A 138,398-nucleotide genomic window follows, 5' to 3' on the forward strand; every position below is an offset into this window, starting at 1 on the left:
AGTTCACATCTTAGTATCTATAAACTAAGGCCTTCATTCATTTGAGCAACATGGGACTTTTTGTTTTTTGACACAATAGTACCAATCCCCCACATGTGTCAAAAGGACCACTATTATGAGTTATTTTCACAGAAGATAATTATTTTGAATTTGGTGTCTTTCAATTTGAACCAAACCTAGACCAATAAAACTTAACACATAGAAAAGTCAGTGTAACTTTATTATTGAACTAACAGATATTGGTCATGTGCTAGAGGTCTTATTAGTTAGATTATACCCCCATAATTTCTATTATTATCGGCCATACGCACGCCTGGTTTTAACAAATGCTCTAGAGATTTTGCCACGATCTCATAAGAGTAGCCTCACTCCACATTTGTATAGGTGTTTTCATCAAGTATATTTACAATGAATACACCATCCATAAGGACTATGAAAAAAATTAAGAGCTTTTTCTCAACCTCTAATCAATGCATTCTAGCACTTTCTCAAGCCATAGGAAGGGACAAAAATTTAGTGCTAACAAAACTAACAAGTGACTTGTTCTTACCTATTGAACCTTCTTCATGGAATCTCCAATCACAAAAGTTGGGTTGCTATCACCGTTAATTTCAAATTAGCTTAAGTCCCATTTCCCTCAACATTTAAATAATTAAAATTCTTCCCTAAGGGCTAGTTAACGGACCTGTCAGATTTACATCTGATCTCACGTAATCGATTAAGATAACTCTCTTTTTTAGCATGCTTAATTGTATCTCAAACGATATTTACCTATGTCATTATTTTCTTTGCAATGACTATTGCTATTTGGCAATTACAAATCATTGACATAATGTGTGTCGGTTTTATTCTCAATGCAATATTATTTACTAAGAAGTTTTTTAACTACTTAGCCTCATTTTTTGCCAACTTCAGAGTATTATACTCTGACTCACATAATATTTTATTTGGCTACAAATGGATTTTTTCTCATGAATATAAAATTAAATCTACATCATTGTATTATTTTAATACAATGGAAATCTATTTTATATGATACCAACATTTATGGTATCTCTCAAACGTTCGTTTGTCTCATCCTCTCATGAGACTATTTGATATGCTCAATCTTTATGTTACATAACTATATCATAAATGCTCATTAACATTGAGTGTTGGACTTACACCAAAATAATTGCTATGGAGATTTTTCACAACTTAGCCTCCAATTTTAGAGTAAAAACTTTATGATCTTGTTATTATATTTGTTTTTATCATCATTAAAGGTGGATAATCACTAGTTGATCTTCTCACATTAATATTCGTGTATTTTATACACCGAGGGTCTACTATTCACAATCCATAATTTAGAAAATATTTTATTTTTCTCATATGGATCATAACACATATAAATAAATTATTATCCACAATAATGAATATTTATGTCAAAATAAATAGATCATGCACCTATTTAAAATAAATTTATCTACACTGGATAAATAATTAAATTTTATACCATCATCACGATGCTTGTTTCAAGCTAAGCGACAAAAATTGTATAATTAACAAATTTGTCATCATGCAAATAATAGCCTCCTCTTAATTAATTTTTTCCTAAATCACAACATAATAATATCTTGGTATTTATAAAATGAGGCTAATAATTCAATACAAGGCATGTTTTGCAAAATATCCCCACACTTTTAAGTATTTCAACCACATATATGAGAAATATTTCTATACCTTATCAATAATAATTCTAATTAAATTGAAATCTCTTCATATAATTTCCTTCCATTTTAATTAATTTAGAATTTATCATAATATTTAATAAATTCACCAATAAAAAGCCCAAATTTCACACCATATAATTTTCTTTAAGGCCTTAAATAAGCACAAATTCAATTGAGACTAATTACACTTAGGACACTTAGAGTCATGATATACCTTATTTTCACACTCATGTAGTCATGTGACCATAATCGTGAAACAAATATTATGTCTCAATGTTGCCAAAATTATAAAACCCACCACAAATATATTTATATTTACCAAGGTGGATATTTTACCATACTTTAATAATAATAATATTGTATGTCATCATGACATAGTATGGTAGCAACACACGCAAATGAAATGGAATCATAACACCGTACACCAATATACACATATACAAGAAATGCAGATATTAAATTAAATTTCATAAAATTTTAATTTCAGGAAGCACGTAATCCACATGCTCCTTACAATTCAGTATCATAGGTTAACAGTACTATTAACGCAATCAAACACAAGAAACACTAAAATTTGTTAAATAATATATCCCATCACCTCCACCATTAACAATCCGCTAATAGCATTCTTAATTTATTAGATTAATTATCACCCAAATATTAATCCTATATATTAAAGTTTATAGCATTACTAATTCATGATTGATATTCAATCTCCTTAAAGAAGCCAACAGTAACACATTTTTTTTTCACATTATGTTTCATCCTTAATATTTATAAAATTGAAAGCTCATTATGTCTCATCATAACGATCTATAATATATGATAATTTACATTCACACATATGTTATCAAAATATTAATGCACGCATTATTCTTGCCACAGAAGCTGTGAACAGAATGGACCTTTATTGAGGACCGTGAATGATGTACTCCCATACCAAATGCTATATTATTGACAAGCACTTTCACATATAATAGTGCCTTTCCAAGTGCTATATTATTGCACCAGTAGTAACATACGGTCAAGCAATAAATGAATCTTGCATTCCAAAAACATATCTCACAAAATATTATTTTCTTTGAAAATTAAAATCAACAAATTCAATGTATTGATGCCAATTTAATTCTATTTTTCCTTAATTCAAGAACCTATTTATAAACAAGGGTGATAACGCATTATAAAACTCGTAAACCTGACACCACTAATTCAAATGAGTAACATGCTCGGATAGCTATTCTCTAAGAGCAATTAATTTTATGTTATAAACAATAACTAACTGACAACTTAATATACATAAAATATCACATTAAACCATGGTTAATGCAATAACATTTTAATGTTGAATACTATCTTAATTTCAAATCAATTTGCACAAATGTTTAGTTCGTAGCCGCATAAATTCCCAGAAACCATCCTCAGCCAAATAGCTCACGTTAAATACAAAGAACAAACTTTGACAGCTATATGCATAACTCATACAAGAGTTTTCAAAAATTACTTATAATTTCCTTTAGAAAAACTAAGATTCAAAGTATGATATAGACAACCTCTTCACGGCAATTGCAAGGGTGGGTACGTCTACGACACTCTTCACCAATATTAAGCTCCTCTACCCTCACTGATCGATTCCACTTCCATCGACCCTCTATCTCTTTGTCATCTTCCCCTTCTTCTCTTATCGACAATGAAGAGGATGACTAGATTTGTAACTTGCATAGCCCCTCACCTTCTATCACTTTGTCCGCCTTCAATTTTGCAATATAATGTTTGTTTTGCTCCGTTCGCCCCTCACCCTCTGTAACTTCCACAACTAGATTTGGTCTAATATTGCAATAGTTGTTTCTAGAAACAACTTCAATGGCCAAGCTTTGATTTCAAAGAAGCTTCTTCAATAGATTATCAACAAATTTTTCTTTAATTTGATTGTTTCCTTTTTTAAAGTGATTGTTTCCTCCTTTTGATCTATTATATTGTTGTTTTCTTGGATCCGTTTTGTTACTTTTCCATCGGCTACTGCAAGTTTGAGTACTTTAGTCTTTCTATATTTTAAATATCGATATTAAAAAAAATAATTTCTCAATCTCATGAACATATCAAAAAGATTTTTAAATTTCATCTCTATATCAATTTCTATATCCTTCCTCATTTTCATGTTCATTTTCATTATCATCAAAATCATTTTCAACACATCCAATGAGACAATAGTATCTTGGGTTTGAATTGAAATAAAATTCTAAAATAAAATAATCAAAATATTATGTTTCTAGTATATTGTAGCTAACTCGGAGAATAAAAAAGACTTGTTAATTTTTTTTATCCATTCCCTTTCATTACTTGTTAATATTATAATTTTACTTGTTAAGTTTATATGGCTTGTTAATTCCTTAACTTTACTTATTTACTTTCTTACATTTACTTACTAACACTATAATTATATTTGTTAAGCCACATGAAAAATTAAATTTGTTACTTGTTGAGCCATTAACATAATTTGTTACTGTTATAAAGAAAGCTTTTTATACTAGTTAAAAAAGACTTTTTATTCTGATTCCAAAGCTGGTGTAGAAAGAGGGATATAGAAAATACTCACCAGTTTTTGAATTGATGTAAAAAGTATACTTTTTATATTAATTAAAAATTCAAGAGATGACTAACAAAAAAAAACTATGGGGAGTACTTTCTACACCAATTCTACCAAAAACTATCAGATTTTCATTAACCGTGGGTTAGAAAGTGTTGTTTTTTAAATATTTTATTTATTTTCTTTCCCAACCTCCTTGTTAATACCAAAATAACCAATATCAGAGTAGAAACAATAACCAAACATTATATCTCTATTCAATCTTTTTACAATATTTAAGTAACTAAAAGTTATTTCAAACAATTAAATGAAATTTGTTAGCATAAGTAATTTTGCCAAAAAAAAAAATCTTATAAATTACTTCTTTTAAACCACAATACATGGAATTAATAATTACTTTTCACGGTTCTTAAAAAAAGCTGCACGAAAGCTTATTTTTTTTTAAAAAGGTATATCTTTTCAATTATACCCTTATTAAATATCATTTATAAATGCCTTGATAATAACAATTAAAATTTTAATGTATTATTTTTTTAAAGATTAATAAATAAAGTAGGGATATAGTTAGAAAAATAAATATAAACATTACTCAATGCTTTATATTTTAGATTAAGTAAGACTTTTAAAAGATTTCCTATATTATGATCTAGAGGAAATATTTTTTAATATTGATTCCATATTCACCGTTAATTTTTCACTATGGTCCCATATTCACCTTTTTTTATTGTAAACCCTTGTAATTTTTTATTTTTACTTAATATATAATGATTTAAAAAATTACTATAAAAATATTAAAAGAAAAAAGAGGTTAGATAATTACTATAGAACCATCAACTGCTGAACACAATAGATGAGATATTAATTGAGTCTATCAAAATGCTATAAATTGAAATGGATTCACTTATCCATGATTTTATAAATTGAAATGTAATTTATTTATCTATGATTGTATATAATACTATATACTATGATTTTATCTATGACTGTGTATAATTTATTTATCTATGATTTTATAATTTTATTTATTTGTAATATAAACAACTAAATAAAATTTTCAAATAAGGCACAATAGTAAGAATTTTTAGGAATCATATTCATATCTATTTTCATAATCACATACATAAAAATGTCATCATTTATCTAAACTAAACTAATATATTTTTAAAAAATTAAATTGAATTTTTTAAATTTATTATTAGATTATGATACGGCTTGTAAGATTATATGATATAATACAAAAGAAAAAAGAATAAAATGAGAATGACAAACATCGCTAGTTGAAGCAACATAAAATAAAGAGAGTGTAGCTGAAAAAAAAGGAAAAATGACAATTAAAGACCCTCTAAAAATATTAATCCCACTTGAGGATCATAAAATATAGAAATCCCAATTACCAACCATAGCTAACTTCACAAAATTGCCCTTTCACTAAACATTAAAAGGTAATAGCAAAATAGCTGATCTTGTGTTCTCTATTTTCTTGATTTTAAGCTCGAGAAATCTGTTATCATATGCTCTCGTGATGAAACAATGTAGGCAAAAAATTAGTAGAGTGCATCACCATCTTCTCCTCTCTTGGTAATAGGTAATTACATGCATTGCTTTTTTTATATCTTCTTCTCTGTCATGCACGCAAGAAAAATCTACAATTTCTTTTCTCTATCTTTTACATCTCCTCTATCATGCACACATGAAAGAATGTTTATATATTTGTAAATGTTGTCTTACACTGTTTCTCTTTTATAGCTAGAAAAAAAAGTACTCATCTTGATTATTAATAGATTATGTATATAGACAAACATAATAAATGATTTCTGATAACGATACTATTAAAAAAGTTGAATGAAAAACAATAAACATGTAACATAGATATTAAACTTTTCTGTTTTGTGATGAAAAGTGTGTTAATGTTAAAAAATGTAACATGAATGTTAAATTGTTGTAATCATGGTTGGGATTATAGGAAGGATAGTTGTGAAGTAATAAATTTATTTGTTACTTCTAGTTGTTTTAAGTTTATTTCCCATATGGCAAGTACTTCAACAAAAGAAGTGTTTTGTCATTTTTACATTAAAAGATATTTTGTAAAAGATTCACAAGGGAAGATGATCTATGAAGGTGGGAGATTAATTTTTAAATTGATTAGAAAAGGCATAAATTATGAGGAGCTATTGAAGATGATATCATCAATAACAGGAGTTGAAAGTATTGCAATTGACTTGAAATTTACAATGAAGTTTAGTAAAAAAAAACATACATAAATATGTTAAACGATGAGGGAGTGCAATATTTGATAAAGTATAATGATGAGTCAGCACATATATATGTTGAGAGAAATGATAATGAAATACATGGAGCAATGGATTATTTAATGGAGTAAGCTATTATTCTTAGTTATTTGTATTTTTAATTAATTTAATCACCATTTATATTAACCTATGAGTAATTCTGAATGCAGGGTGGAGGATTTCTTACCATGGATCATTGCCAGGATCTCCCTATAGGCAAGAGGTTGAAGGTATATCACCTTCTTTGCCATGTTCAACACAAAATGTTGTTGCTCACACATTTAATGATGCAATTGTATTTAGAAAAGCACTATATAAATACAACTTTACTTATAGATTTGGTTACATATTTGTGAGAAATAGCTCTAAAAAGATGATTGTCAAATGCAATATTGATAATTGTAAATACAAGATATCAGCTTATACTCTTAGGAAGACAACCTCTATATTGCGTGTGAAAAAATTCCACAACGAACATATGTATTCTACTCAAGACAACCTTCTATTAAAGTAAAAAGCTAGCTCAAGATTGACAATAATCATTGATGCTGTGAGGGAAAAAGTGGAGAAAACTTCAAATGAGATAAGATAAGACCTCTACAAGAAGTATGGGTTAAACCTCACATATTGGTAACCTTTGAGGGGAAAAGATAGAGCATTAGAGGAAATACATGGGCTTCCACAATGTTCATACATGTTGATCCTATGGCTTTATGAAAAATTGAAAGAGACAGACCCAGACACAATTGTAAAGTAGGTTGCCTCGACAAATTACATATTTGATAGACTTTTTATTACATATGGATGTTGCATCAGAAGATTTCTCTAAGGTGCTCATCCAATTTTTTTTATTAATGAAAGTTATTTAAGTGGTTTATACAAGGAAACTTTACTTGTAGCTTCTACAATTGATGCAAATAATGACCTATTCCCTTTAGCTTATGCAATAATAGGTAGAGAAACATATGATAATTGGGCTTAGTTTCTTGAAAATATGAGAGTGATCACATACCAAGTTCAATTGACTATAGTGTCAAATAGGCTGTGAACACCGTTTTTGTCCGGGCTTTTAAATGTAAATTGAAAATTAATAAAAATACAATAAATAAAATAAATAAAAATAAAGGAATAAAAATGGTTTTATGATAACAATAATAATAATATTTTCTTTTTTTATTAACCCCAAATCCCCTCAATTATGTTCCCATTAATTTTGACTTAGTTGAAAAATTGAAATATTTGAAATCTAATTTGAGATAATTATGTCTTGACTTGAATTTGTTAAGAAAAAATTTGAAATATGAAATGATGAAGAAAAATCAAAATAAAAGTTGCCTTAGTATGCTTGACTTTGTCATTAAATGAAAGAAACCCTAATTAGGGGTTTATAAATGAGATAGCAAAGAAAAAGAAAAGGAAGAAATTGGGGGAGAGGAAAATTTGGAGAGGAGGCGACAAGTGATAGAAAAATTTGGAAGGTAGAAAGTCAGACAAGAAAATATTTCGAAGGTACAAAAGGTAGAAAATTTTTCTCCAACTCTTTATGTTACTCTCACAATAGTTAAGTTTGATTAAGAGATTATCAATTAGAAAGGGGATTTCGATCATTGGTATGTGATCTGCCTATTGTAATCCTTTTCCTTGTTTTTTCTTCGTCTCATGTAACATCACAAGAATATGGCCAAGAATTTGTAATCCCATCTTCACAAATCATCCTTAAAATAGTTGGATTATGATATTAGGGATATCAACACAAAATGGTGCTTCCTTGTCTGCACCCTCATTTTTTAATTTTTTATATTTTTGTTGTTTCAGTGTATTTATATTATTAATGTCCGTTATGTGCAATATATTGATGTTTGTCCCAAAAAGTATGTGATTCATGGATAATCTCAGTCAGCGTGGTTAATGTCACTTGGCTATGAGGTTTTGGGTTTTCATACTTGTTGATTTTGAATTGCAATGGATTGATATACTTTGAGTGATACAAAATCACCATAATTATTAAATAAAATTTTTTATTTGTATAATATTTCAAGAAAATAATAGAATTTATTGGCACATTCTAAGTTATGTCATGAGTGATATTAACTCACTGTGAATACCTAAACGTCTTAAATAAGATACCGTGAGTGACACTAAGTTATCGCTGGTATCAATTTTTATACTAAAAGTTCATAATTAAATTATTTCATAGGAATTTCATTTTGAATGTTCCTTTAGAGTTTGCTACGAGTGATACTATATCATCGTGTGTACTTAAAGTGTCAACTAGTGGACTATGAGTGATACTAAATCACCGCAAGTTCCAATACTGGTTAAATTTCCCTCTCTTGTGCATTATTAAAAATAATAAAATTTTAGCATATTTTAGGTTATGCCATGAGTGGTACTAAATCATTGTAGATCCTTTAAAATATCAAACATGATACTGTGAATGACACTAAGTCATCACAAGCAAAATAATAATAATAAAATTGCTGGCAATTTTTTTAGGATATACCATGAGTGATACTAAGTCATCTGGATTCTTAAAAATTTCAAATAAAATACTATGAATGACACTAAGTTATCACAAGTATCAAATTTTGTATAAAAATATCATACTTAAATTATAGAAAATTCACATAGAAATTTTCTTTAGGGTTTACCATGAGTGATACTAAGTTACCATGTGTGCTTAGAGTGTCAACCAGTAGACTGTGAGTGATATTAAGTCACTACATGTTCTAATATTGGTTTTTTTTAACCAAAGGTTCTTCCTTATAACAAGTTTTTATTTAAAAATAACTATCATTATATAACATAAGATAGCATTCTCTTCATAAAATAAATTAATAAAAATTAAAAGAAAATCTAAATAATAATATTGCAAACTTCGTGGACTTTGATCCCCATCACAGGGTACGTAGGCCTTAGACTTTGATCCTAGGTCAAGTTCTCTCATGTAAATAAATAATTTGTTTCCCTTTATTTTTTTAATCTATATTTTTCATGTGGAATATAGGGTAATTAAGATATTATTAAAAGCCCAATTGATTTTACATAATTAACTTAGGGTAACCGTTCTTATGAACGGGTGTTGTGGGATATATAACACCTTCCTTACACACAATTAACTCCTCAACCCTTTTTGCAGACCATCTTTTTCTATTATATAGTTTTCTAAGGTTTCCTAAAAATTTTGGTAGCGATTCCTATTTTTTTTTACATTTATTGACCTTTCCTTATAGGGGAAAGGCATGTTTTGGGTACAACATAGGCATAATGCTATTATTGGTGCAGTGTGTGCAATATTTGATAATAATCGACATACTTTTTGTTATCATCATGTTAAAGAAAATTACAGCTCCAAGTTTATAAAAATTAATAGAGGCATGCAAAGGATTGATGAGAAGACCAAGAAAGATACACTTAAGTTGATGGATAATATTGCATATGTAAGGTTGGAAATAGAATTTCATATTGCTATGGGTCATTTGATGGTTTTCTCCTAACAATTGGCAAGATGGTTAGAAATAAATGGGGATATAGATCGTTGGGCCTTAGCAAGATTTTCATATAAAAGATGGGATAACATGACAAAAAATCATGTTGAATCTTTCAATGCTTGGCTAATGAAAGAGAGAAAACATCATATATATGCATTGATAAGTGAGCATAAAGCAAAATTAGCGAGGAAGCTATATAACAGCAAGATAGAAATGTCAAATTAGTCCAATGGAGTTGGACCTCATGTTGAAGCCAAGTTGAGGGAGAATGTATTCGAGATATAAAACTATGGTGGCTGAACATTATAGTATGAGTATGATACTGGTGAAGGTAGAAAATAATGACTTAAGAGTGAATCTAAAATTGCAAGAATGCTCTTGTCAAGAATAGCATATGGTAGGAATTCCTTGTGCACATGTATGTGTATCAATAAAATTAGTTCATGGTAATCTATTCACAAGAAAAAATTTACAGCTCCATGATGATTTTGGTGGAAACCATTGACATGACTCAATTGACTAAGATATATTATGAAAATTATGAAAACAATACCTTTTTAGAATCACCACTAACTGCATGTCCCCTAGGATGACCACCCACCAAGCGAAGAGATTCACAATTTAAGAACAAAAAGGTGTACCATTGTTCAAAATGTAATCAAGCTGGACATATCAAGAATAGATGTAGGAATTCCAATCCAATATAGGGATTGAAAGGGGGTGAAAATCATATGCATATTAATTGTTTTGAAATTGAAATGCATATGGCTTTTTTGTGTATCTTTCTATTAAATAACCTTTTATATAGACACCCATCCCATATTTTTTGTACTTGTAAAGGTGACAAGTTATGTAAATAGATTTGCAATCTACGTTGTTTTTAGGTAAGCAAACTGCATAAGTAACATTTAAGTAGATGGGATATTTTTTTTTATGTGAAAAGGGATGTAAATATGGTGTACATGTAATTAAATCAATGTAATGTAATGCTGATATCTATTTCAAGTTTAAATATATACAAGTGTAAATGATATCATCACATAAAACTACTAAAATCACTAAAATAGCATAGAGATATTGCTAGTATAACTACTGAAACCATAAAACCTCACTTGAGAATAAATTTTTCCGTAGCATTTCAAACTTTTAAGAGACTTATCAGATATTAGGATCCAGTAACATGCATTGGGAATTTCATAACCTACTAGAAAAAATGCCTAACGTGACTTTTGAAAACATATAACACCACTTGGGAATCATTGTTTAAGAAGAAGACACTTGTCACAATTTGGAATCCAATAATGTTACTAAGGAATTACCTAATCCAACTTAGGAAAATGCCTAATGCATGTTGTGAAAATTCATAACCCTACTTGAGAATTCTTAGTTTAAGGAAAAGACACATCATAAATTAAGATCCAATAATGTCATTTGAAATTTCTCTAACCCAACTTTAGAAAATGCCTAACGTATGTTGTGAAATTGCCTAATGTTACTTGGAAATTCTTTGTTTAAAGAAAATACATTTTTCACAATTTGGGATCTAGTAACATTACTTGGGAATCACTTAACCCAATTTAGTAAAATGCCTAATGTATCTTGTGAAAATGCATAACCTCACTTGGAAATTATTTGTTTAAGGAAAAGACATTTGTCACAATTTGGGATCTAGTAATGTTACTTGGGATTTACCTAACCCAACTTGGGAAAATGTTTAATGTATGTTGTGAAAATGCATAACCCCACTTAGGCATTCTTTGTTTAAGGAAAAGACACTTTTCACAATTTGGAATCTAATAACATTATTTGAGAATTACCTAAACAAACTTAGGAAAATGCCTAATGTATGTTGTGAAAATGCATAACCTCACTTGGGAATTATTTGTTTAAGGAAAAGACATGTCACAAATTGGAATCCAGTAATGTCACTTGAGAAATCTCTAACATAGCTTTAAAAAATGCCTGACGTATGTTGTGAAATCACCTAATGTGACTTGGGAATTCTTTGTTTAAGGAAAAGACACTTGTCATAATTTGGGATCCTGTAATGTTACTTGAGAGTTATCTAACCCAAATTGAGAAGATGCCTAATGTATGTTGTGAAAATGCATAACCCTTTTTGGGAATTTTTTTAGTTTAAGAAAAAGACACTTATCACAATTTGGGATCTAGTAACATTACGTGGGAATTTTAACCCAACTTGAAAAAATGCCTAATATATGTTGTGAAAAAGCATAACCCTATTTGGAAATTCTTTATTTAAGGAAAAGACACTTTTGACAATTTAGGATCTAGTAACGTTACTTGGGAATTACTTAACCCAACTTGAGAAAATGCCTAATGTATGTTGTGGAAATGTATAACCCTACTTGGAAATTCTTTGTTTGAGGAGAAGACATGTCACAAATTAGGATCCAGTAACGTTACTTGAAAATTCCTTAACCTAACTTTAGAAAATGCCTAACATATGTTGTGAAATTGCCTAACATGACTTGAAAAATTATCAAATTTCTAGTACATTTAGGCAAAAATCATAAATGGTTGTCAAATTTCTTATACATTTGGCCAAAGATACTTTGGATTAAGTGCTGTATCATATACATTGAGTTATAGAAAATACTTAAGTACATAAAGCTATAATTTACATCATACATATAACCAAAACATAACTCATACAAGTCTATATCACAATTGTCTAATCTATGATTTCAATCTTTTGGGTCTTGCATGCCCAGCATTTGAAATAAATGTCATCACTTGAAAGGCTACTGTATCGTGTGGATGAATCACTAGCCAATACAATAGCTCACTCCTTATTTGACTCAATTGTTCCTACACAATCAAAAAAAGTCAATTAATAAGGCATAATATTGTCACATATAAGAGTTATATCTTAAACTTCATCAACTAACCATTGTTAATGAAGGCATGGTATGACTGCCCCATATCTCTCATGTAGTGTTATTCCATTGTCTAAGGCAAATGATGACATACATTCCACAATTAGTTCTACACAAAAAATTGGCAACATAAAATCTATCAACAATTTATAGGAAAATATACACAAAATTACATGCACACTCCAATTTCATCTCTTTTACTCATATCATCGGTTGTTGTTCCATAGGCATGACTTTCAATTCTAGCTCATAATTTTCATCAATAGCTTCCGGCTTCAATTTCATTAATATTTCAACAAACTTGTTTTTTCTGATAATAATAACAAAGTGAATAAGAAACTCAAATTTATCTTTTTTTTTCTCGAGAGTATCTTATGTTTTATTACATTATATGATGCTCTTTTAAAGTCCTTGTTTAAGGACTTTAGCTTATTTTTATCCCTATTGATATTTGTTGCTTACCGCAAGTGCACGGGTCATAGCAAGTAATATAATAAAAGTAAAGTATCGTTTCCTCAAGAATTTGTTCAAAAACAATGATCAAGTAAAAGACAAAGCAAATTCGATCAAGTTGAGCTACACATAGTTAGGTGAAAATGATTTTAAAACTAAATTAACACTAGAAAATAAAGAAAAGTGAGTGATTCACAAACTTTCAACACAATTTAGGACTTAAGATTATTTATCCCCCTTGCATTTCATAACACCAAAATTACCTCCTCTCATAAATGCTTTTAATGAAAATAAGTGCTAACCTAGAGTTCTAAAAATACTTGGATAAGCTCTCTCAAGTCATGAACAAGTATTTAGTTAAATTAATTGTCCAATCTCTTGTTACAATTAATAAAACTCAATTTTAAACACCAACCCTAATGTGGCTATACAAGGCTAGCAAGTATATTTCTATCTTACTAGCAAAACTATCCATTCCACATGCAAATATTAAGTTCTTACACAATTTTACCCAAGTTCTATACTTAAACTAGCCCTCTCAAGCATCAATTAAGTGAACCCAACATCTAAATGGTGGCCAATTATGTAGAAGCATTAAGGAAAGAGTAAAAAAAACACATATATATCATTAATCACAAAAAGAGAGGAGGAATATAGTGTTAATCCATACAAGGGTTCTAAATAATCCTAGAACATAAGGGTTTAACTATTCATAATCATCCACAAGTTATAAATATACAAAATAAGTGGACCCATTTCAGATTACAAGCTAGGAAAGGGAAGATAAATAGAAAAACTAAAGAAGAAGAGCTCCAAATGTCTTCAAAGCTTTAATCTCTTGATCCCAACTTTTCCAATGCTTAAACCCTAGCATAACCAAGCTCCAAATAAGTTTAAAAGTCTGAAGAATGCGTTTTGGGTCAAGCTCTTAGCATTTATATGTCCTAGCCATCTAATTTCTAATAAATGAAACGTAGCATTTTTCTGACAGTGGCAAAAGTCACGAATGAAAGTCACGACTTTGGGACAACTTTGGTAGTTTTGCATTGTTTTTGCAGCTAACAAAAATCATTCATTTTGTGCTTGATTTCTTCATCCAAAGGCCTTCCAAAAACATCCACAAAGCTCCAAAAATGCTTCTAATTGAAATTTCAACCAAAATAATATGAAATTAGGCCAAAAATATCAAATCAAAGTTAAGAATACAAACCCAAAACAAAATGCACATTTTCTTAATTTGGGCAATAAAAACATACACAATTGAGCTAAAATGGATTAGAATTAAAGAAAAATGTGATGAAATAACATGAACTTCTAGAGGTTAACAATATCAACCATCTCCTTATCATTAGGCAACCCAAATAAGGCATGAATTGCTTTGCTATTGATTACTTTCCTTTGATCTCTAATAAAAAGGATGATATAGGAGGATCAAATGCCTTTATCACTTCCTCGCATAAATCTCTGGGAAACTTGTGATATTTAATACTTAAAAGCTTGCCAAAACCTATTTTATTAACCCTATCTCTCAAGGATTTTCACTTCTTGATATAATCAAAAACTTCTTTCATCTTTGTTGGAGGACACCTTGTCTCAAATGGAATTTGTTTAAGAAAAACATGTCAGAACTATTACTTAAATTCATCACATTTTTTATGCTTGAGATAAAAAACAACATATGTTGTACGCTTTTACACCGACGTTTTCCTCCTTGAATAGATACTTATAGTGATCTTGTTCTTTCGATGACATCTTTTTCCATATTGCAATTGCTTTTACATTTAGTTTTTTCAAATCATTATCTTGGGTTGTATACTTGCCATGATAGATCTCTTTAAACTTGCTTAAGCCAAAACAACTTTTTTACCTTAAAGAATTTCCTTTTGTCTTGGCTATTGTCCTACACACAGAAAGAATGTGAGTAAAAAACAAACTACCATTGAATATATCTAACGTCACTAATGAATATACATAATAACACTATTGAATTCACCAAACATCAAATCTGAATTTTCTTCATAGAATTTCTTTGCATAAAAGATATCAATGTCTTGCCTCTTATGGAAAATCCTAATTCACAGTTCAATCTATATCACAGACTGTAATCAACTTATGTTAAGCATGCACATACTAATCTTAATCCCTCTCTGGTTGATCATGTTTAAGTGTCTTGTTCAATTATTCCAGTCTTAAATAATTTACTATCTAACCAAATTAATATATGCTCACCTCTATTAAAAATTATTATTATTCCTTTACGGGAAAACAAAACTTAACCTATATTGTGTAATCAAATATCCAATAATGATTCATGACTCTGAGAACACAACAAAATTAGGATTATCATCATTAAAAAAACTAAAATTAAATCATGAGGGAAAACTAACCTGTAATTGTAAACCTACAAGCTGTGCAGGATAGACATGAAAATGATCATGAACGTGCCACATAAAAATCATAAAATTAACAACCAACTATCTTTATCACACTCGATAAAATCAATGATATTTATATAAATTGCATGACATAAGTTTGCTTCATTTGCAAATAAAGTATGTTGCTTAAGAGTAACGACCAAGCATTACCAAAAGTACATAAAAATGCATCTATTGTCTATATTCATAATAAATTTGACAGTTTTACATTAACTATTATAAACCTAACACAACCATCTTCCTTTTATCTAGACTTGGAACTAACCACAAAACATAGGCAAAGTTAAAAGATGATGATGATGATGAATATACAGATTATTGTCCTCAAGTACGTAGCGAAATACATCTATCTACTAAATAATAAATCATGCAGGGAACAAATTGACATGTTGGGACATGATCGTGCATAGGTGAGAACTAAAGAACAAAATTTTTAAGCTACTAAAGGCAACTAAATCAAAAGAAATACAAGGGTTTCATTTCTCTTCGAGAACATCTCTGAAATGAGAAATGTCCTCCAAGATATACATATGGTAAAGCCTAATAGGGCAAAATAATGCAAGGAGCCTAAAACTTTGAATTGGAAAAATGAGCAAGTGCTATTTTCCATTTCAATTTCAGCTTGACAAATTACTAATTTCTACTACAAACAAACAACATCTAAAAGCATCATATCTTGAATAGGAGGTTCCTTGACCTGCTTTAATCCAACTTCTCCTTTTTAGTTAACATTTCTTGATGGCAAAGTTCTTCCTATACTTGCTAAAATTGAAAACCGCAACATACTGCAAGTTTCAAACTTTATAGATGAAAATTTTTGCAGTTGTGTGAAGTACAGGAGACCTCAAATACAAGCAATGGCAATTGGAGCTATGGTAAACAATGTGACGAAACAATAGTAGATAGTGTGATAGAAATATAGGGACCAATACTAGAGCGGACCTATCACTGACAATTAACGCAACCCTAAAGCTAATATGGACATATTGAGGAATGACAAAGAATAAGGACGTATGAGAACAAAAGCAGCATGAAGGAGACACCGAAATAGAGTAAATAGGGCTACACTGTATGGGTATATTTTTCTCTCAAGGGTATTTCAAACAATTTACATTTTTTTAAATCCTATAGTTCTTAATTAGGATTTCTATATTTTATAGTCCCCAATTAGGATTAATATCCTTAAGAGGTCTTTAATTATCATTTTCCCTAAAAAAATCTTTCCACAAATTTAATTGCTCATAGAGTCTTGGGAAGTTTTTATGAAATGAGGTCATTTAGTGGTATAAATTGCTAAAAGGTAAATGACTTTAATGCCCTTAATGATTAAAAAAATAAAAGCTATGCAAGGTCCTTCATTGTTAATATATCACATAAGGTGTGATATCTCTATAATTTATCGCACAGTTAGCGATAATGCCTAACTCTACCATGGTAATTAGAATATGACTACTAATCATATTTAATGATTACCATGATAGAAAGGATTCAACTATGGTTAAAAAAAATTAATCATAGTAGAAAAAAGGCTTATTTTAAAAGTCTATTATGGTTAATAGAATTTAGCTTATAAAGTAAAAATCATTTAATAGTCATATGGTCTTTTCATCTACTTTCTCCTAATTAGGGTGAACTTTCACCCATTCCATTTCTAAATTCACATACTCATCACATAGAGTTTACATACATATAATTATGCATAAGACTAGATCATACCTTTCAATCATCATACTTTCACTTAGGGCCAACTTATTCTTAATCTAAAGACACTCAATAAGTGCTCCTCTCATAAGCCATTAACTCTACCATTCCACAAACATAAATTTTCCATGCATAAACATGTCATGATATATATATATATATATATATCTATCAGTGATAAAACATCCATACATTTGCATGTTAGGCCTATTCCCAAAAAGAAGCTCAAGGCCTCAACTCAAAAATGTCCAAGTTAATAATAAGGGCTTATGCAAATGATAATAATCCATATGAGTAATTCTAATCCAAATGTTGGCAAAACATAGTATCCATTACAAAGCAAAAGCTACTAGAGGTATTACAACTCGAATCTTTAATGCTTGGCCCCCGAGACTTCCCTTTTATCCTTCGCCTTAATGTCTCATAAGAAGATGTGAGTAACAGGGTGAGAATAAACTCTCAATAACTAAGAAATTTAATCAAAATGCATTAAAGTTTGATAGAAAATACAAGTGAGAAAAAAATATCACATAAGACATTCATGCATTAATCATCATTATGCATATAACTTAATTATACTTGACCAATGCAATCAACTTTTACCACTCTTTATATCATCTGATTGAATCTATAGGCTATCAACTCATATAAGTCTAGTCTATGTAATTGGACTAGCCCCACTGTCTAATTGTAAAAGGTCACTAGGCTAAAGGTTCTCACACCTACTCTCGGATCACATACATTCCTTACTTGAATTTTAGGGTGTTATAAGTACTCGACTCATACCATTCACCCTAGAAACTAGTGAAGCGGAGCATTGTGATTGACCCGTGCTATACTTGAAAGACTATTGACCATACTAAACACTTATATATTATGATTTTCCAACCATTAGATGCAAACTCATTAGTAGACACACCATATGGATTTTGCCAATATATTCCTCAACTAAGCTAGAAAGAACTCCCACCCATATGATCATGTAAGTGCATTTCACATATGCAAACTCAACTCATGCATATCTTATTAATTCAAATTTCTCATAATTTCACTTCTTGCATGCTTATCACAACTTATACAACTTCATTAATACAACAACTCATCATGTTAATAGATTCATCTCAAAGCCAATCTAAGCTCAACATTTTATAAAGTTGCCTTTACTAATCTAACTTAACCATAACCCTCTATAGAAATTAAGAGGCTAACCCAATTGGATTACGAAAACATTAGAAAAATCATAAATTTGTAAAGTACCAAAAGTGATAGAAATGGGATCCCAAGTTTTCAAACATTAAAACCTAATAATAAATCTTTTATAAACTAAAATTAGAGTACAATATATTCATGGAAGCATGGGATAATAATTTGTTACAAAGCATTTGTTTTAAGGGTGAAAACATCATTTTAGTGTAGAAAAAGGGAGGTTCACCATGATACATTTCTCTCTGTGCCATACACCATAGTACAGTGCATATAATTGACAGCTATGTTATTGTCATTTGATAACAACAACAGCAAACTTCTATCACACCGTATTTCTCTATCCAACATCTAATTAAGGTGATCTAAGTGCCTTCAACAAGCTTTTTTAGAGCTCTAGTTAATATCACTAGTTTCACTCGCAAATCATTTCTCAATTAAAAGTTCGATATCAAAATGAAAATCACTCCTTCTTACTTTCAAAATACAACTACAATGTCCAAAATCATAATCAAGTGCCATAAGCTCATAACCACCTATAGACCATACTTAATAGACTTAATACAACCTGTACAGTACACCATAATGCTCTAATAACATATTCATTATATTTTTAGTACTCAACTCCTTAATCTCAAAAATAATAAGGGGAGTCAATTTCACATAAAACATCACAATAATAATCACAATCATGCATTTGCATATTTCTTTACTTGCATTAGTATTTTAGTTCTTTTTAAATGTTCACCTATATAACATATGTAACCTAGAGCCCAAAATATAATTTTCAACATCAATAAAAAGTAATGCAAGTAAGACAAAAGAATGCAATTCCTAGTTGGCAAATATCAAATCAAAATATGCATAAAATTAACTATTAGCAGCCTATAATGGGATTGTCAAATCCTAAGCCTCTAGCGCTTTCCCTTTATCCTGGCTTGAGCTAGCTCCTGTAAATATTAAAGAGAAAGGAATGAGTACAATCATTCAATAATTAAGATACATCTAGTTTATACAAATACAAGTCAATCAAATATAATGATGCAAAATAAAACTTTCACATGTTTATTCTTATTTCAAATGTTATCTCTAACCACAATACTAACAATTATGTGGTTGGGCACAATCACAATTTATAAATCACATTTGCAATGTGTAACACTTGCCCTAAGTGTTATCCAAAAATCACATAATTCAAAAAAAATTAAGTGTGGTTAAGGAGTTGATCCTCTAACCAACTTAAGAAATAAATTATTTAATTCCTTAAAAAAAATTTATAGGTTCTACCTATAGTACACGGAAGCAAGCTAGACGAAAGTAGAATAAAAAGATGTTGTCATGACAGCCCTCCTGGGCCAACTTCCAAGAGGCGCCATTCCGTTATTCGACCTCCGATCAAAGTGATTTTAAAGCTCACACGTCACATTCCAAGGGTACTATAAGTGTACTAAATTTCAAAAAGATCCAATGATTGGATTAAAAATTAGACATGTTAAAAAATTGGTTATTTTTGCTGTCATGATAGCTAAAAAGCTGTCATGACAGCACCTCCGGACTAACTTCTGAGAGGCACCATTTCATCATCTGACCTCCGATTGGAGTGATTCCAAATCTCATATGTCACTTTTAAATAGTACTATTAGCATACCAAATTTTGAAAAGATCCAATAAACGGATTAAATTTCATGCATATTGCAACATTATCAATTATTGCTATCATGACAACACTTTTACTGTCATGACAGCTCCTCCGAACCAAATTCTGGAGTGCACCGTTTTTCCGTTCGATATCCGATCGACATGATTCTAAAGCCCACACGAAGCTTATAAAATTTTTTACTTGTGACCTAAATTTTAGAGAAATCCAACGGTCGAATTAAGATTTGAACACTCGAATGCAAAAATACAGGTTTTTGGTAAAAACCATTTTCAAAATTGTCCAAATCTCATCCTAATGGTCACAAACTTGTGAGAACACTTTGGACACGTCAAATAGGACTAAAAACACCTGATAGAACATTTAAATGGTAGAAAAATCCTTTATACCAAAATTTGACCACTCGGGTGCCATTTCCCAAAATGGACCCTAAACCCTCAAAATACACAAATCACACAAGAGTGGCCAAAAACTATTCCAAATATCATATACACATATAAATACACACGCTAAACATTTTCACTTGGCTCGGAGATCTCTATGGGGCCTACGCACCCACTCTCTCTATCCAAGGTATATGTTTACTCATAATACACCATTTGCAGTGCAACCACTTTGCATTTGCTTGTGGAATCACATATATATCAAAATAAATATTTGCTTGTAGTGAAAACTTGGTCTACTAAATAAATCCATCAAAACCATATACTATAGCCAAGTTTTCTAGCCACAAGTCTACAAGCAAACAAAAATTCATACACAAGCCATACAATTCACACATACTCACGCATATATACATAATCATATCCTACTAGCACCCTAATCCTAAATACATTACAATAGATTTGCTCAAAAGAAAGGGGTTGCAGTTCTTTACAATTCACAAACAACCCCTAGCTCTGCTCCTTTCCCCGTCCTCCATTGGTTCCTTCGTCTGGACCTAGAATATTGAAAAGAAAGGGGTGAGATAATCACAGTCTCAGTAACAGAGAAATCTACATTGATTATTACAAAGCAAGCTATAATTGAATAAATGAATAATAAATTCAACATAGTATAATTTAGCCATTTAAAATGTATGAATGCATGACCTAGGCCGGTATGGCCTTTTATAACTAACAGAATACCCCTTGGCACTCTTTAACTCGCAGGTAAACTTTATACCTACTTGTACCTCCATAGGCACAAAACATAATCTAAGGCATGATCTAATCCACCGAACTGCCTATGCCCCTTCAACGTGAATCCTGAGCAGTCAAAGCTAACTCCTTCCCAGAGCCAGCTCGACTTACTCTTTATGTGAGGGTTACCTTGGCCTAGGCACTCAACCTCACACTTCATATGTCAGATTTCCTCCCCCACTGAGAGGTGTTGAACACTCAATACACTAACCACTTTAGTGCACTGAGCCCATAATACGTAAGGCAACACTGAGTACTGGTAGTGTGCCATAGAATATCAAAAGTCCACACCTTCTCATTGGTAAACTCCCACTGAGATCATGCCTTTTATTCGTGTCTACCTTTCCCGAGTATTGACCACTTCAACACTCTAAGGTAGTATAACATTTATAAATCTCCCTTAAACGGTTTCTTAGCCTATCTAAGGTACCTTACTTAGTTACACTTCCTTAAGTGCAACTTCTATTCCCTATGATTAAAATACATGTAAACAAATCTTGTTTCCATAAAAATATTATTGTTAAACAATTAAAAAATATATTTTCACTATAATTAAAGTAGTACCCCATAACCCCTTATAAAGCACATTTAATTTTTTAAAACATGTAATGCATGATAGCCAGTAATATTTATTTAAAAATAGCTAAAATAAAGTAATAACAAATATAAATTCTCCTGTTACCTCAACCCTTTGGTACCAAAAGGGTTCCTTTTGTACAAAATAGGGCTTGGCTTGTTCCTTAACTTCCGAACAAATTCCACCAACAATTCCTCCAATATATAAGTGATCTATATCACTTATCATGTCAAATAGCATTAATGAAGACTATAACTCATACCACACAACTTGGGTCTATGAGCCATAATCCATCTCAATGGTTCATATATTAAACCAACCATTTACATAGTATCACTTAACTATCAAAACCATTTATTAGCCATCACTAGGCTAATTTCCAATTTATATAATTTTTAATCAATTAAAAACCTTCACCTAGTGTCTCCAACTTTTACTATTAGCCCTTATAATGAAAACCAAAGCTTAATTTAAATCTTATTGGGCTCAAATAACAAAATTATAACTAAATTAGTAGGCTTAAATCATTGAGGAGCAAAACCCAATCTCTCAAGATTTAATTTGTGCCAAAAACACCTCTTTTTATTTAATTATCCACTCAAAATATTAGATCACCATATAGAAACTCAAAACATCCTCCCTAGAACCCAAGGAAACTAAAGCTTACAAAAATAAAGCATTTTGGATCAAATTTCAGAAATTTTCTTTTCCAAAATTGAGAAAAACAAAGAGGGAGGGAAGAAGATTGAAGTAGGGAGTTTACCCATCGCGTAGTCGAGCTCGCAACGGTCACAAATCCTCTTAGATCCGAGCCTAACTCCCTCTCTTTCTCCTTTCTTCTTCCTCTCTCTCTCTCTCTCTCACGCGTTTGTTTTCTTCTTTCCTTTCTTTCTTTCTTTTCGTTTCTGCGTTCTATTTGCTCTTTAAAATGCTGATCTAAAATTTTGGAAAAAATTACAAGAAAGGGCCCAACATTTTTTATTATAGCACAAAAGCCTGGGTCAACTTTGGTAATTTTTTCCATAGTTAAAAATCAAATAAAACCAAACTTTTGTTGAGAAAAATTCAAACTCTAGACCTCTATTAAATTATTCTAAATTTTAATTTAATTATAGATATTTTATTTTATTTTTTAAAATAAATCCAAGTCTTAAAATTTTTTAGGATGTTACATAATGATTATCAATTTTACACAAGGAACACAATACTAGCAATCATATGCTCCTATTATTATGCAAGATCACAATAATAATAAGTATATGGCCATATAATGATATGTATGATCAATGACATCATTATATTCTCTTGATACCTTTGACATAAACTGTGGGCTATTTTAAGGGATTAGTCCATGTGATAAGACTACCTAAACCTTTCACTTGTGAGAAGCTATCTGGCTGAGGCTACCACATTCACTTGTAAATTATAGTTTCTTTTAAATCTCATATTATGAGGTGTCGTACCCTAAGCTAGATTCCTCATTGTGTAATGTTTGCCTTGACATTATCAAAATATAGCACACAACATCATTGTGATAACCAGGATTAAGTAAATCCTTATATTAGGTTACCATAATAGATAAAAGTTAGAAATCGGAAGTTTAAAAGCTTGAGATCCTAAGAAAACCTTTTTAGAAAAGACATTTGACCTCAAACAGTCATTTAAAAGTTCATAAAGAAGTAATGAAAACATGAAAGTACAAATCAAAACATATAATCATCGAAAGAGGACAAATTGGACATAGTTCAAAATGCACCATCAACTCTGGTGTTTGTGTTTTCTGCCATGATAGATGGCATAAAGGGATAGGTCCCCTTGTTGTGTAGTGTGCCACGACGCATCCTTACTGTTATAATAGCAACATAATGTCATGATAGTACTTCGAGTCCAACTTTCGGAGTGTGCTGATTTGCCATCCAACATTCAATTTGAGCAATTTAAGTATCCACATGTATCATTAAAAAGTTGGAATCTTGAGCACAAAATAACCCATTTTCCTTTCAAAACTCACCTAAAAGTGTCCAAACTCTCAAACTAAGTACTAATAAACTTAAGACTACTTGAATAAACTCAAATGGATCACTATACACCTAATTGAATAAGCAAATACATAAACATATATCTCAAGTCCATTTTGGCCATAAAAACCCCGATTTCACAAAAATCAAAGGCATACTCATAGTTCCGCATAACAATCTCATGAATATCCATACATATACAATCACTACAATAATAGTTCCATTAGCCTTCTTGAACTGTAAAGAGGCTAACCAAATCCAATATCTATCTTTCTACTCTTTAAATTTCCAATTTCTCATTTAGGGTTTGCTCCAGTCAACAGACTTAGTCATAAAATTCCATTAAAATCCTAACTAATGGCTTAGAAATTTAAATAACATCCCAATGATCAATTTATGCATTTTTCTATAAGTAAGAAAATTAAGAAACGTAATGCAAAGCTAAAATTAAGAAACGCAAGAGAATGAGAGAAATAGTAGGTAAATCTTCTTTACTTTTCTCCTACCTTATTTATGCATTTTTCTATAAGTTTATGGGTTAAAGAGTGAAAGTCCAAATCTAGGATCTAATTACAACCATTTATATGACTTAATTGAAGTCTAATGATTTTTGTTAAGGTTATAATCATTAGTTTAAGCTAATGATAGTGTTTATAATAGTTAATGATGGGCTTAAGATTAACCCTAACACTAATTAACCTTGTATAAGGTAATGCAATAGCTTAACAGTGTTTACAAAGCTTAATGATATTTAAATGAGCTAATGGAAGTTAAAAGTGGGACTTTTGTTATTAATATCTCTAATTAGGGCCCTATGCCTTAATCACAATTAGAAACTAATTAATGATGATCAGTTATTAATGATGATGATTTATGATTCTAATTATAGATTGACTACTCTTGAAGATATTTATGTATTTAAAAGCTCCTCCAGAATCCAAATTACACTCTTAGGGCAATGGCCCAAGGGTTAAGGTAACTAGGAGTTAACTTTGTTATATATGTTTGTGTTTGCATATATGAACCTAATAAATTTTATTATGGAATGGTATGATATAATTGAAGCTTGTTAATTGTGCAAATAGTTGAATCACATATTTGGAATGTTAGTATGTAAATAAATGGTCTTATGATATATTATAGAAAATGTAAATGTGAATATGGCTTGATGAATATATTATTGATCATATATCAGGTGGTGTAAGAATTTATCAAAAAATATGACTTGCTGATTATGTAACTAGATGTAATTGTTGAATATGAAAATGATTGTATAGTTCTTTGGTAAGAAAAGATTGATATGAGTTGTATATAGTATGGCAGTGCCATGTTAATAAGTAGGAATGGTATGAGTAATTTAACATGATGAAGTTGAGTTAATATGGTTATTGAGCATATGATGATGGAATTGTGGTCAATACCTTCTATTGGATATGAATTAGTGGATATGATCATGATGATATGGATATGCATTAAAGTAAGTAAATAGTTATGGCATCATGTTAAGTGTTGGTTATATTAAATATGATAATGATCTTTCTTTGAGCACAAGCTTATAATAATAGCATGAAATTCAAATATTAGCTATTTATCCTTGCCTCAATAGTATGCACTTGATTATGAGATAAGTTAATCAAGTTTACATGTGTGACATGTTATTGAGTTACATAAGCATATTGTATGATCACGAATGGGTAAGAGTTTACCCGAAAGAGTAAGGCGTTATGGAAATCAACATGATACTTACTAGCATCACAAGGCCTCAGTGTTTTGGTTCTTGATTATTACAGTGGACTAGGTAATGCCTTGAACTGGGCAAATTGACACCCCATGAGTTTGAAATGGGGGAATCTATGGTCTCAGAGTGAATATAAGGCCTTGGACAGGTTACCACTTATAATTGGAGAGCAAGGCTAATTTAGTCATACAAACTAATCCATTATGATTTGATAGCACATAGATTTCATTAGAAGATATAAGGAAAGTAATAAGGGTAGGGCATGATCATACATAGTTATCATTATTGTTACACACACACACACACATATGCGAGTGCTATTATGAGATACATGTTGATTAACTATGAAATTGCTAGATGCAATTGTATGCTTAATTTTCTTATATGTTAATGTACACTAGTAACTTAAGCACTCAAATTAAACTAAGAAATACCCTAAGATAAAAAGGGAGCAACCTAGGTCAAATTTTTCACAGAGTTGAGTAAAAATTAAACATCAAGTTATTTAAATCTACTAAGAAAAGTAACAATTTGATTAAGTTTCATTGATTAGGAATTAAACAAGAAAAGATTAAATGAAAACTAATTTTTTTTTGTATTTTCAAGATTTTGGACACATTTGGAAAATGGTTGAAATATGTGAGTAAAATGCAAAACAACAGTCTTCTTAGGTACATAAACTCCCTCTCTTATCCTTGCTCTATATAAATAATTTTCTCTTAACTCCAATTAGTTTAAAAGATATCCTAGTAACCACTAGGAATCAGCACTCTTAGATTTTTTAGATTAACTAGGATACTAAATTAACATTTAGAACTAATTATACTCAAAGAAAACCAATTAATTATGAAGATTATTGCCAATTACATCACTTACCTTTACCAAATATGACTTCAATTGATTGATAAAAATGATTAGCCAACTTCAAGTGTGCTTAATGCACAACTGTGACTCACAAGCTCACTAAAGATAGTTGGAAATTAAATGTGCAACATCTTGATTTTTTAATATTGTAATTAGTTACAAATTAAGGGTAAATTAGTAATTATATAATGATTAGAATTTTGGATGAAAGTTTGGTATTTTAACTCCTTAGGATGTTAAATGAACAGATACAGATGGGAGAATTGCATCCTGAAGTGAAATGTGTGTGCACAGTGAGGATTCTCCTCATTGTGCTACTCACCATGGCACAAGTTGCCTATGCTGTGATGCATGGCACAAAAAATGACCTGATAAGTTGTGATTTGGCTTGGATTTCAAAAGGGAGAAACATAGAAAACATGAGGGGAGAAGAGAAGAAGCTGAGGTCTGATAGGGTGAGAAAGTTTGAGAGCTTGGGAGGCATTTGTGATCGGTAACTTATCAGGTATGCTTCATACAACCCTTACCTCCAATTCTACCATAATTTCTCTTAGTATAAGTTATAGAAAAAATCAATTAGGGAAATTTAATGGGGTAGTTTCTAATCCTATAGTGAAAAAAGTTCTCGAGAGTTAAATTAGAGTTTTGTGATTGGTTTAGAGTTGAATGATAGAACTTTGAAGCTTTAGGCCCAGATTTGGCCCCAATTCAAAGAGAAATGGGGTGAAAATTTAGTAGAGGTGAAATGGGATTGGTAGAAAGGATAGAAAGTGGTAATTGAATGGTAATGAATCTAGATTGGTTAAGGAAGGATACATGAATGGCCAATTGTAGCCTAAATTAGAAAATAAGTGTTTTTTGCCAATTGAATCAATTGACTAATGGTGCCAAATGTGTGTAGATTGGCATAATTCCATGTATGAAGTGAGAAAAGGAGCTGCTAGTGAATTGTTATTGGTTATTGAATCCACAATTTTCCTTTTTACTGATAAAAGGGTTAAAGTAACCGAATAATTCTCTCTATTTGATTATCTATTACTACTAGTTGAAAGTATTATAGATAATGCAAGAAATTGATTTAAATTGAGTATGATTTATGGCATTGCATGGTTGTTGCATTAAAAATGGCTTTTTACTAAACAAACAAGCAAAAATGTGCGATTATACTTACTATATATATATATGGGTGTATAGTTATGAATGCAAATGTGTGGTTTATGTGAAAGCATGATCGTAGGGGTAGGAGTTCACCCATAGGGAGAAGCATAGAAAGATCATATGGCATTATTCTTCTTAGTACCCAACAGGGTACGGTGTTGGAGAATTGTCTCTCCTTAATGCCTTTTAAGGTGTGGTATTAGAGATTATCTCCTTAATGCCTATTGAGGTGCGATGTTGGAAATTCAAACTCCTTAGTATCAATATGATGTAGTGTTGGAGTCAATGACACCTTATTGTGTGTAACAATGGAAACCATAATCTAAAAGTATGATAAAATTCTTTAGCCATGTGATTCTACCACTAAAGTTGAGCTCAGGGCCAATCAAGTGTATTAGGTCCTTTTAAACTTAGTTCAAGGCCTAAAATGATCTAATGAGACAATGTGAGTAATTTGAGAGCTTGGGTGCGTGAAATTTTTTTTAAAAGTAACTTTTTATACCCAAGTGTCTAAATTTTAATTGGACCATTAGATCGTGTCCAAACTTATCTTATTATTTAGCTTATGAAATAAGTTTCATGTAGGTGCTTGAATTACTCCGATAAGACGTTGTATATAGAAACTGCGCATGTCGGAAGTTTGCCCCGTGAACTATCATATGCGTCATGGCATGCACCACAGATAAGGCCAGCTCATGGCTTTAGGCAATATGTCACAGTGTAGGTGGTGCACGACATAATGCATGGCTCAAATTTTGACTTTATTTCTTTGTACTAAAAGCATGTATGGCCTCTATTGAATGCATATATTTTCTTCCGTTGTGCTATACTCTATTTGGAGTTGATTTAGTTAAGAATCTTGATGATTTTCAAAATAAATCTTAAGCCCAAGCTTTTCAAAAAAAGTATATGAATATAGTTTGGTTTTGTTATTATAGTGATTAAGTTAATTCGCTCCTTATATCATGTTGACATAAGGGGAGGGTTATGATTTGGTATTAGTTTCTCGAGTTTTGAGATCTAATTAGTTTAGTTATCTGTTGCATTTGTCTTTTAATATGGCAACTTGTTCTTATTCATTACACAACTCTTTCCTTTGTTTCAATATGGCAACTTATTCTTATTCATTGCATAACTCGTTTCTTTGTGCTCACTTTACTTATTTTTCCTCCTTAGGAGGGGAGAAAATAGTATACATCATAAGGAGAGGTACTCATGCAAGAAGCACTTAATCTAGATAGGTAAATGAGGAGGAATAGGAGTCAAAAATCCAACTGATTTAGCCGCAATTGAGAAATAGGCGTGATGAGCTCCTTGAAGAGTTGAGGGATATAGTGGTAGATTTAAGGTAGATGGTCTATGATCATGACACTATCTTGGGAGGTAGAGAATGAGAAGAGAGAGTGGAAGCTTAAGGTATTTCGGTGCAAGAGGAAGTGCATAGCAGACCTAAACCATCTCAGGATTTGGGTAGTAGACAAGAGGTTCTTGACACTGATCTATAAATCAATCATGCTTGGAAGACTTTTGTCTAATTCAACCCATCGACATTCAAGGGTACTATAAAAGAGTGGGGAACAGAGTTATGGATTGAGTGGTTAAAGACTATCTTCAAAGTTGTGGTCTAAACTACTAAGCAGAAAGTTGTTCTAGCCATAGTGCAGTTAGTTAGGGCTGCAAGAGATGGTGGGAATTAGTAAGACCGACCGGTAGTACTCATCTAAGTTAAGAAGAGTTCAAGCAGATATTCTTTGATCATACTTCCCGATTTCTTTTAGAATTGAAAAGGAAGAAGAATTTCATGCATTTAGGCAAGGAGACTTAGACGAGGAGGAATTCATTAGAAGATTTAATGATTTATCAGTCTATTTTACATACCTCCAACATAGCAATGACACTAAGCAAAAGACTAAGCGGTTGTTAGAAAAGATAAGACCTAAGTGCCAATAGTAGATTACATTGTTTGATCCAATGATGTATGAAGATATGTGCCACAAGTTGAGAGTAGCTGTCAAGAGGAATAGAAAGGTAGAAGCTAAGAGGAGGTGAGACAGTATAGGGACATTCTCATCCCCTTTGGGTTTAATGGGTAGAGTTTTGAAGAAGCTTGGATATAATTCTAGTAGTTCCAATTCTTCTGGAAGGAAAGGTTTTAGTCAAGAATCCAGTTGGGTGTCAATCGACGAAGTGTTGGGGGTTATTTCTAAGATGTCGCTTAAGAGTAGGTTTTGTATTGTGCTATTCTCCTATTCTACTCTAATTTCTCTCAGTTTGGGATATAGAGAAATTAAATTTGGGAGTTCTAAGGGTTAATTTCTTACTCCTTTTTAATTAAATTAAGGTTTTTTGACTAGTTTGAAAATTAGTGATTATAAGCTAAATTTAGCTTAATTTGATATTAAAAAAGGGTGAAAGTTTGCTGTGAAGTGTATTGAAGCTAAAAGAAGTGATAAAAGGATTTAAGAGGGCAATTAAGACTAAGATGGCTGCATGAAATTGATTAAAAGGTTAACTGTGGTTAATAGTGATAAATTAACACTTATGATCAATTTGGTAATTGAACAATAGTGCTAATTTGTGCAAGTCAATGTGTTTACATATGTGGACTCAAGTTGTGAAAATTAATTGCTTATGAGAACACCATAGGAACTCTTTCTAGTAACAGAAGGGTTAAGGTAAATGGATAATGCATTATGTTTATTAACAAGTCTAACTATTTATGAGAACATGCTTAGTATAATATATTTCATTTGTGTAACATCTTCAATTTTGAACTTTAAATTTTTGTGTTTAAAATGGGTAAATTGATAAAATTGAGTGATTACTAAATTAATGATGTTTTTGGACCACTAATGAGGTTATCAGATCATTGGATAGCCTTAGAAGAGGGCTATATAGGTTTTCATGCAAACTAGGCAATAAGTGAGGCCTAAAATCATTTTGAGCTTTATTGTGCCATCTGTCGTGGCAAATGTGCAAAAATCTAAATATATCATAAAGCTCGTGCACGTCAGAAATAAAGAAGGGGAGAAGAGAAATCATGAAGGGCAATGGAGAAGGACCTTTTTTGAGTCAGGGTTCCATTCTTAGGTCTAATGAGAGGCACTCCCAGCTAAGGAAACTAATTGGTAACCTTTCTATCTTTGTCCCTTTCCCTTTATGCAAATTCTTTGTAGTTTTGGGTAGAATGGGAGTTGATTTTCATTCTTCCTTAGGCTTTGGCTGAACCATTTAGCATGGTTAGAGCCTTGAGAAGTTAAATCAAGTTTCCAAACTGAGGTTTAAGGATTTTGTATTGATTTGGGATTATTAACTAAGGTTTAGGAGAACCTTCAGTAAAAATTAAAAGATTGAAAATAATGTGAGTGAATAATTTATGTTATTTAAGTGTTAGGTGTTAAATAAAAATGTTGGAGTGTGTTGAAAGTGTTAATTTTTCTAAAAAGGGAATTTGAGTATAGTAAGTATCGGCAATTAGACTAAAAAGGGTTTAATTAGAATTATAATTGATTATTAGTGTTTATTCTCATAGATTATATATTAATCAAGCCCCATTAGCCTAATGGAATATTGTGAAATAGCTATTTGCCATGGTAACTCCTTTTGTGATAAAACGGTTGAGGTAACTGAATAATATAATCTTTTTTATTTGTGCTTGGATAGTTATGGGAATTGCAAAAATACCTATATTATTGTTTTGAACGAGTATGTTATTAGTATGTATTTAATTGAGATTTAAAAATATAATGTGAAGTGGAATGAATACATATATTTATACTTACATGGGTTTTGAAAGAGTTTTACGCCAAAATCACAAGTGTACATACTAGCTAAAATATATGATTTGCTATGATAATGGATGATTTGGAATAATCAACATATTTATATAGTTATGTTGAGTTGAACTATATAAGCATGATCATTGTGAGAGATTGGGAGTTTACCCTAGAGATGTGAGGGTTATATTGTGCAAAATTCATATGGTATATTGGTACCGTGGAGGCCTTAATGTTTAGTCCTATCTTATTGGAAAGTTCCAATGTTATTTAAGATAGATTGGGCATACGACAATCTTGATGTTTGAGAGGGAGAATCTATGGTCTGAGAATAGGTGAAGGCATCCTTAATTAGGGCTGCCTCTTATAATTGGTGAGTTTGAGTAGGTCCAATATATGAACTTGGCTCTATTAAATTGTTAGCCCACAGATTTAGTTGGAGGATATAAGGTAATATGTTGATCATGCATTTGATATAATTGTATAACCATGTCTATATATATTTTATATTTGAACCACGGGTTTTATTGTCACTTCACATAATCATACACTATTCTTGCACGTAGGTAGTTAGATTAGATTGTTTAGTTACTAAGTTATCAACTAACCCCTATGGGTAAAAGCTTCGATAGGGGCAAAGGGGAAAGAGGACTATACTAGGGTTTGAAGAGCTTAAGTTTGTATTACTCTTTCTCTCTCTTTTGGTATTATGTAATGAATTATTTGCATAAATATGCCAACTTAGGAACATATATTATTCTGGTACACTTGTATAAGAATATATGATTTGTTGGTATCTCATCCTAGGATAATATCATTGTAATGAAATGGTTGTAAGGGGTTGAGATACTAGTGCAATTGACATTATTGTGATGTTTGTATGTGTATGGATGAATGTGGTATAGTTGAGTGTGATGATGCCTATGCCCTTTGATATTGTGAAATTAGGATTTTAATGGCCATATTGTGTTTAAATATGTGTAATATTGTATAACTATTTAATTAGGTATGTTGTGATCTAATTGAGTTGGTTTAAGTGGTTTTAGGATTCTTGGCATTTGGTTGGTGGTTTAGAAACCTTTGGGATGATTTTTGAAAGGAAAAAAGGTAATTTTGTGCCCCATTATCCAACTTTTAAATGGTTAAATGTTTGGTTACGAAACTAATGTCAATTAGTTAAGTGGCTCAAAAAGCTATGTGTAAACACTTAAATCATTTGAATCTGACATCAGATGGAAAAATAGCATACTTCGAAAATTGGCTAGAGGTACTATTTTGGCAATAGCAATACACCACAGTGAACTACATAAAAGAGGGCTTTCCTCTCTGTGCTATCTATCGTGGCAGAAGACACATGTGCAGCGACAAATAGTGCATTTTAGGAAATGTCCAAAATGACATCTTTGATGCTTAAAAGTGTTGTTACTTGTTTCCATACTTCTATTACTTCTTTTCATGCACTTCAATCTTCGGTTTGAGCTCAAACATCTTTTCAAAAATAGTTTCTTGGGATACTAACTTTTAAATTTGACTTTAAACCCTTGTGTTATGATAGTTAGAGCCAATAATTTAGGAGAGCTAGGCTTATTCGGGGTCAATTCAACCTTTATTTGAATCGGGCTTAAAATATCCTAGCTCTTCTAAAAAGCCCATATAGCCAAGTTCAACCCTAAAACTTTTGGGCTTCAACCTTATTCGGCTCGACTCAAATACTCAAAAATTTTTAATTTTTTTATTTTTTTGAACCAATTTTAATTTTTAAATAATTCTGTTAAGTATAAAGTATTATTTTAACTTTAAAGGAATAAAATAAAAAATAATAACTTCTCAACTTTGCGGTACACAATCATGATTTTGTAAAAATAGAGCTATGTCAAACATGAAAAACTGAAAGAAAACAAAAGATAAATAAAGGAAACACGAGGAGCTCTGCTAGGGCTTAGGATTTGAATGCATTGAGAGCGTTTTGAAGCTTCTAAACACAAGAGATAAGTTTCCCAAGTGTTTCTTCTCCTTCATCTTGCATTTTCTTAAGTTTAGGACTAGGGGTTTTTTTTGAGAAAGGTGATATTCGGTCCATAAAGGCTATAGGTCCTAATTCATTAACTTAAATAGAGTTAATGTGAATTGTTTAGGTTATTTAAACCTAGTATTAATGACTTTATTCATTTTTGGTGGTTCGGAGCCATTAATAGTAGAAAATGACATTAATAAAGATTGTTGGAGGAGTTGAAAATGTCATTTATGATTGGTTGTGAGTTCAATGAAGTTAATCTGAGTTATATAAAACTAATATACCCTATGAGTCTCCGCGTACATGAGGAGATTGAGTTGTGAGAGTTGGAAATGTTGATTTAGATACTGACAATTATCCTAAAAGGGATATTAATGATGGTTAATGTGATTAATTGTAGACTAATCACTTATTAGCACTATTCAAGATTGGATTAGCTTTGGAAGTGTATATTTAAGGGTTAACTCAAAGGTTTAAGTAACAGGGGGAAAATCTCTCTTGTGTTTGTGTGTGTTAATTAATTTCTTGAATTGTATACTATAATTGAATTGTGCGAAATTATTTGAAATGCAAATGTGGCATAAAATATTTGAAAATTATATATTATGATTTGTGAGATATTAAAAAATAATGCTTGTAATGTGGAGTCTAATGATCTAATATTTTAATGGAGTACAATGAATGCGTGTAATAAGGAGTTCCATGAATAATGAAGGCTTGCAATGTAGAGTTGAATGACATTATGTTTTGTGGAGTGTAATAAATATGTGTAGTAAGGAGTTCAACCATGTGTAATGCAATGTGTTATTTTGTGTTTATGTAATTATCATTTATGCTAGGAATACAACAATGTTTTGGGGCATGCTTGCATAGTAATTACCATGCATGCTATGAAATATTGCATTTTATGCATTGTATGATCATGTGAAATGACAGTTCACCTAAAAAGAGGAGTGATGAGTTGAAACTCACATGGTAAGATTACTATTAAAACTCGATGGTTTGTTGGATTTTAATTATATATTGTCCTACTTATTCAATAAGAAACTATCTCATTATATAATAACAGACTTGAATTTACTCTAATTTTCACTTGTTCAACGAAGAAGCTAGTTTAAAGAGAACGACACCCTTATAGTATAAGATTTGGAGAAAATTATGATTCACAAATTAATTAAACAACCTTGGTTGGGTAGCTTTTTATGCATGACTAGCTAAAGTAGTCTCATCAATATAAGGTGCCCAATGCTCCTCAAAACAAGTTCAAGGGTGAACACAATGTTATGAAAACCAAATCGATCAAGATATTAGTTTACAGTTCAATAATCAAACCATAATCTAAATAATGATCTGACCGGCTATAAATAAATTCATATATTTTAAATAATATATGTTTAAAATAAAAGATAATTGCATATAATAATAAAAATGATTTTGTAAATTTCAATCAAAATAAATATAAAATAGGAAAATGACAATTAAGGATCCCCTAAGGATATTAATCCTAGTTAAGGACCATGAAAAATAAAAATCCCAATTAAAGACCATGGATAAAAAAACAAACCTGACTTTACAAAATTGCCCCCTTACTAAACACTGAAAGGTAATAGGAAAGAAGCTCATCTTGTGTACTCTGTTTTCTTGTTTTTCGGTGAAAAAAATTTTGATCGAATGTGCTCTTATCCATTGAAAATATTAGGGAAAAATTAGTGGAGTGTGTAATCATCTTCTAATAGGTAATTACATGCATTGCTTTTATTATATTTTGTCCTCAATCATGCACATAAGAGAAATTTGCATCTTTTTTTTCCATTTCTCTTCCATTGCTCTGTTTTCTTCTTCTATACATGTCCTCTATCATGCACACATGCAAGGAATGTTTTAGCCTTTGCAAATGTTGTCTCACACCATTTCTCTTTGTTTTATACCTTGGGAAAAAAGTAATTTTTTTAATGATTAATAGACATATATATAGACAGACACAATATATGATTTTTGAGAATGACACAGTTGAAAAAGTTGAGGAGTGAAAAACAAGAAAGATATAGCATGGATGCTGAATTTTTTTTATATGTGTTGAAAAGTACGTGAATGTTGAAAAGTGTAACATAAATGATGAATTTATATAGTCGAGGTTGGGATTATGGAATGGATAGTTGTGAAGTACTAAATTTGTATGTTGCTTGTAGTTATTCCAGGTTTACTTCCCATATAGCAAGTACTACAGCAAAAGAAGTATTTTGTTATCTTCATGTTGATGGAAATTTTGTAAAAGATTCACAAGGGAAGATGACCTATAAAGGTGGGAGATTAATTTCTAAATTGATTAGAAAGGGCATAAATCATGAAGAGCCTTGAGGATAGTGTCATCAGTGACAGGAGTTGAAAGTGGTGCAGCTAACTTGAAATTTATAGTGAAGTTTAGTGAAAACATATACATAGATCTCTTAGATGATGAGGGAGTACAACATTTAATAAAGTATAATGATGAGTCAGTACATGTGTATGTTGAGACAAATGATAATGAAATACATGGAGCAATGGATTATTTGATGGAGTAAGTTGTTATTCTTAGTTAATTAGTTTAATTACCATTTACATTGACCTATGAGTAATTGTGAATTTAGGATAGAGGATTTGTTACCATGGTCACTGCCAAGATCTCGCTGTAGGCAAGAGCTTGAAAGTATATCACCCTCTTTGCCATGTTCAACACAAAATGCTCTTACACCACTGCCTAAGGTTAATTCGATAAAATGGAAGGATTTACTTATGGCTGTTAGCCAAATATTTAATGATGCAATTGTATTAAAAAAAGAACTATATAAATATAGCCTTGCTTATAGGTTCGGTTACATATTTGTGAGAAATAGCCCTAAGAAGATGATTGTCAAATACAATATTGATGGTTGTAAATGGAAGATATCAGCTTATGCTCATAGAAAGACAATCTCTATATTATGTGTGAAAAAATTCCACAACGAACACATGCATTCTACTCAAGACAACCTCCTATTAAAGAAAAAAGGCTAACTTAAGATTGACATTATCAATCATCATTGATGTTATGAAGGGGAATGTGGAGAAAACTTTAAATGAGATTAAATAAGACTTCAACAAAGAGTATGGGTTAAATCTCACATATTAGCAAGCTTTGAGGGGAAAAGATAGAGCATTGGAGGAAATTAATGGGCTTCCACAAATATCATACATGTTAATCCTATGGCTTTATGAGAAATTAAAGGAGACGGACCCAGACACAGTAGAAAAGTAGGTTACCTTGATAAATTACAGATTTGATATACTTTTTATTGCATACTGATGCCGTATCAAAGAGTTTCTCTAAGGCGCTCGTCCAATTTTATTTATTGATGGAAGTCATTTAAGTGGTCCATATAAGGAAACTTTGCTAGCAGCTTTTATAATTGATGCAAATATGACTTATTTTATTTGGCTTATGCAATAGTGGGTGGAGAAACATATGATAATTGGGCTTGGTTTCTTGAAAATGTGAGAGAGATCACACACCAAGTTCAATTAACCATAGTGTCAAATAGGCATAATGCTATTGTTGGTGTAGTGTGCGCAATATTTGATGGCAATCGACATACTTTTTATTATCATTATGTCAAAGAAAATTATAGCTCTAAATTTATAAAAATTAATAAAGGCATGTGAAGGATTGATGGGATGACCAAGGAAGATACATTTAAGTTATTGGATAATATTGCATATGCAAGATTGGAAATAGAATTTCATATTGCTATAGGTCATTTGATGTTTTTCTCCCTATAGTTGGCAAGATGGTTAGAAATAAATAGGGATATAGATTGTTGGGCCTTAGCAAGGTTTTCATACAAAAAATAGGATAACATAATAACAAACCATGCTGAATCTTTCAATGCTTGGCTAGTGAAAGAGAGAAAACATCATATATGTGCATTGATAAATGAGCACCAAGCCAAATTAGCGAGGAAGCTATACAATAGCAAGATAGAAATGGCAAATTGGTCAAGCGAAGTTGGACCACATGTTGAAGTAAAGTTGAGGGAGAATGTATTAAGAGCTGAAATTATGGTAGCTAAACATTATAGTGTGAATATGATACTAGTGAAGGTAGGAAACAATGACTTAAGAGTGAATCTAACATTACGAGAATGCTCTTGTCAAGAATGACAAATGGTAAGAATTCCTTATGCACATGCATGTGCAGTAATAAAATTAGTTCATGGTAATGTGTATTCATATATTGAAGAATGTTACACTATCCATGCACAAGAAAAAATTTATAGCTCCGCAATGATTTTGGTGGAAACTATTAACATATCTCAGTTGATCGAGCTACATTATGAAGATTATGAAAAACAATACCTTTTTAGAACCACCACTAACTACACATCCCCTAGGGCGACCACATATCAAGCAAAGAGAGTCACAGTTTCAGAATAAAAAAGTGTATCATTGCTTAAGATGTAATCAAGTTGAATATACCAAGAATAGATGTAGGAATCCCAATTCAATGAAGGAATTGAAAGGGGTTAAAAACCATATGCATATTAGTTGGTTTGAAATTGAAATGCATATAGTTTTTATTTATTTTGTGCATTTTTCTGTTGAAAGACCTTTTATACAAACACCTACCTCATATTTTTTTGTACTTGTGGAGGTGACATGTTATGTAAATGAGATTGCAATCTACGTTGTTTTTTGGTAAGCAAACTGTATAGGTACCATTTAGGTAGATTGGATATTTTTTGTGTAAAAAAGGATGCAAATATGGTGTACATGTATTGAAATCAATGTAATATAATGCTGATAAAAATTTCAGGTCTAAATTTGTGCAAGTGTAAATGTTGTCATGACATAAGACTGCTAAATCAACCAACATAGCATAGGGATATTGCTAATGTAACTACTGGCAACATAGAGCCTCACTTAGGATTAAACTTTTTTGTAATATTTCAGACATTTAAGAGACTTGTCAGATAATGAAATCTAATAACGTTAGTTGGGAATTTTATATTCGAAGCAAGAAAAATTCCTACCATATTTTGTGAAATGAATAACCTTACTTAGGTATCATTGTTTATTAGAAAATATCTGTCAAAAATCAAGATCCAGTAATGTTACCTGAGAATTCCCTAACCTAAGTTGGAAAGTAGCTAACGTATATTGTGAAATGTCCTAACATGACTTAGGAACTCTTTGTTTAAGGGTAAGTCTTGCCACAGATTGGGTTCTAGGAACTTCATTTGGAAATTCCCTAACCTACCTTGGAAAAGTAACTAACGTATGTTGTGAACGTGCCTAAAGTGACTTGGGAATTCATTGTTTAAAGATAAGTCTCGCCACAAGTTAGGTTCCAGCCAAGTCACTTGGGAATGTTCTAACTTAATTTGGGAAAAAGCTGAATGAATGTTTTGAAAGAGCCTAACGTGACTTGGGAATTCACTATGTAAGGATAAGCCATTTGGCACTAATTTTGTTCCAGCAACCTCACTTGGGAATTTGGTAACATAAGTTCGGAAAGTAACTAATATATATTGTGAAAGTTCTTAACATGACTTGAGAATTTATTATTGATGAAAACCGATGTGGCACAAGTTGGGTTCAAGTAAAGTCACTTGCGAATGTCCTAACCTAGCTTGGGAAAAAGGTGAACTTATGTTTTGAAAGAGCTTAACGTGACTTGAAAATTCACTGCATAACGATAAGTCATTTGGCATAAGTTTTGTTCCAGCAACCTCACTTAGGAATTTAGTAACATAAGTTAGGAAAGTAACTATCATATATTGTGAAAGTTCCTAATATAACTTGGAAATTTATTATTTGATGAAAACTGGCATGGCACAAGTTAGGTTCTAGCAACTTCACTTGGGAATTTAGTAACATAAGTTAGGAAAGTAACTAATATATGTTGTGAAAGTTCCTAATATAACTTGAAAATTTATTATTTGATGAAAACTGGCATGGCACAAGTTGGGTTCCAGCAAAGTCATTTGAGATTGTCCTAACCTAACTTGAGAAAAAGGTGAACGTATATTTCGAAAGAGCTTGATGTGAATTGGGAATTCATTGTCTAAGGATAAGTCACTAGGCATAATTTGTGTTCCACCAACCTCACTTAAGAATTTTGTAATATATCTTGTGAAAAGACCAAATGTCGATTTTGAAAGTAATGTGAGTCAATGAAAATCAATAACGGTTTGTCAAATTTCTTGTACATATAGCCAAAGATTTTTTGAATTAATTGCTATATCATATACATGAAGCCATAGGAAAATACTTAATTACATAAAGATGTAATCTACATATCACAATTGTCTATACTATGATTTCAATCTTTTGGATCTTGCATGCCCAACATTTGAAATGGACGTCATGACTGGAGAGCCCATTCTGTTGTGTGCATGAGTCACCAGCCAATACAATACTTCACTCCTCATTTTACTCAATTGTTCCCACACAATTAGATAAAGTCAACTCACAAGACAAAAAATTGTCACACATAAGAATTATGTCTTAACTTTAACATTTGTTCCTACCATTGTTAATGAAGGCATAGTAAGGCTACCCCATTCTTGTCGTGTAGTATTATTCCACTGTCTGAAGCAAAAGATGCCATACATTCCACAATCAGATCTATAAAAAATATAAAAGCTGTCAACACTTAGTTGGAAAATATACACATAATTACATGTGCACAATTTCATCCTTTTTACTCACATCGTTGATTGTTGTTCCATAAGCACCACTTTCAACTCTAAGTGATAATTGTCATCAACAAGTTCAGGTTTCAGTTTCATTAATATTTCTACAATTCTATTTTTCTAAGAATAATAACAAAGTGAATGAGAAGCTTTCACCAACAAAATTTTATATATAATTATATGAGAAAAGACATACCATGAAACATGCCATTTTTCCTTCTATTTTGGTAATAGAGCTTCCTTCGCTTTCTTTATACTCTTCTTTTCTTCTTTGATTCTTAATCAGATGGTAGCATCAAGTCTAGCACATCATTATGGCTATTTTTGGCTCTACAACATAGCAAAACTAGTGCAATGCAAACACTATAAGGAAAAAAATGAAATTGCAATCTCCTGTGTTATACCCAATGTTAGTTGGCATAAAGTCCTTCAAATGGCTATCCAAGTCCCATTTTTTATTGGTGATTTATGGTTCCTTGAAATAAAAAATTTAATACTTATAACTTGTAAACATATAATAAAATAAAGGAATTAAACCATAAGATAAACTACAAAATCTGGATCAAATGTGTCGCCGCACAACTTGATCATTTTTTTTTTGCTCATTGACCAGAAGTCTTCTAATTAATGTAACAACCTGCATAAAAAATACCAGTTACATTAAAATTTTACTATAACTTAATCTATTTTAACTAGCACACTTTCTCACTGAACTACTAATCCATTATCTAGGACCTAGACACTTGCATTCATATCTTGTCAGATAATATTGTTTAATCTCCACAATTTTCCTGTTAAAGAAAACAAAATTATATCAACCAATTGCTTATGACTATATCAACTAGTAAGGTTGAATATCATACTCATGTCCTTCATTTAGTGGAATAGACTCTGTGCAGTATTGATAAACCTCTTTCTCTGTGCATTGTCCTCTTTCTTCACGTCCTCTTTTTGCCTTCCCTCTATCATCCAAAAAGGGTGAATGAATAGTGCTGACTATTTGTTGTTATGACCTTCTTAATGTCATTTCACCCTTAGAATCTTATTTTCTAATTTTCTTTTCTACTTCTTCTTGTGAACTTGATTCTCCCTTCTCTTCATTTTCATCTCCTTCTGCTTGTCCTTCCTCTTCTTCTTTTTCATCTTCTCTCGATCTCCCTTCCTCTTCATTTTCATCTCCTTCTTCTTATGCTTCCTCTTCTTCCTTCTCATCTTCTCTGAATTCTCAATCCTCTTCATTTTCATCTCCTGTCTCTTCTCCTCCTCCTTCTTTGCCGTCATGTTCCAACTCTTCCTCCTCTTCCTCTTCACCATCATGCTTTTGAACAACTTCCTCTCCTTTTATTTTACCTTAGAGCTTGAGAAGTCTCTGTGCAATTCTATGTGTAAATGTCACAACATCTCTATATACATCTTTTATGTCATGCACCATTTAAAATATCATATGTTTAAAATTACATAAAACATAACTTTGCTAATTAACAAACATCATTTTGTCCTTACCAAATCATAAAATGAATTCATTTTTGGAAGCTCTATTGAGAAGCTGTCATGTCCTCGAGAATGGTGATATAAAATGCCATGATCACTTGCCTTCTCAAGTTGAACTCATGCTATCACTCTCTCCTCTGTACAATGTTCTACAGCATCTTCTTGTGATGACACCTTAATTGGCTCCAATGGAAACATTTGAAAGTAGAAAATCTACATATTTGCATTTATATCATATAACCCACAGAATTTTGTTCAAAATAATTAATTTATAACAAATTATATCTTAACATATCCACATACCACAAGAAGAAATAAGCATTCTCCAACAGTTTTTTTATACCCATCATTATTCTCCCATACTTTATATTCAGCTACCTCCTTTCCAAGCTCAGATAGTATACAGGATGACCAATCATAACATATAGCTCCTAAATTTAATCTAGACATGACTTTCAATAGTTTATCACTTATCTTGAAACTCAAACTTGGACAAAGAAAATTTCCTAAGCAATAAAGAATGAAGAGAAACTCAAATCTATCATTTACTTTCCTCGAGAGCATCATGTCCTTTATTACATTATAGGATACTCTTTTAAAGTCCTTGTTTAAAGACTTTAACTTATTCTTATCCCCATTTATATCAACCATCTCCTCGTCATTAGGCAAGCCAAGTAAGGCATGAATTGATTTGCCATTGATAAGTTTCTTTTTACCTCTAATAAAAAGGGATGATGTAAGATGATTAAATGCCTTCATCACTTCGTTGCATAAATCTCTAGGCACCTTGTGACATTGAATATTTAAAAGCTTACCAAAACCTATTCTATTAACCCTATTCCTCAAGAACTTTTTTTTTTCTTTTTGATATAATCAAAAACTTCCTTCATCTTTGTCAGAGAACACCTTGCCTCAAATGGAATCTGTCCAAAAAAAATAAGTCAGCACCATTACTTGAATTCATCACATTTTTCATGCTTGAGGTTGAAAACAACGTATCTCATAAGCTTTTACACTAGCGTTTTTCTCTTTAGCTAGACGCTTATAGCGATCTTATTCTCATGATGACAACTTTTTTCATGCTGCAACCGCTTCTGTGTTGAGTTTCTTTAAATCATTTCGTTGGGTTATATACTTGCCACAATATGCCTTTTTAAACTTGCTTAAGCCAAAACAACTTTTTTACCTTAAAGAATTTCCTTTTGTTTTAGCCATTATCCTGCACATAAATAATGAGGGTAAAAAACAAACTACTATTGAATGTATCTAACGTCACTAATGAATACACATAATAAAACTATTGAATTTACCAAACATAAAATCTAAATTTTCTCCATAGAACAGGGGAGGATCAGGGAAAGTTATAGTCACAACCTCCCTAACCTCTACCTCCAGAAATAGTACAAAAAATTTAAATAAAACATATCTTATTTGACATCACTAACACAATATTTATTTCTAATAAGATCCCAAAAGGACTGGCTGAAATATATCAATCTTAGTTATATCATCCATCAATTCAACATCAATAATTGTTGTAAAAATAAATCAATTCAAGTCAGAGCAACTCAAGCATTAAAAGAATGTTTAAGCTTGGCAAAGAGTTGCATAAACAGATATCATAAGTAGGTAATTATCTATCCTAGCTCATCATACTTCATCAACAAAGAGTTGCAACTTTTATTGCATAAACAAAATATTTGAGCTCAACATGCAGTATCTGAGCTCAAAACAATGCTAAAAATTTACAACAAAACAAGAGGAACCAAGTAATGCAATAAGACAGACACAGAGCACAAATAAAAGGAACCAAGATATGAGCCCGGCCAACAAAAGAGCAACCAAGTGAACCAAATGTTGCAAATTTCTAGTTCATTTCCAATATATGTGCTCGGCGAACAAAAAAACAGAGGAAAATAAATTGATTTTAAAATATAAAAATACCATGATGCCTTGACAAACAAAAAGTTTCTCAGTCTTTCTTCTCAAATTCATGAAAAAATCATAGAATAGAAATATCACAAAAAATATAAAAAAATCTGGAACCATTTAGGGATTGCGAATGAACATTGTTGCAGTTTGAACACTATTGTAAATGGCTTGCTAGAATGGCACTAGAAAAAAAATGCAAAATCAACAAAAATCACAAAATCAATCTCGCCAATGGAGGGAGGGACCAACCTTGGAAGAAGAGAAGAGAGGGCACTGACCACAGAGCACGCACACCAAACCACCACTGACAAAAATAGGAGCAACAATAGAGGACCTCTCACCAGTGACTACACACCCTTGGAGCTGATATGGAGAACTCGATGAATGATAAAGGAGACGGCCAAGCCACAACGAGAAGCTACAACTAAGAAAGATGCCGAAACAAAGCATGAATAAGACTCTCTCATGCAAGAGTACATTTGTTTTTAGCTCAAGGGCTTTTTTGACAATTCTAATTGTTTTTTGTCCCATGATCCTTAATTGACATTTCTAAATTTGACAATCTCCAACTGAAATTAATGCCCTCAGGGGTTCTTAATTATCATTTTTCCTATAAAATAAAAAGGTAATATCCACCAATATTCCATCATTCTAATCCAAAATACATATATTTATTTCATAATTTATAAGTTACAACCTTAAAATATATAAATATATACATATTTCTCGCATATTTGTTCATCTTTTACATTTATCAATGGTTAATAGATATAAATATGCATATGTTGTATATTATAAACAGGAAATAAAATTTAGAAGTTAAAAAAAATTAAAAATAAAAACTAGTTCAACTAGTTTACTTGCCAATTATACTAGTTTTGACCATTTCTCGAACAAGACACTTTTCACCAAGTAAACCAGAATTACGACTAGTTCTTAGTTCAACCAATTGAACTATTTGGTCTGATTTTCATAACACTGATTAAAAATAAATCATAATCCAAATAAATATATATCTATAATACATAAGTTATTTTCAATGCATTCTACTGAATCATTCATTTACAATACAATGTCAATTTTTCTAGGGCAGTTAAATAATATTGCGTGACAAATCTAATCACTTCAAAATTTTGGCCAACAAAACAAAAAATCTAATGCCAAACTTGAATTCCTCAAAGATACAGCACTTCAAACTCGATAACCGGAAGCTCGTCCACCAGCTTCTAACCATTCACTACCCTCCGATCTGTACCAAAGAATGGGTAGCCCCAAAAAATGTCTTTCACAGATCTGCTCGTACCTTGTGCCTAGACAACGCTCAAATTGGTTCAGGATGAGTTATTCACATTTAAATCTGTGAGTTACTCAAAAAAGCAACCACACATCTAGCACTTTGGAACAATCTATCTACTTTCTGCCAAACCAGGCACTGAACGTCTAAAAGTTTCCTCGCCTTATCTTGCAATTGTGACTGCTGCCGAATCGTCTCACCGTGTATCTGTGAGATACAGGAGAAAATAGCTTGTAACCAAAAAAGAAAAAAAAAAAAAAAGGAATCTTCTACACCCTTGAATAAAGTCGTCAAACCAGCTAAATAAAGGTATGAAAAGCTTTTTTACCTTTAAAAATAACCTGATAACAGCTTGTAGAAACTCAAAATTATTTTTTCGGGAGAGCTCATAGATAAAATAATCCAGAAGCTGTTCAATCGAAACCAACTCTGATTTCTTATATTCTTGCTGATCATCATCATCATCAATGATCTGCAGCATTCTAAGTTCCATATCCAAAGTTGATGGAGATAATCCTTTGATATAATCAGTAAAAGCTGCATCTACAAATGAAATCCACAAATATTACAGAGACATGCTTCGAATAAACACTTAGAAGAACCAATAAATAACGGAATATGCAAATAAAATCGGATTGTAAAATTTCTTACAATTGTTTCCTCCGGCTGAGGATTTAAGAAGATAAAGAAATCGGGATGGCGGCATGTCTACTCTCTTACTTATTTCCGCCCCATGGCTTGTTTTATCTTTCTCCCTTTCTAGTAACTTGCTAGGCTCAAACAATATTTCCCCAGAAATAGAAGGAACTGTCGGCAAGAAGAATGGAGCCTTTTCAGGCTTTTTTGGAGGCTCAATAGGTTTATTGCGGGCCTGCAAATTAGAGTTGGTGAGAAAAGCACAACATATTAAAGGTCACTTACGATGACACTATTACACAGCATGAAAAGAAATGTAGCAAAGAGAGATTTAAAGACCTTTATGATGTCTAGACTTATCAAGCTTTGCCACTGGCTCTTAGGCAGCAATGAGAGAGTAACCAGATCAGGGATATGCTTATCCTGGGCAGTAAAACCGAGAACATCATTGGATTTGGAAGCATTCGCCAGCTTATCAGAATGTTCAACTTGAGAATCATTTGTAGAGGAGATAGATGGTAGCTTGATGCTCACAACCTCCTTTCCACTTGCAAAGGAATCAACATTTGAAGCACCAGAGAACATCGCCTGATTTACCCTAATAAAGATTATTATTAAGGTGTTAACTCCATTCTTAGATTCATCAAACCAACCATTCCATCCAAATTGTCATTGCTTTTGTATCTGGGTTTCTAAATCATCAACAGTAATTCATGAATGAATGAAACTTGTAATACATGCAAAATTGTCTCAGAAATGACTTGCCACTATATAATTTATTGGCATTTCACTCTTTTCCAAAATGACTTTCACCAACCAAGAGAAAGTCAGCTTCCTGACTATTTTACACTTACGACCAGAAACATATTCAGAAGATTCACCGAAATCTTGAATATATAAAAGATGTTCTCTGCAAACTGACTCTAAGGTAAGAAGTAAATGTGGAGACTTACCACAGGTAAACTCCATTTTTATCAGCATGAGCAGTAGCCAAAATGTCCATGTTTGGGGACAGTGTTAATGCAGTGATAGGAACATCAACAAGTATTGCATCTATTTGTCTTGCTAAGATTACATCCCAAATTCGAAGGCTTCCATCCATACCAGACGATACAAGCCATTTCCCATCCTCACTGAAGGACAAGTCTGTAATACGATCTGTGTGACCTTCAAATTTACGAACAAGTTTCAGATTCACAACATCAACCAATTGTATAGTGTAATCATCGACAACGGCAGCCAAAAGACCTGAAAACAATGAAAAAGCATTGATTACCTCGTAACCAAAGATTAGAAGTTATGAATTAAGAATAGACATGCAAAACACGAACTATAGTAAGTCATGAGCATAAGCTACCATTATGACGATGGTAAATGATCTTGACAATAGAACGCCCAATCTCCCATCTGGATTTAAATTGATGTCCCTTGAAGTCCCAAACCTGCAAGAGAACCTATTAGAAATGGAAGTTTCCGTAGAAAGTAGCAGATACAGCTTTTCATTAGCTCTACTTTTTTTTTTTTTAATTTTTAAATAGATAAAAAAAGAGAAATTACTGATCAGAAAAAGAGAAACATGAAACAAAAGATGGTAAGTGGACCTCCCCAACCAATAGGGGAAAAGCAAATAAATAAATAAGAGAAAAGAAAGACCAAGAAAGAATTGACGAGCTTTCCATTCTCTTGGAATAACCATATGGAATACTGTCCTAAATTAGCCAACTGCTGTAACCCAGGGGGAGGCCATAATGGAGGAGAGGAAAAATACAATGAAATCCTCTCCAAATATGAGATGGAAGAAACTTTGATTAAAATTTCAGCACTTCACATTAACCACAGATGCATAATCCTACAAAAAACAGCACAATAGTGTAGAATTGTGTGCTCCTATTTCCACCCAAAATCTATAACCCTAGAAGTTTAAAAAAAGAAAATTAACTGTACGTCAGCAGGACAACCCCAACTTTCACTGAGAATACCAAATAGTCTTATTCCAAATCTGCCATCCCACTTTACAATGTAGGAATAGAATCTGGCCAAATAAGCCAGTGTGATAATTCTCTCCGTCTTTTTCTTGATAAAAAATGAAATGAAGAAAATTACATTTGAATCCCATATTAAATACAGGATATTTTAACATGGAACAGGAATCCCAGACCCATCTAAACAAACTGCAAAAATACGATCACCAACACTAACCTTTATATCTCCATGATACCCAGCACTTATCATGAGGGTATTTGTTGAGTCACAAGCAACTCCAACTACTTCACCGTCATGAGCATAATTTTTTGGTTCTGATATGTCAATGTAAGCACCCCGACTGATTCCAGATTGAAGGTTAAATTTTTCAATCCAACCACATGCTGTCCCTAGCAAGGCAAAATTGCCACAAGCACTGATTGCACAAGCCTGGAATCATAAGAAAGCCAACAACAGCTGACTATTCATCAAAATTACTTCACATCCAACAAGAGATGCAAAATATTCTCTGATCATAATAATAGAAGTGATAGAACCACTGTTCTCAACATCTGACATCTGAGAGCATGCAATCTACTATTCTCATAACATAATGACCCTAATACATATAGAAGCAGGGTGTTAATCAACTGTTATCTCAAATACTTAAGGTCACAGGTGAAGGGTAAAAAGTGATTTATAATTTTGATAGAGATTTCCAACAAATCCTCTGACACATGCGGATACAAGTTATGCCTTTATTGCTGAAATCAATTTAATTGGAAGAATTAGATGAATGAGGCCTTGAGTATCAAACCTCTGACCATATACCTGGTCAAATACAGAAGTAAATGCAAAAATTTTAGCTTTTCAAAGAAGGTCATGGATGGTTTTCGTATTGATGAAAACAGCTGGGCTCAAGAATTCCCTCAGTCCGTATGTTTTATAATTCAGCTTAGTGGTAAATAAATAGAGTTGTTGAGGCAACAAGCTTGCCTCCGTAGCTTAGACCTAATAAATCTAGGTTAAATCTATCTAATATCTCCAGAAGATGAAATAATTAAAAGCTAACTAGATAAAATCCCTAACGGATAAATAATACTAATAAAATAAAATATTAAACTACATATTAACTATTAAACCCTAGATGTTAAATATTAAAAATATATAATATCATGGGTCTTTACTAATGACTTTCAACACTCCCTCTTAAGCTGAGCTATTGCCCAGCTTGCCAACAAGTGTTGCAAACTCCTTGCTAGGAAAACTGTGAGTAGGTCGGATACTTGAGGTTTAGGAGGAATATATAACACTTCAACTATCCGGGCTTCAACTTTTTATGCGACAAAGTGGCAGTCAATCTCCACAAGCTTTGTCCTAACACATTGGACAAGATTCTTGGCTATCTTGATCGTAGGTTGGTCGTCACAAAAGAGTTTGACTGGTCTCTCTATGCTTGAAGTTCTTTTATAGCTTTGTTGTTAGACAAAGCTATCAACCAAGGTAAATCATCATCTATTCTCAGATTTGATGATTGGCCTTGAGTTAGTTCTGTTCCTGAACTGTCATCGCTATTCTGCATCTGTCCTTTACTGTTTGCCTGCTGTTCCCCATCTGATTCAGTGGGAATAGGTCTAGTTTCAGGGATAAAGCCTTGTGGAGAGGCTGTATTATTGGTGTCAAGATGCACTAGTGACTGGACAGAGATATTTATAGGATTTCCAGGCTGTTCAGAGGTTTCTCTTGGCTGGACAGAGGTAGTTTCAGCAGTTTCTCATGAGTTTCAGGATGGTCACACCAAAATATTCATTCTTGTGTATTGTAGGTCCCATGAACGGATGTTTTGGGGTAAAAGGTGGTTGTTTCATGAAATGTAACGGCACAGGACGTTTAAAATTTGCGAGTAAGGGAATGGTAGCACTTATAATCTTTTCGTTTAAAATTTGCGAGTAAGGGAATGGTAGCACTTATAATCTTTTTGTGTAGGAGACTAACCAAGAAAAATACATTTCAGTGCCTTAGGATCAAGTTTCCCACTATGGTGGTTGTATACAAAGACTGCTGCAAAAGATGCACAAGGAAGATTTTTCATGACTTGGGTGTTGGGATAAAACTCAAGTAATGCTTGTTGAGGGGTCCTCAGATTCAGGGTTTCAGATGGATCTATGTTCTCTCTTAGAAACACCATTTTGTTGTGGAGTATAGTATATGGACACATACTTTGGCGTATTATACCGTGATGTGCAAGATAGATAGGCATCTAGGCTAGATTTAAGAAATTCTTTTCCATTGTCAGACCTCAAAACTTCAATTTTGACATTCAATATTTGAGAAATTAACATGACAATGATTTTACTTAGTTAATAGATAACAAGTTACAAGCAAGTTTAGGTACAACCAAAACATTCTTCAAGAATTTTAGGGGATAAACATATTGTGCCAATACATGTAACATCAATGACATAATCATCAGCAATTTTGACATGTTTAGAGTGACAAGGAATAACATCATGAAGCAAATAAAGGTCACCAGTCATGCAATCTGTTAATATTATTAACACTTATACACCTCAAGCCAAGGCAAAAGCCAGTCTTAAGGAATTATTTTAGGAAGACTTGGAGGGGTTGATTTAATGCATACCACAAAATGAAAAGATCTTCATTAGAGGAGACTTTAATGGTCATGTCAGGAGAGAGGCAAGTCATTATGAGAGATTGCATAATGGTTTTGGTTTTGGTTTTGGCTTTAGGGAGCTAAACAATGAAGGATAATCTATTCTTGATTTCTCTTTGGCGTATAATTTCAAGATTGCCAACACTTATTTCAAGAAGAAGATGAACATCTCATCACTTATAAAAGTGAAACCTCAAGATCACATATTGATTTTTTTTTTTTTGGAAAAGAAACATGAATAGAAGATTTTCCAAAAATTGTAAGGTGATTCCTAAAGATACTGTAATGACACAAAATAGGGTCCTTGTCCTTGATGTACGTATTGAGTAAAAACCAAAAGCGTCAATAAGTGATAACTCCAAGGATTAGGAGGTGGCAATTAAAAGGTAAGAAGTGAGAAATTTTCAAGTAGCATCTTTTGGCCAAAGGAATTTGGGAGTCTCGAGGAAGTGCAAAAATCTTGTAGGAGGATATGACTAGAAAGATAATGAAGGTTGCAAAAGAAGTTTTGGCAAAATCAAAAGATTTTGATCTAAGAGATAAGAAGTCTTGGTAGTGAAATAATAGTGTACAAGAAAAAAATCAAATCTAAGGAGTGTTTGTGTAGTAAAGATGAAAATTGGGAAAAGTATCGTGTGGCTAAAAGGGCAACTAAGAAGGCGGTGAGTGAAGCTCATTATAAAGTATTTGAAGAGTTTTATAATGGTCTTAAGACAAAGGATGGAGAATGAAAAATTTATAAGATTGCCAAGAATAAAGAAAGAAAATCAAGAAATTTGGAACAAATAAGGTGTACAAAGGATGAAGAGGAAAATGTTTTGGTTACAAATGGTAATATTAAAAACAAACGGGAGACCTATTTTTCTAAACTTTTCAATGATGGAGGAGGTTCATTTAATAACTTGAAGGACTTAGTAACTCCTGAAGGATAACAAAATTTGTCATTCTATCGAAGGATACGCGATTATGAGGTAAAAAAAGCCCTTAAAAATATGGCAAATAGTAGAGCCAATGGACCTGATTATATCCCTATCGAAGTGTGGAAATATTTAGCTAAAGAAGGGAAACAATGATTAACCAAGTTATTTAATAAGGTCTTACAATCTAAGAGAATGCTTGATAATTGGAGGAGAAGCATCTTAGTTCCTCTCTCTAACAATGGAGAAGGCTTCACAATACATAATGTAGGTAGAGTATGGCCACTCATCAACCTGCCACAAACTTCTTCAAATTAAGGGTTTAAGCCATTAAGGAACTTATACACTCGTTCATCTTCAACAATTTTCTAATAGTACTTGGCATCCATGGCACACAACTAGCTACGAACCTCATAAAGGTTCTAGCTGCTGCCATAAGCCAGTTAATGTATTATATTAATAGTATACCATAACAGACCAATTGCCTTGTTTTAGATCACGGAGACGCCCTTTCAATGTCAAACAACACAATCATATTGGACATGGACAAGTAATGCTCTCGCGCAACTTCCCAAATACCTCAATTTGTCTCATACAAGACAGAGCTCCTTCCAATTTCTAACATCATGAAGTTGACTAACCAAGACATAACTTGGTTGTTTTTAGCCACCCAAGTTGCAAACTTGATGTCGTCTGGACTAGGAGGTTGTAATTTGCCATTAATGTAACCTTCCTTTCCTCTTCCTTAGATGAACATGAGGAAATTCTAAGACCATGGGAGATGATTGTCTCCATTCCGGCAGTGGCTAGTAATCATAAGTGGTGAGAGGTCATTGGAGGAATTAGAAGGTGATGCCGGTTGGGAGACAATTTCAGCATTGAAAGCGTGGTACAGGGTGAATTGAAGATTCAGAATCATGGCTCTGGTACCAATACCATGAAGAAATCAACTAAGCTAAGATGACCCAGTGCGATAATTTTATTCTGGAGTGAAGGAGTATTTTTATATTAGAGACAACATGCTTGCCTCCATAGCCTAATAGAATCTAGGGTAAATTAGAAACCGTAATCTATTTACCTTGATAATATTTAAACAAATTCTTAACTGATTTGATAGCGAAGCTAATCAGATGACACAAAATAATAAAATAAAAAATGAAATAATAATTAAAAAAACAGCGAACATAAAGTGCTAGCTGATGGTCTTAAACAAGATATATACCTCTAACTAACACATCCATTCCATCTCATACATTAAATCAAATTTGACTTCGCAAGATGCTAACCTTTACAGGCGTTGGATTTTGGGGGCATGGCTTCAATACATGCTCTCCAAGAACAAAGTTTTGGAGTCTCCACAGATATGCTTGAGCAGTATCCATATGACAAGTGACCACGTTGCACCAGTCCCGTTCTCTAATCTCAGCTAAAATAAATAATTCACACAAGAACAATGAGCATTTGGAAACCTTTACTAGAAGATAACTAGAAATAATGTATTACTTCTGAAAAAAGCATTGGGTAAGCCAATTTTTGAGTAAGAACATTAGTTCTTCATATTTCTTACTAATTTTGAAAAGCCAAGAGATCCAAAAATTCAAAAACCTTAATGCCCGATCATATTCAAGGGAACTAATATTACTGTTGCCAGCGTAAAGACTGTTTTTAAATGCATAGAAGGCTGGAATTAAGAACCTAAGAGGAAGTGTAGATTATCTAGACCCGCTCTTTTATAGAACAAAAGCAACATAAGTCTATTTTTACCAATCTCGCATCACCTTATTTAACATTCACAAGAGCTTCAAGTAACTTTATTCTATTGAATATTCATTATCATTAATATTTTAGAGTTTTTGCTGGTATTTGGGCGTAGTTCTTGGTTCAATTACAAAGAATGTATTTGGACAACAACCTGGCTAAAATTAGAGTGACATTGACTGAATTAACCGGTTTATAAATATTGAATAGAGTAAAATATAATTACCTCCCTTTCATTTTACTAAAATTAAAGAAACCTCCCCTCTATTTCCAAAACACATAGTTTAACCCAATTTTTAACACTGGGGAATACTCCATTAAAGATTCTAAAATAATTGTTTTTTTTTATTTGTGATTGGTTAAAAAATTTACAATTACTAATTTTCTCTCATAATCGAATTATCTACTCTCTCCCCCAAATTTAAAGAGCATTAAATAATTGATTATGGCAATATTTAGATAAATAATTTAAAAATATTTTTTTAAAATTAACAAAATTTAAAGAAAAATAATAACAAATTATATTGACTAATTTATCTCAAATAATATCTCCCTTTCATTAAGTTTTTTTGGTACGTAGGTGTTTGAAATATTATTTTAGCCAACTTATATATTTTTATTTTCTTTTAATTACTAAATAAATAATTTTACACAACTAAAAAAAATAAAATATGAATAAAAAAGGTTAAAAGAAATATGCATTAATTTTTTATTTTTTTTATTTTTTTTGCAGCTTAAATGAGTCATGGACAATATCTTTTTGAAGAGGGGTATTTTAATCTAACATGTGACTTAATGATCAAACAGTTGGATAAATGGAAATGAAATTTTAAAGCTAGAAATAAGGTTTGTGTTTGTGACCATTGATTCTATACGAGTTTCGTATAAGTTTTAGAAATAGAAAAGAAATATAAGTAATTCAGGTAAAATAGAGGGGAGGTCAGCATATTTTACTCTATTGAATATTTTCTGGATTTGATCTCATTTATTACAAATAAAATCTCTCCCCCTCATAAAACCCAGTTTTTTTTTCCCTCATTTATGTCCAGCATTGATGCAATGGCCACCCTCATAAATATCTGATGATTCTCTTCCCCTTTGTATCCTAAGCTGTTAGAACTAAATGTATCTCATCTCTTTGTTTCTTTTCGTATTTGGAGCTGGCCTGCAAATTAGCCAAGTTCCGCTACAGGATATTTGTTTCCACTATCTGTCACTCATTGCATCAAGCAAAATTCTATTTTATTTAATAAAATACTCCACGAGAGATTCCAGTTTTGCACTTGAACTACTGTTTCCTATTTTTCTTTTAAACCGCGGCTTAGTAACCTATTTCAGGAGTTCTTAATTTTTTTTTTTCTTTTTAAGTATTAAGGATTTTGGTAACAAGAAGAAGTAATTTTATTAGGAAGAAAAGAGGAAGAACAAAAGAGAATAGAATCCCATAACTTGGTCAAGAGAAACAACCACCAAAAATAAATAAATAAATAAATAAAACTCTGATGCTACAAATGCAGCCAAGCTGCACAATCTATTTATGTCAGTTCTGATTTCTGATTAGATAAAATAATCATTAGGAAAGATCTTATAGACAGAAATCATGGAGTTCTTCCAGTGCTTCTTCATGGTTGACTAATTGAAAAAAAGTAGCCTAAATTCTCAAAATTTGACCACCACCTAAATCCAATGTAAGCAACTTGAACTCATCACATGAATCAGCCACCATTCAATTTATAATCCTATATAACCATCACCATTCCTTATTCACCGATAGTATTGCTTCATACGGAACTTTAGTTGTTAGACATATGAATAAATTATGATATCCAGACCAACAGCACCAAAATGAATGAAGTTCAAGCAACAAGAAAACGACTAGCATCAAGAAAAATCTCATCAGAAATCTTACCACAGTCAAATGCAACCACCGGCTTCAATTTTATCTCTTCCTCCTGTAAATATGTACATATATATATATATATATTTATTTATATATACATATATATGGAAAACGGAGATAAGTAGACCTCTTGAAATCAAGCATGTAAAATAGCAGAAGATACAAATTCAGCTCAGACATCAACTTAGAAGGAATTCATTCAGCAATAAATAATAACATTCTCATTCACAAATTTTCAGTAACAACATCCTTGGATGTAAATAGATGGGATAACGGCAAAAACTGAGCATATTTAGTGCGTCCAGCTGATAAAATCAGGTGATGAAATCCATGCTAATGTCCACCCATATATTTTGAGGGATAGGTAGGGGCTGCAAAAGTTCAGGCGGTGATAAGGCCTGATATTTAGTCTTTCCACATACATCACATGGAGCTACATACAACCGGATGTCTTTCTTCATTCCCTTGCAATACACAACATTAATCAATCTTTTGTAAGTATGGAGATAGCCTGAATGTTCCCCCAAAGGTGAATCATGATACTCTTTAAGTAGCAAGAGAATTCAAGTGGATTTCTTGGGTATAACCATTCTTCCTTTACAAGGCAAACATTCTTTGTATAAGATTTACCCCTCCACGCTACCTGGCTTGGCAATAATCTGCTGCAATATTTGACATAATTTCAAATCACATTGCACTTCTTTTTCCCATTCTTCAATGCCATCGTACTGCCATAGAGAGAATCCCATCATTTCCATATGTTCCTCTTGTCTAGTAAGAGGATCAGCTGCTCTATTCTCCTTAGCAGGTTTGTAGGATATTCCAAATTTATATCCCACCAATTTTGAAACCAACTTCAGCTGGTTTTCTTCAATTATTCTTTGGTCCAGCAGGTATTTCGCTTGTTGATCTGTTCTAATGATGAGTTTACATCCCCATAAATAATGACGCCAATTCTTGACTGCCATAACTATAGCCATCAATTCCCTTTTATAAAGGGAACATTGTTGAGCCTTAGGAGAGAGTTTTTAACTGCCACTGGTTTTCCTCTTAGCATTAACACTGCACCCACTCCAGACCTAGAAACACCAGTTTCAAGCTCAAATGGGATGGAGAAATCCAGCATTGCAAGCACTGGAAGCATGGCCATGGCTGCTTTGAGTCATTCAAAAGCCTTATTAGCTTTGGATGTCCAGTTGAAGGCATCTTTCTTGAGTAAATCAGTGAAAGGGATTGCCATCTTTCTGTAAATCATCAGAGATACCCAGTCAGCCTTAGGAATCCTCTCAAGGATTTCACATTCTTGGGGTTAGGTCATTTCAGCATGCTTTCAACTTTTGCAGGACTAGATTGGACCCCTTCTTTTGAAATAATATGGCCAAGATACTCAATCATTGGCTGAGTAAGACTGCACTTTTTCACATTTATCACCAACTGATTTTCTTTCAAGCAAATCAACATAGTTTCTAGATGTTTCAAGTGTGTAGACAAATCACTGCTGTATATGAGCATATCATCAAAGAATACTAGCACAAACTTGTGCAAATAATCCCACACCTCACTCAATTAACGTTTGGAAGGTAGAAGGAACATTGGTGATTCAAAGGGCATCACTCATAAAAGGAATTTCTAAGTTCCAACCTTCAAGAAAAGTTCTTTAGCATTTATTTTTATGAGAATTTTAAAAAGGAATTTAGAAAAATTAAATGAGGCACTAACTTTGAATTAATGTTAATACAGAAATTAGGCCTAAACTTCATAACTCTTTAAATTAAAATTATTTATTAATTTCAATATAAAATTAATACTTAGGATTATGAAATACTATACATATATTATTAGATGGTTGTATAGTTTGTGTTGACCAAAAGAGTGGTGAAAGAAGTGTTGTAGCGCCATTATATGGCCAAGCAAACTTCATTTTTTATATATCCTGCATTCTTTAGGAGGGAAAGAGATGTCAATTGTCAGCCACTCAAAGTAACTTGGGGGCCTCGCATGAGCAACCTCCACCTCCACTGCCAAATGAGGAGCCTGACTTGACAAAATTAAGAGCTTGTGAAGAACTTGACAGACAAGGTCCAATGACAAGAACAAGAGTTGACTAAGCTCAAGAGGTAGAAGGTTGCCAAGAATGGTGATGGGGCCCACATTGAGAGTCCAGGGGAAGGCAATTTCTCACATCCTACTATTCTGAGAGATCATGAGCCTAGAACGGAGGATACTAGGCGGGAAAGAGCCCCACCATCCAATTACCAATGTGTGGGAAACTTTCAAGAAGTTTAACCCTCTTACATTTGATGGTGGCCTTAAACCATTCAAGGGGGAGAAATGGGTGAAGAGAATCAAGATGATCTTTCGAGTAGTTAATTGCGCCAACAACCAAAAGGTGCAGTTAGCTACGGTGCTCCTAGTAAAGGAAGCAAGAAATTGGTGAGAGACAGCAAGGCCCAAGGACGAGTCCATACTCACTTGGAAAAACTTCAAGGAGAAATTGTTCGAGCATTATTTTCTGTCAAAGTTGAGGTCTAACAAGGAAGCCAAGTGCCACACTTTCAAGCAAGGGAACCTAAATGAAGACACGTTCATCACCAAGTTCCAGGAATTATCCAAATACTCCTCCTGCCTGCAGCACAAAGATGATTCCGAGTGGAAGGCCAAGCCCCTGTTGGAGGAGGCAAGGCTGGAACTGAGGGAGCAATTGGCTCATCTGGGTATCCAAGACAATGACAAGATGTCTGCAAAACTACAAATAGTGACCCCTACTAAGAGGAAGGTCCAAAGAGAGAAAGAGGGGTTCATATAGTAGACCCATTACTTACCACCAACCTACTGGAGGTGTTACCAAGAAAAACCATCAAGGTTCAAGCAGCTCATGAAGCTAAGGAAAGAAGTCCATTTCATAAGAGCCAAGGACAGAGGAGCGAGCAAAGTGGCTATCAGGGGTTACAAAGGACCCTAGCAGCATCTTCCCTGCCCCGAGTATAGCAATCTCACAGCAATGTAGTAAGGGCACCTTCACTCCAGGCCATGCTGGGTCAGTCACTCCAGGCCCCTAATCATATTACAAAGTTCTACGGCGACAATTAGAACCTAAGTACAAAGAACCCCTCCCAATGTCTTACTGTATTCGGCCATGTGTTTGCCTTCTCTCAGGACACAATGAACTCCCCATATGTCATCAAAGATAACATCAAAATCCTTCATCATAATATAGTTGCATTGTTTGATTTAGATGTTACACACTTTTATTTCTAAAACTTGTGTAAAGAACTTTAATCTACCTATGTGTGTATTATCTTTTGATATAAATGTGTCTACTCTTATGGGAGCATCTGTGTGAACCACCAAGGCATGCCTCAACTTAGCAGTTGAATTTGAAAATAGGGAAACATCCATGGACTTGATCGTCCTACCACTAAAGGGTATGGATGTAAATTGTGGAAATGAATTGGATGTCTACGAATGGTGCTATCCTAGATTACAAAGAGAGGAATGCATCTTTAGCTGCCTTGCGTATGACTCCGGTCGAGATTCAAGATCATGTTTTGTTGTCAACGGCACAAGTTGATAGATATGTGAAGAAAGGGGTGAAGAATATTCCTATTGTGAAGGAATTTGCAAATGTATTTTAGGATAAGGTCTCCAGTTTACCCTCGGAGCGCGAGGTAAAGTTCTTAATTGAGTTGATACCGCTATCCAATACTGGGCCAATCTCTAAGGCTCCGTACCGAACGTTCCCTTCAAAGTTAGCAGAACTGAAAAAACAAATTGAAGAGCTACTTGAGAAGGGTTTAATAAGACCAAGCGTTTCACCTTGGGGATCGTTAGTTCTTTTTGTGAAGGATGGAAGCCTCCAACTATATATTAACTACAGACAATTAAACAAAGTAACCATCAAAAACAAATATCCACTTTCAAGAATTAATGATTTACTCGATCGACTTGTGTTATTAGCCATCTTCTCAAAGATCTACTTTCTCGAAGATCTACTTGAGGTCAAAGTACCATCAATTGAGAGTAAGCGCAAAGGACATACTTAAGACTACTTTTTGGACTAGATATGGGCACTATGAATTCATGATGATGATGCTTGGGCTTACAAACATCCTTGTAGTGTTCATGGATTATCTAAATAAGTTTGTAGTAGTGTTTATCAACAACATTCTTATTTGAGGAGGCTTATGCCGAGCATTTAAAGACTATCTTGCAAGTTTTGAAGAGAAATAAGCTTTACGCCAAATTGAGCAAGTGTGAGTTTTGGTTCCAAGAAGTGAAGTTTTCGGGCCACATTGCATCTAGAGACAAAGTTGCAGTGGATCCTAGCAAGATTGATGAAGTGGGAATAGCCCAAATCTGTGACTAAGATATGGAGCTTTCTACGTTTAGCAGGTTATTACAACCACTTTATTAAGGGATTTTTACAAATTGTAATGCCCTTTACCAAACTAACTAAGAAGGATGATTTATTTGGACTGAAAATTGTGAAATCATTTTCTAAGAGTTGAAAAAAAGGTTGACCACTACTCTAATGTTGACTATTCCAAACTCGGTGGTGCCACACACACTATACATGAATGCTTCTTTGAAAGGTTTGAGATGTGTCTTGATACAAGATGACCAAGTGGTTGCCGATTCCTCCAAACAATTGAGGCCACATAAGGAAAATTATCCTTACACACAACTTGGAATTAGCTGCAGTGGTGTTTGCTCTGAAGATATGGAAACACTATTTGTATGGATCAAAGTTTCAAATCCTCAATGACCATAAAAGCCTAAAGTATTTATTTGCTCAGAAAGAGCTTAATATAAGGCAACGACAATGGATGAAATTTCCAAAGGATTATGATTTTGAATTGCATTATCATCCAAGTAAGGCTAATGTGGTAGCTAACACTTTTAAGCAAAAAGACTATTCACACCACATATTTGATGGTTCATGAACATAATTTATGGAACAATTGTCACGATTTTCCAATAGATATAATTGAGCATCAGATGGTCGCAATCCAAGTAGCAGACTTCGAGAGCAAATTCTGGGCAAATATCAAAGTTGCACATCAAAGTGATGACTACTTGAGGAATATGAGGAAAGAGGTAGCGACAAGCAAGGCCCAAATTTCACCTTCTCCGATGACATCGAAATTGAGTAATATCCTTTTAGAGGATGCTCATAGAAACAAATACACTGTCCATCCTGGAATGAAGAAAATGTACCATGATTTGAAACAAGATTGGTGGTGGCCGAGGATGAAGGGAGATGTGACAGAATTTGTCTCTAGATGTTTGACTTGCCAGAGTCAAGATCGAACATCAAAAGCTAGCAGGAATGCTACAATCGCTAGATATCCCAAAGTGAAAATAGAATGAGATTGTCATGGGTTTTGTTACTAGATTATCGAGCACATCTTCCAGTAAGGAACCAGAAGAGGTGGAACTAAGGGAGACTTTGTCCTTCAGATCCAAACTAGAACAGATTGAGGATGTTAAGGATAAACAATTGCACAATAAGACCATCCGAATCATGAAGGTGATGCCACCTAAGAGACTAAGAATAATATTGGGAGAGATTATCTGCATTTATTTGCATGGGTACAAGGTGTTTAAGCTATTAACTCTAAATTTTAGGGGCAAAATATCAAAAAGGATGGGAGAGCTATAATATCTTGAACTTTAACTAATAAATAAATTGTGGAATTAGAATTTTTATTGAGGATTCAAAATTATAAATTTATATTGTTTTAATGTTTATGAAAACAATTGTATTCAAGGTTATTTAGAGTTAATCACATATTTAGACATTTAATTATGGATTAAATTTAAGCTTAGAATCATATAAAAGATATTTATTAGCTTAGTTTATGATACAATTAAAAAATATAAGTAATAAAATAATATATATGTATTTAATAAATAAATAATATATAAATAAAAAAGGGTGCAAAAGTATATATTATTTATTTATTTATTTATTAAATACATATATATTATTTTATTACTTATATTTTTTAATTGTATCATAAACTAAGCTAATAAATATCTTTTATATATTATTTATTTATTTATTTATTAAATACATATATATTATTTTATTACTTATATTTTTTAATTGTATCATAAACTAAGCTAATAAATATCTTTTATATATTATTTATTTATTTATTTATTAAATACATATATATTATTTTATTACTTATATTTTTTAATTGTATCATAAACTAAGCTAATAAATATCTCTTATATGATTCTATGGATTAAATGCCTAAATATATTATTAACTCCAAATACCTCAAATACAAAATTTATTTTTTCTAAACCTCAAAACAATATGAATTCCTAATTTTGAATCTTCAATAAAAATTCAAACTCCACAATTTATTTACTATCTGAAGATTAGGATGTTACACACTGTAATCAACAAAACCCACAATTCCCATATTTTTTTAACTAAAACAAGACCTGAGTACAAGCTGTTACTTTGGTGTAAAATTCTAACCTTCAACATCTCTTTCACCATATTTTCCATCTCTTTCTTCTACAAGTGAGGATATATGTATGGCCTCATGTAACATCCTGATTTTTAGATGATAAAAAAATTGTGAAATTTAAGTTTTATTGAGGATAAAAATATGATAATAATAATAATTTATATTATTTGAGGTTATTCGGAAATAATAATATAGTTAGGCATTTAATTATGAATTAAAAATTTAGGTTTAAAATCACATAAGAAATGTTTAGTAAAGATATAATTTTAAAATTTAAAATACATAAATAATTTTGTGTGTGTGTGAGAGTAACAAAAAAAAAACAGAGAGGTGGTAAGGCTTTTTTTTAGGTCCCATATCGGTTAGACGTGGGAAAAGATACCTCCTCATGTATAAAAAGGGGAAGTACGTGCATCAGGAGACAAGAAGGGCTGACATGCAATTTGGAGAAATTGCAACTAATGGCCCAAGAGTTTGAATAATTAAATTCAAACCTAGAGTCTTTTTTTTAATATAATTGTGAGACCCAAAATTCCATTTTTATATTATTTTTCCCCCATCTCTCTCTTCCTCTCACGTTGCTCCATCCAAGGGTGTTATTTTCTTGTTTCTTCACATATGCTCCAACTTTGTTTCTTCACATATGCTCCAACTTTCCTGTTTAGATTAGCATTTAAAAAATTATTTAATTACAAAATTAATTTCATAATTATTTCCTAAATAATATTAGCTTTCTAATGATATGATTATTTTGTAGAGTAGAGCAAATATTCTGATTAGGATTTTTCTATAAGATAGTTAATCTGACGATATGATAGATTAAAAATACAGGTTGAAGTTTTTAGGAATATAATAAATATTATAGAATATTTCCTTGAGGTTAAAACTCATGTTTAAGAATTTTTGAGTTAGACTCTAGATCTATATGGTTGAATTTATGTTGAATCTGAAATGTAGGGATGAACCTTTGATCATTAAATATTTATTTAAGTACGAATAGGTATTTCTAAGGCTATAGAATGGTGATTTGAGGCTTCAGGATAATTCTAAAATTTTTAATTTATTTTTGGACGAATTTTTAAAATATAGATGGATGAAATTGTGATACTAGAAGTGATTTGAGGCTTAAATATAGTTTATTAGGGTATGAGAATTTTAGAAAAGAATTTAGAAAGTTAAATGAGGCATAAACCTTAAATTAGTGTTAATATGGATCTTAGGCCTAAGACTTTCTAACTCTTTAAATTAGAGTTATTTATTAATTTCAATGTAAAATTAATATATAGCATTATGGAATAATTATGTAGACTGTATTGATAAAAAGAGTGGTGAAAGAGTTGTGAAAGGGAACTTGTTGTTCAAGATAAAAGGTAACCATTATTAATGTGTCGTGATGGGTGTGTATGTAATTGGTTATACGTTGTTTTGTTGTTTGAAAAAAATTATAAATTATAAATTATTGAAAATGAATATTGCTATATACTTGTTTGGAATTATTGACAAATGGGTTAAAAAATTGTTTTTGTTTATCATAATGAGATATTATTATTCGGTTATATTTTTATTTGGATATTTAAATGATGCATGAGTTGTTAGGGTATTTTAATATATGGTATTATTAGGAATTTATGTTAGATTAATTATTACCACGTGGTAAGCCCTTATTGGACCTCATAAGTTGTATGTAGCTTGGTTCAACTCACCTTTGGCCGGGTGATTTGGCATCCAGGCATGGCAAAAAAAGATATAAGGTATAGTCATGCAATTAATTATTTGTTTGGTTTGTTTGGAAATCTTGTTCGGTTAAATGTTTTTGTGCGTCCCCTTAGCAATCGCATGATTAGTTATATCCATATGCATCATTACATATCAATTTTTGGTTACCGAAACTTTTAAGTCTCATTCCCCGTGGTTAATATTTTTATAGGATCGAGTTCGGCCGAGAAAGCACCAAAGGCGTAGCTTTTGTGTACAAGACACCATTTTTTACGTTGGTTCTTATTTTAGATCATGCAATGTATCTAGTGTCAACTTAAGACATCTTATTTTGTGGAGCATATAGACTCTAATCCTTTTTATTAATTGTATTTATGACCAAGAGGATCATGTCTGTCCCTCTTAATTCTTGACCTTATTTGAATATCATGCCATGAGGATCCTGTTTGTCCCTCATGGTTCTAATTGCTTTTTGGTTCACATAACATTAAAAATTTGTATTTAGGAATTGTTTGAGATTCTGCCACCTTAAGATGGCTTTTACCTCAAATGCTGATTTAAAATTATTATTTTCTTTTATATGAATTGTTTTACATTGTTTTCTATTAGGTAAAATTTTATTTTCAATTATCATGGTAGAGTTTATTCATTATGTTAAATTTTTTCTACTATGGTAGGCTATTTGTAAAATGTTTTATTTATATGATAAATTCTTTTCTACCATAGTAGAGTTTTAAAAAGAAATTTAGTTATTTATTATCATGATAGAAAAATTTCTACCATGATAAGGGTTCAATAATGTAAAAATGATTTATTGAACTAATAATTTGTGAAAAATCAATTTGAAAATTTTAGGGTGTTACATATTGATATTAGAGCATCATGTTTCGAGCCTCTGTTTTGGTGATACTAATTTAAACTTTTGTTTGAAACTATTACTTGTTTGGATTTAATATGTATTTATTATGTGTGGTGTGATGCATTACATATAATCAGTTGGTAATATACATTGTTATGGTGCTTCTCATTATATGACCATTATATGGTTAGGCTAATTTTATTTTTTTTAATATCCTACATCATTTAGGAGGGAAGAGAGAATGCCTGTCACTTGCGGTAACTTAGGATTCCAACATAAACACCTACCACCTCCACCGCCAAATGAGAAGCCTAACTTGGAAGAATTGAGAGTGCTTTTGAAGACTTTAACAGACAAGGTTCAGAAATACGAACAAGAATTGACGGAGCTAAAGAGACAAAAGGTCGCTGAGAATGGGAATAAAGCTCATGTTGAGAGTCATGTAGGGGAAGGCAATTCCCCACATCCTACCATTACAAGAGATCATGAGCCCAAGAGGGAGGAGACTAGGCAAGAGAAACAGAGAGCCCCACCGACTATTACTGATGTATGGGAAACTATTAGGAAGTTTAACCCTCCCACTTTTAATAGTAACCTTATACCATCTGTGGTAGAGGAATGGGCAAAGAGACTAGAATCCATCTTTCGAGTAGTCACGTGCACCAGAAATCAGAAGGTGCAGGTAGCGTTAGTGCTCCTAGTGAAGGGAGCAAGAGATTGATGGGAGACAGCAGGGCCCAAGGACGATTCCACACCCACATGGGAGGAGTTCAAGGAAAAATTATTTAAACATGACTTCCCATAGAGTTAAAGTCTAAGAAGGAAGCTGAGTTCCATGCTTTTAAGCAAGGGAACCTCGACAAGGACACATTCATTATCAAGTTTTAGGAGTTATCTAGATACTCCACCTAACTGCAGTATAGGGATGATTCCGACTAAAAGGCTAAGCGCTTATTGGAGAAGGTGAGACTAGAATTTTGAGAGCAATTGGCTCATCTAGATATTCGAGACTACGACAAAATGTGCATAAAACTGCAAGTACTAGCACGCAATAAGAGGAAGGTTGAGAGAGAGAAGAGAGAGTGTTCATATAGTAGACCCCCAACCTACCCCTGACCCACCGGAGGCATTACGAAGAAGAACCATCAGGGTTCAAGTGGCTTATGGAACCAAGGAAGGCAGAAGGGTTCATTTCAAAAGGGCCAAGGACAAAGGAGCTATCATAGTGGTTATCATAGGTCACAAAAGGGCCCAGCAGTATCTAACCTTGCCCCGAGTACAGCGAGCTATCAACAGTGCACTAAACGCAGGCACCGTCACTTCGAACTGTGCTAAGTCTATTACATTTGTGTGAAACCCAATCACATTGCAAAGTTTTGCAAGGACAATCAGGATGTTACAACTAATATTTAATAATCAAAAGTCCATCCCTACATTTCAGATTCAACATAAATTCAACCATATAGATCTAGAGTCTAACTCAAAAATTCTTAAATATGAGTTTCAACCTCAAGAAAATATTCTATAATATTTATTATATCCCTAAAAACTTCAACCTATATTTTTAATCTATCATATCGTCAGATTAACTATCCTATAGAAAAATCCTAATCAGAATATTTGCTCTACTCTACAAAATAATCATATCATTAGAAAGCTAATATTATTTAGGAAATAATTACGAAATTAATTTTGTAATTAAATAATTTTTTAAATGCTAATCTAAACAAGAAAGTTGGAGCATACATGAAGAAGCAAGAAAATAACACCCTTGGATGGAGCAACGTGAGAGGGAGAGAGAGAGATGGGGGAAAAATAATATAAAAATGGGATTCTGGGTCCCACAATTATATTAAAAAAAAGACTCTACATTTGAATTTAATTATTCAAACTCTTTGGCCATCAGTTGCAATTTCTCCAAATTGCATCTCAGCCCTTCTTGTCTCCTGATGCACATACTTCCCCCTTTTATACATGAGGAGACATCTTCTCTTCCCACGTCTAACCGATGTGGGACCTAAAAAAAAAAAACCTTACCAACTCTCTGTTTTTTTTTGGTTACTCTCGCGCGCGCACAAAATTATTTATATATTCTAAATCTTAAAATTATATCTTAACTAAACATTTCTTATGTGATTTTAAACTTAAATTTTTAATTCATAATTAAATGCCTAATCATATTATTATTTTCGAATAACCTCAAATAATATAAATTTCTATTATTATCATTTTTTTATCCTCAACAAAATTTAAATTCTACAATTTCTTTATTATTTAAAAATCAAGATGTTACACCTCATATTTGATGGCTGCTCCCCTAGCTTGAGTTCCATAGCATGATCTTTAGTCTGAGGTGGAGGCAATTCCTTAAGAGCATGACAAACCATTGGAAACTTATTCAACAACTTTAGAACCTCTAGAGTTCATCACATCCCCATCTTCACTTCTGAAGCCATGGTATTCCATCAAATACCCTTCCCCTTTATTCTTGATTGACCTTATTAAAGACTTAAAAGTAGTCCAATTCTTGGACAAGGTAGGATCGCCCTATAATCAAAGTTGGTCACTCTTCTTGCCAATTTTCATGGTCAAGCTCCAATTGACCTTCTTCACCTAGAGATTTTAACCATTCAACCCCCAAGATAGCATCCACACCACTAAAAGGGAACATGCATAAGGTTTGGTTCACATCAAGCCCTTGCACCTTTAATTTCATATCCTTAAAATGTTTTCAGGTGTGGACCCATCCCTACTATAATGGTGTACTCAGCAATTTCATCTATCTCAACACCAGTTTTGCTTATTAATTCCTCTACTATAAAATTGTGAGCGACTCCGCTGTCAATTAGAATCACCATTGCCTCATCTTCAAGTTGTCCTCACACCTTCATCATGTGATTACTTCCAAACCTAGTAATGGAGTTCAAAGAAAACTCCATTTTCATGGCTCCTTCTTCCATTTCAAGCTTCTTCGAGTTCATGCTTCGACTCTTCGCTTTCATCTCCCTTATCTACATCCAACTCTAATAACATCACTTGTAAATTGTTGTTTTTGCATACATAGTTAGGATAAATTTCACATACACATTTGGAACAAAGCCCCAATTCCCTTCAATGAGCCAACTCAACATTTGAAAGCCCCCATGCAGCCTCCCCTTTTCTTGCCGACACAACTCCAATTGAGCTACTTCCCATTTTCAAGTCTTCATTCTTCATTTCTGGCACTCACATCATGTTTGTGTGCAACTACAAGGAAGTGAACATGGTGATCTTGTGCGTTTTGAGTACCCAACCACTTAAGTTAAGTGGGTTTGGGCTGGATCTAATTTGAGCACGCTAAGGTAACATTGGATCTTGCTTACTTAATTCTCCTTTGCTCTATCAACCACCAAATTCCTTGCTTCGAATTTGCCTGCCATCTCCATCACCTCACACAACGAATTGACATTCATAAGCCTAAGTTCAACACAAATCTCTAGTGTCAACACATTTCTCAAGACACCAATCAAGCTCTCTTTAGGTGTCTCTCTCACAGGAGCAAAAAGCCTCTCGAACTCTGCAAGTAGTATTGAGTGATCTTGTTTGGCCACATGCAACATCTTGTATCCATCCTCAAGTTGCAAAGGGTAAAACCAAGGCAAAAGCTCATGTTTAAATTCTAGCCAACCACAAATAAGCGATCTAGATTCTACTTACTAGTACTAGTTCAGAAGCCTTGCCTTCTAAGCACACCACTGTTGCTTTCATCTTCTTGGCTTCTTTTATGGAATTGATGCGGAAATATTTTTCCACCCTAAAAACCCTTCCAAGTGGATCTTTGCCTGTAAACATAGATAGATCTGACTTCCTATATTTACTTGTCTCCTCAGGCACTACCCCCTGAGCTATCTTCATTATTATGCCTCCTATATTCATTAATACGGTACTCAACAACATTCTTTTGTTTCATCAGCTGTTCCAAGGTCTCTTGCACCTTTTCAAGCATCCCTCTTGGTGCATTCAAGTCTCTAGTCAACCCCCCAATTGGCTCATTTAACTCCTTACCATAGAGAACCCTTAGATCGTAATACTCTAATACTAAATGATAGAGCTCAGCTCAATCCAATACACAACAGAAATTAAATGAAGCAGTTGACAAAAGTAAAGGGAAATTCTGAGATTTTGCTATTGATAACTTGAGAACTGAATCAATGTTACCCTATTACCTAATAGGGAACTTCAAAACATGGTCTGAGTGCTTACAAAACAACAAAATATTAAAGCAAGCAAAAAGGTGACCCTGCACACATTATGACTTAATCCATAAAATCTGGACCCTTGGGATAATAGGTGGGACCAAATATAAATTACAGTAATTTTTATATTATTTATATCAACGAAGTGGGGAATGGACAAAACAGTATAGAAGGTTGCCAACAGTAAAGCAGGCATTACAGTTTAACTTACATGTACTTTAAATGCCTCAACAATGAAAGCCAAGGGCTCAAAAGCCAAACTTTCAAGATCTAACAATAAAAAAGAAAAGAAGAAACGTCCAGCTGATCTCACACAAGAAAAAAAATTGAGAATGAAGAACCAAACATACCTTCAACTTTAGTTTCTTGGCACGTTTAGATACATGTCGTTGAGAAAGCTCCCTGCTTTGTTGATCCTATAAATAATTGAGGAAAAGGAAAATTTTAAATTAAGGAAAAATTGCCAAAAGTTTAGCATCTGTAAATGACAATATTTTCCCATACTACTAAGGGTGACGCAAACGACTTGGAAGAGCTCTTTGGCTCTACATGTGATTTGTGAAACAGACAATTATCAGTCTTTCATAATGAAATCTAACTACAAAGTTGACAAAATTGCAATATGAAGATTAGCGTGTAGCTTCAGCAAGAATAAGCGCATGATGTTTCCACCATTTCATTTTGATTTCAATATTGGATGTTCCCTAGTTAATGGTATGCATTTACCAACGATGGGGAAATCTTTCCCATGAAATTGCAAATTGAGGCATTTGAATTTACACCAATAGAATCCCCAAGTTTGATACATAATATGGTCTATGTTATTAATAGAGTTTTTAAGTTAAATGAATGGAGTCCTTCCATTCTATTTGTACTTAACCCTAGAATAATCTGTTTCCGCTTTTGTAGGAAATCTTGTATATTTCCACGTTCAAAAATAAGTATTTCATTTTGATGAAACGGCTAAGTATTTTTACTTTCCCCAGCTCTAATTTTTCTTCTGTTCAGAACCAGTGGTATGCATAAAGGCAACAAACCAGCCTCTCTAGCTTAGCCCTAATAACTCTAGGTTAAATATATCTAACATCTCTAGAAGATAAAATAAAAGCTAACTAGATAAAGTATCTAATGGATAAAAATACTGATAAGATAAAATAAAAAGCCACATTAAATATTAATAATTGACTTGATACCACCTTAATTGTTGCGAAAGAAAGAGTTTAAACAAATAAAGTGATTGAAACATGGGAAAAGATAACTCCAGGAATCCATGATCAAAGCTCTATCTGCATAGAGAGGACCAAGTACTGGCAATATGGTCAAGGTCAAAGAAATCTTATGAAAGTTTACAATCAGTTACAACAACACAGGTATGAAACCACGAACCCACTAAGTGAAGCATAAAGTGTGTTGTCACATCAATATAAGCTTTGGTAACATCAACACAGATTTGACACCTTAACTCATTGAGTCAAACATAGGGCGTTGTCATGTCAATATAAACTTTGTAATGATGACTTAACCATGGGAATATCCATATCAACACACCTATAAAATATGCACCTTGGAATATTTTTATTGGATATCCAAGGTCACCTTCACAAAAGATCTTATAGAAGACAAAGGAAGAAGGAACAAATAAATATTGCAATATTCAGATCATAACTTTTCAGCCAAAAAAGGGTCATAACTTAGCAAATTTCACTTTTATAGAAGGGGAGAAAAAACAAAAACCCATGTTACAAACCTGAACTATAGAGAAGAGATGAAAGGCACGATCCTGACCAGCAGAGAGAATGTGTCTCCCATTGGCATAAAACCTAACATATGTGATTTACACAAAGTGTGATTTTAGTGAAGGCACAACACACACACAAAAGTGAAAGGAAAACTTGATAACCAATGAATTGAACTCAATAAGAGAAATAATATGAAAGATCCATGCAATACTGCTGAACATGACACAAATCATTAAAAATGATAATGATATTTGAGGTAGGAAAATTCACAATCAGAAATTTGGACATGGAGAAGACTCAGAACTAGTAAAAGTACTGAAGACTCAGAATTAGTAAAAGCGCCAAAGCATAACAATGACAGACTTTACAAACTGCTGAATGTTTGGAACACTGATCTTGACAAGTAGAATTTATATTCCAGTTCTCTTGTGAAGATTATTTGCTAGCCTTGGGTTCTCACTGCTACAGTCTTGTATAGTAAGAAATAACAATTCTTATAATAAGTCTTATATCGTTTAACATAAGAAATATGCAACTCTGCTGCAGTCTAATTACGTGTAGCTTAGTTCCTTATAATAATTTTCTAGAAACATAACAATCAAATCAAGGACAATTTTAACAATTACAACAATCACAATATAATTATAATGCTCAATAAACAACAAATATATCAGGGGAAAAACAGATGAATGAGATAAAATGGTGAAATCTTCAATACTTTTCCCCTTTTTGGAACCCAGAATACTTTATAATTACAGAATCATTCATGTTGACATATGAAAAATAAACTGCTTTAAACTTATAGATGCCTAAACAATGATAAATGTGCTCAAAACTAAAATTAACACAGAAATGATAATTACTTTATGCAGAGCGGGGGAGAACTATGGCCAGAGCGGAAACGCAGAAGACGAGGATCACCATCACTTGTGTCAAAAATCCACATCTAAAGGGAAAAAAAGTTAATATATAGGGGGGGAATATATATATATATATAAGAGAAATCCTAATCAGGTCAATAGATCTTGCAATTAAAAAGGAAAGGAAAGAAATTAAAGGCACATAAAAGAAAATTAAATCAGAAATTCTATGTTAGCACAGAAAAGGAAAAGAAGCTGTCAATGCTTCTTTACAAGGATAATCACGTGATTGCATCTAACCTTGTTATATCATTAGACGATTAAAGACATGATCAAAGTGATGAAACCAGAGGCACCCTAGACCAGTTATGGTGATTGCACTAAGGATGTCTTGGGAGTAAGTTGGGTAAAGTAGATATGCTTATCTACATGATTAAGTTTCAATCTTTTTTTCTTTTTTTTCTTTTTTTTTTTTTGGTCGTCTATGTCTGAATTCTAGCACTTTTTCGAAGCAGGATACAACATCCTCTTGTATATTTTTACCTTATAAGAAAAATGCCTTAAAAAAAGAAACTATTTCTTTGGTAGAATAATTCTACTTTATTTGTGCAGAACAGAAAACTTGTTGAGAAATAACATTGATTACAGCCAATAAAAATTAAATCCACAAGAAAACGGTATGCTCACAAAGTTGCAAGCTTCAATGAGCACAACAACCAGTATACCATGACAGACTACACATAACATGAGGTAAACTTACTTTCACCTATCATCTTATTTTCAAAGAAAACAAACAAATGTCTAGAATTACACCCAACGAATGATAGCTATCTACACATAATGAGATTTAGTAAAAATAAAAAGTAATAATGTTTCAGAAACAAAATGATTCCCATATGTCTTTGAAAAAGATAATTGAAAAAAAAAATCTTACTTTAATAGAGTTGTCTTCTGAAGAACTCATCAGAACTGGCTCATTAGGGAAAAAATGTAATGAAGTGATTGATCCATCATGAGCCTCTTTTATGACGGATTGGAGCCTTTTCTTTTCCAAGTTCCATATGCTTATGACACCAGATGATCCTCCCGAAGCTAGAAGGGGTTGCCCATCTAAAAGAAACAGAAACAGCAGGTAAATGAGCGTAACATCCCATGTCCCTAATACATGTTTAAAGGTCAAAATTATCTCATTAAGGTCTGATTTGAGCATCCATGGGCAGAACTATAATATTAGAGTCTGGATAATATGGCTTCGACACGATGAACTATCGCAGACAGAATTTTAAAAGGAGTTTTGCACAATGGACAAAGAAAACCAAAAAAATAGAGGGAGGCTCGTGGGACTCTGCTAGGGCATGATATTCAGGGCCTTGGAAGCTCAAAATCACTCAAAAAAACTCATTTGAATGTTGAAGGTAAGCCTCTCCACTCTAATCTTCATTTTTCTGATTTTCCATGGCACAAGAGCTTGGTGGTTGTGGGTAATTGATGTTCTGATTTGAGGACTAGAATTTGTGAGTTTGAAATGTTATAAATTATAATTTCACTCTTGGAAGTATTTCTAAGTCAATGCTTGGCTTTATGCCTTTGTTATAAAATATGTGGGCTTTGAATGCAGAACCTAGATGTTTGATTATGGGTTTTTAGGGGCTTAAATTGTGTGTTAAGAAGAGCAAGAATAAGTGTTCGAATTTATGTTCAAGTTATGGGAAATGTCTAGGTATGATTATAAGCAAAGAATCAAGGTGCTTCTTTGAAAACCCAAAGTGATGCTTAAGAATTTGGTCTTATGCATTGATGTTTTGTGATAGTTGGGCTTAAGTACTATATGGGTTATGGTTGCGGATGTTGAATTCACCAATTGTGTTAAAAGATTTGAGGTAACTAGGGTTCCACCATGAAATTAATGATTTAGAAAAACTTGACATTTATTGTTTTGAATTATGATATTCTTAAGATTCATATTGAGTTGATACTCTTGAACTATCCCGATTGAGTTGATAATCTAATTACAACCAACTAGAATGAAGATAGGAGGCGAGCAAAAGATAGCATTTTCATTGCAATTTAATCTTTTTTTTTTTTACAAATTATGCTATACGTCTTTTCTTTTACTTCATTTCAAATCACCATAAATTCTGAAAATGAAATTTTAACTTTCCTGTAATTGATTTATGAATCCTTTTTACAAGAAAAGGAATCAATCAAAGATATTCATGTAAAGTAACTATCAAAACCCGGTTCTTTTAAGATAGCACCATGGTGGCATGCAATGCTTACCTTCATCTAATTAAGATGACAAAAAAACTTCTCGCACTTACCAGTGCTAAAAGACAAGGCAGTCACGGAACCTCGTGTAGAGTGGGTAAATGTAACCAACTCTTCATCATATCGAATGTTGTGAACATGAATCCTTCCATCTGCACAACCAACAGCAACAACATCTAGAGCAGGGGAAGACACACAAGATAGGACAGGGGAATTCCATCCCTTGAACTCATATATTTTTTTCCTTGTGCTAATGTTCCAAAGTTGCATAGGACCTTGTTCACTCCCAATAAGAACCTGCTTATATGCTTCTGGGTTACACAAGATCGTTGCAATCTAAATAGCACAAGTTCTAATAAAATTCCATAAGGAAAGAGGTGGTCACCTTGTTAAGGTAAGTATCTGGATGCATTATACAACTAATACTAATCTTATCATCGAACTTCATGTGTCCAAATGGAGCAAGGTTCTCATCAATTCCCTTAAAAGCCCACATAAACATGTCACCATGAGCATCAACACTAATTATATGCTCCCCAAACAATCGTAGGAAATTGACTTTGGCATTATGCTTGCTCCAAGTCGCTACCTGAAAGAGGCATGGCATTAAATTTCATCCAAAAAACACTAATTCCATTTCCTTCCAGCATTTCTTTGGGCCATTTGCTATCAACTTGATTAGTGATATTTTATTCCAAAGTTTCAAACTTAAGCTTACCAAAATTCAAGAAAATTTAAAACAAAAAATGTATAATATATATACATTTTTAAAAAAAGTAAAGTCACCCGTCGTGACATCTAACATATAACAATAACAACCTAGCATTTGTTCTTTTTCGCTTCTATATTATTTTACTATTGAGGGGGGTTTTTGCAGTATATCATGGGGAAAACCTGGTGTGCACGCTTGAAAACTGCAATGTCACTTCCATATGCAGCAAAAGTGTATTCACGATAGGAAGCAAGAGCTCTAATCTTCTTTGGCAGTTGAGGACCTTTCATGAAAATAGAACATTCCAATAAAAATAGGATTGATCCATAAAATAAGTTTCACTGAATCAAAAAATAAAAAGGAAACAATGAAATGAAGCCTCACCAACGAGAACCAAGTTGAGTTTTGCACACTGCGTTGAGAAAATCCCACATTTACGGTCAAGTTGATCAAAAATATAGCACAAATGAATGATATGATAAATACAAACAGATCAAATAAACATCAACCTATTCAAAAGATTATGAGCACTCACGACATTACATTACAAATATGAAATGATTAATACAAACAAACAGAATAAAGATCAACATCAACATATTTAAAAGATTTTGAGCAATCATGAAATTACGTTATAAATCTGAAAGGCCTTCCCAACGCTGACAGTGACAAAAGTTTCAGTACCAAGTCTCTGGACAGAGATAGGGACACTGCTCGTGATGTATCCAATTGCTCTGTAGGGTTCAATTATACCCATCTTCTGCTTCTAAAATAGTAGAAAACGAGAAACCCTGAACAATAACAACAAACTAAGGTTACTAGGAAGGAGACGTGATTCAGGCCTGAAGCAAGAAGGCAGAAGCCATAGAATTAATATTAAAAAAAAAACTAATCTAATTAGCTAGCTGCCTTAGGCTGATCAAACTAAGATCAGAGTGCGTTGAACTGACAAAGAAAGAATTATAAGGGTAGACGATTATTATATATTTATTCAGCAAAGTCACCAAAAAAATTGGAGTTGGAGATGCAAAGGCAACGAACGGACGAACCTGGAGAAAATCTAGTAAAGACAAGCTCGGGGAGACGGCAGAGAGCGAGAATATCGACTGCACAAGCGAGGAGCACGCGAAGCAGAGGTGACCTGCGAAAAGGAGAGCCCAGAAGCTTGAGCTGGAGCACGAACGCCGAAGCAGGAACTAGAAGGAGGAGGAGAGGCGACGGTGCGGAGAAGAGTCTCCAGAGGCTGAGAGAGTGAACGAGAGGCGAGAGCGTCACTGAAGGAAGAGATTAGAGGGGCAGAGATGAGCTCCAGCTGGTTCGACGAAAATAAGAGAATGGAGACAGATAAGTGCGAATGTGTGAGACAGCGGTCGCAGAGAGTGAAAGATGGTTCGCCGCGCCGGAGAGTTTACGCTGGTTAGGAGAACACCGATGGCTATGAAGAAGAAAGGAGGAAACGCCAAATGGAAAGCCAGACGTGGGGAGCCGGGGAGTAAGAGCGCGCCGAACGTTGTCGAGCGGGAAAGAGGACAATGCTTAGGGCAGTGAACGAGAACCTATCCTTCAGAAATTAGGCTTACTTGTAAAACAATGGGCCTCTCTTTCGGCTCTAATTTGTAAATTAGGTAGGCCTTATTAAAATGGTACTCGGGTTTTTTTTGTTTTTGTGCTTTTGCGTTTTGAATCGAGTATTTTTCTTTTACTTTTGTTTGTCCTGGGCCTGGGATGTTAGTTTCCTGGATTAAAACGGTACATCTTCAGAAACATGGAAAGACGAAAGGAAATGGAAGCCGGTTTAAGTCTGTAGGGATATTCTCACTATCCCGCATTGATTTTTCAACAATGATATTTTTTTTTTAAATCTCACTTACAACAGGTGATGTGATTAACAATTGCTTGCAGAAGTTTTGTGAAGGGTCTAGGCTGAAGGTTAATGCGGCAAAGACCAAGGGATTCTTTTCCTCCAATGTTTGCTATACACTAGTATAAAATACAAAATTTATACCCATATATCCACACCAGTTATAACGCCTATGGTGTAGAAATTAAAGATGATGGCAATTTCATAAATAAAATTTTTTTCGACCAATATCTACACCGGTTCTATTCCTAAACCAATGTAGATATCCATATCTACAAGTTTAATCCTAACTGGTGTAGATATGTCTAAATTTTTTAAAAAATAAATATATCTTTTGTCACATCTACACCAACTATACTTCATACCCGATGTAGATTATTATAGTTTTTTTATTGTTCTTAACTTATCTACATCGGTTGCATTTATACCCGATGTAGATACATAATTTTTTTGTTAAATAAAATTCTGCCATATCTACACCGGTTACCACTATAATCGGTGTAGATGTGTTTATATCTAAAATAAAATATATACCCTTATCTACGTCAGGTTTACCTTTTAACCGGTGTAGATAGTAATTTATTATATTTTTTTCTTTTTTTATTAACTTATCTACACTGGTTTCATAAATACCTGGTGTAGATGTTTATTTTTTTTTTTTGGTTAAATAAAATTATGCCATATCTATACCGATTGCTACATGTAACAGGTGTAGATGTCTTTATTTTAAAATAAAAATTTCTGTACCCATATCTACACCAAGTTGCCCTTCTAACCGGTGTAAATATGGTATTCTTCTTACTCTCCTTCCTTCACATTCATTTTTCAAAATATGCATCACTCGCGTTGAGAGATTAGGAATCCTTCTCGTTCATTTTTTGTTTCCAAATCTCCATTACTCTAATCTTCCTCCCACCTATTTCGTCCTTCGCCCTTCTTCCTTCGGCCTTCTCTATCATTGTGGTGTCACTGGTGGTCGTGGGTTTATTGCAATTGGTCGAGATCATCCCATGTACCAAAATCTTCGAAACCATTTCCCTTCTCTGCTAAAATCTCTTACAATTGTTTGAGATTTGCTTTCATTCTTCTACTGTTGAAACACTGTCACCAAGACGTCCTTCGTCGTTGGTGACTGGTTCAATGTGCGTGTATAAAGCTTCACCCTTCCCCGTTCATGGTTTGATCGTGAAATCCTCCCTCCTTTTCGTGTTGTTGGAGTTTGTGGATTGAGATTAATTATTTATTAGGTGCTTGCGTTGTGTCTGAAATCTTGATTGTGTTGTGTCTAAAATCTTTCCCTTTTTCCCTCTGCTAATCAGTATATAACGATAAATTATGTTGCTAATTAATTTAACCTCCTCTTCTTTGTCTTCCTCCTCCAACTGCAACATTAAAAGCAGACAATTTCCTAAATAAAATCCTTAAAGCTACGAAAGAAATAGAAGTTAACATATATTCAGCTTAATATACTCACTTCCTTCTCGTTGAGACCTTTAGCAAAACACGCGGCCTGCTCTTCCTTTGTTCCTTTTTCTTGATGCTTTTTGGACCTCCTTCTACCATGTTCTGAAGCATAAATAGAATGAAAATCTAACACAATTGTTATACTTAATAAAGCAAGTGGAATTCTCTTTAGTTAATCAAGAATTTAAATGAATCAAAAGTAGCAAAAAGTACCTGATTGAGAAGCTGATGATTTTGAGCCTCTAATGATATTGTCTCCAGCTTTTTTCGAGTTTCCAATTTGTTGATTGTAACAACCCTGAAAATACAACTCATTTTTCCAAAACAAATTAACAAAACCATATTCATAGTTTCTAATATGTCTGTGCATTCCATGGAGCTGATGCACAGAAGTGCCTAATCCCACAATTTCCTAAAAATTATGGTCTTAATGGATTATATTTAAACTTCGTAGTAGCTAGTAGTCACTTTTAATTTGACTTCTTGAGTTATGGCTTATTAACAGGTACATTAACTTGTATCTTCCATCATAAAGTTGTATGCATGATCTTGGTAATTCTAGTACCAAATTGCTATTTTTGTATTTTCATTAAAATTGAACTAGGTATTTTTTTCTTGATTTTGAATTTAAAGGAATTCAGTTATGCCTATATAAATTCTATTAGGCTAGTTCATTTCTTGTGAATTAAATAGTTGTGATATCATTACTAATTTATTTTTTGCACACTAATGGAGTGCTAATAGAGGCTTGAGGCCATTAGGCATTGCATGTAACTTTGTTTTGTTTAAATAATATTATTTTTTTTTATATTTTTAATTATAAATTTATTAGAAAGTCCAACTTTTACGAGAGATTTTGTCAAAATTTTTTAAAAATTATTTTTTTGCCCCTTCTTCTTTATGGAAAGGGCCAAAAATATAAAGTTAACTTCCCTCCTACTTATTAGATAGCAGGGAAGTCAACTCTAAAAAATATTCTCAAAAAATTAAAAATTTCCAAATTAAATTGGAAATTATTATGTTAGCATGCTTGTTTCTTTTTTTTTAATATATAACTCTTTATCTGGCCCTATCTTAATGGATTCAGCAATAATCCTTGAACTTTGTCATGTTTTAGGAAGACAAATTAAACATGAATCATAGTTAGATAGATGCCAAACAAACAAGCGTAGAGTATGATAATAGGGTTAAGGGGTTTCTAGAATTTGCTCAAAGCAATGCTAAAAAAGATAGTAGGAGATTTTATTATCCTTATAGGGACTGTTTGAATGAGAGGTGGCTAAGTGCAGATAAGATATATGAACATTTAATTTGTGAGAGGTTTCTCAAAAGTTTAGAGTATGGATATGACATGGTGAAAGATTGAATATGCCAATGTTGAGTACATCTCAATCGCGGCATGTTGATGTTATTGTTATTGATGATGATATGGTTGATCGATTGGAGGACATGATTCGTGATGTGAGTAAAGAGGCTTTTGAACAATCTCAAGTGTACAATAATGTATGCAGTGATCAGAGACACCTTTGCATCCGAGGTGTGAGGAATTTAGTTTATTAAAAGCAGTGTTAGAATTAGTGAACTTGAAATCTAGATCTAGGTAGAGCGATAAGAGTTTCACAGAAATGCTTGAGTTATTCAAATTAATGCTTCCAAAAGAAAATGTGTTTTTGGTTCATTACTATAAGGTGAAGAAAATTCTATGCCCACTGGGCATGGAGTTCAGGAAAATACACACATGCCCAAATGACTGCATACTGTACAGAAAAGAGAATAAAGAGTAGTAGAAGTGTCTTGTATGTGAAACACCAAGGTATAAAGAAAACAAAGCTCCTGCAAATGTACCATGGTATCTTCCAATTATACCAAGGTTTAAATAATTGTTTGCTAATGAAAAGGATGCGAAGAATCTAGATGGCATACGGATGAGAAGATTTCAAATGGAAAGCTCCGACATCCAGCTGATTTGAAGCAATGGAAGAAAATTGACACTTTGTTTCCTGAGTTTGGCAATGATCCAAGGAACCTCAAGTTTAGACTTACTACAGATAGCATGAATCCTTACGGCACCCTTACCAGCATACATAGTTCATGGCATGTTCTATTGGTGATTTACAACTTATCTCTCATGTTGTGCATGCAACGCAAGTATATCATGTTATCTATGTTCATTTCAGGACCAAAACAACTGAAAAATGACATTGATGTTTACTTAAAACCCTTGATTGAAGACTTGAAAAGGCTATGGGAAGTAGGTGTAGATGTATTTGACGTGAATTGGAAGGAGGTATTCAAGTCGCGTGTGATGATCTTTTACATCATAAATGACTTTCCTGCATATGGAAACTTGTTAGGCTACAATGGTAAGGGGCATAAAGCATGTCTGATTTATGAAGTAGGCACATGCTATGATCAACTTCATCATGAAAAGAAGACAGTCTATCTTAGCTATAGGAGATTTCTTGAAGAGGACCACCATTATTGTAGAATGAGGAAAGCTTTTTACGGTGGTCAAGAGCATGGAACTACCCTAAAGCCATTGACAGGGGAGCAAGTTTATGAATTGGTGAAAGATATCAGTGTTACATTTGGCAAGACTATAAAGAATAGTGAAAAAATATATGGAAAAAAAGACCTATCTTCTTTGACCTTCTACATTGGTGTCATCTTGATATGAGACATTGTATTGATGTCATGCATGTAGAGAAGAACGTGTGTGACATTATTGTTGAAATGCTTCTTGATATACCAAGCAAGTCTAAAGACGGTGTGAAGGCAAGATTAAATTTAGTGGATATAAAAATTAAAGAAGACTTACATCTAAGACCAGTTGGTAAGAGGACTTACTGTCCTCCAATTGAACATACTTTGTGCAAGGATGAGAAAAGAAGCTTTTATGAGTGCTTACACGATATGAAAGTTCCCTTAAGGTATTCTTCAAATTTTAAAAAACTCATGTTGATAAAAGATTTAAAATTAGTAAGTCTCAAGTCTCATGATTGTCATGTTTTAATACAACAACTATTACCAGTAGCTATTCAAGGCTTCTGGAAAGATGAATTGAGAGACGTCATAACCAGGATTTGCTTTTTCTTCAATGCTATATACCGTAAAGTCCATGAGCCTTAAAAATTGGATGAATTAGAAAATGAAGCATATCTTATCTTGTGCCAACTTGAAAAGCTCTTTCTTCTATCATTTTTTGACATTATGATACTTCTAATTGTTCATCTAGTGAGGGAGATAAAGTTGTGTGACCCTGTGCATTTACAATGGATGTACCCAATTAAAAGAACAGTGAAAGCTCTAAAAGGATATGTGAAGAGTCCACACCATCTTGAAGCATCCATTATGCAAAAATATGTCTCCAAAGAAAGAGTAAAATTTTGCCAAGATTACTTGAATAATGTACGATCTATTGGGTTGAGACAATATGATGTCAAAGATCGTAGACATGGCATTTCTGTGAAGACTGCTGATCCTCATGAATTGCAACAAGCACACTTACATATCTTGAATAACATTGATCAAGTTCAAGACTATATAGATGCGTATAAAGAACTTGTGAGGAAGCAAAATAGTCAAATTAGGATAAATGAGCACAGATTAATTAGAGAACATAACAATACTTTTGCAAAGTGGTTCAAGCATAAAGTTAAGAAGGAAGATTGTGTTCCTAATATTATCAAGGGCTGGCACAAGGTCTTGAGTGTGATATTATATGTTGTACTGTATTTGATATTAATGGGTATTTGTTCTATATAAAGTCTCTAGGTAATAGGACTAACATGCATAACAGTAATGTTATGCTAATGGCCTTAGGCATGCACTTCTCCAGTTAGAAAGACCAAAATCCTTTATTCGCATCCATGCCTTATTACAGAGTTATTAAAGAGATATGGGAGGTTGACTATATTAAATTTAAAATCCTTATTTTCAAATACAAGTGGGTTGATGTTAAAAATTATTTTTATCAGGATAGGATGGGATTTACATTAGTCAACTTGAATACTTTAAGTTTTGACGATGAATCTTTTATTATGGCAGACTAAGCGAAAAAAATGTTTTATGTCACGGATCTGAAAAAGTAAAACATGGTCAGTGGTTCTTGAAGGAAAAAGGGAGGTTAATATTGATGAGAAGGATTGTTCAAATTTCAATATTTCTGAGACTGCTTCTTTCTTAAGAGGCTTGCCTGTATTGAATATGATGAAATAGATGACAAAAATAGCACAAGAGATAATCACCAAAAAGGGATATAGGAGAATATTACTATTTAAAAATATGTTAAAAGTTAGTTATTTATTTACAACATGTATGCTTTATTAAATTAGTTATTTATTGTGTTTTATTCATATTAGAACATGCTTTATTTATTAGTTATATCACTATTGATTTTTACTTATTGTCTAAATAAGAACATAGAGGATCGGAGCGTTAGTTAGGACCAGCCTAACCCTTCTACTCCTATCGTGTCTACTAGTGGTGATAACTGTGTGATTGTTAGTCCCTAAAATACAGGTAGCAACTAGTCTACACAATCCAAGAGACCTAGAAGTGGCACACAATTAAGAGAGTTGGCTTTAAGTTAGAGCAAAGGCGAGAAGATTTCAATCTAGTTTAATGATAGTTGGAAGCCAATCGGGCCTAATGGGGCTAAGTTTATCAATTTTTTAGGCCTCCAAACTCATAGCAAGCCAAGTATATTGGCACCCACATGGGATGATGTCTCAGAACGAGTAAAGGAATAGATATGGGAAGCCATCAATGTATGAGAAATGTGCTTTTATCACTTTTTATCATTATTTGTTACTAATTACTATCATTATATTACTAACTATTTCAATGGTATGTATTACAGGTCAAATACGATGTCCCCACTAGTATAGACTTTAAGCATAGGTTGATGACCTAGGCTTGTGATCATTGGAGGAGTTTTAAGACATCACTAGCTAAGAGATTTATGCATATTGAGGTGCCAAAAGTACAACCATGGCTTAATCCTTGTACCTAATACATGTTTCTTGATGCAGCTACTTTTGAATAATTTGTTAGGTTTCAGACTATGCCAGATGCTCTAGTGAGTTAGTTTATTTTAATTTATTTTTGTTCATTTTAGTTATATATCATTATCTTTATCAGATAATGAATATTTTGTAATTTTAATTCACAGGAAAGGAGGAGAAAGGTACAAGAAGTTGGAAGGAAGAATAATTGCCCGTAAACAAAGTCTCGTGGCAGTTATGTGTTGGCCGGCAAGGAATTAATGGATGCTAAGAGGAAAAAGAGAGAAGAACAAGCTCAATTAGATCCTTCTATTCTACTGTCTCCACCATCTCCAATACATCACGATGAGAGATAGATCTATGCTCACAAGAAGAAGGACGGATCCTTTTCAAGTGAGCATGCTCGTAAGGTTGCTCAAAAAATTATAAGTACAATTGTCATTTGTAATCTTATTTTAAATATTAGATATTACTAATTAATTATTATTTGTATGTTACAGGATGAGCTTAAACATAAGCAATTTGAAGGATCATTCATCCTAGAGGAAAGAAATGATATCCTGACCATTGCTATAGGGAAAGGAGAGCATCCTGGACATGTTTGGGGATTCAGATCAGGGGTGAGCATAAGAGATGTATTTTGACCACCTCGTCAATGCCATTCTTGAGGACTCGTGACTAGGGAGGGGTTGGATATCATGTTAGCTCAATCAAGTGCTGAGGTGAGGGCTGAGGCTACTCTTGAAGCCAAGCTACAAAAGATAAAGGAAGAAATGATGATGATAATGATGAGCTCAATCAAGGATCCAAGTGGCCCACAGACCAACTCCCCTGCTTGTCATTCGAGTAATAAATGGAGCAACATCGTTCCACTTCCTTTAAAGGATGACCCTACTCTAGAGGTTAAACTACGCTACCTGTATGTGGAGGATCTAGAAAGACACTTAATAGCACACGGTTGCATCCATGAGGGGTCAAAATGCCACTTCCAGGAGGTTCAAGAAGATGTTGTCAAGGTCACTATTGAAGAGGTAAAAATCGATGATGCTCCTGTCCCATTCCCCATTAATGAGATCAAGACAGTAAAAGATGCCAAGGGCACTTTTTGCTTATGGCCAAAGGGACTTATTAGGAAGCCTCAGAATCCAGTAACTAATTTTATTAATTAATTGTAATGAATTTTTTATATTTAAGAATGTGTTACTAATTTTTTTATTTAACAGCAAACCCCATTGTAGCCACAATTGTTCAAGCTAAGTCTGTAGGACCAATTTGTATTGATGGCATATGGTAGATCATTTCCACCTCGGTGTTTTAAAGCAAATCCTAATCTTACTGGCATAAATAATTATGAAATCTTTGTTGAGAATGAAGACCTCCGTCTGATTCTCATTGATACTGACTTAACCATGGCAAACATTCAAATTAGGATGATGTAAGTGTCTTCTTGTAAATTTAAATGAAATTAAACAATTCAGCTTTTTAAACTAACTTGTTTTTATTTTTGTAGGTTTTTGCATCAATTGCTAGTTTCCTCGGGTAAAGACAAACAATACAGATTTCTTTACTTGCATTACACTAATGATAAAGAGACCACTAAAGAGGTAAAGGAGGCATATAAGAACCAGAGGCTCAATGAAGGCAGAAAGGAGTTTTATTTTTTCATGTTTCTCAATTTGTAAGTAACTATGTTTGAATTTATTCGTAATGGAATCAAATATTTATAACATCTTAAGTTTCCCTATTAGTAATTATTAGTATTTTCAAGGGTAATTTAGTTAATTTAGATAAATTATTAATTTAGTAAGGGTTATGGGAGACTAACATGATTTTTGAATCCTTGGATAGCTTTAGAAGAGGGTTAAGTCGATGTTCAAGCAAGCCATGCCACAGAAGGAAGTTTAAAAATTTTGTAGGATTTTCTGTGCTATGCGCCGCAGCAGGCATGCAAAATCTGCACTTATTAGAACGTGAATCAGACTTGAAAAATAAAAGAGAGAAAGAAGGAGCTCGAGAGCAGTGATAAAGAAAGACTTATGGCTACTAGGGCTTGCTTCCTATGTGATTTTAGAGGCCTTTCAAGCTTCATATACATTGGGTAAGCCTTCCTTTCTTCTCCCTCTCCCTTATTGTACGAAAATTTAGACATTTAGGGCAATGAGCGCTTTAATTTTAGTTCCCTTGAGTTTAGACCAAATCCATTGATTTATTTAAGGTCTTGAGGAGTTAAATCAAGCCTCTAACCCTAAGTTTATGAGTTTTATGGTGATTGAAAATTTTGATAAGGGTTTGGACGAACCCTAAGTATAATTTGAGGATTTTGAGACAATATGGGACATTGGTTAGGGAATTTAGTGTGTTGGGATGTTTAATAGGATGGTTAGAGTATTTGGAAATGGTTGATATTGTTAGAAAAGGAATTTGGGTATTTTAGACACTTAGAACTTAGAGAATTCAGAGTTATTTTGAGTGATAATTGATGATTGTTACTTGATTGCGTAGAGCATTGCTTAAGCTATATTGTGCTTATAGAACGTGCAAAGCTAATGTTGAACCATAGTAACCCTTTTATGTATGACAAAAGGTTGAGGTAATGGAATAATTTACACTGATTGATTATATTACTTAACTATTTGTGAGTAGACATATGGATTTAAACTTGAGATTTGATAACCTTGCATATTGCGAAATGTGGTTTTGTGCATGAAAATCTATTTTTGCAAATGATGAATATGATGAAAGTCATATATAAATGAGTTGAAAAATTTGAAATGTTTATGTGATATATATGTTGAATATGGGCATGATCATGTTAGGGGTAGGAGTTCACCCGTAGGAAGGAGTAGTGAAAGTTCATATGGCATGTATCTCTTTAGTGTCTAGTGAGGCACGATGTTGGAGATTTTCTCCTTAGTATCCATGCGGGATATGGCGTTGGAGAGTAACGCTCCTTAGCATCAATGATACCGTATTGGAGTAACAATACCTCGATTCGTGTGTGATAGAAGGAAATCGTAGTCCGAAAGTAGGACAGGACACCTTTGGCTGGGTGATTCTACCACTGAAGGTGAGCTCGGATCATTGTGAATGTGCACTTGATTCAGGAGCCTATGGTTTCCGTTGGGCTGATATGGAGGCTCGGATGGTAGAATTGATTTTTAACCATTGTTTGAGCTCAAACAATATTTTAGAAAAGGGTTTTCTTGGGATTCTAATGTTTTAAACTAATTATCTTCAAACCCTTGAGTTGTGGTAACTTCGATAGGAGATTTTATTTAATCCTAGTTATCATAACGATGTGTAAATGTTGTCTTGGTAATATCAAGGCAGTCATTATATTACTTAAATGACTTTTTTTTGCATTACACACTGGTAATTGGTAGCATTTTCGATGAAGAGCAATTCTATAATCTTTTTACACTCTTTGCATCGTAAACTCAATCCAGCAATGAGAAAATCTTGCAAGCAGTAAGTGTGCTTAAGGAGTCTTATAATAAAATTTTTTTAGTGATTAAGTTACTAACTATGTCATGTTAATGATAGGGCTATGAGGATTAGCCAACAAGTTCGATTGGGCAAGGCCCATATGATGTCAAGGATCCTACATGGATAACACCAAAGGTAACAAGTTATACATGTTTTTATTTTATGTAATTTTGATGATAGATCCTTTTTTCAATATAATTATGACAGTATTGTGTTATTCCATAGAGCTGTCGGCAACCCCTTGCTAATTTGTGCGACTTTTATGTGTTGAGACATGCATACAATATCATCACCGCTGACTTGACTCAGTTCACTGAAGAGGTAAATCTAATTTTAGGTATTATTGATGATTTCTTTGAATTATTAATTTAATTCCCTTATCCCTAATCTTTTCAGATGTTCAATGATCCATCTCCATTTTCGGATTCAGAGATCCATCAAATAAGGCAACATTAGGGACTCTTCAAGTTCGATCATTATAATAATCATCCTTTGGAAGAGTGAACTGTGTAGTTGTAAACATTAGTATATATTGTTGTGTGTAGGATTACTTAGTTGACAATTTATGTTTTATATGTTTGGAATTGTACATAATTTTAAATTCATTTGATTTGAACAATATATGATTGCTTGGCTGGCTTACTGTTATCTGGCTATTATATGTTTGATTAATGCAGAATTTAAATTGCAACTTATAATGGCTGGGGTAAATGAAAAAAACGGGAGTAATTTTTTTTCCAAAAATCAATATCTACACCGGTTCTGGATATGACCGGTGTAGTCTACACCGCTCATATCCAGAACCGGTGTAGATATTGATTTTCAAAAAAATTATATATTCATAATTAATGTTATCTACACTGAATTTAGAACTGGTGTAGATATATCCATTAACTACACCAGTTAAATAATCGGTGTAGATGACTTCATGATATCTACGCCAGTCTTATCCACACTGGTTGAGTATCTAATGTAGATAAGCTATTTTAATCGATGTAGATTTATCTGTCTGTACTAGTGATACTAGAAGTTTGGAGTTAAGCAATGCTCTTGGATTTTCTCAAACAATTGACTTAGGAAAGTATCTTGAGGTTCTTGTTCTTTACAAACGAGTTAACAAGGAGATGTATTAGGGAGTCATTGATGAGGTGAAAAAGAGGCTTTTTAGGTGGGAGACAAATTCACTTGCTCTTGATAGGATAAATACTTTGATTAGTTCAATGACGTTTAGTATGCCTATGCATGCCATGCAAGCAGTGAATCTTCTTGTTGCTACGTGTGATGAATTAGATGGAAATAACAAGAATTTCTTATGGGGTTCCATGATGGAGAAAAAGGAAGTGTATATACAAAATCAGGTTTTTTCCATGAAGCTGGGCTGGAGACTCATTAAATGTGGGGATATTTTGTAGTCCAATAATTTTTTTGGCTATAAAATCACAATAAAATTGCAAATCTAGAGTTGTACTGAGGAATTGACATTTAAAAAAAATAATAGGAATGGCTATTTGATGAGTACATTTCAATTTATGACTTTTTTTACATGAAATTTTAGATGAGTTGGGTCAGGATCACTAGAGTCAAGACATGCTATATACCCCAAAAGCACTTATAAAAGTATTTACAAATTGCCACTAATAAAATTCTTACATAGGCAACAGGATTTCACTATAAAAAAAATAATAAATTAGCGATGGAATAAATTTTTGTCACTAATTCCATTGCTAAATTAGCAATAGAATTTTCTATCACTAAAATTTTATCATTGTTTCGTCACTAATTCATTAGAAATAATTTTTCAACAGAATTTACTGACAGAAAATTCCGTTGCTAATGTCTAGGATGTCTTGTTCTAATTTAATGACGGAATTTGCAATAAAAAATTCTGTCACAAAGCTTTATGTAATAATTCTATTGCAAATTATTTTTAATTTAATTTTATTATTTATAATATATATTTACATGTGATTTATTTAGTAATTTAATATTATGCTATAAATAAATAATTTAAAAATTATAATTTAAAATAATTTATTATTTTAAATTATTTGTACATTATTAATAATAATTTAAATTGTATACTTAATTATTCTTATTTAAAAATAAAATAAAATAATTAAAAAAAATTAAAATATTATATATTATATAGATACAAATTATAATATAATATATAATGATAATAAAATATTTTCAATTTAAGATACAAATTATAATATAATATATTGATAATAAAATATTTTTCAATTTAATATTAAATTTATTATCAAAAATAATTTTTTAAATAAAATATATTAGAAATAATTATTATATATAAATTAATTTTGCCATATTAATAAATAAATATAATGTTAAAAAATAAGTAAATTTAAATACTATTTAATAATACTTTAAATAATATATTTATTAATATGTGTGTATGGTTAAGTATTATATATTTAATTTATCAATTAATACTGAAGATTCCTTTCAACTCAAGTGGCTACAAGATGAACACAAAGGCATTAAGGAGTGTGACGTAGTGAGTTCGAGCTTAACTAAGACACAATTGAAGGTAGTAATATGTGACATGGTAGTGAGGTGGCATTGGTCTACTAGATGATGAGGTGATAGTGAGGTGGCATTAGTTCATTAGGTGATGTAGCAATGATGTTTTAGTCTACCAAATAATTAGCAACGAAATGAGCTTGTTGGAAAATTTGCTACAGATTAGCAACGTAATGCATTTTGTCATAAAGTTAGAATAACTTATCCTTATATAGTGATGAAAAATTCCTGTCACTAAATAGCGATCGAATTGCAAATGCTATCATTGACAAAATAGTAATGGTATTTTTATCGACAGAAATTGTAAAGTCCCTACTTAATTCGAACTTTACCATTACATTCACACAAATTACAATACAACCACAACTTAATATCAAAGTAATAGCCCTTGATTGGTTTTCAAAATGCAGGGTCCTGACTTTATAAAACATATTCAAATAAGAGGGCCAATGGAAGCATTTCAAGACTTAAATAAGCACAATTATTTTTCTGTGGAATGTGCCATGTGCTATGGCTTGTACTACCATGTGCTGCAGCATGTGGTATGAAGCAACATGCTTTGTTCTTTTCTGTGTCATGTGCCATGGCGCATATGATAGTAAGTTCTATTGTTATGTGACAGCTCAAAAGACAAACATTCACTGAGCACTATTTTTTGCATTCGACGCCTATTGAAGTGATTCAAGCGCCCATACAAAACTTATAACATATTTTAGCTGTTTAGGCTAAAATATGAAACGTCACTGATATATATCACAAGGCTAGTTGAGTAGAGTAACTAAAAAGTCAGGCCCAATATAAACAAAAGGGCTGGCCCCAAAGCTCAATAAAAGGCCACGATAAAATAAACATGTCGAAATTTTGCCAGTTACAGACATTAGATTGTTGGCACAAGAAGACACGATCTCGAGTATTTCCAGAATCCACGAACATCGTGCCCAAGTATTTTAGTGAGACGGGCTAATTACAAAAAATGGGAAATTCAGAATAAAGACCGTGTCATGAGTTTTACGAGATCCCTGATTTCTCGGCAAAACGTGTTAGGTATTAAAAGAGAGGCTACCACCACTCTGATACTAGAAATAGAAGACAAAGGCGTAAAAGAAAGATAGTCAACATTCAATCATAGACTCGTATTTTTACACTTTTTATCCTTTAGTTTTATCAGTTAATTTTATTTTCAACTTAGACTTGTAACTCCTTGCATTTCAATAAAAATCAAACACTTATTCTATTAAAATCTTGTATATTTTTTACATCTGAGTAAACTGTGGTAAAGGAGCTTGGAACCCTTTTGTTATCAATTGAGACTCCACGTCTTTGGCACGCTTGGTATTTTCTGTTCACTACAAACACTAACTAATGAGAAAATTTGGACACGATCCAACTGTTTGATTTAAAATTAGACACCTGAGTAAAAAATCTACTTTTTCTTTCAAAACTTGCACCTTAAGTGTTCAATTTTCATTCCTTGTCCCATTAGACTACTTTAGGCCTTAATCCAAATTCAAAGGGACTAGATACACTCGATTAATACATCAAATCACATATCTTACATTAATCACTTAATTTGACCTTTCAACGCCACATTACACACTTGTTGACTTATATGAGGCATAACACATTTAACTACATACACATATATACTTGTTTCACTTTAAGTCATCTGACTTTCTCATATAAGGCTAAGTCTCACCATATAATCAAAAATCACAAATATACTTGACTTTTCCAAATGGGGCTTAGCCTCACCATTTGTATCAAATTCTCACATATATGCATAATTTTGCATGCAATTCACATTTAATTCAAGTAGAACAAGATACACAATAGAAAACACTTACTTGTTTTACATCTAGACCTGCCCACATACCATCATTATTGTGGTACTCTCGGCGAGATGGAATATCATACACACACACACACACACACACACACACACACAAAAGCAAGTTTCTAACCACAAAACATATACACATTCACATATTTATATTCACACACACTTATGCATCCTAATTGACAACTCAAATATCTAATTATAACTTTATACATTCATTATACACAATTAGTAGTCATACCACTATCAAGTGAGGCTACTCTCTCCTCACTTCCTTTTTCAGCCTTCTCGTGTTCTCTTCACCTATGTACAAAGGTAATAGAGTGAAACATACGTTCCAATAACTCAAATATAACTTAAATATCGATTAGTAAGCAACATCATACACAAGGGATAAAATAGCATGTGTTTAAAAAAACAGTATAATATACTTATACATGAATTCATATTCATTATTTATCATGCTCATGTTCATGTTCATACACTCCCTATTCCACCTAGTGGAGTAAGCTCTATGCTTGAACCTAAACTTCCATTCTTACACAAAACAAGGCCTACCAAACTACTATTCAGATAAGGTATCTTCTTTGCGTATGAATGGTCTCCTAAATCCTTGTTGATAGAGGCAAGCTTTACGCTTAAGACCTTTAAAACTTCTAGTCTTACACAGAGTAAGTCCACAATGTCTTACCCTAGTTTAGGGTAAACTTATAGATTATTATCACAGGTTCGTTATTGCAGAGTCAAGCTCTATATTCGAGACCTTCAAGATCTCTTAGGTCCTTCTTAGTAAAGTCAAGTTCTACACTCAAGACCTTTAGGACTTTCTAGATATATACAAAGTAGGGCCACGACCCCCTACCCTAATCTAGGATATATTCGCGGATGCAATGCACATATTTATATGTATGGCTGTTTACATTCATTTTATACATAACTCACACACCTGCATGCGTATTCCTTTAACAATAACGCTACTCTATTAGTTCATAAATCATAATGCATATAGTTATATAAAATACTTGTAAATAATTTCACAAACAAACAAGTAAAAGGGTTACTCTAGTTACCTTTTATCATTATTGTCAAGGGTTACCAATCATTGAGGCCTTCCAAGGTGCAGATTCTCATAAGCAACTTCTCAAATGCTTAATTTATACAACATAATGTCCCTTAGTCAATTTTCAACACTTAGTATAGGCATTGATTTGGTTAAACTGAATTCCTTAACACACAAACTAGTCCAATCAACACCTTTTGAATTCACATAATCTATCACCTATAGTTACTAGTCTTATAGGCTATTCAAATAACCATAACAACCTCCTTACTTATTTATTCATCTAATTTCACCATTTCAACCTAATTCTTTAGGTTAATTGAGCCTAAATCCTTATAGTTCAACTATTTTACTTTAGACTAATCACAAATCATTAGTTTCGTACTTGAAATTTTTTAAACCTTTCTTTTAGATTTCATCACCTTAAAACTTCCTAACTCGATTTCTTAACTGATCAAATTCAATGAAAATAGGGTAGAAATGAAGCTAAGGGTTGTATGATAGTTACCTGACAAGTTACTAGCTGAAGAAAACTCTCGAACTCTAGATATCTAATGCCCTAGCAAAGCCAAGCTCTTCTCTCCAGTTGTGTTTTCCCTTTCCTTTCTTTCTGACTTCATAAGTTCTAACTTAGGTTTTAAATAAAATATGTGCAATGCACCGCAGCGCGTGGTATAGTGAGGTAATCTTACTTGTGCTTACGCGTTATGTCCCGAATTGCCATTCTACCATTCAATCCTATTAACATAACAATCAACCAACATCATATATTATTCCATCATCAAAAACCATAATCAATCCACTAATTGCTAATTTATACTTAATTAGCAATTAGTTTTTTTTGAATTGAAATTTAAAATGTTATAGAAATATTAAATATTCCGTCGCTAAACAGGTTAGCGACGAAATTTAAGCTGCGTTTTTTTGTAGTTTTGAACCCATGATCTTGTAGATTGTGAGCCAAATCTTTATCAACTAGACCAATTTTTATTGGTAGTTCAATTTATCACTTTGACAAAGCAAAATGTGTGGTTTGAAGATTTAGCTTAGAAAGCAGAATTTAGGAGGCTAGCAAGATCAAGACCTGCCTAGAGAGCTAAAACTCCATATTCCTAAAGCTCTGACCAATAATAGCAAGAACGAGAGCTTTGTTGTTTGTGTTTTAAAAGACAAAACACCTATAATCTTGAAAAAATGACAATAAAATCCTCTTGAATTATAGAAATAGCAATCTAGTGCATTGAACCACCATAATTTCACTAAAGTTCCTAAGGACTTCTATGTCAATAAATTTTAAATTAAAAAATCATTTTACCTTTACTGATAAATTATGATTTCTTGTTCAATTTTGCTATTTTTTTGAATAAAAATTATTATTCTTTAAACAAAAGTTGTAATTGAGGCTTACTATTTTGACAACTTATTTTTCATAATAAAAATTATACTTGACAAGCTGTGATTTTTTATTCAATTTTTACGATTTATAGAACAAAAATTGTTATTTTTAAGTAAAAGTTATTATTGGAGCTTGTTATTTAATGAAGTTTTTTAATGACAGAAATTATACTTAACAAGTTAGATTTCTTATTTAACTCTTGCGATTTATATAACAAAAGGTTTTATTCCTCAAGAAAGTTGTAATTGAAGCTTGTTATTTTCAAGAAAAATAAAATGATCTTTTTACTTTAAAATTTACTGACATAAAAGTTTTTAGGAGACTTTAGTAAAATTACGGCATTTTAAGAGATTAGAAAGTCATTTATATAATTCAAGAAAATTTTATTGTCATTTTTCTTAAAATCTTTTTATTTGAATTGCGCATGTCTAGTTAATTTATTGTTTCTTTTTCTACTGCTTAAGCTTCAGGGCTTCCGGCACATTTTTTATTTCTTTTATATTGTTCTATTAGAAATTTCAGGCACAGTAGCATCTTACCTATTCACGAAACAAGCATAAGCAGCTTTGGTAGCTGAGGTACTACTGATGCATCATCATCAGGTTATGAGCTTCTAATCTGTCGGTCAGATATTTATAAATTTGAGAACCGTGTCTCTAATAAATTCAATGCGGGTGCATGTATTCTTGCAGAAGCTATGCATGCAAAGGTGGGAGATAAGGAGACTAAGAGGCTACGCCCCCTTAACGTTTTAGTTCTTTTCAGAAACTATAAGGATTATATGTTTTTTAACCTCCTTAAACTTGCACATTATTTAGGTATACCTTTATTTTTGTTATATATTTATAAAATTGAATATAAATATATACATTGAAGTATTTTATGTTATAAGTGATATATATAAATTTAATTTTCCTTCAGTTATTATACACATTTTGTCATCACGGTTCCCTAATAAAAATTTCGGCCTTTACCCCCTATATATGTGTGTGTGTGTGTGTGTAATTATATGCTATTACGTGTTGGCAAATATTCTATTCAATCTCAAGTTGGGCAAACAGGGAGAAGATAATCCTTTAATACCATATCGTCTTAGCTTAGATATATTCAGTTATAAATTATGAAATTTTGATTATAAATCCATGAAAACCAATTGTGAACGTAAGCTCACAAAAATAATATGCTCTTCTTGCATTTATAATTGGTTCTCACAGATTTGTAATTGAAATATTATTAAGAGTTAAGGGACATACTAAATTCAACTATAAGGTAATATTGTTCTTTATGTTAGAGATCCTTTTCCTCGGCACTCTTGATGTTACTATCCCATTACGTGGGTTTCATCTACTATGCAACATTCTGTAATAAAAAGTTATTAAAAAATTCAAATTCGGGGCCCAACATGCAATATTTTATAATAAAAAAGTGTTAAAAAATTTAAATTTGGGACCCACATAATGGGATAAGCGACAAGTTAACATTAGATGTACTGAAATAGCGAAATTTGAGATATATATAAGATTGATTCATAGTTAAATTTAAAATATTTATAAATCTTTTAAGTAAAATTAAAAGATAAAAATGATCATTAATCTTATTACTATTTAGATTTAAAATTTTGTAATTTATAGTTGAATATGTTTAAAGTTGAGGTGATGTGAATTTTTCACACCCAACAAATTACAACTTGATTTTAAGGGACGTGCTTGTATTTCTGCAGATTCACATAATTTATTTATAAAAACTTTTTTTATGTTGGAGTTATAGGTAATTTTGTAAAGAAATAATGAGCTAATTCAGCCCACGGGCCCCGATTGTAAGGAAGAAATCCAGCCCGTGCATTACAAATGGTAATGGGTCAACGGCGGTCGATCACTGGTTCCGTTTAATGAATGAAGCAACAATCCGACAAGGGGTTTAATAAAGGAAGGATGTCAGGTAAGTCCAAAATGCTAAATTAATAACAGTTGAATTTTTAATAATTTTTTTAAAAAAATAATTAAAAGTATGATTCAGATAATTGCAAATACATAAGATTTAATTATAAATAAGCATTTAAGTATTTAATGTAACCATATTAAAATATAAATTTTTGTCTGTTTAAATTGATATTTATAATTTATTTTATAAATTTTTTTATCAAAAGTTTAATTGTCATTAATTTTGTATTATGGGATCTAAACGTCATTCTCCTTTAATAAATGTGGGCATCCACGTTCGGGAATTGTGGTTGATGTTAAATAATACACTATGGAGGTGGGGGGACAACAATATGAAGAACTTTAGAGTATAGGGTTGAAAAAAGAAATTCTAAATCTTATTTGACCAACCCTTGACTCCTTGTTCTATATACTCTCTTTGTCTCAAATTATAGAACATTTTTAAAAAAAAAATTTATTCTAAAATATAAAACACTTTAGATAAATTAAGATTTCATTAAATATACTAATTTTAATATTACCCTTTCTCTATCTGTAATTAATTTCCATCCCTTCTCTTTTTAATGTATTAAATGATGGGTATTTTGAAAAGTTTGTATTTTTATTTTGAAAAAAATAAGATTGTTAAGTGTATTTAATGAGGTTTATTAGTATGTGAGATTTTGTTTAAAAATGTCTTATAATTTAGAATATAAGGAGTGTATAATAATAATAATAATGATAATAATAATAATAATAATAATAATAATAATGAAAAAGCGCGCACAGTTTTTAAATTTTATGTAACTGCTAGATCTATTACTTATTAATTATTATCATCCTTTGAGAGAATCAGACACTTGTTGCAACCTCTATCCAAGTGTACGTATCTTATATTTTGCCCCAAGCCAATTATTTATTATATAGGTTGTATAAAACTAAAGCTTGATTCGATTCTTGGCCAAGTTTTCATTTTACTGCTGGAGAGAGTGTGTGTGTGTGTGTGTGTGTCGATGGAGAGAAGTGAGAAGATTCTTCACTTTTCTGAAGATGAAGAAGCTTGTTGATGATGACAACAACGTAACTAATGAAAACTTGTAGAAGCAGTATGTATGACACAACATCAATAATTATTCACTATTAAGTTTAAGCGCCACCGACACGCGAAGCACATAATTGCTCACAAGCACAAGCACGTACCATGGAGCCGATCCATTATTTAATTATACGCGAGAGAGGAAACTTAACTATGGAAGTACATGATACAGCAGCACAGGAATAATTCATCTAGGCCTGGAAGACGCCACCAAAGGAAGTGGAAGATGATGATGAAGCACCTTGCGTTGGGCAACCAACAGCAAAATTAATGCCACATACCCCATAAGGCCACCCAGCGTTCCTCTTTATCCTTATGTATCCATCTTCTCCCCAATCTTTTCCCCACGTGTTCTTCACTATCCAGTAATCTTCCCCGTTCTCTGTTCCGTATCCTACTATCAGCACCACTAATGTTGTTGTAGTCGAGTTCTTGTCGCAGTTATCACCCCCATAGATTCCCTGTTCAAAATGGCCCAGTAGAAACCAAAATCAATCCTCTCTTTAGAGTCCCGAAAACTTCGTATCACATATCATTTAAGGATGTGGACACACACACACACGCTCACACCATGAGATCGATTACTTACACTGGTGTAAAACTGGAAATCGACGGCATTCACACTGGTGGTGGCAGGCTGCTGAGCAACAGCGCACAAGACTGCGTCGTCTGTGCCAGATACAACAATTGACAGGTCACTGATGCTCACAGCTTTGGTTCCATTCTGCTTGAAAGAGAACTCGAAATTTAATTTACTTCAGAGAGACAGATCGGTTTTTCTATTAACAAGGCTAGTAAAGTAGAAGGGATAGCCTAATAAGACCTGGCAAGTTCCGTTTGTAGCTATGTAAGGATAATCAGCTTCTGTATCTATCCCGCCATTATCTATAACCCAACCAAATGCATTGAAGTAAAATCCTCCCGCGCACCCATGGCTTGCTGGGTCACAGTCCACCAGTTGTTGAGCTGAAAGTTCGATCAGCTCGTTTGTATGTATTGCATTTATTCCTTCTATGGCTCCCACCACTGAGAATGCCCAATGGCTTTCTACACGTTATGACACATTAAATCAGTGATCATTCAATTATGCAATAGTGCTATATCTCACCATCAAAGCCCAGACTATTTAACCGAAATCGAAAAAAATAATAAATACGAGACATCGATATACCACAGTCTCCTTGGTCTTTGACTGGAGTGACGGCCTTCTTTTTTCTCCAATCCAGAGAATCAGGCACGTTGTGATCACAGGAATCGTCCTTCTTGAACTTGGCCATAACAGTGTTGGCCGGCATGTTTATATTATGCAAGTAGACTTCCTTGAACTCCTCGGGGCTTAAATCTGCAAATTTGTTCAGACCCAGGCGAGATTGCGAGGGACATACTCTCTTTTCATTGATCTCATTGATATGCTTCAAATTGCTTTGGAAAATCAGGAATCTCTTTGCTTCTTCTCGTGGGTTTGGGTAAACCCGTCGGTGTTGCTTCTGCCACAGTCGGAAAAGTCCATTGACTTGTTCCTCTGAAGTGAACTTTCGAAGGCTTTCACTGTCGCCAAGTATGGAGAAGCTAGTGGGGATGGAAGAAGAGAGACATAGGAGTGAAGCACAGAGGAAGCAAGGCAAGAGCAAGTTAGTCATAAGGAAACTCGCCATCCTTAATTTTCTCGACATAAGCAAGGTAGTCATATAGACGCGTCCCTTATGTTTAGTGATGAGGCATTTGGAACTGAATTTTATCAAAATATGAAGCTATATCTTATGATATATCATTATTTTGAAGATATGTCCCTTATGATTGGCTATTATTATTGCGGCATTTTGGAGACGGATCATAATCTTCAAACATGTGAAATGAATTTTACAGGAAGTAAAAAGCAAAATGTAACAACAGAGAATGAGACGAACGTATTTTATGGCACGAGTTTCGCGCAGCGCTGGAGTTTTCTTATTAAAAATTAATAGCGACGAGAAAGACGCTACAACTACCAGGTAACAAATTATTAGGTAGACAGATATATATTCCACATCAATTATTTAATATATTATCAAAACATTCAAAAAAAATTAATTGAATGTTATTTTTTATTTAAAAGAGCAGTAGACATGTGCAGCATGAGGATACAAGCGAGTTCCAATGCACAACTTTTATCTACTTCGAAGAAAACTTTGATGATACTAAATGATAAAGTCACTGGCCTTGAATGTTATTTTTAAAATCTGCACATATAAACTTATTAACATAAAAAAAAAAAAGGGAAATATCACTTGAGGACCACCGGAAGTATTTAATATCAAGAAGAACTTTAAGATTTTAATTTTTTATTACACCTAACTGAAAATAAAATTTTATAAGAAATGATTTAATTGCCCCCTATAGAGAAAGGGAAACAACTAAATAAAAATTAGTTGTTAATGTCCAAATATGTTATTGTCACAATTTAAATGGCTTATTATTTATGTAAAGGGAACATTTGTTTCATTAAACATGTGTTATCAGTTTTTCAATCTTGTTAAAATTTGAATATACTGTTAGATCATTGCCAAAGCTCGAATAACTTGTTGTTTATACAGGGTGAACACTTAATCTATTAAATCTATTTTATCAATTTTTCAATCTTGTTAAATTCTAAATATATTGTTGATAGTCATAAATTAATTGTTATTAAAACATGAAAAACTTGTTGTTTGTACAGAGTGAACATTTTTTTTATTAAACTTGTGCTATTAGTTTTTCAGTGTTATTAAATTTTAAATGTATTGTTGTTAATCATAAATTAATTATTGTCAGAACCTGAAACACTTACTTCCTCCATATCAAATTATAAAACACTTTTAGATAAAATCTTACATATTAATAAAACTCATTAAATATATTTTACAACTTTACTTTTTTTAAGATAAAAATATAAATTTTTTAAAAATGTCATTCATTTAATACTCCAACAATGAAATAATATTAAAGAGAGAGAATATATTAAAAAGGTAATATTAAAAAAGTATTATTAATGAAATCTTATTTTTATTAAAATATCTTATATTTTGAAACGTTAAATCTTTTATAAAAGTATATTATAATTTAGAATGGAAGAGTATTATTTATACAGGGTAAACACTTAATATTTTAAATTCAGTGATAATTAAGTTATTTTTCATCAAATTGATTTTTAGGTAAGGATCAAGGGATGTAGAGAAAAATCAGGATATTTTTCCTTAAAAAAAGGGACGTGAGGGCAGTTTTTGGCTCTTCGGCTGGTGAATTGCATATCTGAACATTAAAAAAAGGACAAACCGGATAAGTATTCAGAGGGGTTGGATTTTTCTTTTTCTTTTTTAAATAGGAGAGGTTGGAATATTTTACTCCTCAATTGGTTGGTCTTGAAATTCACGTGGGTATTTCTTCATGGATGCATGTGGTGATGGTCCAGACTCCCTCTGTTGACAATGATGTCAATCATTGGATGTTCAGTTTATATCCATCCTAATTAACTCAATATCATTTTGATTATATTAGAATAAATTTTATTTTAATCTAAAAATAATTGAGATAAGATTTTGGCAGACGTGACCAAAAAAGAAATTTAGGATAGGATACAGAATTACTATCAAAATATTCTATCCTTATCCCAAATATTGTGTGTATATATATATATATTATTTTTATTTTAAAAATATACATTAAATATATTAATTGTGTTAATATAATTTATACTTATATTAATTATATCAATTATAATTTTAATATTTATAATTCTTATATAAAACTAAAATTTTTTATATTGATAATTTTAATAACATAAAGTAAACAAGGCGATATTTTTTTATAATATACTCTTTCCTTCTCAAATTATAAGATACTTTTAATAAAATTTCATATACTAATAAAGTTTATTAAATATAATTTACAACCTTACTTTTTCAAGATAAAAATATAAACTTTTAAAAATGTCCTTCATTTAATACTTCATTAATAAAAGAAATTGAAGAAAGATAATATATGAAAATGGTAATATTGAAAAAGTATCATTAATGAAACCTTATTTTCATTAAAGTATCTTATATTTTGGGATGCTGAATGTTTCCTAAAAGTGTTTTATAATTTGGGATGGAGAGAATGTTAATCATATTAATACAATTTATTCTTATATCTATATATTTAATAACTTTTATTTATATCATATTTTTTGCTTTATTTTTAAAAAAGTAATTAGCTTAGCACATCTTAATTAAAATAGAAGAATAATGATTTGATATTGGGCTTGGTTTGTCTGTTGTTACTACTCTTATAACCTAAAAATCACTTATAATTGCTATCATAATGTGTAATTGTGATTAATGTAATTCAATAATTGATTCTAAATTGTTGTGATTTATGTACTTGTGTTGTTTTAATTTTAAACTTAATAAATTATATGATTTAAAATTTTAATAAATCTTATTATTCAGATATTTTTCTGACATTGCTCAATTTATCAAGATGGCAGGACATCCTGATAGTGTCCCAATTCCTAACAAGACGGGACATTTTTGGGACGGAATGGGACACGGGACAAAAGTTTAGTTCAAATCTTTTTTTAGGACGGGTGTCCCATCTCATCTCATGAACACCCGACCTCATCTCGATCCTCGTCTCGTCCCATGAATATCTCTAATGTTTATATTATTTGAATATTTTTCCATTGTCACTCACTCACATATACACTCTCTATTTCTAAACATTAAAAAAAAAAACAAACAAATTGAATAAGTATCCAAAAGATAGAGGTAGAAAATGGTAGGCTCAGCCCTTAAGGTCGGTTTTTCATTTTTAATCCCTTTTTTGAGATCATGCCTTATTTAAAAGGCTTAAGACTAGGCCTATAAGTCCTATTCTAAAAAAATTAAAAAAATAAAGTGCTACAAATTAATTAAAATATTTTGAAATTAAAAAAAAATTAAAATCCTCATAAACTTTTGAAAATTAAACAGTATACATTTAGAAGTCTAATAAAAAAATTTAAATCTTAATTAAAAAATAATTCATTTTTAATAAATACACAAATATAATAATTATAAAGAAATATTAAAAATTTTATATTATACAATAATATTTATTAAATTATATTAAATTAATTTCAAAATAAATAAAATTAATAATAATATAATGAATATAGTATTAAGGTTCAGGTTAGCAGGTTTTTTTTTACTTTAAATGCATGTTTCACAAAAGAAAAATTAGTTTGAAGGGACTAATCGTGCTGGAGCCTTTTTTTTTATAGGTTTATTAAGTTAGGTTTTCAAGCTTAATTACTTAAAAAAATAATTTTTAAAAATTAAATTTTTATTTAAACACGACTGTCACGGTCTAAAACTCTATCAAAAGAGTTGGAGTATTCCCTCCCCCCCCCCCCCCAACCACAATTAATTGGCCTTGAAATTCACGTGGGTATTTCTTCATGGATGCATGTGGTAATGGTTCCTGACTCCCAGTGCTGACAATGACGTTGGCCGTGAGAGGCTGACAGCTTCTTCAAGACCCGAATTTGTATTCAAGAGATTTTTTTGTTATAAATAATAATTAAAAGTTAAAAATTATTATTGTACATTAATATATATTAGTAATTATGAAAAATATTTCATTAAAAAGTTTAAACTTAATCCAAATCTAAACCAAATCAATTAGAGAAAAAATCAACTAGATCTCAAACTATAATAAATCAATTAGTTTGATTTCGTTTGGTTATAATGATGGTTCCAATGTTGATGCTAGTTGTGAGAGGTTGAGGGTTTCTTCAAGATCCGAATAGGTTGGAATTTATATTTAAAAGATTTTTTTTGTTACAAATAATAATTAATGGTTAAAAATTATTATTGAACATAAATATATAATGGTAATTATAAAAAATATCTCATTAAAAAAAGTTTAAATTTAACCTAGACCTAAACCATATTGATTAAAGAAGAAAATCAAATAAATCTCACATTATAGCAAATCGATTGGTTTAGTTTAATTTGATTTTTTTTTCAAAATCAAACCAAACTAAATCTGTAAACACCTTTTTCTTATATGAAATCAAACTTTTTCAAATGAAAGGATTCAAGACTAATCCTTAGTAGTATAACCTAATACTCATTGCCAAATAATTAATTTCCTCCCAAATTCTATCTAACGATAATGATGACAAGGCTTCGCAGCTGCGTGCCTGCGTGTCCCCGACACAGTGCCGGGTTCCGAACCCAGGCCAGACTTTAAATTGGTCCATATTGGGCTTAGCCCATATTAACTGAGCAAGAAACACTATTTTGTGGCCCAATTTAAAAAATTCTCAGGGACAACAGGACGGCATCTTCTTGTTTGGGATCTTAGATGGACCCTTCTTTATTGCATCCATTGATTGCTACTTCAGTTATTCCTCCCATTCCAATGTGCCTGCACTGCTCAGATGGTGATCGTCAAATCTCACCGCGCCTTCAATTTATTTAGCCAGACCAAGTAGGTGTGGCATATATAATGGCAATTTGGATTCTTTGAGTATGATTTCACAGTTTAATTCTATGTATGAAAAACTATCATTTAAAAAAAAGATTCTCTTAAACAATGCTCAAATTTATCAAAAAATTAATTTTATAGCTGCTTGACATGCGATATCTTGAGTAACAATATATATATATATATATTCAGCCAGAAGTAATTTGGTTTCGTACTGTTAGGACTTGGGAGTATTTCCTGGTTTCGTACTTTGGTTGTTGCAACAGGATTCATTGATAACTGCCCTTCTTCTTGCCAATAGTTACAGTATTTTTGTGGCTACAGCGCAACATTAAAGAGAAACCTACCCCATAAACAACTCAATCTAGTAACTTCAACTCCTTTCCGCACTTGAATTTTGGAACAAAATCTTCTTGTTTTATAAGGACATATACTTTACTATATTTTTCTTTCAACACCGTAATATAAACTCTATGAAAATAATTATGTAGTTTATTTCAATCTTTGTGTGGAATGTGGATCACAATCTATTTATTAATAATGCGCTTAAATGCTGCAGACACTACCACTAGACCATCAATGGATTATGGAAATATTTGTATGGCGTGCCCTCTTGGGCATGTAGTGTTGTAGGTTACGTACCAAGTTAGATGTAAACGACTTTTTTTTATATTTTTAAATGAAAAAAAAACGTTTTAAATAATAAAAAAGCACCGTTCAAGATGTACAATGGCGGCATCTGTAAAACCAGAGGTTGAACAGCTATTCCAACGTCCATTCAAAACCCAGATTGACCGTCAGATTGCAAGATCTTTAGCTCTATTGATTTCCGAAAGTCAAGTAGCTCGGGATAAAAGGCTATTAGAGAAACACCTAAACAACTCGCTACAAAGATTCCAAAAAAAAAAAAATAACATTAAATTATTCTTATCTACCAAGTTAGCTCTCTGGTCAATGACATCCCAATTTTTTCCCTAGTCATTTATGCATGTCTCTTGGAAAGTCCATTCACGTTGGAATTTGCTCGTGAGCTGACTGGTAGGCTTGGTCATGACTGGTTTGCTCAATTGTTCCCTTTATAATGCAACACAAAGACCCTTGGTTCACCAACATTTGCTTGCAACCGAGCAGAGAAAATGAGTTCACAGAAACTTCAATTCTTTCTTCTTTTCTTCATCTGGGCTTCGTTGCTGGCTTGTCTCTCTCACGATGTCCCTGGCAAGTACTCCATATTAGGCTATGAACTTGACAAGTATCCTTCGGAGGAACGAGTGGTCGTCGAGCTGTTCCAACGTTGGAAGAAGGAGCATGGAAGGTTTTACAGACACCCAGAAGAAGCAGCCATGAGGTTGGGGAACTTCAAGAGGAATTTGAGGTATGTCGTAGAGCAGAACGCAATGAGGACTTCTCCCAATGCACACCGTTTGGGACTGAACAGGTTTGCTGATATGAGCAATGAAGAGTTCAGGAGAACATATTTTCCAGTGATGAAGAGGCCAATTAAGAGAAGTAACAGCGTCACGAATGGAGGCTTCCATTTAAAGGACAATTCTTGTGAAGATGCGCCTTCTTCATTAGATTGGAGGAAGAAGGGGGTTGTTACTGGTGTTAAGGACCAACAAGATTGTGGTAAGATTCTATTTTCACTACTGAAATTTAAAGTTAATACTGTTATTAGCTTTTATCTAATCACTTTTCCTCCTACTGATAGTAACATGACACTTCATCACTTTTATGCTCTTCACCTAATCTCATTGGATGGTACTTTCTGGTACATCCAAAAATCTTAGCATTCATTATTGAGACACTGCTTCAGAGTGCTCACATGTAGTTGTTGGTCTACTTTAAATTTTTATAATTATGTGGAGTATCACAATTCTGCTATCCTTGATAGAAATGGCCCAACCAAGTTTGATCTCATGGATAACTACTATTTTAGCACATAGTATTTGAGCTGGTCCCTTTTACTGTATTTATATACTGAAATAACTTTATTGATTTAATAGAACGAGTAATCTTGAGACTTATGCACGCATTTATCACTCTTAATAATCAACATATTTCTGAGTTACCTTCTTAGGAAGTTGCTGGGCATTCTCTTCCACGGGAGCCATGGAAGGAATAAATGCACTAGTCACAGGGAAACTCACTAGTCTCTCAGAACAAGAGCTCGTGGATTGTGATACAACTAATGATGGATGTGAGGGAGGCGACATGGATTATGCTTTTGAATGGGTTATAAACAATGGTGGGATTGACACAGAAACTAATTATCCATATACTGGAAAAGATGGAACCTGCAACATAACTAAGGTACGATTCTACTCATAGAGGTCATGGATAGATAGATAGATATGTTTCTTTTGTGTAAAATATAGAGCTTTTGGTGGATCAGGAGAGGATAAAAGTGGTTAGCGTTGATGGATACCAAGACGTGGCACAAACAGAGACTGCTGTTTTGTGTGCAGTAGCGAAGCAGCCTATCAGTGCGGGTATGGATGGCTCTGCAATGGATTTCCAACTCTATACTGGCGTAAGTTGAAGTAGTAACACTGGTATGAATCAATGAATAAGAAGCAAAGGGTTGAATGCGAGTCTGATGAACTAGAATTCGTCTTGTGATGGTTTGAACAGGGGATTTATGATGGAAAATGCTCAAGCAATCCAGATGATATTGATCACGCCGTTCTGATTGTGGGATATGGTTCAGAGGACGGTGACGATTACTGGATTGTCAAGAATTCCTGGGGAACAGACTGGGGACTGGACGGTTATTTCTTACTTAAAAGGAACGGTGATGAGAAATATGGGAAATGTGCAATCGATTACATGGCTTCATATCCAACAAAAGAGTCTTCTGCACCATCCCCATCTAGTCCTCCTCCACCAGTAACGCCGCCGCCGCCTCCTCCTCCTCCCTCGCCTTCACCAAGTGAATGCGGAGACTTCTCCTATTGTGCTGCAGATCAGACATGTTGTTGCACTTTTGAGTTGCTCGATTTTTGCCTGATCTATGGTTGCTGTGATTATGAGAATGCTGTTTGCTGCAGCGGAACAGATTATTGCTGTCCCAGTGACTACCCTGTTTGTGACGTTGAAGATGGACTCTGCCTCCAAGTAAGATTCTGATTTCTATGTTTACTTTTCATTATCATGAAAACATCATGTCAGTGCTCCTATGAAAATGACAAATGGTGATAAATTGTGAAGCAGAACTCAGGAGATGTGATGGGAGTGGCAGCGAAGAAGAAGAAGATAGCAAAGCACAAGTTTCCATGGAGTAAGATTGAAGGAGAAGCAGGGCAGAGAAAGACATACAGTCCCTTGGAGTTGAAGAGGAACCCATTTTCAGCAGCAATGCGTTGAACATGAAGACTGACTCTGAGTTGTGGAGTGATTGCATGTTAGTAGTAATTTTCCTTTTCCTGTAGAAGCAGAGGCAGAAGAATCACTTCGCTGCTTCTTCCATCTTGGCGTTAAAGGGCGCAGAGCAGGTAGTGTGAACCAAATCATGAACACGTTGAAGGTGACAAGACGAGGTTTTTGTGTTGTCTGCAGATGATGTATCATCCACACCGTAATACTGTGCCCCATTTATACTGGAATGTTGGTTTTACTTTGTTGTTGAAATTATTAGGTGTCCTATATTATTCTCAATCCTTGGGTTCAGGGGCGGAGCTTGTATGAGTTTCACTACTTTTTATTTTTTGTACTCTTATTATATTGATATTGATGAGATTGATAGAAATGATTTTTAAATAGGGTTGAAAAAATTATGAAAAAATTAAAAATTGATAAAATAAATTTATATACTTCTTCCAATTGCATTTATAAATTATTTCCTTAAAAATTTAATATTTTTTAATTTTATTGTTATTAAACATATATGTTTTGATAATACTTTTTTTTACTAATATTTAATAAGGATAAAAAAACTTTCAATAAAAAGTCAACGACACACTTAGAAATATAAACAAAAAATTCTTTTCTTTCGACCTCATAAATGGAATCAAAAGGAGTGTGTGTGTGTGTATATATATATATATGAGAAGCAATGCTTTACTAAAAACTAGTTGTTTCCAACTTTTAGAGAACTTCTTGTATGAATCCAATGCATATTGTTCAATAAAAACCGTCATGTCAAATAATTATAAATATAAATTGGTTCTGCCATTAATGATAATAAAGAGAGAAATGACAAGAAATAAAAAAGATACCCTATTTTAAGGATAAAGTCATTAAAAATAACAATATCTTCATGGTGAATAACAAATACCAGACATGCCAGAGATGCTAAGTCTCAATTAATAACAAAAAGGGTCTCGAGCTCCCTTACCACAGTTTACTCGGATGCAAAAAGATACAAGACTTTGGTAGAACAAGTATTTGATTTTATTGAAATGCGAAAAAAGTTACAAGTCTAAACTGAAAGATTAACTGATAAATTAAAAGGCTAAAAAGTGTAAAATGCTAGTCTTTGGTTGAGTGATGATTAGTTTTTTGCGTGTCTTCATCTTCTATTTATAGCATCAAAGTGGTGGTAGCCTCTTCCTTAAGATTTTAAACTCATGGCACGGTTTTTATTTCATACTCTCCATTTTGGTGATCAGCCCATTTCACCGAAATACTTGGGCGTGTCTAGGGATTTCAGTATTACTTGAGATCGTGTCTCTCATGCCAATAGTCCAATGTTTGCACTTGACAAGGTTTCAGCATGTTTATTTATTATGGCTTTTATCGAACATCAAAGCTGGCCCCTTTTGTTTATATTAAGCCTGATGCTTTAGTTACTGAGCCTAACTAGTCCTGTGACCTATTTGAACGACGTTTTATATTTTAGCCCAAATAATACCCTCACGTGCTAGTGGCTGATAACGTAAGCCACGTGGCATGTTTAAAAAAAAAATGAAACGTCGCTTTGTTTCTGAGTGCCATTTGTTAATATAAACTCATTTCTTTTTTTGGTCACTTTTCTTGCTCTTTCTGTCGTTTCTTGACCTTCAAGCATTCGCTCCCTTGCATCCCTCTTACCTTCGCTCTCAAATGGCTTCCTCCACTCTTGCTGTTGCCTATACTACTGCTCTATCTTCCACATCTATTGGAAGTCTGCCTAATTCTCTGGCGACTATCTGGAATCTTGTTACCCCACTTGGTAGGTTTGCAACGGTACACATTTAGTGGTTGAAAACCCTTATTTCCCCCGGATTGGTCCTCATTCTAATACGTTGTTTATTTTCTTTACAAGAGGATTCTTCGTTCCATGATTCCATCTCTTTCTGGTAAGTTTTTACTTCTCCTATTCAGTCCTTCTATTTTATTGAGAAAATATACTAACTGTTCGTTATTTTTCTCTAGTACTTCTCCTTAGAGTTTCTAGATCTATAATAAAAGCGATGTCAGGTATCTGATGATTTCTACTGACTTGTCTGAGGTAATGGCCCCCACTCAACCAAATCCATAGCCACTGACCTTAGTCAAAAACTTGATTTTGGCCTAGACGACTTCCCTTTTTCCTGAGTCATCTTGCAGAAAGGTTAGGAACTGACCCTGATCTCCTCATGCTTGGGTCAACTGGGTGAGGCATTTGAAGCAGATGTATGTGCCTCAGTGGAAGGAAATGGGTCTTTACAACCTAATTCAATTATCCCTGGCCGATGTCAATATCCCGATTGAGCTTCTAATGGCCCTCTTAGTTTTTAGGCTCCGAGCTGCAATGCCTTCATATTTGAGCTCAGTCCAATGTCCATCATGCTATGAGACATTTTCATGTTCTTGAGACTGCCTATCACCGGGGAGGAAAACTTCTACACAATTCCTGAGAAACATGACTCCTACACCGCTTTCCCAGCTGATTTGGAGAGCAAAATTAAGAGTGCGGGCTCCTACATAAAGATCATGGAGTTATTTTTCAAGAAGCTAGCCGACGAGCTTGTCACCCCTATAAAGTACTTCGTCTTCATCTAGATCCTGGCCCCGAGGGGAGGGAAACATGTGTAACTGTACTTGAGGATTGCCACGTTTATGATGGCATGAGGGAGTCACTGATGAAGAAGTCTTTCAGCAACTTTCATGGGCCCATCTGATTTTTGAAGTTGTGGATGGTGGCCTATTTCTCCCTTCACCAGTAGGAGCCCTTTCCTGACGATTCTTACACCAATCACCCCTTTACCTGCCTTATAGGTGGTCATCTGTTGATTGATTCGAAGAACTTCTTCGAGTTCTTCAATCAGTAGAGCTAGTCCTTGGGAAAGACCTTAAAGGCTTTTAATATTTTGGACTATCGCCTTCCTACCTGTACAAGTATATAGTGGATCGGAAGAACAAGCCTGCCAAACTACTAAGGGATGAGGTTTTCCTCTCGGCTACTACTCCTAGAAAGATATGGTTGTCGTATACTAGCTCCTCCTCTAAGTCTCTGAAGGTCTACTTAGAGTATTATCATCCTCAACTAGTGGCAGGCTAGTTTGGATTGAGCCAGTGCACCCCTCGGGGTCTGTCCCCCCAAATCAGTATAGAGCTGCTGGATAAGGAGATTATCGACCAGATAGCTGTCCTTCACACCACCTAGAGGCAGTCTAAGGTGGAGCTTGTGGATAGAGATGCTTGCATTCGCTTCAATAAATGGTGGCTCCAGTGCTTTAGGCGTATAATAAAGAGCTATACCAATAAGTATTATCTCTTATGTTTAATTTCCTTTTGCCTTTCTTTCTTTTATCTTAACAAAGTCTAACCTATTTGAACTCCTTTGTAAGCCATGACTGGACATAATCTCACGTGCTGATGACATACTTGAAGAGAAATATTAATGCCCCTGTTGCTTTTGAGACCTAGATGGCCGCCTCGCTGAGGACCATAATCCAAGGGATGGATCAGGATAATGTATCCTCTCAAGTCTTAGTCCCAAAGAAGCCTGGGGCTCAAAAGATTCACTCCTCAAATCACCTAGATAAAGGAGATGATCCTGACAAGAGAAAGAGGGCTCAATCTCCTTCGCCTGATGTTAAGAGGAGGAAGAAGACAATGCCTCCTCCCCTTGATCAACCTTCCTCCACTCCTCTCTTAGCCAGTCCTACTCCCTAGAAGGGAAAGCACATGCACAAGCGCCAATGGATGATGATCCTTTTGCCAGAATCTTATGATGGCAGGGTAAGTCCCTTTCAACATGGAGAGACAGGGACTTGACTCCTAGACCCTCGAGTAGTCACTTCCTCAGCCTTTGCAATCCTTGAGCCAATCCTTGCAGATCCAACTTGTCACATCCGAAAATGTGACGCGGACGACGCGAGAACGGAGGTTCCGACCTTCGAAAGAAAGATCGAAGAAATGGGAGTCACCACCAAGATTTTGAGGAAAATCTTGAAAAACCATTTAAAGGTGGATAAGGGTGGTCTGCGAAAATAGAAAATAGGTTCGGGAGTCGATTGAGTGTGGGGAAGGTGTTAGGCACCCCACAACACCCGTTCGTAAGAATGGTTACCTGAAGTTTGTTGTGCTATATAAATATAGTTTTAAAATTATTTTAATTATCCTTTTTATATTCATGTGTTTGATATAAAAATAATATGAATTAAGTGAGAAATGTTTATTTATTTACGGGGAGGACTTGACTCAGAATCTGATTTTGAGGCCTACGTACCCTGCGGTGGAGATCAAAGTCCACGTAGTTTGGGTTTGGTAATTGTTGGTGAAAATATTTTTTGAAGAGAAATTAATCAGAAATAATTCACCATTTTGCAAATAAAACAATTTCTAAAAATTTTGATATGTGTGTTTTAAATTACAAAAAGGTGATTTAATTTCAATTGTTTTCTCAATTTTTGAATTTTTTGAATAAGAAAAAGGTAAAGGGTTTAAAAATTATTTTTATTTTTTATTTTTTTATATTTTATGATTGAGAATTTAACTGTTATACCTGTAGAGCCTTATTGGCTCATACGGTAATACAATTATTCTTTATATCTGTGGAGAATCCAAACTCTCGCACGATAAAAGAATCTAACAACTTAGTTTATTTACTTAAGTTTTTTTATTATTCTATTTTTTTTAGTGCATTCATATAAACTTCTCTTTTCTTTTTTCTTTTTTTAAAAAAGATTCTCAATCATCATACCTACAAAGCCTTATTGACTTTTACAGTAATACGATTATCTTAAATATCTGCGGAGATCCAAAATCCTCAGACCATAAAGGATTAAATATTATATAAAAAATATTTTAATACATAATTATATAATTTACATTTTAAAATATAAAAATCTTAATCGCTATACCTACGAAGTCTTATTGACTTTCGTGATAAGATGATTATTCTAGAGGTTGATGGATATTCAAAAATCTCACAAGACCAAAAGATTTAATGCATTAATTTAATTAATTAATTAAATTATAAAAAACAATTATAATTTTATTTGCAAAATTTATTTCTTTATTTATTTTAAGTTAATGACCACGACATTTGTGAGGACTTATTATCCTTCACAATGAGGCAATTAAGTTGAATATCTACGGAGATTTTTTTAAATCTCTCATGATATCATTCAAATGTTCTAATTGATTATATTTGTGAAATAATAAGAATAAACTCCTTCATTTAACCACATATTTAAAACTCCATATAAAAATGATGTCATATAAAATTGAAATTATCATCAAGAATTAATCAATTATTATTAAATAGAAATTAAACACAAAATAATGTATGACTTTGAGAAATAAAGAAATAGAAATCAAATTTAGGTTGATTAATATTCTTTCATGCTAGAAGCTAAACTTGACTCTTCTTATCACTTAGCTCAACAATAAAATTTTTGTTCAAAATGTTAGAATAAAAAAAAAACATCATGCAAAAGTATTATAACTAAATCAACTACATTAGTAAGGCATATAAACACATGTTAGAGCATATTTAAGGTATGCAACATTATTGTTTAGAGAAAGTAAATATAATGATATAAAGCTACTTTTTCTTCAAATATTTTCTTAGATATTTCCAATCCATACTTAAACTCTCAAAACTTCCATATTTCCTTATTTCAAATATGAGTAGTTATCATTAAGGGTCCCTTTGATCACAGAAATTTACACACATATTTGTTGCAAGAATTTAGAACCAATGAAGCAATGTTGTAAGAGTTTAGAACTGATTAAGCCAAAACAAGTATGGCATACTAATGTCAGCTCTGGTTTTGTCTCAGTGTCAGCTTTAGCTTCGTCTCAGTACATGCAAGAATTTACACATCCTTCATCTGATAAGCCACTGCCGGTGCTTGCTCTGTTTTTGCATTTGCTGTGTGCTTTTTCTTTTCAGCGTTAACTTTTAGTTTCATTTTAGTCTCTTCCCCTTTCAGCTCTATCTCCTTCTTGTCTCAGTTCTCTCTCAGTTTTATCTTATTTTTCCCAGCCAAAACAGCTCCTCTGTCTGTGTCCCTTCTGTCTGTCTCTTCCTCTCAGTCTCGATGCTTTTCCTTCCACCTTCTTCTCGATATACTGCTCTTATCTTAGTTCTCTCTCTCTTTCTCTGTCTTAGCTTTATATAGAGGATAGGAGGGATGCTTTTTTTTTTGAAGTCATGATTATTTACCTGCTGTTTGCTCTTCACACGCTTTAGCTGTTATCTCGCCTTCTCTCTATTTCTACTTTTCCCCTTTTTTCGCTGTGTTTTCATGTACCTGACCTCCCCTGTCTCCATCTTTTGTGTGTGTGTGTGCCTTTCTAGTCTTCTTTCTCTGTTCTTCAACCTGCTGCTTGAATGCATGGCTTCCTGGTTCTATTTCTTTTTCTCCTGCTAGCTGAAAGTGTGTGCGTGCGTGTTCTGGTTGCTTGCTACTCCTTCTACTCTGTTTTGCCTTTTCTGTGCTTGGTCGAAAGTGCATGTATGTGCGTGTTCTCTTTTCCCTGTCTTCTGTGTCCATGCTTCTGCTTTCTTTCTGTGTGTATTTTATGCGTGCAGGCTGCTGTGGTTAGCTAAAGAGGATCTGTTTCTCTTTTCTCTTTTTTTTAATGTTTCAGCATTTCTCTGCCCTATTTCTGTGTTTCATGTGTACTGTTTCTGTTTGTTTTTCTTTGTGCTGTAATAAAAAATTTGTGCACGCATAGTCTATAATTTTTTTTCTTTGCTTCCTGCTGCTACACCTAGAAGAATGGATAGAGGAATTAGTTAAACGCTGGATTTTTCCAGCATTTAACCCTTGATTTCCATATTATTTATATTATTATTTTTTTAAAACCTAACTCTCTTTCTTTTAGTTTTTAATTATTTTATTATTATTATTATGTATATGTACATATAAGGGAGACAATCAAATCTACAAAAATTTAAAAATACTTAATTCTTAAGAAGTTGATTCTCATAATTTTCTTATTGTTGAAATAATTTGAAAGAGATTTTTTTAAAAAAATTTAAGCAAGGTTATTATTTTTAATTTTAATTAATCATTTTATTTTAAAAGATACATAATCTTTAGAAGGATTAAATCTTATTTTTTATTATATATATATATTTGAAAATATAATCCAAAAAGAAAATTTCCTTTTTTTATATTTTTATATTTTTTGGTTATTAAAAATAATGCCCGGATAAAATACGGTGTTCACAGTTTCCCCTCTTTACTTGTTTCTTAAGTTTATACAAAAAAGTGTGGTTTTGAATTCTTACATAAGCAGCAAGTAAAGATAGAACATGTATTTTGGCTAGCCATGAAATACCTATGAAAAGATTTAATTACCCTTGACACGACAAGATATGATTAAATGTAAGACTATTGGGTAACAAACACATTGACATGATGATTTTGATTTGATTTTTTTTTTTGCAATGTGATGAGGTGATATGATGCAAATGAAAATGATTAATTGACATAGAAAGATGCCGTAAACAAATGACCATGACTTAAACTAAATATACGTTAGCTAGATACTTATCTTAATTTGCTTTTCTAAGTGAGGATTTTATGAGATGACATTCTTATGAATGAAGAAAGAAACATATGCTTTGTCATCTACTCAAGAATACCTTTCTTTATAGGGTTTTGAGTGGTAAGGAAGTGCCTACCCTAGTAGAGCTTTTGGTGAGTGCTTGTTTTTACAGGGCTTTGAATGATAAGGAAGTGCCTACCCATGTAGGGCTTTTGGTGGGTGCCTGTCTTTACAGGGCTTTGAACGGTAAGGAAGTGCCTAGCTAGGTAGGGCTTTTGGTGAGTGCCTATCTTTACAGGGTTTTAAACAGTAAGGAAGTGCCTAGCCATATAGGGCTTTTAGTGAGTGCCTGTCTTTACAGGGCTTTGAATGGTGAGGAAGTGCTTAGCCATGTAGGGCTTTTGGTAAGTTCTTGTTTTTACAGGGCTTTAAATGGTAAGGAAGTACCTAACTATGTAGAGCTCTTGGTGAGTGCCTGTCTTTACAGGGCTTTGAACGGTAAGGAAGTGCCTAGCCATCTAGGGCTTTTGGTGAGTACCTGTCTTTACAAGGCTTTGAACAGTAAGGAAGTGCCTAGCCATGTAGGGCTTTTGGTGGGTGCTTATCTTTATAGGGCTTTAAACGGTGAGGAGGTGCCTAGCCATGTAGGGCTTTTGGTGAGTGCCTGTCTTTACAGGGCTTTAAACAGTAAGAAAGTGTCTAGCCATGTAGGGCTTTTAGTGAGTGCTGTCTTTACAGGGCTTTGAATGATAAGGAAGTGCCTACCCATGTAAGGCTTTTAGTGAGTGCCTGTCTTTATAGGGCTTTAAATGATAAGAAAGTGCCTAGCCATGTAGGGCTTTTGGTGAGTACCTGTCTTTATAGGGCTTTGAACAGTAAGGAAGTGCCTAGCCATGTAGGGCTTTTGGTGAGTGCCTGTCTTTATAAGGCTTTGAACGGTAAGGAAGTGCCTAACCATGTAGGGCTTTTGGTGAGTGCCTATCTTTACAGGACTTTGAACAGTAAGGAAGTGCCTAGCCATGTAGGGCTTTTGGTGAGTGCCTGTATTTACAGGGCTTTGAGTTATAAATTGATATACTATTTGTAATGATGATTTTATTATGTATCCTCTCTCTTTCACTTCCTTCTTTCATCATTTTTTTTTCTTGTTTTTATTACTTGTAAATAATAATAATAATAATAATAATTACAATAATAAAAACGGTACCAACATATGCCCTCACGCTAGGTAGAAGATATCATTGCTTTATGTAATCGTTTCGTTTAACTAACTTATTCTCAAGATTTAGTGGCAACATATAGGATAGGTGGATAAAGGAATCTAGTGCAACTTGGATAAGGTACGTGCCTCTGATTTCATCCAACATCCCAAGAATAGAACCTTTATTGTTAAAACTTGTGGGAATAAGGGAGAGAGTCTTGTATCACGTGTAAAAAGTATAATATAAAGTGTTGTGTCTCTAATAAGGCTGATTTTACAAACAAGAAAGAATGCAATAAGGATCATGTAAATAAGAGATTATACTTCATGAAAAGCTAGTTTATCAACTGAATAAACTACTTGGAGTCACAAGAAAGAGAGAAATTTAACAGGAGGAATCTCAAAGGAATAATAAAAAAAATCAGGATGAAAGAAGTTTCTTCATTGGATCCTTTACAACATTTGCAACGAACTTCTATGCCACTATGAATATATGTGGTAAGAATTGATTATGTGAAGCATCTGTCCACCTTATTCTAGCAAAACACCAGTCTTTCTAACCCCCTTAATACAATATTTTAGTTTGCCATAGCTTTGCTTAAACCTCCCTTCGCCTTATCTTTTGCCTAGGTGCCCTTTTCGAGTTTTCAACCCAGCAGGCATCTTTGTTTGATCTCTCTCTCTCTCTCTCTTTCTCTCTCTCTCTCTCTTTACCTAAGTGCCCTTTTCAGGTTTTCAACCTAGCAAGCATCTTTATTTGATCTTTCTTTTTTTTTTTGCCTTAACTTTTGCTTAGGTTGTCTTTTCTAGTTTTCAACCTAGCAAGTACTTTAGCTTCAAGTAAAATATCTTTTCACAGCATCTAAATTTATAGGTTTTGACAATTCTTGGCCTTCCATATCTACCAAAATAAGGGCGCCTCCTGAAAAGGCTTGCTTTACAATATAAGGGCCTTTATATGAAGGAGCCCATTTACCTTGGCAATCCTCCTGATTCGGGAGGATTTTTTTCAAGACTAGGTCCCCTGGCTTAAATTCTCTTGGACACAGCTTATTATTAAAGGTCTTTGCCATCCTCCTTTGGTATAATTGTCCATGACATATGCCTATTAATTACTTCTCTTTTATCATATTCAATTGTTCAAATCGAGTCTTAATCCATTCATCTTCTTCTAACACGGATTCTATGACAACCCTTAATGAGGGTATTTCTACTTTAATTGGAGTCACAGCCTCCATGCCATATACTAACGAGTAGGGTGTTGCCCTAGTTGACACACGTATAGTCGTGTGATACCCATAAAGAGCATAAGGAAGCATCTCATGCCAATCCTTATATGTGATTGTCATCTTTCCAATGATCTTCTTAATATTTTTATTAGCTGCCTCAACCGCCCCATTCATTTGAGGTAGATAAGGTGCCAAGTTATGGTGTTTAATCTTGAATTGTTCACACAACTTCTGAACTTCTATCCCATTCAAATTAGGCACATTATCCATAATAATCCATTCTAGTAGGCCGTATCTACAAATAATGTTCGTTTTCAGAAACCTAAGAAAAGCTTTTTGGGTAATGCTAGTAAAAGAAGTAGCCTCTATCCACTTCGTGAAATAATTGATAGCTACAAGGATGAAATGGTGCCCATTTGAGGCCTTAGGATTGATTAAACCGATAATATCAAGTCCCTATAAAGAGAAAGGCCGGGGGGCCACAAGGTTATAAAGCGGTTGAGGTAGGGCATGTATTCGATCAGCATAAATTTGGCATTTATGACACTTTTTGACATATTCAATGCAATCTCTTTCTATAGTTAGCTAAAAATAACCATGTCTCTGAACTTGTTTGGCCATAGTATGGCCATTAGCATGAGTTCCATATATTCCTTCATGAACCTCCTTTAAAATTTTTCGTGCATTCCCTGAGTCAAAACACCAAAGCAGTGTACCATCAAAAATTCTTTTATACAGTACATCCCTACTAAGGAAGAAATTCATTGCCATATGTTGGATAGTCTTCTTGTCATTTTCCATTGCTTCCAAAGGGTATTCTCTACTTTTTACATAATTTTTTATATCATAGAACCATGGATGTGCCTTCATTTCATTTTCAACATTCAAGCAATATGCAGGATTAATTTTAGCTTCAATCCTAATTGGTTGAACGTGAATTCCACAATCCAACTTAACCATGACAGCTAGTGTCGCTAAAGCATCTGTGAATTGATTCTTATCATAAGATAAGTAGTAGAATCTCACTTTGTCAAATTTATTAATCAACTGGGTGAGATATTTTTGATATGAGATTAACTTGGAATCCTTAGTCTGCCACTCGCTGGTTACTTGATAAATAACAAGAGCGGAATCTTCGAAAACATCAAGTTCCTTAATGCCTAATGTCATGGTAGCTTGTAAGCCATTTAAACATCTTCATACTCAGCTATATTGCTGGTGCAGTTAAAGCCTAATTTGATGGCTAATGGAATTGTTTGCCCTCTAGGGATATCAACACTGCTCCTAATCTATTTCCATAAATGTTCGCTGCCCTATCAAAATACATCTTCCATTTCTCTTCCCCTTGTTCTTCCTCTTCTGCTATAAGAACATCTTCACCTGGGAATTGAAAATTTATAGGTTGGTATTCCTCTATAGGATTTGCTGCCAAATAATCCGTAATGATACTTCCTTTGATTGACTTACGAGTTATGTATTTCATATCATATTCCGAGAGTATTACCTACCACTTAGAAAATCAACTTGATACGTGAGGACTCTCAAAAATATATTTTATTGGATCCATTCGTGAAATCAACCATGTAGTATAATACAACATGTATTGCCTTAGCTGTTGAGTAACCCATACTAAACCACAACATGTCTTTTCAATTATCGAATAACGTGATTCACAATCAGTGAACTTTTTGCTCAAATAATAAATCGCTTTTTCCTTTTTACTGACTTTATCAAGTTACCCCAGCATTGCACCTATAGATGTAGGTCTTATGGTTAAGTAAAGGATTAAAGGCTGACCAAGTGTTGGAGGTACTGATAGTGGAGGGTTCAATAAGTAGTCGTTAATCTTATTAAAAGCTTATTGACAATGTTCATCCCACTTGTCAGTATGACTTTTTTCGTAATAATTTAAAAATTGGCTCACAAGTAGCAGTTAGATTGGCTATGAATCTAGATATATAATTTAAGTGCCCTAAGAAGTTGCGAACCTCTTTCTTTGTTTATGGTAGCCTCATGTCGCGAATTGCTTTGACCTTATTAGGATCTACCTCTATGCCCTTCTTACTGACAATAAAACCTAACAATTTTCCTGATGAGGCTCCGAATACACATTTATTAGGGTTTAACCTGAGCTTGTATTTACACAAGCGTTCAAACAGCTTTTGAAGAACTACTATATGGCTTTCATCTTTAGCAGACTTAGCTACCATGTCATCCACATATACCTCAATTTTCTTATGCATCATATCATGAAACAGTGCTACCATAGCTCGTTGATAAGTTGCACCAACATTCTTTAATCCAAAGGGAATCACCTTATAGCTAAAGGTACCCCAAGGTGAAATGAAAGTAATTTTATGCTTGTCCTCCACATGCATAGGAATCTGGTTGTTTCCTAAATAACCATTCATGAAGGAATATCTATAACTGCGTGCTGTATTATCCACAAGCACATCAATATGCAGTAAGGGAAAGTCATCCTTAGGGCTAGCATGATTCAAGTCTCTATAATTCACACACATTTTAACTCGTCCATCTTTTTTTTAGTAATGAAATGATGTTTGCAACCCATTATGGATATTTGACGACTTCTAAAAATTCAGCTTCCCATTATTTCTTTACTTCTTCACAGTTTTTGCTTCTTAGGTTTACTATCAAGATGTAAAGGTAGCCTATAAGCAGCAATCTCTGAATTAATCCCTGGCATATCTAAGTATGACCATGTAAACACATCAAGATACTCTCAAAACAGACTAATCATATCTTCTTTCTTTAGATTATTAATAATTTTTAACTCCTTTTTATCTTTCTCTGTCCTTAAATTTACAATTTCAATTGACTCCTTATGTGGCATGATGCCTCGTTCAAAAGATTTTATCATTTCTGCAAAGATTAGGGGCGTTTCTTTATCTTCATCAGTTTCATAGTCATATGTATCCATAGTGAAACATGGCTCATTCAAACTATGCTCAAGAACCAATGAGTTAGACAGGAGTTCTAAGAATTCTAATTCCCTGAAAAATTATCGTGCAAGGCGAATGAGTATTTATGCGCATAAGGTGCAAATAAGAATATGAGAAAAATATTATGGATGGAGAGAGGAAGAGTGGAGAATGAAAGAAAAGATAAAAAGAAAGAAAGATGAATGAAATGACAAGAAGGAAAATAAGGCAGAGGCAAAGGGAGAAAATAAAGAAGAAAATAAAATATTGCATTCATTTTAAATAAAGTTCAGGAGTACCCAAATTAATCTAAAAAGTGAAATAACACATTGAAATATTACTTTAGTGACATGACATCAACAATCTCCTTAGATTCCTAGTTGCCCAACTCTTTTCCTGGTGTATTTGGATATATCCAAACCTCCTTTGAGCTCCCTTTGTTTTCTTTACTCATCATAGCTATGGAACCATTTGGATTGATTATCTCTGTAAGTGATGGAAACGTTTCATGAATATGTGGGATTTCCAGCTTATCTTGCTTCTTTCCTTTCTTCAACTTCATTTGCCTTGTCATTGATGCTTTTAAAGAAGGCTGATATCCCAGACTTTGATGTTTTGGGTTTTCTGGGAGTTGGTTCTTTTATCCCTTACAACTTTGTTCCTAATCCTTTTCTTGACTTAAATCCATGGTTCTTCATGATCTTAGCCACGACTTGATTCACCTTCTTACTTGATTGGCCTACCTCAACAAACTCAAAGTTTTGATATGCACTTTCAAATGATTGCTCAGTATTCTCAATATAAGGCATCGCATTTGGCTTACTAATTATTAGTTCTTCTTCTCCTCTTATAGTAATAAGTCTTCCATCATCAATGTGTTTGAGTCTTTAGTGTAAAGTTAAGGGTACGGCTCTAGCATCATGAATCCAAGGTCTACCAAGTAACATGGTATATGTAGTATCGATGTCCATGACTTGAAATTCTACCACGAAAGTGCTTGGTCTAATTTTTAATGGAAGGTAGACATTGCCTGTGACTTCTCATCTTGTCCCATCAAATGCCCTAACTACCACATCGCTATGTTTCATACAATATGCATTAACAGGTAAAAGTTTCATGGTAGATCGAGGTAAGACATTTAAGGTAGAACCTCCATCGATCAAAACCTTGGCTATTATATAACCATGGCACTTCAAAGTAATGTAGAGTGCCTTTGGGCGTTGAGAAGCTGTAGGGAAGATCTTATCTTTAGAGAATGTAATCAATGTAGAGTTTTTCACAGCATTAACTAGATTAATCACTTTCTCAGGAGTTATGCTTGGGCACACATAAGCTTCATTTAGAACCTTTTATAAAGCCTTTTGATGCACTTTAGAATTTAGAATGAGGGACAGTATAGGGATTCACGCTTGTGTCTTATTCAATTGTTCCACAATGTTATATTTGCTTTATTTCATGATCTTTAAAAATTCGTCAGTCCTTTCTTTTTTGCTTGTCATAGTAAATTCTTTAGTGCTTGAACTTTCTCTAACTTTTAAACCCTTACCCCTTGGCATATAGGTTTCGTTAGCATAAATTTGACCACTTCGTGTAATTCTAGCAATAGTACTATCAACGTTACTAACTTTGTTTAGCGTCCCTTGATCAAAAGGGCCTTCAATTCTTAAGCCATAATTCCAAGGTACAGCATGATTGCTATGATATGGGAATGGCTCTGGTACGTGGAGGAGAGTAATAGGCTTCCTGTCACTGACATTATGAGACACTTTGTTAACAAGCAGAAAGGATTTTTCCATTGATTCCTTCACTTCATAAATTGGCTTATTTGTCCCAACAGATAAGTTTTCTCCTTCTGTAGCTTGCGACTCCTTATTGATTACAAAATATATAACCTTCCCCTCTAATACACATATATTTCTCGTATTTTTTCTATCAATGACCACAATCCCTAATATCATCATTTTTTGAGCTAGCTTTTTGAAGGGAATACATTTTTCAATGTCATGACCTATAGCCTCTTAGTGGTATTCACAAAAATCAAGCATAACTCGAGAAGTTCTTTCATTGCTCCTAAAGCTTTGCTGGATGTAGCCTAATTCTCTTAAGTGCTCATACAGCTGCTTCATGGTGCAAGGAATGTCTTCTATTACTTTTGAAAGGCTAATGTCATTATCTATCATGGCAACTGGCTTTCCTTTCTCATTCTCAGGTAGAGGATTGGTGGTGATATTAGGATTGCTACCTGTCTTAATCCCAATATGATTGTTATCTAATAGAAGAAGCACATGTCTTCTAAAAGCATCACATTTGTTAATGGAATGGCCGACCAACCCTATATGGTATTCACATATCGCGTTTAGATCATACTAAATTGGGAAAGGTGGTTGGAGAGGTTTAATAGGTTGAGGCCTCATAAGATTCTTTGCAATCAAATCTTTATATAGCTCTATCCATGTAACATTAAAGTTTAGTAACGGGCACTCGTCCGGAGGAAGCCTTACTAGTCTTACTCTACTATGGTGTTAATTACCCATTTGATGATTAAATTGAGCATTTGGAGGGGTAGATAAAATTCTGCCCTTAGCCGTGCTGAATCAAACCATGCAAAGTTGTTTGGTTGAGAATATGAAGGGTTATAGATGCTATTAAAGGACTGTTGGTAGGGTCCTTGCACATAATTGATGTCTCCCTCCTTTTTCTTCCCTACTCATGCTTTCTTGGTTTTTGAAGGTGTATTTTCTAATCTTCCTCTCCGTATGCTTATATTAATTTGTTCACTTACTTCAGTAAGATCAAAAAAATCTCGAGCCTGCATTCCTAACATAATCTTATGATAAGGATCAGCTAGAGCATTAATAAAATAAGTTCATAACTCAGACTCAATTAGAGGAGGTTGAACTTCGGAGGCAACTGATCTCCATCTTTGGGTATATTCCTTAAAAGTCTCATTAGCCTTCTTCTTCATCCCTTTTAATTGTTCCCTTGTTGGGGCTATGCTTAGGTTAAACCTGTATTGTTTCATAAATGCCCTAACTAAATCACCCCATTTCTTATATTTGGAGCGATCAGATTTCATAAACCACCTTAACGCACTCCCTGTGAGACTTTTCTGGAAGAAATTAATAAGGAACTTTTCTTCCCTTGACCAAACTGACATCTTTGTGCAATAAGTAACCAAATGATATTCAGGATCACCACTACCATCATACTTGGTGAAGTCTGGTACTTTAAATTTTTTTGGTATAGGTACTTCCGGTGGTAAGCAAAGTTCATCAATCTTAAGGGATCCCCAAGTGATTAGACCTTGTAAAGCTCGAAGTTGATCCTTCATTTCTGACATCTCTTCCTTCCAGCTATCTTTGAAATTGTCTTCCATGCCTTTTAGTGATGTATTATTAAAACCTTTAGTTGGATCTATAACCGAAATGTTATATGTATATACTTCCCCTTTATTTGACTCTTAAGTAGGTTATTCAAGGGATTTTGCTATAAGATCAATCCTTCCACCGACTGTCTACTATTAACAACCCCCTTGTGGCTGTAAAGACTCATTTCCTTGGTTTCCACTAGGGGGTTGGGTGTTACTAGTGTTAGCTATCCCACTTGTATTCATATCTTACAATAACTTCATCATTTCACCCATTTGAGCTTGATTTTTCAAAGATGATACTTCTTCTTCCATTCTTTCCTCATGCTCAAGGTCGTGAACCTCCATTGCCAAAGCCTTAACTTGAGCACGAGTCAAATAAACTCAGGTAGGGTGATGAGTTTAGTTAAAACAAATTCTTTACCAGAGCAATGTTATATTCCTAATAAATAAATAAATAAATAAATAAATTATAGATCATTTTTTTTTTAAAAATGGAAATTAGTAGATTGTCACTTAGAGTTAGCATACAAAATACTAAGTCACTTGAATGCGAATCACCACTTATTTGAAAAATTATCATAGTTTACTTATTCCCTTAAGATACGTATTGTATTCATAAGAATATAAGGTTGACAATCAATTCATAAGAACTCTAGTTTCTTTATAAATGATGTCCATTACAAAAGAGAAGCTTTTGGTGCAAAATACAAACAGCCCAAACATTTTACATATAATTGCCTCATATCACCATGATTGCGCTAATGCCCTTATTTCCCCCATGACATCATCACTTAGCATAATGAAATCTGACATTTCTGCTGAAGTATTAAAATGATGGCTTATGTGCTCTACTTATGTGTAAACGTCCCAGAATCTTGGAATGGTTAATTTGCCAATTAAATCCAACTTTCAGCCTGATCCCTCTATTTTTTTGCCTCTTCTGCTTTTTTGGAATAAAGTGTCCTCCAATCATCTAATGCGTCAGTTTATTGGTGTATTTGCTCTATCAAATTTTGAATTGTGCTAGATGTATCTCTTCTAACTGTTGCTAATTCATTCACCTTTGCCTCCAACTGCTTAGTACCTATCTCTACCTTTTGTGATAAACTCTATAAAGGATGAAGGGCTTATACTTCATTATTGAGAGTGTCCCTCTCTTTAGTGACTTTTATTAACTTAATCCGATTATCCTTCATCTTCCGATCATGCTCTTTAAGTTGTACATACATGTCACACATTATGCGTTTGAGCTTCAAATTCTCTTTTTTCAATTAATCTATCTTTGTACTCTCTTGCCACGTATCTTGCCTCTTCATCCTTTCTACATGATCTTGTAAGGAAGCATGCTCGTGTTGTAGGTGGGTTAAAGCTTCTTTGTTGTCCTGATTTGCCTTGGTCAATCTTTTTATCTCTTCACCCCTTCTTTCGAATTGCCTTGTTAATTCCTTCTGTGCTTCTATTATGTCATTGCTAAGCAAGGGATCAGGGTGAGCGAGCACTGGATTAGTTCCCTGAATCTTTTTTGTTAACCAAGTTAGATAATCTTCATTTGCCCTTATCAGATGAAACCCTAACTCTAACTTCCCCTATATATAGAACTTTATCCCATAAACTTGCCACCTTTTGGTTTAGATCCTTAGTTATGGCATCATCATAAAGGAATTGAATTCTCTGAATTACATCTCTCGAAGGGATTTTTTGTTGGAAACCCAGTTGTCTCAATAATAATATAGGATTATAGTTTATTCCTCCCCGCGAACCCATGAGTGGAACATTTAAGAAATTCCTGCATTGATAAATTATTTTCTCATTGTTCTACCATATTAATTTCCAATAAACTCTTCCTTCTTGAAGTTGATTAAAAACTTCGCTCCACCCTTTTTGATCTAATGTGGTCCTGCCTTCTTTATTTTTGAATGCAATAAGTGGATTATAAGAATCATGCCATTTTCCTTCTTGGAATTCTTTTCCGTACAAGTGATTCATGATCCACACATTTAATAAGTGAAGGCAACACCTCAATCTTCCCTTTTTCTTGGTATGGCAATGGCTTAAAGTCATGTAAGTTTTTGCCAGAATTGCTGGTATGGGGTTAATTTGGTGATATTCTACCATATAAAATACACTAATTGCATGTAAATCAATTACCCCTATAGCAAATGGGAATAAAATTATCCCGTAAATTACCGTAGCAAAAATCCTATTAAAAACAATCTATCTTTTCTGCTTTGCCAATTTAACCAAGTATTTCTCCATAAATGCCCTTGAAATCCCCTCCTCATTTCCTGGACAAAACAATTTGACCCCCTTAATATTTAAGTCAAGAAGCTTTACAATTTGACTTTTTGATGGTAGATATCCTGGGTACTTATAAACTTGATCTCCTTCCTCAAGAGGCATCCCCAAGAAAGCACCATATTCCTCTATTGTAGGAGTGAGTTGAAAGTCTGAGAATGTAAAATATCTCAATGTATTATCCCAATACTGTCCCAAAACAATCATGGCATCAGTTTGAACTGGTACGTAAAGCAAATCCAAAAGATCCCCATATTTCTTCCTAAAATCAGATAATGAATTCCTTTTGATGTGTTGAGAAAGTTTTTTCAAGTTGTCTAACATTTCCATCATTGCCTCCAACTTTATTCCCTTGCCTCTATACACTACTCCCGTTGGAATTGCATCTATGACATTTATTGTGCTTTTCTCTTATATGCTAACCTTTCTTAATAATCCACTTTATTTCCTATTAAAATAAGAGAAAGAAAAGAAAAGAAAATGAATGAAAAGAAACTATTTCACAAATATAATTTTTAAAGGAGTAAACTTGTTGAATTTTATCATAGCTTCTATTCTTCCAAATCCTTATTGAATTTCAAGGGAGTAAAAACTAGAGTTTATTTTATAAGAGATGGAGTATTTTCACAATTATAGTTAAAGTTTCTTTTTTGCAAGTCTAATTAACTAATACTAACTCATTAACGATTTTACTCACTCCTCTGATTCCTTATTGCTTCTTAAGGAAAATGCCCATCAATTAAATGATATGTGTGTGTGTGTGTGTGTGTGTGTGTGTGTGTTACTGATGGCTTTTATAGAATATTTATAATCTAAATAGTATATTTTAACATTGATAACAGTTAATACCCACAAAAGAAAAATTAATAAATTAGATATCTATTCTTTGTTTAAGGAAATAACGTGGAACAAAGTTTTTTTTTTTTGGTCCTACATCAAATATTGTCCTTAGTCAGGATATCTCAAGAGTACTTTATCAACATACTATAGGGATATTAGCAGGCTTGACTTATTATATGCAAAGTTCTTGGTTTGATCTAACAATCCTAGCATGGGCAACCAAGCTACTTCCACCATGAAGATAGAAACCCTATTTAATAAATTTATTCCTCTGAGAGCTTTTCAACCCTTTAGGGAGTAAACTTAATAAATAAGTAACAACTTGGGTGAAGTTTTCATAGTAATCTCCGGGAACATGAACATTCCTCAGGAAAATCATTACCAACTTCTGCTAACCTAAGGCTTCCTTAGACCCGGGTATAGGGCCCGTTATGTGTGTGAGGGTAAGTGTATGCGATATTCCCCATCCCTCATCTACCCATCAAGTCAAACAAAGAGATAAATATATGTACAAATAAGAGTCTTCTATCCTAGGATTTATTCTGCATATTATCTATCCATCAAGTCAAACAAAAAGATAAATATAGGTACAAATAAGAGTCTTCTATCCTAGGATTTATTCCTTATGTTATCTATCCTAAGACATGTTATAAAACAAATAAAAAGAGAGAGAAGAGAAAAATAAGGGGAAAAGAACAAACACACAAAAAATTAAAAGGGATAATAATGAATAAAAAAAACCATATTATATTTGGAGCACAACAAACTTATATAGGCTTGACTCTCTAACTGTCCCCAGTGGAGTTGCCAATTGTCACACTCAAAAATGTGACACGGACAACGCGAGAGTGGAGGTTCTGGCCTTCGAAAGGAAGACCGAAGAAATGGGAGTCATCACCAAGATTTTAAGAAAAATCTCAGAAAACTGTTTAAAGGTGGATAAGGGTGGTCTGCGAAAATAGAAAATAGGTTTAGGAGTCTATTGAGTGTGGGGAAGGTGTTAGGCACCCCACAACACCCGTTGGTAAGAACGGTTATATGAAGTTTATTGTGCTATATAAATATAGTTTTAAAATTATTTTAATTATCTCTTTTATATTCATGTGTTTGATATAAAAATAATAAGAATTAAATGAGAAATGTTTATTTATTTACGAGAAGGACTTGACTTAAAATTTGACTCTGAGGCCTACGTACCATGCGGTGGGGATCAAAGTCTACGTAGTTCAGGCTTGGTAATTGTTGGAGAAAATATTTTGAAGAGAAATTAATCAAAAATAATTCACCATTTTGTAAATAAAATAATTTCTAAAAATTTTGATGTGTGTGTTTTAAATTGCAAAAAGGTGATTTAATTTCAATCATTTTCTCAATTTTTGAATTTTTTTGAATAAGAAAAAGATAAAGGGTTAAAAAATTATTTTTTTATTTTTTTATATTTTATGATCGAGAATTTAATTGTTATACCTGTAGAACCTTATTGGCTCATACGGTAATACAATTATTCTTTATATCTACAGAGAATTCAAACTCTCGCACGATAAAAGAGTCTAATAACTTAGTTTATTTACTTAAGTTTTTTTTATTATTATGTTTTTTTAGTGCATTCATATATACTTCTCTTTTTTTTTTTTAAAAGATTCTGAATCATCATACCTGCAAAGCCTTATTGACTTTTACAATAATACGATTATCTTAAATATCTATGGAGATCCAAAATCCTCACATCATAAAGGATTAAATATTGTATAAAAAATATTTTAATACGTAATTATATAATTTATATTTTGAAATATAAAAATCTTAATTGCTATATCTACGAAGTTTTATTGACTTTCACGATAAGATAATTATTCTAGAGGTCGATGGATATTGAAAGATCTCACAAAACTAAAAGATTTAATGCATTAATTTAATGAATTAATTAAATTATAAAAAACAATTATAATTTTATTTATAAAATTTATTTATTTATTTATTTTAAGTTAATGACCACGACATTTGCAAGGACTTATTATCCTTCACAATGAGGCGATTAAGCTGAATATCTACGGAGATTTTTTTAAATCTCTCACGATACCATTCAAATGTTCTAATTGATTATATTTGTGAAATAATAAGAACAAACTCCTTCATTTAACCACATATTTAAAATCTCCATATGAAAATGATGTCACATAAAATCAAAATTATCTTCAAGAATCAATCAATTATTATTAAATGGAAATTAAAGACAAAATAATGTATGACTTTGAGAAATAAAGAAATATAAATCAAATTTAGGTTGATTAATATTCTTTCATGCTAGAAAACAAACTTGAATCTTCTTATCACTTAGCTTAACAATAAAATTTTTGTTCAAAATGTTAGAATATAAAAAAAATATCATGCAAAAGTATTATAACTAAATCAACCACATTTGTACACATGTTAGAGCATATTTAAGGTATGCAACATTATTGTTTAGAGAAAGTAAATACAATGATATAAAGCTACTTTTTCTTCAAATATTTTCTTAGATATTTTCAATCCATACTTAAACTCTCAAAACTTTCATATTTCCTTATTTCAAATATGAGTAGTTATTATTAAGGGTCCCTTTGATCATAGAAATTTACACACATATTTGTTGCAAGAATTTAGAACCAATGAAGCAATGTTACAAGAGTTTAGAACCGATGAAGCCAAAACAAGTGTGGCATACTGGTGTCAACTTTGGTTTTGTCTCAGTGTCAGCTCTAGCTTTATCTCAGTGCATGCAAGAATTTACGCGTCCTTCATCTGATAAGCCACCGTCGGTGCTTGCTCTGTTTTTACATTTGCTATGTGCTTCTTCTTTTCAGCATTAACTTTTGGTTTCATTTCAGTCTTTTCCCCTTTCAGCTCTATCTCCTTCTTGTCTCAGTTCTCTCTCAGTTTTATCCTATTTTTCCTAGCCAAAATAGCTCCTTCGTCTGTGTCCCTTCCGTTTGTCTCTTCCTCTCAGTCTCGATGCTCTTCCTTCCACCTTCTTCTCGATATACTGCTCTTATCTCAGTTCTCTCTCTCTTTCTCTGTCTTAGGTTTATATAGAGGATAGGAGGGATGCTTTTTTTTTTGAAGTCATGATTATTTACCTGCTGTTTGCTCTTCACACGCTTCAGCTGCTGTCTCGCCTTCTCTCTATTTCTGCTTTTCCTTTTTCTTTGCTGTGTTTTCATGTACCTAACCTCCCTTGTCTCTGTCTTTCGTGTGAGTGCCTTTCTAGTCTTCTTTCTTCTTCAACCTGTTACATGAATGCATGCGTTCTTGGTTCTATTTCTTTTTCTCCTGCTGGCCGAAAGAGAGTGTGTGTGTGTGTGTTCTGGTTGCTTGCTGCTCCTTCTACTCTATTTTTCCTTTTCTGTGCTTGGTTAAAAGTGCATGTGTGTGCGTGTTCTCTTTTCCCTGTCTTCTGCATCCATACTTTTGCTTTCTTTCTATGTGTATTTTGTGTGTGCAGGCTGCTGTGGCTAGCTGAAGAGGATCTGTTTCTCTTCTCTCTATTTTTTTTAATGTTTCAGCATTTCTTTGCCCTGTTTCTATGTTTCATGTGTACTGTTTCTGTTTGTTTTTCTTTATGCTATAATGAAAAATCTGTGCACGCGTAGTCTATAATTTTTTTTCTTTGCTTCCTACTGCTACACCTGGAAGAATGGATAGACAAATTAGTTAAACATTGGATTTTCCAACGTTTAACCCTTGATTTCCATATTATTTATATTATTATTTTTTTAAAAGCTAACTCTCTTTTCTTTTAGTTTTTAATTATTTTATTATTATTATTATTATGTATATGTACATATAAGGGAGACAATTAGATCTACAAAAATTTAAAAATACTTAATTCCTAAGAAGTTGATTCTCATAATTTTCTTATTGTTGAAATAATTTAAAAGAGATTTTTTTAAAAAAATTTAAGCAAGGTTATTATTTTTAATTTTAATTAATCATTTTATTTTAAAAGATACATAATCTTTAGAAGGATTAAATCTTATTTTTGTATTATATATATATATATATATTTGAAAATATAATCCAAAAAGAAAATTTCCTTTTTTTTTATATTTTTATATTTTTTGGTTATTAAAAATAATGCCCAGATAAAATACGGTGTTCACACAACTGAAGTTGCTTAAGATGTGGCCTAGGAGGTGATAGAGCATGCTAAAGATCTGGGGGCTGCCATGTCTACTGCGGCCCCAAGCGGTGCTGTCAGTTCAGAAGACCTCGGGGCTACTGTTGGCTAGGGAGAAGTTTTTACTATAGCCCCGAGTCGTGAGTTGGAGCTTAGGGCCAATGAATTTCAAGGTCCAACTTCTATTAAGGCCACAAGGATGGTTTCTCCTATTAGTTTGATCTCACTCGCTAGCTTGACAAGCGCCATAGAGGTCAGGGCCCTGAGAGTCCTTTGGAAGGATTTCAGGCAGTAAATGTGGAACATGATAGTTTCCTTAGCCTCCACCCAAGGTGTCTCGATGCGGGATCAAACTAACTCCTTTACACTTACAGGCCATATAGAGAAGGCCCTGCGATTAGTAGCACAGTTTGCGCACACTCCTTCCCCTTCCACGAGCAATGCCAAAGCATTCGTGGAGCTGATTTAGGTAATAGCTTGTTCTACTCTTTCCTTCTAGTCCTTTTAGTCCATTACTTTTTCCTCTCGTTACTAACCTTACATCTTTCTTTTCAGCTTGCTTCGTCGAACGCGGCTCCTACTGATGCCCTATTAGCCTGCATTCGTGTCCCTAAAACGGACGAGGTGTTGGATGCTTAGAGGGTCATGCAGTTTCAACTTAGCCAAGACCTACTCCTCATCCCCGAGCAAAACTATAAGGAGATGATTTAGGCTCTCAAGGTTGTGGAGAAGGCAGTCTTCATGCTTAAGCTAGCACTCCTTCGAGCTCAAGTCTTAATATGCTACAGCATCATCAGTCAGTACCATAAAGAACTATCCCTTCTTTCAGACTATTTGTAAAACAATTGGTTTTTTAGGGACGAGTACCTTCCCACCCAGATCTAGACGATTGCTGTCACTAATTGGATCCAAGAGGTTGCCCCTCACATGGATAACCTCCAGGTGCTATAGGCTAAGGTATCGAACTTGAGGCATTAGCTAGCAGCAGCTGAAGAGGAACTAGTGCAGGTTGAAGTTGAAGATAGTCCCGTTGAGTCTGAACTAGAGATCGACTAAGGCTCTGGAAGAGGCACAGGCCATTTTGAATGAAAAGCTTCATTCCATGCTTGAATTCTAGATGGCCCTTACTCACCATTAGACCATATCTGAAGAGCTAGACTTCGCTTTGGCGATGTGGGAGACTATGTGTACTATTTCTAAATGATGTACATATGTATCTTATTCTTCATCCTTCATCCTTCATTCTTTTTTTTTTACTTTGTACTATACGCCCCTTGTAACATAATTCATATGTAATAAAGAGCAAAATTTTTTTTTTATCATTATGTGCCCTTCGTATGCCCTGAGGCTATTCTAGGCCTTAGGTCCTTTATTACTTTAGACTTTACTATAGTGACTGCTAATATTTCTTTAAGTATTTTCCATTTATAGCTTGTCTGTGTGAAGTCCTATCGATGCTAGCTAACACATACACGTTCCCTTTAAGTACTTTATTTATCTTGAATGGTCCTCCCCAATTAAGTGAAAATTTGCTAAGCATCCAGTCTTTGGAACCAGGAAGTAACACAAGTTTCCATATATGCTCATCCACCTGAAAGTGTTTCCTTTTTATTTGTTTATTATATATCCTTGAAACCTCTTTCTTTTGGGCGATCATATAATCTAGTGCTTGTAAATGAATTTCATCTAACTGAATTAACTTGTTCATTATAGCCTCGTTGTAGTCCTCAAACGATCTTCCTAGACTATTCACAATGCACAAAGAAGGGACTGCTATTTTCATAGGCAAAATAGCTTCATGCCCATATGTCAAGACATAAGGGTTCGTGCTCGTAGCCTCTCTTTTTGACGTCCAGCATGCCTATAGTGTCTCAGGCAACCATATGTGCCATTCTCTAGGGTTCTTTTTGATTGTCATCTTTAGAATTCTAAAGATTATCTTATTTGAAGTTTCAACTTGTCCATTTTCTTGAGGGTAATATGGCGAGGATTTCAATAATTTAATCTCACTTTCCTCGATGAAGGCTTTGAAGTCACTTCCAGTGAACATTATTCCTTAGTCTTTTATAATCATTTGAGGAATCTTGAATCGAAACACAAATTGCTCACGTATGAAGTTAATGACGTTGTCCTGTTCCACTTTCTTCATAAGGATGGCTTCTACTCACTTCATGAAAAAATTCATGGCTACTAAGATGAATGAGTAGCCCTTGGATAAGGCTAGATAGATCTTCCTTATTACATCTATAGCCAATCCTCGAAAAGGCCATGGTTTGATAATTGGATGCATGTCTGATACTGGCACCTATTGTGTTGGCCCGTGGGTCTAGCACTTTTTGCACCTTTTATCATATTCGATGCAATCTTTAGTTATTGATGGCCAATAATATCTATGCCTATACACCAACCATTGCATCTTTAACCTTGACTGATGGGCCCCATATACTCCCTTATACACCTATCTTAGGACTAACATTGGGCAAACAGGTTATGGGCCAACTTGTTAGTTAGACTATGTGGGCTGACATTTTTGTGGGGTGGGTAACGAGTTGGAAAACCTAACCCAACCCATTTTGTAGTGGGTTGGTGAGCCTGCGAGCTAGCTTGCAAAAAATTACCAAATTTTTTTACAATTTAAAATTTATATAATATATATATATATATATTTACTTCACATTTTAAGACAAATTAGTAATTAAAGAACTTGTAAATAAATAAAATAAACATAGAATTTAACTAATCAAATTCATTTTACTAGATTTTTACTATTAATCATCTTCTCACCTAAGTGTGTTATCTTTTTCTCTGAGAAAGAAAATTTAAATATAAACTCATATTATTTATCCTAGTGAATTCATATTTATGATTTCAATCAATAGGTCTTATAAGATTAATAAATAATATATATTAAAAATATTTATAAATTTAATAAATCATCGATTTACAAACTATAATAAAAATTTTATTTGCAAATTGTAAAAAAAATTTATATTATATTTCAAATGTAAAGAACATATTTGGAAGTCATAAATTATTTATTTGAGAAATATTGTCATTATTGTATATTTATAAAAAGATATAATATGATTAAAAAATTTATTTTTTAAAAAAATTGTGCTAGCCCATGGGCTAGCCCATTTTAGCTCACTAGTTTTACAAGGTTGGGCTAGCCTAGCCCATTTTAAAAAATGAGCCAATTTGTTCATCCCAACCAATTTATTTTTGTAGGTTAAACGGGCTAGCTCGCAGGCTCAGCCCATTTTTCCAGCTCTACTTAGGACCTCCATATAGTCAGTGAAGGCCAAAAACCTAAATAATAACCCTTCGGGGCCTTTCTTATATAATTCATCTTCAACTAGAATGAAGTGTTGACCGTGTATCCTCATTCTGTAAGGGTATCATTAACTGGAATTTTGTAGATAACTCTTGAAATCATCTTGCCAATTCTGGGCTAACCCTTGTGAGACTATACCACTTTGTATTGTCAAACCACACTGAGCAACTAAGGAATATTCTTTTCATTCTACCATAATTATTTTCCTGGTGAGTTTAGGTGATAGCCTTAGCTTTGATGTTATTTGAGCTAGTTCATTGGCCTCCCAATTCTAAGCTCGGGGAACGTGAGTTAACATTACTGTCTCGAACTCTTCTAAGATCTGAGAATCTCCAGCATAATACATTACTAGAGTTGAGGTTGTACACTTATACTCACTAGTTAATTGTTTGATTACTAATTGGGAATCCCCTTTTATGACCACATCATGGGCTTTCATTTCTTGAAGAATTTCGAGCCCTGTGAGTAGTGCTTCATACTCAGCTTGATTGTTAGTACATTCAAAATCTAATTAAAGAGATAATATCATTTTTACCCTAATAGGAGAGGCTATTACTATCCTAGCCCCAGATGCTTGTTCAGTACTAGACCCATCAAACTTAAGCACCTAGGCCCCTAAATCTACTAAGAACATAGGTAGTTCTTGCTTTTCTTTGAGGAGTTCGACTAAGGGGTGATCAGCCAGGAAATCTACTAATGCTTAGCCCTTTACTGATTTTTGAGACAAAAATATTAATGAGAATTTTGCTAAGGCTAAATTCCATTTTCCTATATGGCCCGTCATGATTGGTTGATTAAGTATGTATTTAATTAAATCAGAATGAGAAATCACATACACAACTGCATTTATTATATGATGCCTCAATTTAATACAAGTATAATATAGCGCCAAACACACTATTTTCATAGCTGAGTATTTGGTCTCTGTGGGAGTTAAATGTTGGAAATTGTGCCCTAGGGCCAATTATTGTACTATGCACATGGTTATTTAATGAATTTTTCTTTTGTTATCATATTAATTGGATGTTCGATATGATAATTGTATCCTTGAATAAACTATAGTGATTGTTCTAAATATCCCTAGTCAATCATCTTTGAGGGATCATAGATGAAACAGGACCAATATGACTTTTATTAATTATAGAGATACAAATTAAAGTCATAGGAATTTGAAAGCGTACAAGGTGTTGGACCAACCTGCTATGAGAAAGCTGCATAGTATAAGTCATAAGCTTATCTTATATGTAACTATATCACTAAGCCTTTTGACCTAAGATCATCATAGATTCCTACATGATGACCACTAAACTTTGATTAATCAAAAGTCACCTTTGATCGGGTGATCATAAAGGCTATGATTAAGTTTAGTGATATTCATGCAGAGGAACATGAGTAGTTAAGATGAAATTTATCTCTCATATTAAGTGAGAGATATTATTGGGCCCCTTGATGAGTAAGACTGAGAAAATATATGACCATACTATAATAGAAAGGGTTTTTTCATTACTATTATCAGTATACTCAAAGATCGAGAAAGTAGCAGTCAGATAAAGAAAAATGACAACCATGTCTCATACTTGATCAAAATATCACATGACAAAAGGGATGTGATATGGTTGCATGATAGGTAACATCGGATCATTGATCCCCATGTGAATTGGGTAGTTGCAGTGTCTCGTTAGAGGCCACTTGTGACTTGTGAGCTAATAGCATAATTAGCCTACTGCCAAATTCATATGAGCCTATAGGGTCGCACACAAGAACAGCCCAACTCGGGCTATAATGTTCAAGTTTATTGAATCTAAAATATGTCCAGATTCAATGAATGCAATATAGGGTGGATGAATTATATATATATATAGTTTAATATTTATTTGATAAATATATATATATATATATTTATATGAAATATAAAATTCAAAATATAATTATATATATATATATATATATATTTGAAAAATATATATATATATATATATATATTCATATGTGTATATATATGTGGGTGTATGATATATGTATATGATATATAAAATTAAATATATATAATATATATATATATATATTTGAAATATATATGTATATATATACACTCATATATATATAATATAATTTGTATATGTGATATATATTATATTATATTATGTTATGTTATGTTATGTTATGTTATGTTAGTTTTAAATTTAATTTTATATGATAGATTAAATTTAATATTTAACATGATATGAGAAAATATAATGTTAGTTTTATAATTTCAATTTATAAGATAAATTCAAATTAGATATGATATTATGGATTAAATTTATGAGATAAATTTAATTAATTTTTGTGGGTTTTTTAAGTGAAAGACGAAAACCTTGATCCATATAATATATATATATAGGGACATTATTTATAAAGGATGAGAGAGTTAGAAAAGTTCTAACAACAAAAACATTTTGAGAGCCATGAAACACCATATAGAAAGAAAATTAGCATTCATAGAAAAATGGACACTGAGAGCGCTAGCACGCTGTTTGAGTTAGAGAGCTGTTCGTGTGGATAACGGTAGAAGGAGCAGATCTACATTATCAGCTCCTAAGATCCAAACTCTTGAAGAGAATATGTACCAAGTTTGAAGAATTAAAAGGTAACTCTTCTATTTACCTTGACTTAAACGAGTTCGTTTGGTCCATATCAGGATAAGGACTTTAAAATTTTAATCTTTCACTACGCATCCCTATCCAACATTAAACACCTACTTAAATAATAGACTGCCTGCTCACATCCCCTATTGACATTTTGGGCTAACATACAACTTATGGATGTGGTAGTGGAAGCTAAATACAGTAAAAATAGGGTATTCTCCCTCGAGGCTGCTAAGACCAAAGGCTTTGTTAAGTGTTCTTTAATCTTGTCAAAGGCCACTTGATATCCGATCTAGGTGAATTCTTTGACGTCTTTAAGTTTTAGGAGCTCAGAGAACTCTTTTGTCTTCCCTGTTAGATTCGAGATGAAACGCCTGAGATAATTGACCTGCCTAAGAAACTTTGAAGCTCTTTCTTATTGCTTGGTGCCTTTGCCTCCAAGATAGCCCATGCTTTATTCTGATCTACTTCAGTCCCCCTTCTGTGGACTAAGAATCTAAGGAAATTACCTGCAGTTACACTGAAAGCACACTTGAGTAGATTTAATTTAAGGCCTACTTCCCTCATTCAGAGGAAACTCATCCTTAAATACTCAATATGATAGTGTGTCTTCTTAGATTTAATTATTATATTATCTATGTACACTTTCAGATGTTTTTCTATCATATTGTAGAAGATGGCATTCATTGCCCATTGGTAGATGGCCCTAGCATTTTTCAAACCGAATGGCATAACTAGCCATTCAAATGTCCCAATAGAGCCCGGGCACTTGAAAGTGATTTTGTGAATGTCTTCTTTTGTGATAAATATTTGATTATATCTAAAGAAGCAATCCATAAATGATAATAAAGCATTTTTGACCCTAGCATCTATTAACATGTCTGCAATAGGTATTGCAAAACGTCTTTAAGTGTGGCCGTTTTTATGTTTTGGAAATCTATGCAAACTTATAGCTTTCCATTTTTCTTAATTACTGGGATTATATTTGAGAGCCACCGGGCATACCTGTAAGACTGTATGAATTTGGCCCATAGGAGGCATTTGATCTCCTCTGTTATTCATAGTTTTATCTCGATTGACATTCTCCTAGTGGGCTGTTGGTGTAGTCTATAATTTAACTTTATAAGAAGCCTGTGTTTGATTAGCTATCTTGCTAGCCTTGGCATTTCATCATAGTCCCATGCGAAGCAATTCTTAAATTCCTACAGTACTTGCTTGAAGGCATTCTTTTGCTCTTTATTCAGTAGTAAGCTAATGAAAGTAATCTTGGGCTCTTTTAGGGATTCGAGGTTTACTTCTTCTAGTAGATCTTAGATCTCTAGGGCTATGTCTTTAAATTTTAGAGGTATAGGGTCTAGATCGTTCAGTTATGTTACCCTTTGGGGTTTCATCTTCTTATATATGACTTCGGCCTTAAATGTTTTAGGTCTGTAGTCTTCCAGTCTCTCTTATATATTGTGCAACCATAGCCTCTAAATGGCCATGGCTACTACAGTCTTTCTTTTTTTTGACTCAATTATCAACCAGTTCTATGATGGGCTTGAGCCTCTACGATGTTAGGGGCACTGTAGTGTTCATTATTGTTCTGCATAAAAGGATTCCCTGTGCCTTTCAAAACGTAAATGGGCTCACATCGACATCATAATACCTCACATCCATGAAGTTAGTGACTGCTATGAATGGCTTATCTTCATCCCAGACTACTTCTACCTCTTTCCCTTTCCACAAAAGAAGCATATGATGTAATAAGGAAGGCACGTACTCGTTGGCATGGATCTAATCCTGACCTAGGAAGGCCTGATACTGTGATATGGTATTGATCATGAAAAAGGCTGTCAGTAATAACTTGGTGCCAACATTAACTTGCAATGGTAGTACGCTAAGGACCTTAGAGGTGGTCCTAGTGAATCCTACCATGGACACCTCAATTGGCATCAGGTCATGCTCTTCACACCCTATCTTAAGCATCATATGGGTGGCAGTATCTTCACTGCCGAACCATTGTCCATGAGGTCCCTAATCATTAGCCTCCTATCAAAATATGCCTTAATGTATAAAGGCTTTAGGTGCTAGGTCATCTTAACGCTTGGTTTTTTTCAAGATGGCCTGCTTTGGCTTTCCTTCTATAACTTATAAGGTGACCTAATAGACAAGCTCTGCAGCCTTCTCTTTTTGCTCCTACATCCTTATTGGTTCATACTCCTCTTCCTCCCTCAACTCTATTGAGCAATATTGATACGGGCTCGTATATAATGACCCCGAAGAGTTCTATTCATGCTGGTCTTAAGTCTTACTGGTGGTAGATTAGAACTAAGAAGGGACTGTTAATGAAGGGAGTGTTAATGAAACCATATAGCAGATGTTAAGATGCATTTCCCTAACATGAATGGTCCCATTATGCTGATTTTCATTCTCACTCCCTTTATCCTGAGTAGACTTCCTGCTGAACTTATTTACTTCTTGTTGAACGTCAGGGCTTTCCTGTACCTCAATTTTCTACTGTTTGAGGTATCTCTGTGCAGCTCGCTTTCATTAAAGATGTCATTTTAAAGTCCTGGTCAAGGCAAATGGGAACTTCTTATGTCTCATGACTTTCCATTTCAGAGGTAACATGTTGTCGAGCAGCATAACGAACCTGCCTGAACCCTTGGCAACTTTTAGTTTTGAAGGAAGCTCTGTGATGCTTTCTGATAGTGTTAATGGTGGCAAAGGTAGGTTATCAAGGCCTACATCTCAGCCCGTTGGTGTCCCTATGAATGGTTCACCTGCTCTTGGAGGCGCTGAGTACTTCATGAAGAAGTCAAATTTATCAAATAGCTCCCTTAGATGATCCCATACCATCTTAGATACATTTAATTCTATTATTAACAATCCCTCAAGCCAACATCCTATCCTGAGGGTTGTTTGCTATTTTTCTTATTTTATTGGTTGTCTATGTTCTGGGTTTCTCTTAGGTAATCCCAAACTACCTTGGAATATTCTTGTTGGACCGAACTGTAGGTTTGCCCAGGAAGTCCCATACTGTCCTTGAGTTTACTTGACTCACTTCATCCCTGTTCTAGATATTCCAGGGTCTCCCATCTCTCTACTTACCATCATTTCTCTAGGTTATCGTTTGCCAGAGTTTATCCCTACCATGTTGACTCTGGAAAATGGTGGGAATAGATCCTCATCTATGATCATGGATTCTTCCTTAGGAAACTTCAAAATCCCATTATTGATTCGGTCCTGGATGACATTCTTGAAACTCCAACAAACCTCAGTGTTGTGACTCCATGAATGATAGTATTTACAGTATTCCTTCCATCTCTGTTCTTCCTTTGAAGGGATTTTGTGATCAACAGGAGAAGTTTTTGTTGAGGAGGAAATCAAAGATTTCCTATGTTTTGGTGGTATTAAAGGTGTATTAGATTACATTCAGCCTTTTGGGAATCTTTTCAGCCTTCCTTATC

General features: G+C 33.2%; 3 protein-coding genes across 4 annotated transcripts; 1 reads left to right on the forward strand and 2 right to left on the reverse strand.

Moving 5' to 3' along the window:
• Window positions 1-44,879: 44,879 nt before the first annotated feature.
• On the reverse strand, window positions 44,880-75,443 carry LOC129304574 (uncharacterized). The gene is made up of 19 exons (XM_054944282.1): window positions 74,951-75,443; window positions 74,533-74,692; window positions 74,286-74,313; window positions 74,084-74,184; window positions 73,575-73,778; window positions 73,243-73,486; window positions 71,856-72,031; window positions 70,925-71,007; window positions 70,070-70,142; window positions 68,673-68,738; window positions 55,034-55,076; window positions 52,653-52,792; window positions 48,013-48,225; window positions 47,171-47,255; window positions 46,767-47,061; window positions 46,153-46,411; window positions 45,829-46,048; window positions 45,506-45,720; window positions 44,880-45,384 (listed from the first exon to the last, which is right to left on the reverse strand). Exons 2-19 carry the CDS (start codon window positions 74,656-74,658, stop codon window positions 45,235-45,237), a joined length of 2,721 nt encoding a protein of 906 aa, XP_054800257.1. The 5' UTR covers window positions 74,659-74,692; window positions 74,951-75,443; the 3' UTR covers window positions 44,880-45,234.
• Window positions 75,444-95,585: 20,142 nt separating this feature from the next.
• Window positions 95,586-97,301, reverse strand: LOC129307046 (zingipain-2-like). Its single transcript, XM_054947904.1, has 4 exons — window positions 96,742-97,301; window positions 96,394-96,617; window positions 96,160-96,294; window positions 95,586-96,031 (listed from the first exon to the last, which is right to left on the reverse strand). Exons 1-4 carry the CDS (start codon window positions 97,256-97,258, stop codon window positions 95,762-95,764), a joined length of 1,146 nt encoding a protein of 381 aa, XP_054803879.1. The 5' UTR covers window positions 97,259-97,301; the 3' UTR covers window positions 95,586-95,761.
• Window positions 97,302-103,141: 5,840 nt separating this feature from the next.
• LOC129304905 (low-temperature-induced cysteine proteinase-like) lies at window positions 103,142-105,797 on the forward strand. 2 transcript variants are annotated; one of them, XM_054944745.1, is made up of 5 exons: window positions 103,142-103,667; window positions 104,119-104,351; window positions 104,434-104,571; window positions 104,673-105,155; window positions 105,249-105,797. In XM_054944745.1, the coding sequence occupies exons 1-5, from the start codon at window positions 103,175-103,177 to the stop codon at window positions 105,402-105,404; spliced, it is 1,503 nt and encodes a 500-aa protein (XP_054800720.1). In that variant the 5' UTR covers window positions 103,142-103,174; the 3' UTR covers window positions 105,405-105,797. The 2 variants fall into 2 exon arrangements, with proteins under 2 accessions (XP_054800720.1, XP_054800721.1); XM_054944746.1 differs by having other exon boundaries at window positions 105,252-105,797.
• Window positions 105,798-138,398: the final 32,601 nt, after the last annotated feature.

Source organism: Prosopis cineraria, unplaced genomic scaffold (genome assembly GCF_029017545.1).
Source record: "Prosopis cineraria cultivar Desert tree isolate PC_DT_omini unplaced genomic scaffold, ASM2901754v1 PC3, whole genome shotgun sequence".
In the NCBI taxonomy this organism is placed as follows: Eukaryota; Viridiplantae; Streptophyta; class Magnoliopsida; order Fabales; family Fabaceae; genus Prosopis; species Prosopis cineraria.

Bases quoted from the DNA above. Each gene is read 5' to 3' on its own strand.
- LOC129304574 (XM_054944282.1), bottom strand. From the start codon at position 74,658: ATGGGTATAATTGAACCCTACAGAGCAATTGGATACATCACGAGCAGT. The intron at 72,032-73,242 runs GTAAGTGCGAGA...TGTTTCTTTTAG, and splicing joins TGCCTTGTCTTTTAGCACTG to ATGGGCAACCCCTTCTAGCT. The intron at 71,008-71,855 runs GTAAGATTTTTT...TTTTCCCTTTAG, and splicing joins CAGAAGACAACTCTATTAAA to ATGTGGATTTTTGACACAAG.
- LOC129307046 (XM_054947904.1), bottom strand. From the start codon at position 97,258: ATGACTACCTTGCTTATGTCGAGAAAATTAAGGATGGCGAGTTTCCTT. The intron at 96,618-96,741 runs GTATATCGATGT...CATAACGTGTAG, and splicing joins CAAAGACCAAGGAGACTGTG to AAAGCCATTGGGCATTCTCA. The intron at 96,032-96,159 runs GTAAGTAATCGA...CATTTTGAACAG, and splicing joins ATTTCCAGTTTTACACCAGT to GGAATCTATGGGGGTGATAA.
- LOC129304905 (XM_054944745.1), top strand. From the start codon at position 103,175: ATGAGTTCACAGAAACTTCAATTCTTTCTTCTTTTCTTCATCTGGGCT. The intron at 104,352-104,433 runs GTACGATTCTAC...TTGGTGGATCAG, and splicing joins GAACCTGCAACATAACTAAG to GAGAGGATAAAAGTGGTTAG. The intron at 104,572-104,672 runs GTAAGTTGAAGT...TGGTTTGAACAG, and splicing joins ATTTCCAACTCTATACTGGC to GGGATTTATGATGGAAAATG.